The sequence below is a fragment of the Oryzias latipes genome, chromosome 4 (assembly GCF_053564925.1).
Source record: "Oryzias latipes strain Hd-rR chromosome 4, Olatipes_Hd-rR_3.1".
NCBI lineage: Eukaryota > Metazoa > Chordata > Actinopteri > Beloniformes > Adrianichthyidae > Oryzias > Oryzias latipes.
Genome location: NC_136240.1, coordinates 32,323,915 through 32,445,810, shown reverse-complemented (window position 1 = coordinate 32,445,810; position 121,896 = coordinate 32,323,915). Strand labels below are relative to the sequence as shown.

At 40.9% G+C, this 121,896-nt stretch overlaps 7 protein-coding genes and 1 long non-coding RNA gene across 14 annotated transcripts in view; 4 read left to right on the top strand and 4 right to left on the bottom strand.

Moving 5' to 3' along the window:
- Nucleotides 1–2,738: 2,738 nt before the first annotated feature.
- Nucleotides 2,739–28,827, bottom strand: reps2 (RALBP1 associated Eps domain containing 2). Of its 3 annotated transcripts, none has more exons than XR_013655803.1 (19): nucleotides 28,444–28,827; nucleotides 20,363–20,486; nucleotides 18,651–18,838; nucleotides 17,779–17,887; nucleotides 14,912–15,018; nucleotides 14,698–14,830; nucleotides 14,553–14,616; nucleotides 13,359–13,527; nucleotides 13,229–13,282; nucleotides 13,003–13,075; nucleotides 12,750–12,803; nucleotides 12,469–12,517; nucleotides 12,238–12,374; nucleotides 12,085–12,146; nucleotides 11,918–12,004; nucleotides 8,887–9,692; nucleotides 7,096–7,229; nucleotides 5,496–5,601; nucleotides 2,739–4,168 (listed from the first exon to the last, which is right to left on the bottom strand). XR_013655803.1 is itself a non-coding variant. In XM_011474460.4 (19 exons), the coding sequence occupies exons 1-19, from the start codon at nucleotides 28,633–28,635 to the stop codon at nucleotides 4,100–4,102; spliced, it is 1,998 nt and encodes a 665-aa protein (XP_011472762.2). In that variant the 5' UTR covers nucleotides 28,636–28,827; the 3' UTR covers nucleotides 2,739–4,099. The 3 variants fall into 3 exon arrangements, 2 of the variants coding, with proteins under 2 accessions (XP_011472762.2, XP_011472763.2); XM_011474460.4 differs by having other exon boundaries at nucleotides 8,887–8,973; XM_011474461.4 differs by lacking the exon at nucleotides 20,363–20,486 and having other exon boundaries at nucleotides 8,887–8,973; nucleotides 28,444–28,817.
- A 4,615-nt stretch (nucleotides 28,828–33,442) lies between these two features.
- Nucleotides 33,443–40,839, top strand: cltrn (collectrin, amino acid transport regulator). Its single transcript, XM_004068328.3, has 7 exons — nucleotides 33,443–33,777; nucleotides 33,844–33,968; nucleotides 34,232–34,290; nucleotides 38,392–38,474; nucleotides 38,590–38,706; nucleotides 39,961–40,155; nucleotides 40,223–40,839. The coding sequence occupies exons 2-7, from the start codon at nucleotides 33,902–33,904 to the stop codon at nucleotides 40,359–40,361; spliced, it is 660 nt and encodes a 219-aa protein (XP_004068376.1). The 5' UTR covers nucleotides 33,443–33,777; nucleotides 33,844–33,901; the 3' UTR covers nucleotides 40,362–40,839.
- Nucleotides 40,840–41,675: 836 nt separating this feature from the next.
- On the top strand, nucleotides 41,676–42,087 carry LOC144992053 (uncharacterized). Its single transcript, XR_013655802.1, has 2 exons — nucleotides 41,676–41,812; nucleotides 41,912–42,087. It is a non-coding gene; the product is annotated as an uncharacterized LOC144992053 (long non-coding RNA).
- Nucleotides 42,088–42,849: 762 nt separating this feature from the next.
- LOC101173380 (kynurenine--oxoglutarate transaminase 3) lies at nucleotides 42,850–54,606 on the top strand. 2 transcript variants are annotated; one of them, XM_011474458.3, is made up of 14 exons: nucleotides 42,850–42,992; nucleotides 44,480–44,567; nucleotides 44,839–44,900; nucleotides 45,323–45,467; nucleotides 47,167–47,316; nucleotides 47,389–47,475; nucleotides 48,570–48,692; nucleotides 48,764–48,884; nucleotides 48,953–49,029; nucleotides 51,554–51,643; nucleotides 51,714–51,900; nucleotides 52,626–52,699; nucleotides 52,772–52,858; nucleotides 54,206–54,606. In XM_011474458.3, exons 2-14 carry the CDS (start codon nucleotides 44,481–44,483, stop codon nucleotides 54,260–54,262), a joined length of 1,347 nt encoding a protein of 448 aa, XP_011472760.1. In that variant the 5' UTR covers nucleotides 42,850–42,992; nucleotide 44,480; the 3' UTR covers nucleotides 54,263–54,606. The 2 variants fall into 2 exon arrangements, with proteins under 2 accessions (XP_011472760.1, XP_004068375.1); XM_004068327.5 differs by having other exon boundaries at nucleotides 42,901–43,037.
- Nucleotides 54,607–58,401: 3,795 nt separating this feature from the next.
- cdh24a (cadherin 24, type 2a) lies at nucleotides 58,402–83,872 on the bottom strand. 2 transcript variants are annotated; one of them, XM_011474457.4, is made up of 14 exons: nucleotides 83,720–83,872; nucleotides 79,185–80,018; nucleotides 74,063–74,357; nucleotides 73,137–73,256; nucleotides 72,482–72,649; nucleotides 66,410–66,591; nucleotides 64,818–65,074; nucleotides 64,582–64,718; nucleotides 64,380–64,501; nucleotides 62,991–63,108; nucleotides 62,584–62,892; nucleotides 62,252–62,444; nucleotides 61,787–62,177; nucleotides 58,402–60,487 (listed from the first exon to the last, which is right to left on the bottom strand). In XM_011474457.4, exons 2-14 carry the CDS (start codon nucleotides 79,827–79,829, stop codon nucleotides 59,672–59,674), a joined length of 3,753 nt encoding a protein of 1,250 aa, XP_011472759.1. In that variant the 5' UTR covers nucleotides 79,830–80,018; nucleotides 83,720–83,872; the 3' UTR covers nucleotides 58,402–59,671. The 2 variants fall into 2 exon arrangements, with proteins under 2 accessions (XP_011472759.1, XP_020558326.1); XM_020702667.3 differs by lacking the exon at nucleotides 79,185–80,018 and having other exon boundaries at nucleotides 83,720–83,855.
- Nucleotides 83,235–104,248, top strand: LOC101170338 (protein sel-1 homolog 3). Of its 2 annotated transcripts, none has more exons than XM_078946675.1 (24): nucleotides 83,235–83,412; nucleotides 92,632–93,148; nucleotides 93,234–93,360; nucleotides 93,804–93,925; nucleotides 94,106–94,221; nucleotides 94,384–94,433; nucleotides 95,045–95,168; nucleotides 95,245–95,380; nucleotides 95,517–95,663; nucleotides 95,748–95,953; nucleotides 96,035–96,214; nucleotides 97,854–97,976; nucleotides 100,060–100,200; nucleotides 100,321–100,383; nucleotides 100,463–100,639; nucleotides 100,721–100,848; nucleotides 101,186–101,269; nucleotides 101,359–101,440; nucleotides 101,626–101,701; nucleotides 101,790–101,914; nucleotides 102,085–102,206; nucleotides 102,338–102,452; nucleotides 102,646–102,709; nucleotides 102,871–104,248. In XM_078946675.1, the coding sequence occupies exons 1-24, from the start codon at nucleotides 83,335–83,337 to the stop codon at nucleotides 103,077–103,079; spliced, it is 3,312 nt and encodes a 1,103-aa protein (XP_078802801.1). In that variant the 5' UTR covers nucleotides 83,235–83,334; the 3' UTR covers nucleotides 103,080–104,248. The 2 variants fall into 2 exon arrangements, with proteins under 2 accessions (XP_078802801.1, XP_011472757.1); XM_011474455.4 differs by lacking the exon at nucleotides 83,235–83,412 and adding an exon at nucleotides 91,943–92,175.
- psmb11b (proteasome 20S subunit beta 11b) lies at nucleotides 90,141–91,499 on the bottom strand. Its single transcript, XM_078946676.1, has one exon. The coding sequence runs from the start codon at nucleotides 91,382–91,384 to the stop codon at nucleotides 90,311–90,313; it is 1,074 nt and encodes a 357-aa protein (XP_078802802.1). The 5' UTR covers nucleotides 91,385–91,499; the 3' UTR covers nucleotides 90,141–90,310.
- A 14,837-nt stretch (nucleotides 104,249–119,085) lies between the features above and the next one.
- Nucleotides 119,086–121,896, bottom strand: part of slc34a2b (solute carrier family 34 member 2b) — a 7,187-nt gene continuing 4,376 nt past the window's right edge. For both annotated transcript variants that reach the window (XM_004068326.5, XM_078946674.1), the window contains exons 11-13: nucleotides 121,426–121,542; nucleotides 121,208–121,332; nucleotides 119,086–119,963 (exon numbers count right to left, since the gene is read on the bottom strand). In XM_004068326.5, the coding sequence (XP_004068374.1) occupies nucleotides 119,421–119,963; nucleotides 121,208–121,332; nucleotides 121,426–121,542 (785 nt within the window). In that variant the 3' untranslated portion in view covers nucleotides 119,086–119,420. The remainder of the gene's footprint in view (nucleotides 119,964–121,207; nucleotides 121,333–121,425; nucleotides 121,543–121,896) is intronic.

Here is a 121,896-nt window from a genome sequence, read left to right as displayed (position 1 = left end):
CTATGTAGCATGTTTTGGGACTGTGGGAGGAAACTGGAGTTCCTGGAGAAAATCCACACATGCACGGGGAGAAGATGCAAACTCCACACAGAAAAAACCCAGCTGAGATTTGAACCAGCGTCTTCTTGCTGTGTACCGCTGTGCAGCAGTTCATAAATATAAGCAACACCGTGTGAACTTTGCTAAGTATATTTTTGGAGATAATAAAAGTCTACAGCCAGCATTTTTTGTTTACCAGGTATTATTCTTACCTGAAGAATCCCCCTCAATTTACAGCATCAACCCACTTTCCACTCCTGAAACGATGACCACAAACACAGCAGATAAAATATTCAGCTGCTGAATCAAAATCTGAGAGCCTGACTGCCATAAATAGCATCTGAAAAAAATGCCAGTGAAAATGTTGGATGTATCAGGATAGATCGTAGTCGCTGCTGGACATGAGAAGACAAAAAATAGATGGAGCTTAATTATAGAGCAGCACCACAAATGTCCGTCTCAAATGAGAGCCAAGTGTGCCGGCGGATATTTTTGGGGGAGGGCATCAGCAGAGGTCTGGGATTTCAGCCATCAGCAGAGATCTGCTTGACCCTTGCTGTTGTGTCTGTGCTGCAGAAAGCACAGCTGCTTGGGGACGGCCAGAGGATTACGGCTGCAGCCGCTTTAATCCCTGCTTGAATATGTGAACACAACTTCATCTGCTTTTTATAAAAACTCTTTTGTTTCAGCGGGATTTAGCTTTTTCTTCGAAAAGATATGGTTTCTGCTACTTTATACTAAGCCAAATGACATTTTTTGTTTCAACTATTAAATAAACCTGCATTTTAAAAATGTTTTAAACAAATTTGTCTAAATAAAATTAATGTTTTGGAGAATTGTTTAAATGTAGATATTTTAAAGTTTTTATTTTTTATTGAATAATTTTAATTGAATGGCACCTTGTTCACATGTGTTTGTATCATTGTTCAGGATGTTCTGATAGATCTGTGAATTCAAGGTTTCATCAATTTTATAAAACCAGGCCATGCAGACCATCATACCACCACCACCATGTTTGGTTGTTACAGTGATGTTCTATGAAAACATTTTGGGATTTTGATGTTCCTAACGTGTTGCGTCTCGTCCGTTACATTTTTCTAAAAGTTTAGAGGATAATCCCTTTTGTCAAACGTGAGACGAGTCTTGTTCTTCGTGCACAACAGTAGCTGCGTTTCAATTGGCCACGAAATTGCGCAATTTGGATTTGCAATGATAAATGAGACTAACGGAAACACGACAGTTTCAAGAAAACTCACATTTATGGAAAAAAAAAGTTTTGTGCTAAGGGGGGAGGTGGTTTTTGAGGCACATCGAAATGGACATTTTTCGTAAAAACTGCAATGGAAATATTTTTTTCTAATTCAATGAGTCAGATAGTGATGATAAATAGGAACTGTCCGTCTTGGACGCTGCACAGCAGGCTCCGCATGATGTCGGACATCACAAGTTGAGTGTGTCGTGTGTAATTGTTGGATTCACATATCCTCTGTAAAACCATCAACCACCATTTCCCAGAAAGGCTTCACTCGTAGCTGCACCCACGTGTTAGGAGCTCGCCGCTCCACGGCCTAAACAAGACTCCGACATCGCTTTTGATTGATGATGAGCGGATGGCAGAAATTTGAATGTATCTGCTGGAAATCAAAGTATTGTTCACATCCGTCGCCATGTTTTTAAATGACTAATCGGGTTTATTTGCATAATTAGGATTGAATGGAAACAGTACAATTGTAAAATAGGGTTTTTCAACAATTCTAGAATTTCGATAAAGTTTTGCACATATGTGTGATGGAGAAGCAACTAGTGTCTCTCTGCTTGGATCAGTTTTTGTCCAAAAGTGTCTCTTGCTGACTGTTGAATCATGAACTCTGACCTGAACCCCATTAAGTGAGGCCTGCTCTTCTTTTTCCATTGTTCTGCTTCTTTTATGCCCTCCTGGATCTGTCCCTTTTGTGTTTTTGAAGTAATTGCGGTCAGTACTGGCTTTATGGGGGGATGTAGCCTGTCTGAGGACAAGAAAATGAGCAAATTTTAAGGTCGTTGTTGCACAGTGTACACCCCGTGGATGCAACCTTTGTCACGTGTTAAGGAGCCAATACACACACCTCAATAATGACTAAAATGTGGCGTAAGGGCACTGTACGACAACATGGTAAGTCTTAAGTCCATGCAACTTATACACACTTACCAATACACTTACCACACGCATCACAAGGGTACATTTCACTTTTATGGCATCCCTTAGGTTGGCTGTACTAGCCTTAAGGGAACTGCAAGATACACCTGCACTGCCTTTAATATACAGTGACTCCTCTCTGTGACTCTTAATAGGCCCAAACAACCCAGAAACCCGCAGCACTCGGACGGGTCAACCGCTGTACAGGTGCATGTGACTAAATATAACTCCAGAGAATGTTCTCCAGTGATCAAAGTGTTCTTTTTCTGTGGATAACAGCTGCCACAGTAGTGATGTGGGTAACATTTTCTGAGAATGGGGCAACATAGAAGCCATTTTCTAAAGATGGGCAGGAGTTCACATGTGGTCCTAAACCCCCAAACTCAGCTAAAGACATCCATTTCACAATAAAAGCTAAAAAATTAACAACTAATTTACAGATTTCTATAAAATCTGGTTACTAAAACATCCAAAACAAAAACCCAATCCCACCTTTCCGAAGAAGAAAGAATAACTCCAGAGGTAAAAATAAATCATTTTATTGATTTGCTCACATTGCAGTTCTGCGACGTGCATCATTTCAGGGTAACTCACACCCTGGTGTTCATGTCACTTAAACATCCATGCAGTATCATTCATGCTTCCATAGATTTCAACCACTTGGTTCCATCAATTGACAGTGGTCTAAAGATTATCCTCAGCGGCACAAAAGGTCAAACCTGCATGTCGGCGGACTGAAACTGTTCTGTGCTTCTCTGTTACTCGGTTGTAAAATCCTGCTGGTGCAAAGAGTTTTCACAATGAACATGAACAAAATGGAATAAAACCAGACACTTCTTTTCTTTTGTTTGAAAAAGCAAAATAATAAAATTTGGTGTAAAGTGAAAACTGATTTCAAACAGCGTTTCAAAGAGTGTTCTGTTGAGGCCACATCTGTCTGGATCTACACCTTTATCGCTGTTGAACACTCCCAATGTGCAATTTTTCTTGGTTTTAAGCACAAAGAGGAATCAGTAGCACCTTCACTCCAGGACATGTTAAAGATCCACTCTAATAAAATTGTGTTTTTGGTGTTTTCAACATGTTCTTGTGGCCTTTTTCTCATGATGGAGGACATATAGAAAGAAAATGAAGCTTAAATTACCCAGGAGGAGATGAAAAAATGCAGTTTGAAAAAGAGCTTGCCACGAGCTCCCTGCTCTGCTCCATTCTGATACATTCACTTGCAGACAAATAGATCTATGTACGTCTTTGTTTTCCTCGTCTGAGCTGGAATCTGGATCAGAACTGTACGGCTGAATAGCTGCCATATAACGCGCCATTTTTGTTGCATCGCTAATGTTAGATTGGGTTTGCGAGGAGATAGTGGGAGAGCGCGTAAACAGATGGATGACCGGAAATGAGGGCGGGCTTACTCTGTCGCAATCATGGTCCTGCCCACAACTCAGAGGTTCTGATGAACGCTGCTCTGCAGAAACTATGTCCTAGAAAACTATACAGAACTTTAGATTTTGGCTAAATCATAATTAAGAGACCACTGGGAACACTTTGGAAACATCATCAAACAACACGATCGGAGTGGGACTCCTTCACAGGCCATAAACCTTCACCAGGTTTACGGTATTCTGAGTAAAATGTGACAGTACTAGTTCAAACTTTAGATGGAAGAACTATGAAAACTTGATGATTTCAGAAAACACACAAATGAATAGCTATGTGGTTGAATCCTGGAGGGAGTTAGCACTAGCATAGAAACGTGGAGCAGAAGCTCTGCTACATCCCAGCCTGTCGGGTCATTATCAGCCCTTTAACACGCGTGAAGTACTGGCTACTCAGGGCTCGAACGTTAGTCTTTAAAACAGTCTGCTCAGACTCGGGGCGCAGTCACGTGGAGGCCAGGGGCCGCAGGAGCTCCAGCTGGGTCTCCAAGGTGACCCTCTCCTGGTGAACCACCTGCAGGAGACCAGAGGAAAGCATGATTGCTGCAGTCTGAGGCAGAGATGCCATTACGTTGTTTGTTTGCTAGAGAGACAGCGTTCAGGAACAGAGTGCTGCCAGAGGCTACAAACAACTGCAAATTCTCACTGTGTCCACTAAAACCTGTAATTTGTCCTAGAAGAGGTGGAGAGGTCACAGGGTCAGCTCCATGAGTTGAAGCTAGTCTCATCGTGATTTGGGCCCCCTGACAATCCAGCCGTCAGATTAGCTGGATTCCAGCTGAGTGGGATTGAGGATAAAACCTTCCTTCAGCACAAAAGCCTTCATTATTTTCGAGGTCCCATAAAAAAATGAACTGAAGAAAGAATTGAAGAAAGCGTTTCCTGCTTTTTCATCGGTCGGTTTGACCAGAGCTTCAGAGGAGGAGTCTGCTTCTTCAGCAGGAACTGATATTTATGTACATACAATTTCAAACAACAACTGAGATGGTCCACGAAGCAGTAATCAGATGCATTTTTACACATCCATTGAAGGATCTGCACCCTCTCAGTTGTAGCTGACGACAGCAGTTGTGAGTGGTAGTGGCTGCTTGGTATGTCAGTCTATATAAATACATGTATGCCGGTCTTTGCAGAATTCCACAGATGTTTTGAGGGGATGGAGTGAATCTAAATCATCCCAGTTGACATTTTTTCCAACAGAAGAAGAAAAAAAATATATTAAAATAATCCCCTCCAGTGAAACCAGAGTTGATCAAACTGGAGAAATGTGTTGTTTTATTTTGCGGCGCAGCCTGCGTTGCATGACAACATTAAAGGCGTTCCACGTGAGCGTGAAAGAGCACGTACAAGCAGAATGACAGGCATGCAGCATGTGTTGGTAATGTGAGTGAGTGTGCCACAGGCGGATCTGCAACGTAAACAGCCCAGTCTCTGTCATTAGTTCAGCTTTGAGTGATGGCGGGGGGGACACACACACACGCCTGAGCTCGAAGCTTTTCACTAAGTCGAGGCGGTGAAAGAAAAGGTTTTTCTGTCATTTGCAAACGAGCCGACCTCAAATTCCCCCACAAACAGGAGCACACTTTTGTTGAGCCGCAGAATACTGTAGTTTGCTGTGACAGAGGTTCAGGTCGGGGCGCCTCCCCCCTCAGCGTTGGAACCTAGATGATCTAAAGTTACATCAGGCCTTAAGGGGTCAAACGTGCAACCTCTAAGGTCTGCAGGTCTGTTATTCCCATCCTGGTTTTCCAGAGAGGGCAAAGAATGAAGAAGCAAACCCAAACAAACACAGTCTTACAGGAAAATGTTCTGTTGATCCAAAAATCAAAGAGTCCCCCTACCTTAAGTTGCTGTTGCAGCTCACTGTTCAGGCGAGTCAGGACGGCGTTAGTCTCCCTGTTCTTACGGATCGCCATCTGGATCGTCCTCTTCTGCTTGGACTGCAGCCTGACAGAGCATCAGAAGAATCAGCAGATGAAACGTGCGTGCTCCTCCAAAGGATCGGCCAACAGAGGGCCGCCTTCGCTCCGGAGCCGCCGTGGTTATTGATGGTCCCTGTTTACTGCTCCGATAGTTTCAGCGAGCCGTCCGTCTGCTCCGAGAGGAGACGGACCCACACATGCTAGAGTCATTATGGTGAATTAGTGCGTGCCTTGATGTCGGCTGAATCCCCCTTTCTGTTCAGGTTTCATGGGTTTTTCAAGCTGACTCAAAGGTTCGCTAAACAATCCCCAAGACAGCATCAGAACGCCTCATTTTCCAAACTGCATCCGAACACGCACACATCCCAAAGAATCCAAAGAGCTGAACAAATGAACAACAGTGGTTTAGCTTTATTTATTATTTTTCTTTAAGTTGGACTCAAGAAGGATCTGGTTTGCTGCTTTCTGTCCAGAACGTGCAGCAAACGCAAACTAGAACCAACAGTTTTTTAAATGAGGGAACATTCACAGACTATAAAGACTCTTTCCAAATAGAACTCTGCAGCCATGAAAGGAATTTTTAAATGCTTCCATGTATTCAACAGTCAGTTATTCCTCAACTATCAAATGACAATAATGACATGTCAAAATGTTCCTGTAAAGTTTGTGAGCAGCACAATCTAGCCTTTAGCTTTTTTTTAACCTTTTCTTTTATGATAAAGTTATGGTTGTGTTTGTTTTTCATAGACATTTTATGGATTTGTTCTTTATTGGTCAAATAAATGCATCACTTTGGTGGCTTTTGTTTATGTAAAATAGTTCATGATGAATTGATAAACATAATGAAAGAAATCTGCATTACTTTGAATATGTAAAACTCTGCTAAATAATTAATGCATGAAATTATATGTTAAGTTATACATTTATAAAGTTATCCAATTAAGCATTTAAAGCAAGTTTTTAGATAGCTGATCTAAAAGCATAATTGTTTAACTAAAAGCAGATTGAACTGCCAATATGTGGAAATATGTTTAAATTTGCTAAAGGATTTCTTTTATAAAAGAAAGTCTTTCAGTTTCAAATTAAATGCAATAGTGATTACAAGCAAACCGACTGTTCTGGTTTTTGTTTTTTTGGATCAAGTTAAGCCATGTCTCTATTAGAGCTAGTTCTGTCCCTCATTCTTTGTTGTATGGGGTGTTTATTTTTATAAGAAAATCAAAAGGAGCTGAATAAAACACATTGTGTGATGAAAGATTGATTTTTTCACAGCAGGTTTAGGTTGGTCACATTTAAGTTTTTTCACATTTAAGTTTCCACTGTTCTGTTTCGGATTCAACCAAAGTCCTGCCTTTGATGACAAAAAAGCGCCAAGCGGAGGAGGAGAACGACCTCCCGCTTTAAATGGGACTGAACCAAGTCAAAAAACACCCAGATTTCATCGGACTGACCCGCTGTTGCAGCTTCAGCTACTGAAGACAGAATCAGCAAAGATTCAGGCTACAAGTGTTGGACTCACTTCTGAACCGGCTTGTCCTGGAGGGGGAACGGCACGGCAGGTGGGGGGATGCCCTCAGAGTCTTGGCTCTCTGCATGGTATTTCCTGCGAACTGGCTTTTGTGGTGCCTGGCTGTGACACGTCCCAGAAATGTCCTGAAAAAGACATCAAGAAGAAAAGCACAAAGAGAACCGGTGTTAGGTTCATTTAATGTTTGGTTAGTTTACCTTCAAATGGAGAAGATGCTGCTGGAGCCCAGAGATGCAGAACTGCCCTCATGCCCCTTATCCTTTCAACACTACTGCACCCCTTCACGCCATTCGCCACTAATTTGTGATGTACCACAAAATGCAGGACTTTCTCAGTTTGGAAGTGAACATTTCTAGAAGTCACCAAGTTTTTATCCAATTGGTAGATATTTTTCTTTAAAAAAAACAAAACTGCTTTTTTGAGTTTAAGAATTTTTGACACATTTCTTTTTTTAGAGAGAACCACTAGTGCTGGGTTGATAGAACCGATTAATTGATCTGAATTGATCCAAGATCAATAATCGATTCATAAAATAGAGATGACTCTTTCCTTTGACCTAACGCTACTCTCACAAGATTTTGTGATATTTGGCGAGATCAAGCTTTGAAATGATCATGGTGTACAACTGTAAACTGTTAGAAATTTTCCAAAATATTGACGGCAGGTTCATGTTCACTTTACTAATAGGCTCTGATACATGTACAGTGGCTGCATGTTCTCCCTGTGCATGCGTGGGTTTTCTCCAGGGACTCCGGCTTCCTCCCACCGTCCAAAAACATGCTTCATAGGTTAATTGGTGACTCTAAATTGTGCATTGGTGTGAATGTGAGTGTGTGTGATTGTGGCCCTGCGACAGACTGACGAGCTGTCCAGGATGTCCCCTGCCTTCACCCACAAGTGGCCAGGATAGGCTCCAGCAGCCCCATGACCACAAAAGGGACAAAACGGTTAAGAAGATGAATTTGTAGATGATTTCCCATAGGACGGCTAATGCTAACGCTCGTTCGACCTAAATATACACTGCAGACTAAATGAACAGCTTTGTAGACTCACAGGCATGAACTCTTTTACGGAAGCATTTTTTACAGTAACCGCTTGTGGTTTTTTGCTCAAATCTTCTGGGGTAGAGTACAATGCTGTAGCTACAGCGCCAGCTCCACCTAGTGGTCAAACTGAAACACCCTCCAGGAGAGGCAGAACATTTATTTAGAGCCTTTACAGTGTTAATGATCTGCACGTTTTTGTTGGAGCTTCTCCTTCTGAGAAATCATGAAGGAGTGTTAACAATCTCACTGCTTTATTATTTCACTAATACATTTTACAGTATGTAAACTCTATCAGATTAATGTGAAAATCTTCAAAACAACTATAGATTATTAATGGATTTCTATACAAATATTTCTAAACGTGTAAATTCAAAAGAATCGAATTGAGGAGATGGAAAGAATCGAAAACATTTGAATAGAATCAAATTGATTATGAAATTATTGGTGATACCCAGCCCTAGGCACCATGTTTTTTCAATGGTTTTTTTTGCAGTTTAAATCGGCACACAAGCAGTTAGAACAGGTGGAGAACCATCTTCTCCAAGTTTTTAGCAGTTGTTTATGAAAAATGCTCAGCAGTCGCCAGTCCCATTTCAGGACTGGCCCCTCACAGCCAGAACCTCTCCTGAAAGGGTCCTCAAAAGTACCAGGATCTTCCCAAAAGGAGAAACTACAAGCAGGTTGAGCCATTTTGGGTAGAAACATGTAGAAATGTGTCAAAAGGTGAGGTTCTGACCTGTGTGGATGTACTTTGCAAGTCCTCTGTGCTCAGTCCAAATCTCGACTGCGGGCCCGGCTCTTCGGGTTTCAGAGCGCTCTCCTCCTGGAAAAGGAGGCGTGAGCAGAATTCAAAACCGACGGGAGACATCTTTCCGTGAGAGGCCAGTGTTGATGCGAAGACGAGGTGAAGCAACACGCGACAACGCCTCTAAGGGGAGTGGAATGAATGTTCCCCCACTGCAGGGAAATCCTCTGCAGGAACCCTGATGTAGTGCTCTTTGCTCTCAACATGATGGATCATACATCATTTCTACTCTTCTAAACATGTTTGATGTGTTGCCACCTGCTTTCCCTCTGCAGAGGAGTTAAACAATGCAAACGTGTGAGGACAGAACCGACACTTCACCAACATTGATGCTGGCGGTAGTGACTTTGAACATCAGATCTTTCCCGGTGGCTTAAACAGAGTTGTGTTGGTGACAGAATCCAGAAAACAGAATCCAGGCCTGGGAATGAAGCTGGGATGCAAACCTTCTGTGGCCATTGCTGCAGCAGAAGCAAACCCCCCAGCATGTAGGACATGCTGGTGTCACGTCAGTCCCTGAGGCAATACCCTCATAGCTTCATCTAGAGCAAAGCCTGCGTACATTTGGCCCCGTTTTAACAACAAGGTGCCGCAAAAAGAAGAAAGGCGGAGTGAGGGAAGAAGGGAGCAGCTGCTTTAGAACCAAGACCCAGAGATGAGCAACGGTTTTGTCTCTAAACTGAGTCCTGATCCACAATCTGCTGAGGCCTCTTGAAGGTTTGCCGGGTGAAAGAAATCTAGAACAAAAGGGAGATCAGCAAACACAAACCAGAGATGGAAAACACAATTAGACTTTGAAAAAGCTGCAAAGACTTGAGACAGAAAGGAAGCCAAATCAGTTTAAATCTCACATGAAAGTGAACCAAAACCAAAATGTCGACAAGCTTAGGTGAGGAAAGTGATTTAGAAATATAGAAGCTGCTTTTACTGCTTCATTGACTTCCCCGCAGAACAGTTTATGAGGAGAAAACCGATTTGAAAAACATCTCTAATTCACACAAAATGTTCCTCTGAGGGGTTTGTGCTGGTTCAGTTATACGATGTGTCTTACCAACTAAACTTCATAAACATACAGAAGGCTCTGTCAGAGCCTCTGAGGGGCACCAGGGTCATGAAAAACCCAGCTGAGCCTTTTTTCTTACAATCTAAGGAGGATTAAATAAAGAAAACATGGTGCTGCTACAGAAAGGAGGAGTTGAACTTATATGGATTCCTTCTGGTTGTGTTTACTGATGTTAGGGTTAGCGGGTTAGGGTTAGATTTTTGAGAGATACACTGTACTCAGTCCACACTTCAGTCTGTATTTTTTTTAAGAGTTGGAAACATTGTTAGGCGTTTTTCAACGAGTTATATCGCTAGAGGAGACACGCCCGCTTGAGAAGCCTGGCCACCGGTGGCGGAGCGCGACGCCATCTTGGTGAGGTCGTCAGCGCCCACATGACAATGATTTCTATAGCCTATGGTGGCATCTAAGTAGCTTTTAAATAATATACATATATTTATATATATTCATACATATATATAAATATATTATATAAATAATAATATATATAGATACATCATTTGTTGTTGTTAAATCGGAGAAACTGTCAGCCTTAAAAGCTCAAACTTTCATTAAACATGCATAGTTGCAGGACTTCTTACAAATAAAAAAACTATACAAAGAATTTTAAAAAATAATTTCTAAAGATTTAGAAGTTTTAGACCTCTTTGACATGTAGTTTTAATTATTTAGAAATTATTTAGAAAAGCCCAACAAGTCAACAATAATAATAATAATAATGTAGAATAAATCAATAGTAAGTCAATAAAAATTATAAATAATAACAATAAATAAATAATAAGTCAAAATGATAATAATAAATAAATAATAATTCAACAAAAAGAAAAACAATAAATTTACTAATTCATGTCAGTGATCAATTTGTGTAACACAGATATTATGGTGTCAGGTTTCAAGCCAACAGTCTGGCCAGTCTTATCAAAATGTGTTTCCACAAATTGTTTTGAACATAGTCAGACTGTATTGCTAGTTTGTAACCACAGTGATCCATCTGGGTTAGCTCTTTTGATAGCTAAGGCACACTTTTTCCTTAAATCTGAATATATGGAAACATGCAAGAAAAGTTCAGTCACTGAGTTAGAAATTTATAAATCTATATTACTATAATAGCCTAGTCCTAGTATGCTGTATATAGGTTTAACTAAATAAAGTTTACATTTATGTTGACAGCAAATTATATGTTCATCATGCAGCATGTTGATAATAGCCCTGCAGCATCATCATGCATGTCAACATGTTTACTATTAATGAAGTCCCTGCAGCATTAAAAGAAAAAAATGATAGTATTTACCTGTGAAATGTTATGCCTTCCTCCTCCGTGGACTCATTTCTCCGATTTTGGCAGTAAAAACCCGAACAATGAACTGGCATTTGGCAAAAAATGTGTTCACATGCATGCACTGCAGCAGTGACTTGACCTCACCAAGATGGCGGTGCTCCCCTCCCATGAGGAACCACGTGATGTCTCCTCTAGCGAAACAACTCATTGGTGTTTTTGGTCACACGCTAACGTGGCTAACATGTTGTGGTGTCGTCTGTGTTTTCTCATGTGTTACTGACAGGGTTGGGCGTTAGTGTAGCCACAATAACGTCTCCGTCTGTTTCCCTCCTGAGTTACAGGTGTAAATGTACTAACCCGGCTAACATGCAGTGTGTTACAAACAAGTTCAAGAGTTACTGTGAATGCAATTGATAAAATCTGACTGCCTGATGGACTTGTCACTGACTTTTTTGCTTTTAATGCGCCTTTAAGTTCGGAACGTCGTCTACATGTAATTAATGTGAAAATAGAGCATTCATTGACAGTGCGCCTCATATTCCAGTGTGCCATGTGTGGAAAATCCTGCAGAATACAGGTTGTGTTTGCAAGTGTCTGTCAGACTGCAGTGTGGTTCTCACCTCCTCTTTGAAGTGGCTGAAGTCTGCGAAGTTCGGCTGCGGCACTTTACTCTGCGGCTTCTCTGAAACGTTAGGAAAATGGGAAACCTGGCGGAAGGAAGATTCTTCATGAGTCACTTGGTGGAGCTCACAGCACCAACAGAGCTCGCAAGCGCGCTCGGACTGACCTGCGAGGCTGATGGTCTCGGCGGAAGTGCAGGGGGAGGCAGCAACCAACCACTTTTTACTCCTTTAAAAAAAAAATACTTGCAATAAGCCTCTATTTTCCCTTTTGGCCCTCCCTGCAGCTGTAATAAGGCGACACAGTGGCGTGGGCTTACCTGGAGCTCCCTGCTGGAGCAGCTTGTTGAGGTCCAGCGAGGACGCTCTGGAGTGGGTTTTCTGTGGTCGAGGTGGAGGGGTGGGCGGCTCCTCGGCCTTCTTCATGGCCTCTTCAATAGAAGTGCTGGAGTGAGACCTGGAGGTCACACCAGCAGCAGAAGAGAGCACACAACCCTGTTTAACGGACAGCAGGCGGCACACGGATCCAGCTTAAAGTGATCGGTTTTCACCTTGGTCTGGTTTTGGTTCTGCTGTGCAGGTCCAGGTCCTGAGGCGGCTCTGGGAGGAAGGACACAGGAGGAGCGTCAGCTTTGTCAGAAATGAGAAACGAGAACTTCCCCCTCAACAACTAGATGCTTTTCTGTTTCAGTGCAAACCAACCAATGATCATCGTTTCCACTTTCAGAAATACCCCGCTGTGCTTTTTGTGAACACTCTTTGACACGTCTGAGTCAGTTTGAACAAAACTAAGGAACCTGGCCTTTAAGATGTGACTGAAAGGAAGAGTCACCTGGTCTGTAAGAAGAAGGTTTTGTCTGTTCCTCCTGAGACAAGCTGATCCCTCCTGCATGGGTGGACAGAGACGCAGAGATGATCAAACCAAGCGTTGCTGATTCAGGTTACGACTTCCCTCTTTGGTGAAAACAACGGCATGTGATGGTTCATCTATGACTTCTCATAAACTGCCAATAATCCTGTCAATCTGAACTATCATGGCCTCCCAGCATCCATCGGAAAATGAAAAGAAAAACCTTCCTACGTACCCTGTGCACCGCAGTCTTCCTCCAAGCCTTGTTTTCTGGTGCTCTTCTGGGGACTATCTTTAACACTGAGATCCTAAACAAACATATTTAGCGGAAACTTCACACAAAAATCATAATCAAGTGAGAAGTATCTTTCAGGAAGTTCACTCTACAAGACATCCATTTTTAATCTATTAGCGCCCCCTGCTGGCATTAAGCTGGAACTTCACATTTACATATTTCTCACCATCTGACTGGGCCTCGCCTCTGCATCCTCAAAGACGATCAAAGGCTCGGCGCTCTAACAACAACAACAACAAAAAAGGAATTAAGGGTGGAACTAAAGCCAATTTTCTGTGGTGCATCTTTGTTCTTACTCCAGGAGTATCTGGGATCTCCTCCTCACACAGCAGGAACCCAGGCTGCAGGGTTGGAGGAAGGCTCTCCGGAAGCGGGTACCCATTTTTACGAGCTACAATCAAATGAAAGGCGATGCAGAACTCATGGAACGTGAGGGCTCCGTCTTTGTTCACATCGCTCAGCTCCCTGAAAAAGGAAGTGAAAAAAACCTCAACCGGTGTTGAGAAAAAAGAAGTTGAACGTCAAAACACAAAACTAGTTGCTATAGGTAACAGATATGTGGAGCCCAGGGAACTCAAAAAAATTGAAGGAGTGGAGAGTAGCTCCAGTCCTCTGGAAGTGCCACAAAAACACAATCTTCATCGGAGTGGGTCTTTAAAATAAATGTTTGAAGAGTTGCTGCTAATTTAAGACAATATCTGCCACATTGCATGGACAGTACACAGGAGACACAACGATGCACACAGGCATCAGAGAGTCAGAGAGATTTTTCTTTGGACTGAGATACTTTGTTTAGACAAAAAGTTTTGTTTTTTTCCAGCTTGCCTCCATCGCTGCAGAAGAAAAATCATCAGGAGCTTTAATTCAAATGCAGCCTTTTTACCCCTCAAAATTTGATCATTGAGCATTTTTATTACACTTGAAACATTGAAAAAATTATTAATAGTCAAAGAAATTGATTAGCCACCAGGACACATCGGTTCAAACATCACATAAGGTCATGCATGACGTTTACAACACATTTTGAGTTAACTCATGTTAACCGCTTCACGTGACATGCTGCTTATTTGCATAACATTAATTCATTTAGCATCCCTTTGAAAGGATAAAACACTGAAGAATATTTTTCTCGTATCAGAAATGAATTTAGGCCTAAAGGAGTTAAAACTGCTTCCTGATTAAGAAAATTTGATTTTACAAAAAAAAAGAAAAGGAAGGCACAGAAAAACCTTTGCAGTTGGTTGACTGGGGCAATAACCATGACCTTTTTTGTTGATCTACTGAAACATTTTCAAGTGTAAATAACTTCAGCGGGTTGAGCTTTAGTGGCGGTGACCACGGTCACGGTGAGGAAGCATTTGCACCTGCTGAATCCAAGCTGGACATCTTTTTTCCAGGAACACCAGAGAAGTTTCTGCTCTCTTTTTTTTTTTTTTTTTTCCTGAAGTTCTGCACTGAAAACCCGAAACAGAACTAGAACGCACACCTACCAAATGTGGGAGAGCTCTGGAATGGGGAGCTTGGATTTAGTGAAGAAGTTCTTTGCAACACCTCCTGAAAAGAGAACACCTCCTTCAGGTTAGAAGTGTGATCAGTAAGAAGCTGGTGTGTGTGTGGGGGGGGGGTTGTACAAACCAAGGATCAGGGCGTCCAGGTCAGGCTGCAGAGTCTTAAACTGATTAGTGTAATACTCCAGCTGTTCCTCTGTGATCCTCCAGGGGTCGTTGTCACATTCATCTGTGACTTGCTGGTCTCTTTCTGATGAGGTCTGGCAGACACAAAGACGCACAATGAGTCCACAGCTCACACACACACACATCTGGTGTAGCTGTGAAGCAGTAGGGAGGACCTGGGTCACAGCTGGAGGCTCCGCAGTGGCTTTTCCCGCATGGTGACCAGGAAAGGAATGCCGCTCCAGCTGAGCCATCCCTCGAGGAGAGGGTTGGCTTTCATAAGCTGAAGGACAGGAGAGAAAAGCACCTCTGTCACGGGAGAGAAACCTGGAAACATCTGTGCCTGGATCTGCTGCTGGTCATTTCAAAAATGTGCCAACCAAACAAATGCTACGCCAGCCCTGAAGTACAAATCAATCAACACAAAAGCACGTCCGTTCTATGGAAGCGATTATGTAGCATAAATAAAAAGCAAAGTCAAAACCAGAAATGCTTTTTCATTTTCAAAATGAAGCTGCATCAAATGACTCAAAATTAAAATGAAAAAGCAATACTTCAAAATGCTTTTTCATTTTATACCTAAAACCGCTTATTCTGTGTCATAATTAAAACGAAAATGCAAAGAGGGGATTGCATTTGCATTTTAACATCCACCCTGGCAAACTTGTAGCAATATTCATTTCTTAAAGCATTAGCAGAGGGGAGGCGGGGCGATGACGTCACTGCTTTCTCCGTGTGTCCGGCTGCTGACTGACGCACACACACGCACCAGGAGCAGACTGTGTTAGCGGCAGAGACGAGGGTTTTGTGATGGTTGTGAACTTCTGATGAGTTTCCACAGCTTCTCAGGACTAAGTAGCTGCATGTCCGCCTTCTGCGGTCCTCCTCCGGACGCACCGTCGACAAGCTTTGTTCTTCGGACCGCCAGCTACCTTCGCACAGCGGAGCGCGAAGCTCCGATGATCGCTGAAGGCGGAAATGCTGCTGCGATCTGAGAAACCATCATATGAATTTGTGTTTCCAGTGGTGTCCAGAAAAAAATAAAGACTGATGTAATTCACAGATATTTACACATTTATCTGCAGCTTCGCGGTGAATTTGCTGTTTGATGACAGCTGGAGCTCCATCAACAGACAGCAGATTTCTCCATGCTAAACGTTGCTGTTTGGACCAAAAACACTCACTCAGCGCGAAGCTGCAGGAGACTATCTTCATAATGTGCTTTTATTACAGTTATGCTAATATTTTACGGCCTGCTCTGCTCGATCATATGTTTTTAAATCCGTGCGGTCAGACGACGCTAAAGTTGGCTTACGATTCACAGCTTCTGATTCGCGAGGGAGCTAAAGGAACATTCTGCTGCATTTTTCACATTAAGATCACCTAAAACCGGGTCCTGTTCACAAACCGCTGGACCTGGCCTGCTCAAACCTGGATTCCTGGATCTTAATAAATCAAACAGCAAATTCACCGCAAAGCTGCAGATCAAGGTGTAAATATCTGTGAATTATATCAGTCTTTATTTTGTTCTGGACACCACTGGAAACACAAATTCATATGATGGTTTCTCAGATCGCAGCAGCATTTCCGCCTTCAGCGATCATCGGAGCTTCGCGCTCCGCTGTGCGAAGGCAGCTGGCGGTCGGAAGAAAAAAGCTTGTCGACGGTGCGTCCGGAGGAGGACCGCAGAAGGCGGACATGCAGCTACTTAGTCCTGAGAAGCTGTGGAAACTCATCAGAAGTTCACAACCATCACAAAACCCTCGTCTCTGCCGCTAACAGTCTGCTCCTGGTGCGTGTGTGTGCGTCAGTCAGCAGCCGGACACACGGAGAAAGCAGTGACGTCATCGCCCCGCCTCCCCTCTGCTAATGCTTTAAGAAATGAATATTGCTACAAGTTTGCCAGGGTGGATGTTAAAATGCAAATGCAATCCCCTCTTTGCATTTTCGTTTTAATTATGACACAGAATAAGCGGTTTTAGGTATAAAATGAAAAAGCATTTTGAAATATTGCTTTTTCATTTGAATTTTGAGTCATTTGATGCAGCTACATTTTGAAAATTAAAAAGCATTTCTGTTAATCCATTTTAATTGTCAAATTAGACATTTCTAAATGAATTATGCTACACATTTACCAGGAACCTTTTTGAAAATGAAATGTCAAATACCATTTTCATTTTAATTTTAATTAAGTGACAGAATAAGCTGTGTTGAGGAAGGAAATGAAAAAGCATTTTGGTGGTTTGCTTTTTCATTATATTTTTGAGTCAAAAAATGCAGCTTCATTTTGAAAATGAAAAAGCATTTCTGGTTTTGACTTTGCTTTTTATTTATGCTACATATTCGCTTCCATACCGTTCAAGATCACAACAGCAGTTAACAGAGCAAAAAACAGCATTACGTTTTAGAAATCAAAACAGAATTCCAAAATTATGAAACAAAATGAAAAGTATTGAAAAACAAAAAACAAAATCAAACTGAAATGTAAAGAAATTCAACAAAATATTATGGGACATCACTGATTGGATGATGACGTCAACTCACCTCATTTAACCAAAGTTGGTTGTCATGACGACATCTTCAGACAGACCATATTTCTTTAAGCTTCTGGCCAAAAAGGTTTAGCGATTGATCAATCAGCTCTTCACCTTAGTTTAGACCGAACATTTTTCTGCTTTTCTCTTTTTCAAAACTCATCATCCAATCAGCGATGTCTCACAATACCTTCCATTTCTGTATTTTCTTTCATTTTTTGGATTTCTGGAATTTGCGTTTGTTCTCCTTTTTTTTTTTTTAACGTCTTGATTTTTTTTTATTTCTAAAATTTAATGTTTTTTATTGCCTTGTTTTGTTTATTTAATTGTTGTCTCTCTTTATTACTTTTCTTTGCCTTGAGTGATTCTTTGGTGTGATTTGCACCTCAGGGCCACCGTAGCAAAGCAGACAGGAATGAGAGAAATGGTCTTTTCAAAACATTTTCCGATGGAGTAAACCGTCAGACAAGATGGTTTGTTAACAGTGAGAATCTTTCAAACTGTTTTACTGATTTGTGCTTCGACTCCGTTTCTCTGCTTGGCGTGCGGGTAGCTGCGGTGGGTGAGTGGGGAGCGAGGCGGGGAGCTGCACGGGGATCGAGGAGGGGACCAGGGCTCCTTCAAACAGAGAGGAACGACACTTTCTTATCATGCAGTGAAATGATACGTACGCATTCATCCAAAAAACAGTGATGTGAACTATGTTTACTAATCCTAAAGTAGTGGTACTCCATCAAATTCAGGTCTGTAATTCTTTAATCTGACTAATGCTGTGCGTCAGAACTTTAGCAGAGATTCTTGACATTAAAGTTTGTTCGTCTGAACAGATCGGCTGAAACCGATCTTGTTACAATGGAGCGATTCTTCCAGCTCAAAATACAACAGGTGAAAAAACACCAGGGCATCCTGTCTGTCATCTCGTCTTAACACGGTCAGGAAAATACTGCTACAGATGAACATCGACTTGTGACAACAACAAAAGCATGAATAAACCCCCCCAGGTCAGACATGAAAAGGGCAGAAATGCTGGTTATAGTTAGAGTGGTAAATATTGAAATTCATGAGAGAAAAAAACTAAAACAAAAAAATCCAGATGCTATAGAGTGAATCCTCCTTTTTCTAAGAAAAAACCCTGAAATGTATATCTGTGGAGGACGGAGGTGTGGAGGTAATGATTTGGTTTTTGAACACAATACAATTACCGTATTAAATTTATTACAAAAGGAGCTCACACAAAAGACTCAGCAAAGAATCTGTTTGATGTAAATCAGTTTTTTTTAAACAGATAGTATATTGTTTTAATAATTCTACTAACTAGAATGCTCCTTTGCAAATCTCTACCAAAAGTGTCAAAATTAGGCTTATTTTGTGCTTCCGTCACCTTCCTGTCCGGTTTGGCCTCCAGGTGTCTGAAGGTGCTCCTGTCTGCAGGGCTCCAGGTCCCAGCAGCAGTGGTGGACAAATACTGGAGTTCTGCAGCAGCAGCAGCAGCAGCAGCAGCAGCAGGAGGTGCTGCATAGCGCATCTCTGACTCAGTCTTCAGCCCAACAAATCTGGGCAGAGGTAGATCTGAAAAAACCAAAAACAGGATTCAGACGCTTTAAGTTCCACTCTGATCATCTTTTGATCTGTTGTAAAAGCGTTCCTATGGAAGTATTTCTGCAGCATAATTAAAAATAAAAGTCAATACCAGAAATGCTTGTTCATTTTCAAGATGAAGCTGCATTCGCTGACTCAAAATTGAAATGCAATCTGCCAAACCGCTTTTTGTCTTTTCTTCTTCAACACTGCTTATTCTTTCAAATGATAAAGAAAATGGTATTTGACATTTCATTTTCAAAAAGTTATCTAGTAAATGTGTGGCAAACTTGAAGTAGAAATATCTAATTTGCAAATAAAATAGATTAACAGAAAATCTTTTTCATTTTCCCAATGTAACTGCATCAATTGACTCAAAAATAAAATTAAAAATCAATTATCCAAAATGCTTTTTCATTTTCTACTTAATCTGTGACATAATTAAAGAAAAAATGCAAAGAGGGGATTGCATTTTTGCTTTTACATTGAACGTGCGAAAGTGTTGCATAATTAATTTCCAGTCAGCATTTCCAGGGGGGAATGATGTCAGTGTCAATGTTGGTGCTACCAGCAATTGGCAAAAGTTTAGCATGGCTAAATCTGTGCTAGAGCAAATACCATTTTCCTTATCATTTTAATGAAGTAACAGAATGAACAGTGTTGATGAAGAAGAAGAAAAAACGGTTTGACGGATTGCTTTTTTATTTTTAAGTCAACAAACACAGCTTCATTTTGAAAATGAAAAAGCATTTCTGGTACTGACTTTTATTTTTAATTATGCTACAGAATCACTTCCATACGTTCCCAGTAGTCTTATTACTGTTATCATTATGCCAGTTTTAGCCAAAAATTCCCAAACCTGTGTGGTTCTATAGGGCATAGTTCTACAGAGCGGCAGGGGTTCATTAGAAATTTGTGGGCGGGACTGTTGTGCTGTGCCCCCACTTTCCATCACCCATCTGTTTAAATCCTAGCATTTCTGGTGCAACAAAAATGTAGAGCAATATCGTGCAGTTCTAAACCAGATTCCAGCTCAAACGAGGAAAACAAAGACGTATGTGGATCTGTGTGTCAGCATTGAGAACATGCCACAAGAACATGTTAAAACACCAAAAATACTATTTTCATTGGAGTGGGTTCTTTAAAGATTCACAATTTTCCCCACAAAAAGTGAAAATGGAATTTTTTTTATTGCAAATTCTTTAAACATTCTCACCTCTGATTTAAAAAAAGGAGTGAATGAATCACAGTGAAAGCGTCGAGTACAAGCAGCAGTGAAGTAGAATCTCTGATCCAGTAATAATCCATCAAGCTATGTGCTGCTGAGGGTGGGGCCACAGATTTTGTCTTTGGTGGGGGTGCAGCTGATTGTGCACTACTCTAATGAGGGCAAACCTACTTAGCAGTTTTGACTCCCCCCTTCATCCAGATTAGACCAAATCCAGTCACGTTCCGCTAATCTCCTGATCCCCTGTTGCTCTCAGAAGACGCCTGCACTTTGAGCGGCTGACTTACTCGCCGTCACACTCTCCAGGCGGACGGGCAAGCCAGACTGGGCCGCTGCGAGCAGCTTCAGCGCCACGTAGAACTGGGCGGTACCAAAGTAACCCAGATGTTTGGCTCCGCACACCTCTGTCACCTGAAAAGACAACACCAGCTGAGGCAAAAAAAACCTTTCTGGACCAGTTTCGATGATTCTGACAGATTTCCCCACAAGGAGCAGAGGAAATTTAGACATGTAATTCCTACAGAGCCTAATTTGGATCCTGTTTTGTCCAAATTACTGGGTTCTGCTACCAAAAGAAAAGATGGGCAAACAGCACGTGAGGGATAAGCAGTGAAGGGGCTTGTGCGGATCCTGCTCTGTTCTTTAAAAATTATGGCTAATGCTTTCAAGAAGATTAGCGTTATCTGGGACACTCAAACAAAAAGGGTTTCATGAAAACAACACTCACACAGTTATTGTAATTTTATGTGATCATCTTTGGAAAATCACTCAGACTTTCTTAGTTTGTCCAAATAACAGCTTCATCAAGGGGCGGAGCTAGAACATTTTATATGGGGGACTTTATAAGGGCAAATGAGAACAGCAGAGTGGACGACCACTAGAATGAAAGGATCCAAAATACATGTTTCAAACCGTTTTATTTTTTTACGTTTTTTGCTGGGGGGGGGGGGCACTACACCCCCCTGCCCCCTATAGCTCCGCCTCTGGCTCAAAGTGAAGCGCTCTACAGCAAGTATGATGCTTTTTTATAGGAAATTATTGTTAGTGTCTCGGTGAAAGTAAACTTTCTACGCTTCATCAGAAACCAAACATGGCCACGCCCACTTTTTTCAAATCAAATTTGTACTGGGAACAGGCCCATGGCGGCTCATGTTCATCGGAATCATGTATGCGTGAGTCCCGAGGGTGTTTTTGAACGACATCCTGGTGAGGTCGCCACAAAAAAAACACGGATGAAGGCGTGTTCTCTTCCTTTTCATGATCTGAGCCTTCAAAGCAACGGAACCAAATGAAAATCCTGTTTCTGTCAGATTTTGATAAGGACAGTGAGCTTTAAAGTTTTGTACCTAACGGTTTAAAGGTCAATAAGCAGACAAGAGGATTACGGCAAACTGGTTTTCTGAGAGATTCCTGGTTTAAATTAAAACCTTCACTGCGTCTGTGGACCGATCCGAAGCCCATCGAGACGACTGTTGTTGTGAATTTGGGCAATACAAATAAAATTGAATTGAATGGGATCTAAATCATTTAACAAAGAGTCAAAACATTTCATAATAAAACATTTGTTTCCTGTTTCCTATAAATCAAGATTGTAGAAAAAGAAACAATCCTGAAAACAACGAACGATTGAAAGATAAGACATTCACTTCTTTTTTCTTGTGTGTTTCTAAAAGCTTATGAATGCAGTTAATTACTTAGATTTTTCTTGTTTGTTTATTTGTTTGTTTGTTTGGTCCACATCTTTGTTTTCCTCCTTTTTCTCATGGTAATTCACTTCTGCTAATGATGCAGGTCTCACTACATAGTGTTCCAAATTATTATGCAAATTGCATTTAAGGCTCAAACAGATCAAATTTGTTCTTTTTCAATTCAACTCATGGATGATATTGTGTCTCAGGGCTCTTTGGATCACTGACATCAATCACCAGACATCCTGCAAAGAAATTTCAGCAGAAACTCTCCAAAAACTCACAAGTTCAATGGATGCAAGAATTGTGAAGCTGCTACAAAATAAGGCCCCCTATTTTAAAATAGAACCTGACCAATTAAGATGTTTTGGATTTCAGTAAATATTAGTGCAGCAAATTCAACAAATTATTATTTTCAGTTCTTTAGAATCTATCAAATGTTGTGGAACTCTGTTGTGCGTAATATAATAGAACAGTCCATTTGAAGGTCTTTATTATTATTTTTTAAATACTGTTATCTTTTGGAGGTTTGTTCAATAACATTTAATATAAACTCTAATGGTTAGGGATTAAAAATTACACTGACTGTCATTTGAATTGGGTATTTAGAAAAATATGATTTGCATGTTCATTTGGAACGCACTGTACAGACAACCTTTGCAGGGAAGAGATCTACTTCCAAAACACGGAAAAGTAAAATCTGAGTGTTTTATAGAGATTTCCTTTATAAAGTCTCACTCCCATCGCCATTTAATCTATTTTCAAAAAGTTCCCATTGGTCTTTTAATGATGGCTATTCCATTTTTAACCAATATCAATAAACATGTTGTTTTCTAGGACACAGTTTCTGCAGAGCAGCAGGAGTTCATTAGAATGGTAAATTGTAAATGGCGTATACTTATAAAGCGCTTTCTACCTTCTTACGAAGGCCCAAAGCGCTTTACAGTCACAGTCCCATTCACCCATGCACACACACACATTGGCGGCGGCTCCGCTGCCAAACACTGGCGCTAACAGTGTCTTACACAAGGACACTTCGACACATGGGCGTGCAAGGCGGGAATCAAACCTGCAATCTTACGATCATGGGTCGACTGCCCTACCGCTGCACCACGGCCGAACCCAGAAATTCACCTGGGTTCAAAACAGTCTCAATACTATAAGAAGACATTAGGTTTGCATGTAAATAGACTCTTATTTTGATAGATGATCCCAACTTACAACTGTTCAGAACAATTCCCTCCACCAAAAGGCCATGAATGCATGACTTGAGCATGAATTTCTGAAACATGTATGTTCTGTCTGTGCTGTCTGAGGACTGACCGACACTGCTCGACACCCCCACCCCCCGCTTTTAGGAGGACCACATGATCAGTCTGTGAAGGCCAGCCTTTAATGAAGTCGGTGAAGAAAGACGGAGGATGAGATCATTCAGGAACAACGAAGCAGAGCTTCAGCAACTGGTCTGACAGGTCCGACCTCAGTCAAAGCTATTCAGGGAGGAGTAAACAAAGTCAGGAGCATTTAGCATGACGGCTCTGTAGCATAACTACACTTTTTTCATTGTTTACGTAGGTAGTTTAATTTCACGGCAGGACTTCGGATGTTACAAAGTGAAGTGACTCTGAGACTCCATGGAGGTTACAGAGCAGTGAAAAAATGTTGACCCCTTAAATGACAACCCGAGGAAACACTAATATGGTTTTCATGTTCAAAAAGTAAAAAAAAATAAAAAAGCCTAATAACTGTGTATGAATGTCTTTGATTTATAACGAATCCTTTTCTGGAGGTTCAAGGTCACAACACCAATCAGATATAGTTTGGTTTCATAACAGCACAATCCCAAGGACTCAGTTTGAATGGCCTGATAACTGTAATAAATCTCCCACTTTTATCTGGTTAGGATTGCTTTCACACACAGTACCTCCAGAAAGGAACCAAAAACTGAACTGGAACTCGTGCATTTTCCAACTCTACTCACTAGAAGGACGTACTGTTTGACCGTGTTCAGGGGAAAAAGCACAAAGAAGGAAACTGGCTAGTCGTACTTATCCTTTACTCCATCCACCCATTTTCTAAACCTACTTAATCCCTGTTGCAGTCCTAACGCTGCTGGAGCCTATCCTTATTCTTTGTTTATCCACCTGCACCTCCTTACTACACTGTGTTTACTCTGTAGACATTATCCAACTTTATCCTGTTTTCACTTTTCAGTTTCATGCTGTGGGATGTTTTTGCTCCAGATACTACAGATACAAGTGTTTGGATGATTGTACTACATTTCCCATCAATCACAGCAATGTCCAGCTCCTAAACCTACAAAGCAGTCCTACACCATTACACTTCCACCACCGTGTTCAGCTATTGCTATTTTACTGAAGTGCTGTGAGTTTTAGGATGGATGTAAAGTCTTCCAGAATATTCTTCTTCTGACTCAGGCCAGAGAACAAATGTCCAAATGTTTTGGGTATAATCCAGATGTTTTTTTGAAATGTGGGATAAGTCCTTGTGTTCTCTTTGCTCAGCAGTGTCTCTCTCTTTGAACCCTCCGATATATCTATTTTTGACCAGGTTCCTTTGAATTGTGAACTCTAAGTACATTTGAGTTGAAAAGGACTCACTGTTAGTGTCCTTCTGCTTCTTTTATGACCTCCTAGATTTGTTCTGTCCTTGGGCTCTTTTTGTTTGTTTACTTCTACAAAGAATCTCCACTGATTCAGAGTCTGTCCATTCGACCCTGCCTGTTATGGTTCCAAAGCTGAACTATGAACTTGTGAGTTAGGCTTTGAAGTCCAACTCCGATCATCTTTTGATCTAATTTAAAAGCCTTCCCAGTGGTTTTTTAATTACGATGATGCCGTTTTCACCCAAAATCAAAAAAACTGTGTCGATTTCTAGGACATAGTTTCTGCAGACCGTCAGTAGTTTATAAGAAATTCCCCTCTGAGTTGTGGGCGGGAATGTTGGTGTAGAGTAGGCCCACCCCCACTTCCCGTCATCCATCTGCTTACACTTTCTCCCGCTAGCTTACAGCCTCTCACACCACCAACCTAACATTAGAGGTGCAACAAAAATGGCGAGCAATATTAGAGCTATGCAGCCGAACAGTCTAGATCCAGATTCCAGCTCAGACGAGGAAAACAAAAACGTTCATGGATCTATTTGTCTGACAGTGGATGCATCAGCATGGAGCGGAGCAGGGAGCTTGTGGGCTGCTGATTGTAGCTTCTACATCACAGCTACAAGCTTTTTTAAATTGCATTTTTTTCATCTGCTACTGATTCAAAACAATTTGACTAAAGGAATACTCAAAAATGCAATTTTAAGCTTAATCGTCTTTATATTTGTCTTCCATCTTGAGAAAAATGATACAAGAACATGTTAAAAATACAATTTTCATCAGAATGGGTCTTTAACTACGTGTGTTCATTAATGTATTTATAATGAAATTAGTTAAAATGAATATCATAAAATTACTGCTAAAGTTAGACTTGTGTCGCTGCAGTTGGAGCTTAGATTTAAAGTGCAAATATGCATGGCCAACAAAAGGAAGTTGTCATGGTTTATTAATTATACTACAGCTAATAAACAACTGACGTTTGGAATATTTTACTCTTTTTGATATTTTATTTTCGTTTTTAAATAGACAAAATGACAGACAAGCAAAAACAAACAGTTGAGGTGCTCTTTTGACCATTACAAAACAGAATGAAAAAAGAAAAGTTGATAAATAATTGCCAGTTACATTCTATTTAATATGTATTTATAGGCCATCCAAATAGGGAATAAAGAAAAAGCATAAAGTTTCCTGTCGGACACATTGAACAGAAGACAAACACTTCATTTCTCCATCTTTCTTCAAAAATGCAGTCTCAATACAGAGCTATATCGTTTTAACTTTCTAACAGTGATTTAGAAATAGTGTCCAGAGTTTATTGTGAGCCACGCTGTAAAATAGGGAGAAGCTGTAGATTTCCATTCTCGCAAATAGTGTCTTTTTGCAGCCATCAACCCAAGTTCTAGTGGCTGCTGCATTACGGTCGGGATAGTTCTGGAATAAAGCAACCATAGGCTTTGGAATACCAGTCAAATATTCTATCCCAAAAGCCAGTCAATGAGGGACAACACCAAAAAGCATGAGCCAATGTGACATCACATGTTTTATATTTGTCACAAATGGGAGTAATTGTAGGATATATTTTGTGCAATCGTACTTTGGAGTAATGGAGCCGATGGAGGATTTTAAATTGTATCAGTGTATGTCTGCTGTTAAAAGAAGACTTTTTGGAATTTTAACTTCAGTTCCAACACAGGCAGCCAAAGAGCAGAGTTTACTCTTTTATGGATCAAATTGTCAAAATCTGGAGCAAACTGATCAATACTTGCGTTGCAGAAAGACGGAGGACAGGAGGGTGCACGGTCTTATTTCTGTTGTGTAATGTTTGTTGTTCTTTTTGTCAAAGAGAAAGAGCAAAGCTGTCCCAAAAACCACATGACCCATAAACTTCAAACCAACAGAAGCAGATTTCTCTCTGCATCAAGAGTCTGAGTGAAGCTGCTCACAGTTGTGTCCATGTGACACCTTTTTACCGGAAACTTGGAACTGCCAACGTGTCACTGCTACCTGAACACACCTGTGAGCTCGGCCTGCTGTGGCTGATAAATGCTGCGGGGAATGTTTGCTCAGTTGGTGTGAAAATAATCTGAGTCAACAGACAAGAAGTCTGCATGTGACTGATTACACTGCAGCAGCAGGAAGTGCTTTTGTGCTCATCGGCCGTAAACAGCTTAGAAAAGAGAAATATCTCCTCAGTAATTCTAGTTATACATCATTCAGGTGTGAGGCAGTTAATGTTCTCCATTAGGAAAAACGCTCAGACAGTATTTACGGTAAAACATCAGTGTTTAGTGGCAACACCAGAGGAAACAAACATGTGAGACACGTTGACCCAGGAGAACACGGGGAGTGCAGGAGTGATCCTGCAGGCATCCTGCAGCAGAGCTGAGCTCAGCTTAGAGGGCCGTGTGTCAGTCAGGGCACAGATCCAGGCCAGACAGGAAGGAAACTTCCTGACACCCACACAGACACACAATAGCTGCCGCTGCCGGGTGGCAGTCCCCCGGGGACGGGGAGAGGCGTGAAACCAGCCGAAAAACACGTTTTTCTGTTCCTGGGATGGGACAGCACAATGTAGGACTCTATTATCAAGCATGGCTGAGATTAAAACAGGCTTTTAAAGTCCAACTCCGATCATCTTTTGATCAATTTCCAAAGCAATCTAAGTGCCTTTAATGATTATGCCTTTCTTTGCCCAAATAAAAACCTGTTGTTTTCTAGGACATAGAAACATCTGTAGCCACGAGGAATATAGCGAGGGGGCCCAAACCATTGTGGGTGGGTGGATGGATGGATGGATGGATGGATGGATGGATGGATGGATGGATGGATGGATGGATGGATGGATGAGTCCCACCAACATTAAGGCGTAGGATCCTCCAGAGGCTTGCAGTTTTATGTAAACCTATTCAGCTCCCCCTATAAAACACTCACAAGCAGAAATGACTGCAGTGGGCCCAGACATACATGAAGAGTCCTTTAGGGTCCCTAAAGGTGTGAAAATAACCTCTGAAAAGTAGGTGGAGTTTCTGACTGACCACTTTCATCCATGGTACAAAAAGAAGAGCTGTGCTTTCTGTAACAAAATTATCTTCGTTCATGACAATGCACCAACTCAAAGAATAACTCTGCATACTTGGCTGCTAGGGATAAAAGGAGAAAAACTGATGGTGTGGCCCCCATCCTCCCCTGACCTCAACCCTATTGAGAAACTTTGGAGCATCCTCAAGCAAAATGTCTATGAGGGTGGGAGGCAGTTCCCATCCAAACAGCAGCTCTGGGAGGCTATTCTGACATCCTGCAAAGAAATTTCAGCAGAAACTCTCCAAAAACTCACAAGTTCAATGGATGCAAGAATTGTGAAGCTGCTACAAAATAAGGGGTCCTATGGTAAAGTGGAACATGACCAATAACGATGTTTTAGATTGGAAAAGCTTTTGATTTCAGTGAATATGACCTCCTGATGCAGCAAATTCAACCGTTCTTTGTGCTGAAGTCTCACTCTGATCATCTTTTGATCTGTTGTAAAAGCGGTGTTTTAATTATGATGATGCTATTTAAATTCAAAATCAAAAAAGCTGTGTTGTTTTCTAGGACATAATTTCTGCAAAGCAGCAGTTAATTAAAAAGTCATCTTCTGAGTTGTGGGTGGGACTGTTGGTGCGAAGTAAGCCTGCAACCACTTTTTATCATCCTTTTGTTTAGACTCTACCTTCCTGCAGGCCCTCACAACCCCAGCCTAATATTACCAGTGCAACAAAAAAAATGGAACCGGATACCAGCTCGGATGAGAGAGAAAAACAAGGAATACAGCAATGATAGCGGTTGAAAGGCTTCAGTTATTAGAATAATAAGCCTTTTGTGGGTAAAGAGGCAGTCTGCAGTCCTAGATTAGACTTTTCATAGTCTGACTTCAACCAAGTAAGGTGATTTGCCTTCTGAGGAGCAGCTGACTGTCATAACCAGTGTGTTCTGCACACGCAGCAATCACAATGGAAGCTGAAACCTAACGGGTGTGTGAGGGCGCAGCAGCCTCACACCTGATGACCCACACAGCACTCACTTTATGCAGGGATTCAGCGGGCAGCTGAGACGCCTTCAGCAGCTCCGCCACTTTACTAGACGACAGCTTTCCAGAGGCGTCAGCTTGGCACAGACCGTGTAAACCTGAGAAATACATCTGCTCGTGCTCGCTCAGGGAGATGAAACTGGCCCCGGACGCCGCCGCCGCCGCCGCACTGGATTCCTGATCCATCCCTGAACTGGCGCATGGAGGATCCGAGCCTCGGGAGACGCGCTGCTGCCAGACGGATCAATACATCCCGCTGCTCCTCCTGTTTCAGCTGCTAAAGGACGCTGGAAGCGGGTTTGGCAGCCGACGAGCCTCCTCCTCCTTCAGGAGCAGTCACTACTGCGTCCACTCCTACCGCTTATTGTGATTGATTGTAGCACTACCGCTACGCGCCTGCAGAGGGCGACAGAGCGCAGCGAGATCAATATTAATCTGCTCAGTTTGCCATTTTCAAAGGAATATTAATTAGATAAAAGTAAAAAATATTTTCAAGTAAAATGAAATACAGTTATGAAAACTCAGAGTGACTAAAAGCATTTTATTTATAGTCTGACACTCATGGAATCAGGAAAAAATGTAAAATTCTTGTCTATTTTAAAAATATTGAACACATGCTTACTAATAACAACAACCAATCAAATCATAGCTTTCATTCTAAAGATAAAACATAAGGTTGCTGTAATTTTAAAATGACAATGAATTTTTAAAAATGAGCATAATACTATTTTTCTGCTACACGACACTGATACATATTTTCTGAGATTTCAAATTAATTTTGCAGGAATACTGATTCACTCATTGTGTTTGTTTAGTCACAGCTGAACTACATAGGTTTTACAGACAGCAGACCTAGGGGAATCTGGACCAGTGGCAAACGGCACTTGGGCTAGGTAGAGTTTGCTGTCTCACCAGAAATGTAAACACTTTAAAACTTTAAGTTTGTGTTGTTCAGGCCGTTGCTCGTTTAATCAGAACTGAGCATAACCAGAGCTTGCACCTTGATCATCAACAGTAAATAAGAACTGGACTGAGCAACCCCTCCCCCCCTTGCATTTCAAACAGGAAGTAGCCAATGGTCCCAAACTTCTATTGAGAAATAAACAGCTATTACGCAGACATTAGGTTAGTCAGAATAACCATTCTTTGTGTCTTTCTGTCTTTTATTACCATGTTCTTGTTAATACTATTTTTTCATGATATTTTTGCTGTAGCACAAGTTATTCAAGTTATAAACTGACCAATCAGATGCCTCAATAAAAGCAGGTGGCCTCATGTTGAACGTTTTAAGAGTTTGATTGACAGATACTCCCTAGTCCATTTTCAGTGTAAGGGGTGTGGCCTTCTAAACGTGCTCATTGGAAAGAGTGGTTGCCATAGAAATCTAGATTGACCAATCACGGCTTACTGAGGACATCTGGCTCCAATACGGCGACGCACATATCGCAGAAAAATGGCAACTGAATTTACTTCAAGTGGTTGGAACCATAACCAAGGCATTTTCTTTGTGTCAGGACAGAACTCAGGGCTGGACTCAGATGCAGAGTTTAGAGCTTTTGATCTCAGATAAAGGCTTTTGCTGTGGCACGAGATAAGACCAAACACACTAGCACAGGACAAATGGAGACTCAGGCTATTTTGGACATGAGGGAGGGAATCACAGGTGGAAACAATCGGGATTAGATAGTCACACCTGTAGGAAACATACCAGGGCAGTACATACCAGGGAGTAACAAGGCCTGAAACAAGAGGAGAGTTAGTGTTTCAAAATAAAACAGGAAGTGCAACACGAGACAACATAGGTGATTGGCATTGACCAGAAGTGCACAACTCAGGACATAACATAAGACTGACGAGACATGACACTATGGGTGACCTCACACGTGATTCGTCCAGTTACATATTTACACATTTAGTGAGATGGATCCTCTCTGTCAGACCTACAATGTGCAAGAGCGCCCTATAATGACATGGAGTTATAAAAAATGTGAAAATAAACAATTTCACAAAACAACAATTTCACAGGGAAGGTTGTTTAGACAATTTAATGCAGACATTTCTTTTTTTCCACTGACTCTACCCCATTTTACAAGATGTCTTCGGGAGTCTTCGGGAATCTGGAACTAAACTACTAAAATGCACAAGTCGAGTTCATTCAGTTACTGTCTTGTTCATTACAACAATACTATCTTTGTACTTGGAACAACATTGTGCATGGAATAACAATAATCTTGTGTAGCTGGATATGGTGGTAGGAGGTAAAGCAGACATGCAAACGTCAGATTTGCACCAGGTTGCCAGGGGTGATAGGAGGGCTGTCCCATGAGGTCATATGTGAAGACGTCTCAAGATTTTACAGCTCTTGTCGATTGCCTTACTGTGTTAGGATCCTGGTCTCCTCCCACACCTACCTAGAGACGATCTTCGCACCTGCTATCCATCAACTTATCACCCTGCAGCCTTTATCTGGATCCCTCACCATTCAGCCGACGTCAGTCCGTCAATTTCCTGCGGTAGAGGAACTGACTTATGCTAGGTGCTCAAGCCAGGCTAAGCCAAGCCAGGCCAAGCCAAGCCTTATCCCAAGCCTTATCCCAAGCTTTATGCCAAGTGCCACTCTTTCACCTGCACACTAACCCACTCTGTGTTTTGCTCTCTCCACCACTGTTGACCACTTGTCATCCAACGGGACACTAATCAAGGCTCCACTCTACAGTCTTCACAGCTTCCACCAGACCAGCAGCTCATGTGTCTCATCATCCATCCAAGCCACATGTCTTTCAAGCCAAAACCCTCCACCACTACTGGGATTCAATAAAGACTATTATTTCATCCACCTTCACTTTCTGTCCTGCTTCTGGGTCCAGCTCCCATACGGGTGTTTTACAGCTCTTGTCAATCGCCTTACTGGTGGGACTTCTTCATCTAGAGTTTGTGCAACAGTTTCAGCACTGCCCCCTTTCTCCCCAAATCCTCAGTCCTCGTCATTTACCATGTGTGGGTCTACATTGGATTCCTCAGTGGGTGAAGTTATTGGAGTTTGCCTTGATACAATTGGCTGTTGTAGATGTTGCTGTTGCATTTTGATAACCTGTAATACTTGCTGTGTGGGTTGAAACTCAGAAGCTACAGCCCTAAGGTTACTGAGAACTGTGGGTCCTCATGGTCCTCTTTTCACAGACAGGTATGCTTGTGAGAGCATGTCTCCTCACCCTCATCAGAGTTGTCAGTTCATGTGTCTGACTATCACGGTCCTCCTTGCATAGCTGTAGTATTGATCTGTGTAGGGAAATTTAGTTTATTTTGTTCCGAGGGCAAATCATTAACACGTAGCAAAAGATATCGATGCTGAACATGAATGGTTTTGCCGCCTGTTTCTGGTTGCGGGCGGTATACTGGACCATCACCAATCCCCTTCCTGATTGGTCAAAGTTTGACCTGCTTGAGCTTCCAATGGCCATGTGAGTTTTAAAACGGTCGTAAAAACGTGCATAGTTATAGGCGAAAGCCAGAGTTTTGAACGTGGAAGCTCGAAACCAGCGTTTTTTTTGTTTACATAGACGTTATTGTAGGTGGCTGCTCGAATGCACATTGCTATGAGTTTTTAACATTGCTAAAATGCTAGATTTTAGGTTTTATCACCGTAAAGCCACAATCATCAAGACAATGAGAAATAAAAGCTTGAAATGTTTCAAACTATGTCCAATGGTTCTACATCATTTTATAAATGAGTTTACACTTTTTAAAAAATCAATTAAAAATAAAGTTCACTGTTTAAATTGATTCACAGAAAAATACTGACCTTTTTAAAGCTATTCTAATTATTTCAGATGTACCTGTGTCCGGTTATGTTTGTGCAACACGAAATGTTTTTTAAGAATTTTAAGTAACTACTAGGAAGAATGGCAAGAAGTACTGGAGGTTAGACTTTAATTTTTTAGATTAAAAAACATTTCAAGCTTCTTTTTCACACCTCATCAGATTTATTTAATTTTTTTGATCTGTTTTTAGTTTTAGAGCTGCAGAAGTTATTATTATTTTTTTAAGAAGCTAGAACAAAAAAATGACAAAAAGACAAAAATGTACAAATGTTTAAAACGTACTCTGTAAATACATGATTGCAGCAGTGGTTTGGTGCACAAACAGTGTGTGTTTGTGTGAGTGGGAGAAGAAGCCTCTGCTGTACAAATGCCTCCATGTACGGAAGAACACAGACGGATTATATCGTAAAGTGGTCACAAGGCAAGAAACCTTAAAGTCACAGGCCTCGGTTTGTGACTCAAAGCTGAACAATCTTTGAAAACAACATCAGACATTATAAAAAAAAATATGTTTTGAGCCTGAACTTTACTGCCGTTGTGTAAAATCTTAATTTGGTGGAAGGAGCAAAGAGCGGTTTTGTGCTGCACATGGGTAATTTATTCATGTGTGTAAACCTAAGCTAAGTCTGGGTGTTGTCCATCTATGGAAAAACACTTATTACGTGTTGTTGGACTCAATTTGTTGACTGTTTTGCAGCGTTTAGCTGTGGTTTGTGATCCCATCATGGAAATGAGACTGAAAGTAAAGACTGCTGTCTTGACCAGCTCACACTGAAAACATTGTTCAAACACGAGGAAAAACATATTCTGGCTTTATTGAGATGATCTGGGGACTTTAAACCTCCGGTTTCCATGTACAATAATAAAAAAGTATGTTTCCCTGTAGATTTTAAAGCTTATACAAGCTCACCTGAACGGGTTAAAAAGCCTCTTAAGCACCACTCACTGTATGGCTGTTGAACAATTAACCAAACAGCTGTCATGTTAAAATGGATGATTAACCCTGAACATACAAAATGCCTTATTTGAGGCACTTAAATGATTCATGGAGCTTTTTCTGCTTTCTGTGCACGTTTTTGTCTGGGTGAACCTGCTGACTTCACCAGAATCTAATCTGCATGGGGTTTTTTCGCGACTGTGTGCAATAAATGAAAGAAAAGAAAGAAAAAAAAGAACAGAACAGCTTGTGAATAGAAGAGATGCTTAGTCTGACATGAAGTGGTGGTCGGTCGCTGAACTGCGCTCTCACCGCCTGAGGAATGCAGCCGCCCGTGGCTCTTATCTGAACCCCCCTAAGCTGATTTGGTCTGTTTTCCAGTTACCTGCTCTGCAGAAAGAACAAGAAAAGAGGAAAAAAGGGCTGAGAACCATTAATTGTCGGGGAGTCACTGAGCGAAGAGCAGACGGAGCTCTGTGTTTTTGCCTCTTTGGAGCAAACAAGCATCTTTGGGGCACTTGAGGGTTTCCGTGCAATACCTGGCAGCCACTGCCGTTTCCTTAAGTTCAGGTGTGCTCTGGATTAACCATTAAACTTGCTCCTTATCCATTGATGTTCTTCTGCTGACCTCTTCAGATCACGGAATACCTGGAGTTTCATCTGAGCTATCACAGCTTTCCTGCTCTGGAGAGAAATGCTGGAACGGGTCATCCTCCTGCTCTGTGTTCTGCCAGTTCTGGCAGCACAGAACTGCAAACCTAGTAAGTCATCTCTTTTAGTGGGACAGTTGTTGGGATTGTATTTCTAAAATAACTCAAGAAAGCAGCAATATCATCTATAAAAATCAGATATCTTTGCCTGGAAAGAGCAATTTTCTTGAGGCTAAACAAATCTAGCCACAATCATCCAAAATCAAAAGGTTCGGATGGACCTTTAAATGGTCTAAACTTGGTCCCGTGTGGTGTCTTTTGAGGACACAAAAGCTCGTAATATTGAAACATGTATTCATGTGTTTTTTACTTAGATGCTCCAGAAGGCCACAAAGTCCGGCTCAGCATCAAAACTGCTTTGGGAGATGAAGCCGTATGTACGCAGTCCTACAGCCTGACAGCTGTGTCTGTTTTCCTACCACCACGCAAAAGGAAGAATGAGAATGAGAATTTTTGTCCTTTTCTGTGTTCTCACCAAACCGTGAAGCTCTTTACCAACAGCCATAAGTTTTATCATGTTTTACTGTCTTTGTTTTTCTTTCAGTAATGAAACTCTGTTTCGGTTCAAAGACGTTTAAACTCAACATCTATATGGAAACAGTTTTTTTTTAGGAATTTTTTACAATCTCAGAGACTGTTTTGTTGGCCCTACTTCCTTCTGGGTTTTTGTTTTAACATTTGAGTTTAGGGGAAAAGTTTTAGCCACACTTCTGTGAGATGATTGTAGTATGTGGTGGGAACGACTCCTCTTTTCAGGATCAATGACATTTAGACAGACTGCAAGATTTCTATCTTTAACTCTGTTAAAGGTCACTTTTTCATTTGCACTAAAGTCCAGATTTTGAGAGGGCTACTGTAAAATCTTAGCTTTTCCTGCTCCAAATCCAAAAAGCTTATGTGGACAATCCTTTTTCCTTTTGGATCTTATAACAGAACTCTCATTTTATTGTTTGAAAACAAAAGTCCAAGTCCTCAAGCATTATAAGCATCTCTCACCATCATACTACCGCTGCCGTGTTTAAATGTGGCTAAAGTGATCTTTTGCAAAATGCTGAGTAAGTTTGTAATGAGACAAACATCTTCCAGAAAGTCCCCCTTTTGCCTCAACACTCAGAGTTTTGCATGGTCCAGATATTTTTGTCTAATATAAAAAGCTGCATTGACACGACCCTCGGCAACGCACGTTCAAGCGGCAACTCTCACTGAAAATTCTACGAATCGGTAAATGTGCGTTTGGGGATTCAGAGTCCAAACTCTTGCATTCATGCTTAGCTACGCTCATTTTTAAGACAGTTTTCAGGCTTTATGTGTCAAATGTGAATGCAATTTTGAATTTACACCATGGTCCGGGTGAATACTCGATTCTGATTGGCTCCTGGGTGTGGATTAAAAAGTGATCATAATGCACACCTAAAAAAGAAGTTCCGGTCACATGTCTTAAATCTTCTGTATCACTGCGCTGGCTTCTTTAAACCAAACTTTATCTTCATCATGTGGAAAAAAACGAACTGTTAGAGGTGATCTTTCTCTCTGAACTGATACTTTATTCAACCCATTATGACCGTCAGCTTTCCTTTGCCGCTGCAGTCGAGGTCGGTGCCGGCTCAGCGCAATGTCATGTTACCGTGACAACGCACTGCACTATGTAAAAAATTGTCCGCTTTTTATGAAAAAGCAATCTAAACAGAAAAAATAACAAGAATGAAGAACTAAAAACTAATTGAATATTTATTTCTTTTGTAAGTGACCCTAGTATATAATGGCCTTTGAAGTGTGCATCTCCTGAAATTAACGCACTTCGCGGAAGCAACCGTCCTCCCCACACTTTGTCGGCCATTATCCCTTACTCAAACCAGGTCAACTTTAACCAATCAGGGACTCGGATTTAGTAATAACCTATGGATGGCGTCCCTTTTAAAACACAGAATTAATAATTTATAATCGCGATTTGTGCCCGGACAAAATTCCATGACACCACGTCTTTCGTATATCAGAAAAAAAAAAAGGCTGGAGCAAGATTCATGGGATTTGCACTGCGTCGACATTTTGTACCGGGCCTCTTCCAACTGTAGGTGGCAGACATGCGCTAGTAAACACTAGAAATAGAAGAAGTCCCTCCTTGCCTGTTCAGTGTGAACACGATGGCCTAATTGTGTTTTCAGGAGCCCACGTTGAGCGCAATCTTGAACACACGTCACATAGCTTGACACGAGTCTTTGAGTTGTTTTTGCTCAGAGTTGTCTTTCTGCTGTAACTCACTTTTGTGCGGTGTCTTTCGCTGTTTCCTGGAGTCCTTTGTGACTCTTTCAGACTGCTGCATGCCTGTGACGTGGCAGCGTGATGTGTTTGTTTTGGTTGGGTTGCGTGTTCTTTTTTTCTTTGTCAAACAGCATCTGTCAGAGACAGACAGGGGTCTGGCCTTGGCGTGTGCAGCTCACATGTTCTTCAGAACACGTTTGCAAACTATTAGGACACAGAATGAACACAAACCCTAAAGGTGCAGCACTTTTGCACATTCTCATGAAGTCAGGGTGAACACACATTTTCAGCCAAATGTGAGCATTCAGCACTATTTCTTTACTGAATTATAATTATTAACAGTTTATAACTCTGTTCGTTCAGCTTTTTTTTTTACGTTGGTTTTCTCTGACATTTCACTCTTCTCAGTTACAAAGAATCACCCCTGAAAGGTGAAAAGGAGAAAAATTGTGAATGCACGTGTTCCAAAGTCAGTCTTGAAATGTTAAAAACCTAAATTCATTTTGAAAAAAAAAATTAACCTTTTTCTCCGACAGCAACGGAGTTGCTAGCGTTCAGCTAACAAGAAATATGATCCAACTGAACTAAATTACTGAAAGTCAGTTGCTCAAAAGAAACGTGAATGTTGTGTGAAAAAACAGTTGCTGAACTGATGAGCTAAAGTTTTCATGTATCAGCTTTTAATCCTCACTTCATGCATGCAGACACTGCTTCACCCAAATACGCAAACATGGTCAGTAATGGTTCAAGTTAAAACTAGACGATTCAACATGAATGTCATTCAAGTGTAAAAATGAGGATAGCAGATTTGTTCACTTGTTGTTTTTTTCTGAATCGTCTGAATTTTTCCACATAAAATGTGTCTGCTGGAATACATTCCACCATGCTAAAGGTTTAAATGAATGTTCCTCCTGTTCTGAACACTGAACCCAGCAGTTTCTGTGTGGAACAGTGATGCTGTTCACGTCAATGTAAACAGCGGGGTGGATGTCTGGTTCAGAGGAGGATCTGTGCAGTTAGAATTTTAACTTGTGAAGCTAGGGACACACTGGGCTGGTGATGCACGCTAAAACGCGACTCTTGAACGCGTATTTAGCCCATGGTGTTCACTCACAACAAGCAGGGAGAGCAGTGAGTCTTCTTCTCTTTCTGTTTCTAGTGCATGTCCACCACCTACAGTTGGGAGACGCTTGGTGTGAAATATCAAAGCGGCACAAATCTTGCTTCAGACTTTTTCTTTCACGGCTCTATTCCGTTATTTGAAAGACTTGGTGTCACAGAATACCATTTATGCACAAACCTCAATTATTAAATATATCCTTCATTGTCAATTTTCAAACAGTTGGCAGTTCTGTGAATTAAAAGGGACTCCATCCATGTGTCTCACCCCAAATCCAAGTCCCTGATTGGTCAAAGTTGATCTGTTTTAATTTTTAACTTGCCTTTGATGGCTATGCATTTTCTACGCAGAGGCCAAAAATGGTTGCAAAACCTTGTGTGGCGTCACGAAGCCTGAACACCGGAGTTTTGAATGCGGAAGCTCAAAATGCACTCATATGTGTTCAGACAGATATTAAATCGGAAGTGGTTCTTTGAATGCACATTGCTGAGGGCGGTGAACGTAGCTTGATACGTGACTTCCTGTCAGAAAAAAAAAGATGAGCCAAAGGGTTATTGCAACTTTTAGTCTGGACTTTCTTCCACCTGTACATCTAAAGCGAGTTATCTGTAGGGTTAACTCTGAAGAGATTCTGTTTTGTAATAGCAGAATGAATGTCCTCCTTGATTCCCTGCAGATACGTGTCATCACATCGTTTATGATGCAGGTCCGTCCAGTAACTCATAAGCTTGAAAGATTTTTAAGATAAGATAAGACTTTATTTATCCCACGGTGGGGAAATTCTTTGTCTGCAGCAGCAAAAAAGACATCTAGATAGCAGAAGTGACATTTGAAACAGCAAAAGTGACCTTCAGGTCTAACAGTGCAACATTATAAGAGAACAGAGAAACATCTGCAGCCTGCACGACAAAGTAAATAAATTAAACCAAATAAGTACATAAATAAAAATACACACCAAACAGCTGTTATAAGAACAAAAACTACTGAAACAATAAATGACAAAAACACGGTGCATCACTGCAGCACACTATGAAAGATATCATCTGCTTGAAGATGCTAAACGTCATTGAAACCTTCTTGTTGTCAAACTTGCAGTATGACTGGAATGAAAACGAGCTGTTCCTTTTCCAATCAACCATGGCTTATGCGATGAGGCGCTTGAAGGGACAGCAGTTTATGTAAGAAAACCTTTCTACCCGTCTACTGCTTCTGTTTCATTCACTAAAAGCAGACGGAGCAGCGAGTCTTAATCGTCACGTGTTTCTGTTTCATGTTTCTCTGGGACTCATCCAGAGTTTCCAACATCGTGGTGTGTAATGAGACTCCAAGGGTGTCCTTCTGGTTTGTGGTAACATCTCCCCAGGACCCTTCACAGCTTGTTCCCAAAGGCGAGGTGGAGGAGGCTGTGAGGTAATCGGGGGATGAAGAACAAGTGTGATGTTTATCTGAAGACTGGGATCTCAGTCAGTTCTGATTCAAGCTAAATGAACCTGCTTCTTAAGTCCCACTCCAATCATCTTTTAATCTACTGTCAGAGCGATCCCAGTGGTCTCTTTATTATGTTTTATACTAAATCAATAAACCTTCTTCAGCTTCTGCAGAGCGGCAGGAGTTCATCTGTGATTTGCCTCTGAGTTGTGGGTGGGACTGTTGGTGCTGAGGCTGCCTTCATTTTCCATCATGTCTTTATTTACACACTGTCCCGCCAGCTAAAAGCTCCTGACAGCCCCAACTTAACATTACAAGTGCAATACAAATGGCGAGGAATATTGCAGCTACCCAGCCGTACAGTTTAGAGATGGCAGCTCAGACGAGGGAAACAAAGACGCACATGAATCTTTTTGCAAGTGGATGCATCAGAATAGAATTGCGGCCCAGCCCGAGTATTTTCTACGATCTTTTTCAAATGGCATTTTTTCGTCTATTCCTGATTCAGAATGATTTTAAAAAAGAAATACTCACAAATGCAATTTCAAGCTTAAATTTCTTTCTAAATGTCCTGAGAAAAATGAGAAAAATGCCACAAGAAGATGCGAAAAATACCTGTTTCGTTGAACTGGGTCTTTAAGAAAAATGATTAGTTTATCGCCTTAAAGTGTCTCTGTAAAATGTCTATGCCCTCAGTTTGAATACGTCTGATGAAACACAAGACTTCAAAAATAAAGACAACACAGTAAATGTGAGATTAAAAGCGTGTGCCGGCTAATACATTTATCTTTGTTGGTGTTAGAAAAAGGGCACAAATGTTGTTTTGGACCACAGGCTGCAGGTTTTGTTAGCTTGTGGAGCAAAAAAGAAATACAGACACAAGTTTAACCTTTCAGAAACACCCTTAATGCTGAGTTTTGTCTAAGGGATTCCGCAAAAGCTAAATCTCAGACACTATGACTAAGTTGTTTTATGGTTGAAGACATTACCAAAGCCATGTGATACTAACTTAGTCAAAGGTTTTGGGACACAATATTAGGTAATTGTGTCATAACACTGAGTGCAGTAGATTAATCTGACTAGAAATCTGAGTTATGAGCAGCATCAAAATGTTTCTTGTCAGAGGGACTGTTAGGAAGACTTTCAGGTTGTGCCTTTTTGAAGAAGACCTAAAGAGGATCTGACACCGTCTGTCTGCAGAGAAGCTGATCCAGACTTTCTTTTTTTTTCCATTAGAAAGTCCAGGAATCGCATCAACCAAGCCTTCATGCTGTCAGACTCCACTCTGGAGTTCATTGGCATCCTGCCCACGCTGGCAGCGCCAGTTGAACCCCCCACACCCACATGGCTCATCGTGTTTGGGGTGGTGATGGGTCTGGTTGTTGCGGGCATCTTCATTCTGCTCGTGCTTTCCAGCGTCCAGAAGAAACGGTGAGACACTGGCTTTGTTTGTTCACGAGGAGAAAACTGAACTTCACTCGACTGTCTTTTATTTCAGAAAGAAGAACAAAATAGCAGACGAGGAGGAGGAGGATGAGGATGAAGGGACACGAGTGCAAACACCTGAAAACGGCTCCACAAGAGTGGATTATTACAACAATTCCTTTGCGGATGATGAGCGATTCACTCACATGTAGATTTCCCACATAAATGCCAACAATTGAAGCAATAAGATGGGATAATAAACCTTTGGATCTATGTGGAGTTTTGCTGCAAAATAATAGCTTAAGGTTTTTACAAAACCCCATTTGCAGCTACTGTCATTAGTTCAGATTTTTCATTCCCTTGGATATTTGATTTGCTCTTCGATTTCTTAAATAATTGTCTTCCTGTTTCGTATTATAAGAAATGTAGACAGCCTTATGACAGAATGTGTACAAATGTATTAATCACAAAAAGACGCCTTATTTAAAGAGATGGGCAACTACTAACCATAAACAAACTGAGAAGAAACCCTGATGTGTAAATTTGTGTTTGAATGTTTTTGCTAAGAGGATCTGCTGCCCTCTGCTGGTCATATAGGGGAAGAGCAACATGGTTTTTATTTCAGCAGACTGTCAGAAAACAAGGATTTCTGCTTGCAGATGCTAAAATAAAAAATCTGTTTCTATAAAATTGTCTTTGGTCAATTAAAGTGTTTAGTATCAAGCAAAGATTGATAATATTGTATTTTATAAGATTCCATTTGGTGGAGGGAAAAAAAAGATTCTATTTGGTGCACATGTCCCCCAAATTATAGACAAATATTAACTAATATTTTATTTTTTAATTGAAAATTTTTTTTTCATCAAGAACGATGTAATAAAGGTTCAAAAGGTTCATGAAAAAGTTGGCAAAGCGTAAAAATTTTATTAAAATGCTGTATTTTTTTTAAATAAAAAATAAAACAAGGACTCAAAAAAGACAAAACTATATTAAAACCAACAACACAAAAGGAAAGGACACGGGCAAAACAACTAATGGCAAAAAAACAAAGAAAACCCATATGGGTAAAAATAAAAACGTCTCTATGTTCATACACTAATTAATGAATTGCACTAAGTCATTGTGCCATCAAAACTGGCAGTTATATTTCATTAAAAAAAACCTAATGCCGTATTATTTATTAATTAAAAAACTACGTACTTCTTTTTTTCCAAATCAGTTTTCAACATTGGATTGTAATACTTTTTTCACTTTCGTTTTATTTTATTCAGTGTTTTGCGTGTTTATTCCGGTATTGACGTCATTTCCGTGGCACCTTTTTCCGTTGGAAGCCACTTTCTCCATGACACCGGTGTTCGGTCGGGTACGACGGAGTTTTAGGGCCACGGTAAGGAAAAAAAATTCTGGCCAACGTGGCGAGATTAAAGTCGTCATGTCGACTTTAATCTCGTCATGACGAGAAAAAACTCGACACAAAGTTTCGAGAAAAAACTCGTCTTGTCGAGATTAAAGTCGAAATAAAGTTTCGAGATTAAAGTCGCAATGTTGCGCGCGAGCAAAAAAACTCATAAATTTACGAGATTATTGTGGAAGTGAGCAGCACGCAGAGCAGCAGGTGAACGCCGCGCAGCAGCAGAGCAGACCGACTAAACTTTGTTAACAGGTGAGCTGAATGTTAATTGATAACGTCCCAGATGTCTGGAAGCTCATTTGTTTGATTTACAAGTTATTAAAGTTGTATTTATTGATGGTTGGTTTGCAGGATCTCTGCAGCCTGATGAAGCCGTCATCGGGTGTCCCTGCAGCTGTTTGCTTGAATCCTTTCTTCCTCCACCAAAGACAAGATCTCTACGTTTGTGTGATGCTTCCATCTGAGGAGGAGAAGCACTTTTTGCCTTTTTCAACGTTGTAATGCTAATATAACAGACTATTTTCATTCATCTTTGTTTTTTAATGATCAAACGGGTCGCTTCATCTGCAGGAGGGGGCGTATGTAACACTGTTTACTTCCGCATTGGTGATCGGATGACAGGTTCATGACGTAAGGTGACAGATGAACTTCAGGTTATGTGAATGAAAGGGAGAATAAAGGCTGCAGCGATCCTCTACACCCAAACGTGTCTCTGAGCTCCTTATTTTACATATGAAACTCCGCTTTACCGACACCGAACCCCGGAAAGACTACTACACGGAAAATAATCTGATTTTGAGTCGCCAAAAGACTCAGAATCTCTGTTTTAAACCTATAATCCGGAAATAAAGCTTCACAAAAGGCTCCACATAGTTCATCTTCAAGCGATGCTCCGATAAACAGACAACTTCGGGGTTTTCTCCTTGTTAATCTATGACTTTTTTTTCCCGTAAATTTACGAGTTTTTATCTCCTAATAAAATTTCTTTTTTTTGGTGGCCATAAAACTCTGTCGTAAACTCTTAAATACGAAGCCACTAGCTCTCTAACATTAGCCATAACACTGAATATTCCTGAAAGACTCAGCTTCACTGCTCGCGCGCAACATTGCGACTTTAATCTCGAAACTTTATATCGACTTTTATCTCGACAGGACGAGTTTTTTCTCGAAACTTGTGTCGAGTTTTTTCTCGTCATGACGAGATTAAAGTCGACATGACGACTTTAATCTCGTCATGTTGGCCAGAATTTTTTTTCCTCCCCGTGGCCCTAAAACTCCGTCGTAGTCGGGTCTTTTGTCTGCAAAGCACAGAAATGAATGGCCTTGTGTGCGCGCGTGCACGTGAACTTTAGCATCCAACAGCGCCTCCTGCTGTGTGTGCAAAAAACTATGGTCACCAATTTCAGAGCAACACCCGGAGCCCAAACATTACGTAAGTTGAGGCTGCTGACGCGGGCTTTCCCTCTAAAGGCGCATGGTATGTCTGTTTCCGTCAACAGCTCATAAACAGAAGTGTTGTTTTTTTTTAATTATAATTAAATAATACATTATAAGACAGACTTGGCGGGACCTTTTGACCGTCATTTAGCCTCATCATGTTAGCTTCAGCTAGCTTGTAGTTTAGACCGGCACGAGGCTAACAGAGAGTCACGGTCAGGTTTATTGGCGCATGAATGGACGTAGTTAGATGATTGTAGGCCCAGTGTTACTCATGGCGTTACACCGGTTTAGTTTGGCCCGGGTGATAACCCTTTGCTCGAACTGACATGGTTAGTCAGACCAGCACGATAAACGTCACGCTGGACACGTGGTGCAGCTGGCCCCGCCTCCTGGTGCGGGTTCTCGCCTCAAGGAAATAAAAATGCACAAATGAGCAGTTAGATTTTATACATAGTTGAACTTCTTTTTTTATTTTTAGTATCATTCATATATATATATATATATATATATATATATATATATATATATATATATATATATATATATATATATATAATGAACAATTAAAGGGGCTTTGAAGGAAGAAGAAAACCACAATTCCTCCTATTTGACTATCAAAACAAAGATGACAACAAAGATACTAAACACAAAAAGAGCAGATTAAAAAGGGGAAAATTAATGTTTAAAAATATGTCTGCAATAAAACAACCAAAACAATGATTAAAAGAAGGAAAAGTAACAGCAGAACATATACTAATACAACTAATAAACAGATAAAATAAAGGATCTTAGATCCTGAGGAACAATAACAAACAGGTTTAGTTCATTTGAGTAATCATTCTTTAAAAAAAAACAGCCCCTGTTTAATAATTGAAGCATTTTTGGCATTTCAAGTTAAAAAATGAGAGTTTCCTTGTGTCTGTCAGTAACGGCCTGGATTACTCATCTGACCTCCTTAGGAAAATATGCAGTTTTATATAACAGCAGGAAAACTGGACTTAGGATAAAGTAGAAATTTGACCACAAAAAAAAATGTGATCACAGTTTTTATGTTTTTTTTTTCTTGAAATTTTACTGCAGTGATGTGACAGCTTAACAGTTTTTAGTCTTCAGGAAAAACTTTCTGCTTTTGCTAGAAACAATAAAAATGCATCACACAAATACTTTTGTTTTTAATCCACACTTACTTATGTAACGTTATCCAATGAAAACCGGTTAGGTTTTAACACAATAAATGACTTAAAATGGAAACAACTTGTTGTCTTAAACATTTTTCTTAAACTTTTTCACTGCTTACAAATGGAACATGTAAATATGTAGAGGTGAAAACATGAAAAAACACATTTATTTTACATAAGTTGAGCTCATTAGGTGAATGAATGTGGTAAAATGAAAATGTGCTGTAAGGAAACGGAGAATCAAACGAGGTCAAGGCCTTTTCCTCCAGTAACCGTTAACCCTCTGCGTGTTTTTGTTCAGCATGAACTTTGCTTGGCATCTCCTGAACGGCTCCAAACTGTCACGCCGCTCAGCTTCATCAGCCTGCAGAAGAAGCTTTACCTCACAGGTAAGTATCAGCTTCTTTTCTAACCGTGTATTGGGAGTAAAAGAAGCAAACGGTAGGGTGTCACGCCGTATTGTACCGTCATTTGTGTCGTCATGTCATGGTGCAGTGGTGAGTTCTGTGTCCTATTTCTCCGTTAAAAGCATAAATGAGTGTTTTTGTAGAGTCCGTCCCAAACCTGTCCTTTAGATATTCCCTCCTGACACGACAGAGTAGACGTGCACAGTTGCAGGACTTTAGGGCACAGACTCAGCTTTGTGTTGTCGTGTTGCAGCGTGTCATGATGTCCCGGCACATTAACGCCAAAAGAATCGCAGGCCTGGACAAGAACGTCTGGTTAGTGGACTGTCATTTGTTTTCAGTAGTTTCAAAAAGTTCTGAAATGAGGGCTTTTATTTTGTTTTGTTTTTATCGTTTGACCTGTGGTGATGGACACTCATTGTTCATCATGTCCATATTGTTGATTTATTTCCTTTCCTATCAGTTTTCATCAGTTTTTTATAAAATGATTTGAAAGCTCCATATTCAGTTCATAATTACTTTAGTCAGAAAGTAATTGTAAATAGTAAACCAAAAGCAATTGAAGTAATTGAAAGTTATCAGTGACTATTGTGTATTTTTTTAAAAATCATTTTGTATTTATGTTGCATTTACCGTAAGTGATGTTGTGTTGACATTTGACAGTATGAAGTGTGTAGGTGCTGGTTTAAGATGGTTCCATCACTGCTCATCAGAGACGCTGTCACGTTTCACCACAGGGTGGCGTTCACCTCAGTGGCGGCGGACCCATCCATCGTTAACCTTGGCCAAGGCTACCCAGACATCCCCCCACCCTCATATGTTAAGGAGGCTCTGGCGAAGGCGGCGTCGGTGGACCGCATGAATCAGTATACCAGAGGCTTTGTGAGTTCACGCTCTTTGAAGCAGGGAATAATGGGTAAAATGTACAAAACTGAAAGAAAAAATGTCTTTGCTTTAATCTCCTTTGACATTAAATTGATGGAATTAAAAGGTCAAAGGTCATGATGTCATGGGATTTTTAGTTAGGTGTCATGACTGTAGGGACAGAGGTTGGTTAAAGGGCCTGACTCATGCTGTTCTTAAGCCTTTCAGAGTAAACTATATCCATGAGTATGATAATATATTCATTACCTTTAAACGCTAAAGAAACGCCGTTTTTTCAAATATGACTTATTTTTGCAGCTCAGTAAGACGCCTGGATCTCTGGGGCCGCCTGTCAATCCTTGCGGGTGCCGCCCATTTCGGCCTCAGCAGCGCGTCTGCGTTTTACCTGCGAAAACAAAAAACATCCAAACTTTTGCAAATACGGATGTGCAGATTGTGCAAAGAAAAGGAAGCTGTTTTTGAAGATCACCGCTAGCTCCGCAGAGAAAGCGGGTGTTAGCCTGGGGGCGGGGCTGACAGCACAGACTCTTCCTGGAAGGGGCGGTTCCTCACTTTGTGACGTCACAATGTGAGAACCCGATCGTTTTCGTGGGTTGGGTGGGACTGAATGAATGGATTAAAACCCTGCTTTGGGATTGTGTTTTTGCCTGCAACTCAGAGGCATTTTTCTAATGAACTCTGCAGAAACTAGAAAACGACTCAGGTATTTTAATTTTGTCTGAAACCTTATAATCATAACTAAAAGACTACTCGGAACACTTAAAGGCCCACTCTGATCTTATGACTGTCTTCTTTAGCCAGAATCACAAAACCTGTCCTTTTTTAGGACATAGTTTCTGCAGAGCAGCTGTAGTTCCATTGGCACAGAGTAAGCCTGACACTATTTCCCATCATCCCTATGTTTACACTTTCTTCTGATAGCTTAAAACCTCTCACACCCCCAGCGTAACATTACCGGTGCAACAAAAATGGTGATCAATATCAGATCTATCCAGCCGTACAGTTTAGATCCAGATTCCAGCTCAGAGCAGGAAAACAAAGACGTTCATGGATCTTTTTGTCTGACAGTGGAGGATCAGAATGGAGCAGAGCAGGGAGCTGTTGAGGGATTTTCTACATCACACCTACAAGCTTTTTCCAACATTTATTCATCTGCTCCTGATTGACTAAAGAATTACTCATAAATTTTAAGCTTAATCCTTCTTAGATATGTCCTCCATTATCAGAAAAATGCCACAAGAACCTGTTTAAAACACCAAAAACACAACTTTCATTGGAGTGGATGTTTAAAGGCTCATAGGATAATTGAAGGGTAACTAAGGATGTCAGTGCAGCGCCAGACACCAAACTCCCTCTACCTGACTTAAGTGGAAAAATCAAAAAATATGAATAACATCGACCTGCTTTAGCGAACAAATCAAACTAACTTGGTAAAAACAACGCTCAGTACAACAGAAAAAATCTGCTCCAAATCCATACAGAGCAGACTCCTCCTCCATGTGTTGGTTCATTTATTCGGCTAGTTCTCAGGAAATGTCAGGTTAAACTCACCTTGCAGTTTTACCCTCATTTCCCTTTCTGTGGAAACGCGCTCCACCAACACATCACGGTGAAACGTCACAGAGGATCCTCTGAGGCTACCGTCCCCGTCACGTCTGCCAGCTGGGCCTTCACAAACGCTTTGTCCTGTTCCCAGGGTCACCCATCTCTGGTGAAAGCCCTTTCCCAGGTGTATGGAAAGGTGTGCGGGCGTCAGATCGACCCCTTCAAGGACATCCTGGTGACGGTCGGGGGTTACGGTTCCCTGTTTAGCACCATGCAGGCCCTGGTGGAGGAAGGAGACGAGGTGAGGACTTGAGCGTTTCTGCGGTTTCTTGAGTTTTTGCCTGTTAAACGGATTGCTTTTGTTTTTTTCTAGGTCATCATAATTGAGCCTTTCTTTGACTGCTATGTACCCATGGTGAGAATGGCAGGAGGCCAGCCGGTGCTGATACCTTTACGGCCTGTAAGCCTGACTCCACTTATAATTTCATTGTTATAAAAGTAGAAAAGTACATAAAATACATGTAAAAGGGGGAGAACAAACACAAAAATGAATGAAAGTGTAAACCAAAAAAAGCCTCAGACTGAGTTGGGATTATAAAAACAATTCATTTTCAGTTGAGTTCATTATTGCAGCGACAGGCTGTCTCAGCTGGAAACTATTAGAATTAAAAATGCTTAAATATTTACTGGCAATAATAAGACACTTTATTTATATGACACCTTTCTGGACACCCGAAAACAAGCAGATAAACAAGGGAAGCCTTTCTAAAAAAATAACCCGTCAAATCCATGAAGTAGGAGTCTAGATGTTTTAAGGTTGTAAAAGTTTGTATTCACTTTTGTCAGCCAGACGTGAACATTTTCACGCTTTTCGGTCTTGTTCAACACCGTCATAGAAAAAGAAATCCAGGATTACAGAATGAAAACAAAGATCTGATGTAAATGTGGCAAACTGAACGCAGGAGACATGGCACAGATATTAACGAGGTCAACAGCCAATCAGGACACAGAACACTGCGCTGCATAAATAAATGAACAAATAAGTCATGCCCAAGTACCCGCTGGTTCCAAGACGCCAAAAGACTTCTATAGAGAAAAAAAAACAGCAGTTACTCAGTCATTATTTTAGTCATAATAGCAATTCTTGCTCTGATACCTTTTTAACATGCTGCTGATAGTTCAATTTTTGTTTTATAATTTTTATTGCAAGTTATTTAGGTTATAAACGGACCAATCAGATGCCGTGGTCTCACATCAAACGCTTGAGAGATTTCGTGTAGCCCGTCTTCACATGGAAAGGGTGTGGACTTCATAAATGCTCAATTCCGATTGGAGCGGGTGGTTACCATAGAAACGCTGACTCAGACCAGCTTGAATCAATCACTGCCAAGTGACGGTGTCTGGCTCCCGAGTTGACTTAATTTGGTTGGAACCGGACGTAAACCATTTTCCCTGACGGCCACTGATTCTATTCAAGTGGATTTATCTTAAACTCATGTTCAAGAGATAATAGATACACAAAACATCATCATTTTTATTTTTGTCAAATCCTAGAAGCCTGGAAAGATTCCAACCTCAAGCACCGACTGGTATCTGGATCCAGACGAGCTCTCCAGAAAGTTTAACTCGCGGACAAAGGCGATCATCATCAATACTCCCAACAATCCCATTGGGAAGGTGAGCACACAGCTGCGCCTTCATCAGCTCCGCCTCTCCCCCGTGTCACATTCCTTTTTCTCTTTCATTAGGTTTTTACCAAAGACGAGCTGCAGGTGATCGCAGACCTCTGCATCAAACACGACACTCTGTGCTTCAGTGACGAGGTGTACGAGTGGCTGGTCTACAAAGGACACCAACACGTCAAAATTGGTATGTTTTCCCCGTGAGGCTTCTGCTGGTGGAGTATCTGCGTTGCACTGAGCCTGTTTCTTCTGCAGCCACTCTGCCTGGGATGTGGGACAGAACCATAACTATTGGCAGTGCAGGAAAAACCTTCAGTGTCACTGGATGGAAGGTTAGGACATCTAGATTAACTGTCGTCCACTAAATCAGAAATATGTAAAAATATGAAGGTTTGGACCATTATTGTCACGACTTTTGCTGAACTGGTATGATATCTAACCTATCTGTGGTTTGTTACAGGAGCTCATGGTGTGAAATTAAGTGCTTTTAACTTCCAGGTTGACGCTCATGAGGTTTTAAATTTCCCCTTCTGTGAATTGACGTCATAGGAGTGATAGCTGCTCTGGGGTCATTTCTATCAAGCTGAATATTTTTGTTGTGTTTTTGACACTTAAGTGGTGCAAAATTAGATATGTGGGGGATCTGCAGGCTATCATCAAATCCTAGCTCAGGGCTCCAGAATGCAACCGAATTTTTCCAATGGTGCTCCTAAAAATCATCTATGGTCGTACGGTGCGCCCTGCCCTCCTGAGAAAAACAAACAAGAGATGCATCATTTCAGCGACTCTGAAAGTTTGTGTGAGCAGGCGCAACACAAGAATTATGTTTTTGTTTATGAGAATGGACATCTAAGGCGTTCCGTTTGGGTGCGTATTATTTAGGTGTCACTGCAGCATTACCGGTGTTAAAGGGGTTAACTACGGTGGCCCTGGAGTTCAAAAAACATCATAAAGATTAAAACAACATTTAAAAAAAATAGCATAAAATGTTAGAAATCAAAACAAAATTCCCAAAATAAATGAATAAATAAAAATGAATCGTATCAGAAGACAAAAGTAATTTCCAGACATTTAAACGAAATGTTAAGAAATGGAGCAAAGAAGAAACTGGAAAAGGTAGGTATTACTGCTGATTGGATGATGACCTCACTTCAGAAGAAGGTTATTTGACATGAAGCGCCTTAAACTACAAATCTGAACGCAACTTTAATGAAATCTTTATTTACATTCTCTCCCGCTAGCTTACAGCCTCACACCCCATACCTAACATTAACGGTTAAATAGAGATCAACATCGTAGATATCCAGCCGTACAGTTTAGATCCAGATTCCAGCTCAGAGGAGGAAAACAGAGACGTTCATGGATCCATTGATGCATCTGAATGGAGCAGAGCAGGGAGACTGTGGCGCGTTATTTGCTCCATTTTGAACAAAGACACACTCGGAAACACATTTTTAGTCTTAAATTATTTTATATATATTTCCTCCAATATGAGAAAAATGCTACGAAAATGTATTAAAAACACCAAAAGCACAAATTTTCATCGGAGCGTGACTATAAACACCAACTTTTTAAATATAATTTATCATTATTGTAGTGATGTGTTTAAGAAGGCGGGTGTGCCAAACTTTTGTGGTGGTGGACCTAAGACAAAAGGTTAGGCGCACCTGTGCAACCAGTGCAGTTAGTCTAGAGCGCTGTAGCTTTCACCACGTGTTCCAACAGCTGTCCAGCTTGTTTGTCCGGCCTATTTTTGTGAAAAGTGGGTTTGCAAACATCGTGGCCGAACAACAATCATGGAGCTGAGCAGCTGGTTTTTATTGGTGCAGTAAAAAACAACGGTTTAAGTTTTAGTCACTGAGAAAATGCAGCCAAGACAGCTTCTCAAGTCTTAAGTTTGTCTGAACTAGGCCTGCACAATATACCGCAAATTTATCGTTATCGCAATATCAAGCAGTGCAATATCCATATCGCAAAAGTCAGCAAAAATCGCAATAAATGGTTACCTTAGATGTGCTAAAACAATCCTATGGCAGCTTGAAGCATTTAACGAATCAAATAAATCCATTTATGCATTTGACCAATCAGATGAGCCCTTTCATGTTAGATGTTTTCCTCCTATGTCAACGAGGGTCATTTGGAGTATAATTTTTAACCTGTTGCAATGAAATGGTAATGATGTTTTTGGTTGTTTTGCTATTTGTTTATATACCGCAAATTATATTGTTATTGCAATATTGATCACTAACATCGCATATCGCAAGTTTTTCTCATATCGTGCAGCCCTAGTCTGAACTGAAAATGTTTCACACAAACAGGAATCAGAATAACTTAAGCTTTGTCAAAAAATAATAGCAACAAATAAAAAGTTGCAGAAATTTGCAACACTGCCGTTATGTGACTGAAACACGGAGAGGTCTGAGGTTAACGTCGGCCGCCACGTTTGCAGGAAAAACAACCAGCGTCTGGATTCATGCAGAACCTGAACCGCTCCGTTTACATGGAGGAGCTGATGTTGATCTGCATGGCGACGAACACGTTAAAAGTCTGATGCGCATGCGTGCACGGTAGCACACAAAACCCCAGACTGAACAAAGGCAGCAAGTAGTGATTCCCTGAATGTGTGCATGTGGTGATGCATTCAGGTGTTACTGACATGATTATAGGATTATCACTATTACAGAAGACTTAGATAAACCTTATAGTTTAAATGAATCCTTTCTCATTTGCATACTTTTTCTGAAAAGAAAAAAAAACGAGTTTTTCTGTTTTGTTTTCATTCAAGAGCAACTTCCTGTTTCATTTGATTGACAATTTGAGTTTCCAACACTTCCAAGCTTCTTGTGTGTCTTCCAGCTCGGTTGGTCTATTGGACCAGAGCATTTGATAAAACATCTCCAGACCGTCATGCAGAACTCCTTGTACACGTGTCCAACCCCTCTGCAGGTGAGTTTGTAGCAAAGCAATCAGAGGAGGCGCTCAGAGAGGGTTGACCCTCCCACGCCGTTGTCTGCAGGAGGCCGTGGCTCAAGGTTTTCTCTTGAACTATGAGATGATGGGTCGGCCCGAGTGTTACTTCTCTGCTCTTGCTGAAGAGCTTGAGGGAAAGAGGGACCGGCTGGCCGCCATCCTGCTGGAGGCCGGGATGACTCCGGTTGTCCCAGAGGGGGGGTACTTCATGCTGGTGGACGTCACGCCTCTGGGTGAGCTGTTACGGGGTCTCCAGCACGCCTTATTATTTGACCACTATTTTGGTTGGTTTAATAGCAAATGAGGTGGGTCCAAATGACCCGTCAGTCGTGGTAGATGATCTTTTATTTTGAGTTACGAGTGTTTGAAAACCGAGAGGCTCGTGTGTCACAAGCGATGAGCATCCAAACCTTTTCTGATATTTTCAGACTGTTTCACCATTTCTTCTGAATTTTGACACAAATACAACATGAACATTAAAATGAAACAGTCAATTAAAATCTGTATTGAATTGGAAATTGCAAAATGTCTTTTCATTTCAGTTTTGATACCAAAAACCATGAAAATTTTTGGATTCTTCATACTGAAATCTAAATGGTCAAATGCATTTTCAAATTACAAATTGAATTGAGAATGAAATATTATTTTGAATGAAGGATTAATTTAAAGTATAGTTCTGTCTTCTTTAAACTGCTTGTTTTCCTAATTATTGATTCACTATCATTAAAATAGTTTAAACATAAAAAAATGCTCACATATGAATATTAACACTAGGTTTTTTTCTACATAAACTGTGACGGTTTTGTCTTTTTCATTTGCTAATAATAGTCATCAAAACTCCAGAGTTCCTGTTTCATTCATTGATAGTAGACGATAAAAGTCTCAGAAGGCGATGGTTTCATGGTTTAGAAAGAGTCTGGGTGCCAAACTGTCACATATATTTGGGTTTTTATTCCAGGTCAGGACTTGTCACTGATGGCTGAAGATGAAGCTTATGACTACAAGTTTGTGAAGTGGATGATTAAGGAGAAGGTGAGTTTCTTTGGCGTTTTGCCGCCGTTTTCTTTCCCTGTCCTTTTAACCATGATAACTGTCTCTCTGCAGAAACTGGCAGCCATTCCAGTCACTGCTTTTGTAGGAGAAGACTCCACGAAGCACTTTGAGAAATACATTCGCCTTTGTTTTATTAAGGTAAGATGACAAGTCTGAGGAGCTGTGTAGTAGTTTGCTCTTTTGTGGTATTTAGTTATTTTATTAGAATATTAGCCCTCAGTTATTTTCCTATTATTAAATTGTCCTACACTTATTTTTATTCTGTTTTAGTGTTTAGAAAATTTCACACTGTGGATTTGTTTAGGATTGTTTTTAAGTAAACTATGTATTTAGCATAAAAGAACTGCAGTTGTACGTGCTCTATCATTTCTAAACTCTCCATTTGCTAAAATACCATTAAAGGGCAGAAAACATTCAATTACATTTGCTGAAGAAATCCTAAAGAAAAGGATTTAAACAATCTTCAGGCTTTTTTATGTGAAAGCCATTTTCCACTACCTTATTCTCCCTAATATAATAAATTAATCATCTGGATGCAGCAAAACAAAACAATGTGAAAAGTGCTGAGTGAAGTACAGAGCCCTGTGGTGCTCCCTCAGTCTTTGTTTTCTAAATGCATTATTATAAGACATTATTGGCACAATGTGTCATTTTTAAATAGATAGATCTTTATTTTTCATTGTCACAAGTACAATGAAATTAAAGGTGCATTCTAATTACCGGTATCGTCCTGACTAACAGGCCTGACTAAATAGTCCAGTTAAACCGTATTTAAATCCACCAAAAACTACAATTCCCAGAGTTCCACCGTTTCACATTTGGTAGCATTAGAAAAAGCCGAATGTCCTCTGTAGATCCCAAAGGGAGTTAATTCAGTAATATCCAGTGGTTGGGAGACACTTCCAAAATTTCCATTACTGGTAGTCAGGATGCATATTCATTATGGGGCAGTGCTGCAGTACCACCTAAAACCGCTAGTGGCCACTCTTCTGATAAGTCACACTCTCTGACTTTAAACTCAGGTATTTTAGGAGAAATCCAACAGGATTGAATCACAGAATATCATGGAGAAAACCTCCATAGTTTCTGCATAAAATATGGGGTGTGTGTTGGCAACAGTCTGGGGATACGATGCGTATCCTAAACCGGAACACATTTTCTTTTTTTTTCTTTTTTATATGACTGAAAAAAAAACTCTACCTGAATATCAATACGTCAGTCATTTTAATAAAATTGTAAAATGCAGTTTACTTAATGATCACAATGTTAAACATATATATAAGTTGCTTTTACCCAAGCCAATTCATTGTGCTTTTATTTTGGTAACTTAAAATAAATAAAGGGAACTGTCAAAAAGTATTTCGACGACAAAATGTATTTCAGTATAAGAAAAAAAACCGAATGACTACCTTATCGCTGAATGAGTATTTTTTTAACACCCCTAATAAAAACACTGATAGAGATGTATATTCTGATCTCCTGCAGCAAGACAGCACTCTGGAAGCAGCTGGAAACATCCTGAGAAACTGGAGGAGAGTCTGAGGAGAAATGTTGAGCTGAAGGAGTCCAGCTTTACTGCTGAGTATCTGCAAATCTGTTTTATAATCAAAAAATTCAAAATGACTTTTTAAAGCATTTGACTTCAAAGGGAGGTGAACAGTGGGCTTGATTTGAAATGAGACTTTAATCCAAAGTTGTTGGTCTTTTGAAATCAAATGCTGGTTTGATCCCGAAAAGATGATCTGATGGACAGAGTTGCTGTGTTCCAGCTGATTGTCTCTGCTGGCATTTATTTAGAAATGTTACAGATGTTACTCATCGTGGTTTTTCCATGTTTGCTTCCTTTCCAGCACTTTTCAATAAAACGAAAATCATTAAAAACTAAACATCATTTTAGAATTCTTCGTTGTCCTTTTGCTGTGCCCCACAGAGAATCTGCTAGTCCTCACTCTCACCAACCGCCCTCCTTCACTACATCCATGAACCTCCTCTTTGGGTTTCCTCCTCCCTGCTTTCTCCAACCTCGTCATCCTTTTACCAACATCACCACTGTTCCTCCTCTCAACGTGTCCAAACTATCTTAGTCTGCTTCCATGCATTGATCTCCAGAACATCTACCATGATCTGGTCCTCTGATGGATTCATTCCTGATCCATCCTCATCACTCCCAAAGAGAACCTCATCTTCATCTCTGCTACCTCCAGCTCTGCATCAGAATCTAAACCAGTGATGTCCGACTCCAGGCCTTGAGGACTGGCATTCTGCTGGTTTTCAGAAATGCTGTCTAATCTGCTGCTGATTCTTATCTAGATCAGATGTCATTTGCCAATCAGACGATGCGTTGGAAAACATGTAGGACGCTTGGCCCTCAATGCCTTTTGGTGCTTTAAACCAACATGCCAGCTCTCTCCACAGACTTCTACGCCTTTCCTTTCATTCTTGTTGACACTCTTTTAGTCACACATCCCACCTGAAACCTGTTCCACCTTATTTGCAGGTGCCTCTTCCCCTTTTGTTGACCCTCAGTTCTTAAAAGTCTTCCACCTTCTCCTCCTCTGCTCCCTATAGCCTCACCACTCATCTTCACTTGGTCCCATGTATACCCAGATTTTGTGTCTTCTTGCAGCTTCCTTCCTCTCCTTTGCAGAGCAAACCTCCACCCCTCTAGATGTTCCTCCACCTGTTCTCTGCTCTCACTTCAAATCACAGTGTCATCTGCAAACATCAGGGCCCACAGAGACTCCTGTCTAACTTCATTTCATCAAAGTGACTTTGAAAGAAAAATTTAGTTTGAATTAAAAACATTTTTTACACCCCGACACTTGTTGAACTACCATCCTGTAGTCTGTAGTTTGGATGTGGGGTCTTTTGTCTGTTTGGTTGTGTATCACCTTCTCAGAGTGACCAAACTGGAAGGCTTAATTCACACAACAGGTGGAAAAATGATTTCCCTTTTACTGAAAAACAGAACCCTGGCTGTAAAGGACCAAATGCTTTCTTCAATTAAATCATTTAATTAATTTATAAATTACAAAACATTAGCGTTTATTCCATGCAACTTGAGAGGATGATTTTTTTTAACAACAAATTTCAAACAATCATATTTGCTCTTAATTTTTGCTCTTTTTTTTTACTGTGTTGTGCTTCTAGTGTGTTAAGATGAAACAGAATAATAAAGCTATAGTCTGTTATTGTGCTTGATATGATTGAAATATTCAGTTGATGGTAAAGTTTCCTGACAGGCCCTCTGAGATTCAGTCAAAGTGATAAAAACTGAATAAAATCTGATCAATTATTCAATTTTTTTTTATGAAGTAGCTTTTAGTGCTATAATCATGTACAGACTTAGACATGATCCAGATCAGAGAACAAAGGTTAGCTCTGTCAGTCCCTGCCTTTTTAAGATGGCTGTTATTCTGGATTATTTATGTGCTGCTCCATTTTAATTTGATGTTGGTTAACTTACACTAGAGGGAACGGTGGCAACTCTTAAAATGATGCAGGTTTGGATGAATCATTGAAGGCCTTTTTTGAGCCGCTGCTTCTCACCGTTTGACGTCCTCCCCTTTGTTTTCACACATTGGGTTTGCGTGGAGGGGCGTCACTGCTGCTGTTTTCTGCTCTGCAAACAAAACAAGTTCAAGTTTCATATTTAATTAGGTTTTATCTCCACAAACGTGTCATCAGAAAATAACAGGGCTGTGTTGCTGTAAAACAATAATTGAGGTGTAATTTCCTCCAGCCTCTGCAGTAACATTAGAATTCATTTGAAATTATTTTTTACAAGAAATCAGATAAATTAAACCCACAGCCGACATTTTTTCATTAAATAAAAAAAGCCGAACATCAGGATTTCTGACTAGATTTGGATTTTTGAACTGCTCCGTTTTGGCAAAACGTTAGCCTCAAATAAATTGAAGAATCACCTCATATTATGGTTTCCTTCAAGTCCTTCAGATGGCTTTAGGTGGATCCACATCCTGAAGAGTCTTCCTCTGGTCAGAATGGATCCTTAGATGAAGCAATGGTTCATTATCAACCATTATTCCTCATCTTACTTCATTCAGGCTGAAACAGCCTTACATCCTTTGCACAATGATGTCTCTGCTTCTTTGATTTTGCAGAATTACTGAAATGAAAAACGGCTCCTTTTCCAGCCAAGCATGACTTATGGAACAACCTGAAGGGACGGTTTTCTGCTTAAAAAAAAGGGAAATTATCCCAGCATGTTTGTTTTTCTCTGCATCTACAGTCTAATATTTTTAGTGCTGATGCTTTTCTGTAATCAAGTCTTTTATTTTCAGTTTTTTAGCTGGAAGGAAACGGACTTGAATTAATCTTGGATGCTGGTGAAAAAATCTCTGGTGAAATGAAGCGCTTTTCCGCTTCAGAATGCAGTCTGACCAAGGATTCTTTTTTCTGGAATTTTTGCCCTTTTTAGGTGGTGGTGGTGGGGTCATTTAGAAAATAAAAATTCCCCATTCGTGCAACTGCTGTTGTTATTGCGGCAGCTCAAACACTTTGTGATGGACTGCAGGATAAAAACGAGCCCCTGAATCCAAATCTCACCAGCAGGATTGAGCGTTTTATCATCTGAAGGTGTTTTCTGAGATGATCTGTCCTGAAACATTCCTCATGGCCAAACACACAAGGACAAAAGCATCCATAAAGTCCAGCTACGCTTTCAAAACCTATGTTGACTTATGATGAACAGCTGCTCACTGCATGAAACCATCAGCAGGATCCTCACAGAATCATAGACGGTGGTTGCAGTCGCTGCGGTGCTCTGAGGCTGTTTGGGGTCTTTAAAGTCCCACCCGAACATCTTTGATTAGTTTTTTTGATATTTACAAAAATACTTGTTAATCGTTTGAATAATAATTTTCCTTTTTACACACTCAATATGGTCATTTTTGAATCTTTTCAAGGTTGTGTGTCCATATTCTTGTAGCAGAGACAGAGAGAGAGAGAGAGAAGCTCTGCATGGAGAGGAGCCAGTCGAGGTGGCTCAGGCATCTGGTTCAGATCCCTCCCTGTGGAGGTGTTTCCTGCATGTCCCACTAGGCAGATTCCCTGGGGAACACCCAGGACACGCTGCAGAGACTATGTCTCCTGGCTGGGAACATCTTGGGGTCCCCCCCAAAGGAGCTTGAGGAGAGAGGGGGGAAGTCTGGGCATCTTTGCTTAGACTGGTCCCCTCGTGACCCGGTCGTGGATAAGCAGATCGACGGATGGAAATCAGCTCACTAAAGGCCGTGTGGATTTAGATCAGTGCTTTTTCTTTAAAGTTTATTTTCTATGACCAGGAGTCCTGGAAGATTAAAGCAAAGTGTTGGATAAAACCAGAAGAACTCTCCAACATTCGACTGCCTTTCTTCATAAAGCCACTCCGTCAGATGAAACCTCTCAACAGTGATGTCATACTCACAGCCCATCTGAATCTGAGCAGCATGTGGGAAGCTGGTGCTTCTCCTGAGTCCCAAGAATTCTCAGCATCTGTCAAAAACTCCCGATTTCTGCTGGACAAAAAAAAAAAAAATCAGCTGAGGATTACAGATGGTCAGGATTTTGGATATGAAGAGAGATTTAAAGTAGGACTGGGCAATAGGGCCAAAAAAGATAAATCATCATTCTTTTCTTCCTCCCTTTACTTGCTTTAACAAAAATGACAAATAACAAAATATATTTCACTTTTATTTGAACATCACCTTTGGAAGATGGCCTGAATACAAAGTGCACCTAAATACAAGCTGTAAAAATGTTTGTGAACTATTGCACGTGTGTTTGGTGAGCTGCAGCTGGCTTGAGCGTTTCGCACAGAGAAACACGTCGACGGAGCCTCTGCTTCAGGTGTTGAAATTCGCCGTCCTCCCGCTTTTCATAGCAGCAGCCTTCAAACAGATATTCCAGCGTGCGGTTTGCCATAGAGAATAGCGTGAAACAAAGGCCCAAGAAACCAGAGAGCTGGAAAAAATAAAATACAGATTTTCCCCAAAAACAAATCTTCTTAAACAACAAATTTAAATTAATCGATCAAATCGATGTATCTAATTTAGAGTTAAAAATGGCATTGTGCACCACTAGGGCGTTGTTTGGACTGGCGTCTCCACTGTCAAGTCATTACAAAAACCTTGAGGGTACTTTTGTCTGAAAATATCAAACTGACTGTTTCACTTTTTCTAGATTTGAAGGGAAAAGGCAGTTCATATTTCTGCCTGTAGGGGGTGCCTTTGGGCTTTATTGCTGGCTGAACAGAGGACATGAACATGCAGCTGGATGGCTCAGTTGGCTGGGTGAAGGGCTTCAGAGAGCTAAAATATCCAGTGTGGGTCCTAAGGCAAGACCCTTGGTGCTGCTGCCTGAGTCTCCCACAGGAAGGGCATCTCTCGGCCAAACCACCTTAAGTCAGTGAAAGCTGATTCACCGAGGTGACCCTGTCAGGGCTGAACATCACAACATTTTGAACGGGAATTTGCGTAAAAACAGAACTTCCTGTGTGCACACTAAGACAAACATACAAAGTAAGAACCAACAGTTGATGTTTATCTACACGTGGATGTTATTGGCACTTCTTTACAGTGTTTTAGGAGGATATGAACGGCTGTGTGGACATTATCTGTGTGACTTCTCCAGTTTCTTAAGGTTGTGCTAATCATCATTTATCAATGGAACATATGACAGTTCATTTTTGATGCAGCTCACATTTTCACAGAGCAGCTCTTGGGATCAAATAAAAACAAACAAACATTGATTTTATGTCTTCAGCTCAGAGAGCCCGAGTGCCTTATTAGCATCGGCTCCAGTGAGGAAAGCGGCAGCTTCCATAAGCGTTTCCCAGACACGCTGCTCTGCAGATGTTCAGCATCCTGGCGGCTGCCGGCAAACTTCCTGGCAGGGGCAGAAGAATTCTGCTGTCAGAGGCTCCGTCTTTTTCTTTCACTGTCAAACTTACTAGAAGTCCCATCTCTGCTGTCCTTTTCCTTGTTCCTCAGTCTGTTCAAGTGTCGCCCCGTGTTCTCCTCCCTCGCTTGCTTGAGTGTCTCTCTCCTTCTTCCTGTCTCTGATGATCTCCAGCAGCCTCTGAAACTTCTGGTTCAGCTCCTCCATCCCTCCTGCTGCCTTGCCGTTGTCCTTCTCGCCGTCGCTCTCCAGCGAGCTCAGAGATTCCGCCCTTGAGTCGCGGCCCTCAAACTCATAGGTCTGCAGCGAGTCATAGGGAGGCTGCGACATGTCAAAGGTGACTCGATCCAGACGGATGTTGAGGAGCTCCTCCATCCCGAGAGGCTGTGGGACAGCGGTCTCTGCCGTCCCAGGTTGTGCCTCCGCTGGTAAGCCGTTGTTCTCAGTAGACGTGCCGGCGGGAGGCGACGGCGAGCTCCTGTCTCTGCTCTGGAGTCTACCGAGGCTGAGGAGCTGCACCCCTGCAGAGTACAGGGCGCTGCCGTTCATGCAGGTCTCCATGCTGCTGGGGTTCAGAGAGCCCACGATGCTGTACGAGTCTCCTTTCAGGTAGCAGGGGGCGTTGGCAGAGCTGATCTGACTGCTGTTTGAGAAACTCTGCTCTGAGATGGAGGGAATGGAGCAATCGGTATCAACGTCGTCCGCTGTGCAGCTGGTGGCTCCAGTGCTGATCTGAGCGGGGGGCGAACCGGGCTGGGCCTCCTGTGGGCTTGATGAGAAGCTGGTGTGACTCTGGCAGGAGGACTCGTGGGTCAGATCGGCCGAGGCGCCGGCTGCTGTCGCTTCTGCTCCTGCTGCTGCTTTCATCTGTGCAGAGGAGGAGGAAGAGAACACGGCGTGGAGTTAAACTGCTGAGCAGAAACACAGTCAGACAGACAGAAGATACTCAGCAGAAATGAGCTCATTGGGTTCTGATAATTATTCCTTCACTTCACAGTAATTAAGGGAAAGAAATCATAATCCAGTCATTGTCTTCATTTAAATGTTGCTCTAAAAGCCTCCATCCGTTCTCCACGGCCGTGAACTTGACATTTGTAGCCTTCAGCAGCCGTCCTCGTTTAGTTTCCACCGTTTTTATCTTTTTTGCTTCTTTTATTTGTTCTTTAAGAGCACTTCAGTTTTGCTTCATAACGTCTGGAAATATTACCATAACATGAGGAGGATCTACATCCATCCAGACTGAATCACTAAAGATCAAAATCGTGTTTTTAACGTGTTCTTGTTTCCTTAGTCCTGCCGCTCTGCAGTAGCTATGTCCTAAAAAATAATACATGATTTTTAGACTTTGGCTTAAAACGGCATAATCGTATTTTAAAGACCAGTGGGAACGCTTTGACAACAGATTAAACGATAATCGGAGAGAAACTTTGACACATCTGTGCAGTTTGAGAACGTTTGAGTTCATGCAGGTTTAGGATTATCTGAGGTGAGACGTTCACTGGTATAACAGGTTAAAGTACATTTAGTAAACATACTAATGTTGATGGAGAGGTGCACTCAGCTAGATATAATAACTGTCCGTCATCATCAGCAGGAGAGGTTTTATTATCAGGTCTCCATGGAGATTTAAAAACCTTTATGTGACTGATGGTGAAGATGTTCTAAAAAGATTATTTATTTTTTGATGAATATAAAAATGAAGAATACTCATCCTAGAAACAAAATTACCTGCTACTAAATTATGTTAAGAAAATAAGTCTTGATAAATAAGGTTAATATTTTAAAAAATATATATATTTTGCAAGAAAAAAAGCAAATTTTTCTTTGAAAATATTTTTAAAACTGATCAAGTTTTGATTAATAAATTAGGGATTCTTCTATAAAAAACGATTTTTACTTTGAAAATATTGTACTTTTTAAAGGAAAATAGATTAACGGATCAGATGAATCCATACTGCGGTTCCTGAGTGAAGATGGATTTGAATAAATCCATTTTTGATAAACTCATCCCTGCAGGTTGCAGATATTTGATATTGACTGAGCTCCTGACAGACGTGGGACTGCGGGGCTGATGGAGAACGTCTGCTGCAGCCGTCATGGCCAAACCAGACACATAGATAAAACACTAATCTCTTTTTACAGGTTTCATCAACAGGAGCTTCTGACCTTGGCTTGGTTTCCGTTTGGGCCAGCTGTGTTAGCTCCACTGCTTTCATTACTGCCTGCGACTCTGCTCTTTGCCAAATGTTCTGCCTGAACGCCACGCAGGCCCGCCTCGGCAGGGCGGTGCAGAGGCTCAGAGGTGCTCTGGTTGGGGGTGAAAAGGGAATTGCCTAAATGGCCGCCTGCAACCCCTTGAGTCAGTCGGTTCAACTGGAAGCCCGCCTCCAGCGGCCCAGCTGGATAATCTCGGAGAACAGGCAGCGCGTGCATGCCGTAGCAGAGGCGTCCGTACAGGGGAGCGGAGCCGGGCCGCTGCTGAGGGCCCAGGCCGGAGCGGGGGTGAAGGCTCCAGCTGAACCTCCTGGCTCTGGGCGCATTTTGTTGAGTATACCATCTGTGACAAAGAGATAAACGTCAGCGAAACACGCACACGGCCACAACCACTTTGCCATCTTTGGGACAGCTCACATGTTGCTGCTGTTGTGCGTGTGCTGCATCCGGTGCATGCTTTGCAGGGCTGTAATGTCAAAGGCTGCGGTGTCGGCCTCCCCTCCCCCTTCATCATCGTAAGATATGATGTTTTCCCTGACATCATCCTCCTCAAAGGGTGAGTGGGAGTCTCGTTTCTGATGGCGCAATGACAGCGAGAGTGCACACACCACTGGGGGGCAGAACACAGGCACAAGAACACATGTTCTTCAGATGTTGCTGAAACAACTGACACAACTGCTCAGCGTCGTTCAGAAGACAAAACCTTATTTTTAGCATGTCAGAGACTTCGGAGAAACGACCAAACCTACCCAGCAGGGTGGTGACGCAGGCCATCATGGCCAGCAATGTGACCAAACTAAATATGAGAGACGGGGAGGCAGACGGCACAGGCAGACAGACCATGTGTCTCTCCCATCTCCTGTCCCTCTGTCTGCCCCGATCCTCAGTCTGCATGCCCCCTTGCAGACATGGACAAATGGTCACAGTGACAGTGCCAGTGTTGGTCAGACCCGAGGCCCCGTCACGCAGAACCACAGGCACGTAAAGGGTGAGCAAAGAAGAGGAGAATCCAGGGAGGGGCTCCAAGGCCGACTGGAGCACCAGGCTGGCTGTCACACCTGATAAAGTGACACAAAGGCACACAAATCAAGCAGGCTGCACAAGCTTGGAGCAGTTTCAGTGTTGGAATTTCTGCACAAAAGGAAAAAACAAATACCTCCAGTTTCCCTGACGGTGAGGTTTAGAGCAGAACTGGACACAGGAGGAATGCTGAAGTGGATGGGGGCGTCCTGCCCTCCCTGGTCCCGGTCAACGGCCCGCAGAACCTGAACTACCTGTTCAAGCAAATCAATTTGCTCTAAATCATTGAAAACTATGGAGGTGAGGGTAAAGATATGTGACATTCCCTTCTTATATCAAACTAATAACAATAAAATAAAAACAATAAATAAAGAAATCTTTATATCTTTATATTTTAACTCCATTTTCTAAAATGATTTAACATAAATGTCTTTGCATTGTTAAGAAAGCTTGTTGACAATATTAGCGTGTTAAAATAAACATACATTAAACCAATCATGGTTTTATTTTTATAAACATGGATAGCAAAGCAGTTTTATGAACCAATGCCAAAATACCTGCATATTTCAGTATATGCAGGTATACCTGCATATTGCGGTATATATATATTTAAACCCGAATCTGCTTAACAGTATAGAACAAAATATAGCTTTTAGTAAAAACACAAAATATTCCTACTAGAAAATAATTTGCTAAAGTAATTGGGTGCAAGGAGTTCACACAGAAGAAGTTAACACCAGAGCTTTAGCTCCAGTGTTGACATTCTGTCGACTTCAACAACTCTTCAACCGTTTATGCAACTGATATAACTCTGCGTTGATATGCAACACTTTACATTAGTGATGGCTGATGCGATCAGTCAATCTCAAATCCGGTTTTCTCAGCATCAGAACCCACTGATTCATGTTGATGGCACAGACAGTTGAAGGGTCACGGTAGGTCAAAGTGCGTGTCTTATTTAGGTGTCGTCTGCAACATCTCTGGTTGTAAAGGGTTAAACTAACCTACATCACGCTAATCTAAATTGCAGTTACCATCATTTGATCTTAACATCGTCCTAAAGAGCAATCTTTGAAAGTTTTAGACTAACTTCTACTTTTGTCTTAAAAAAAGCAGAAAAACATTTGGTTCGGAATCGTGAGATTGTGCAGCAGTGGTTTTGTTTCAGGAAGTTTATAAAAGTTTCAGAGTCATCTTAAGCAGAGCTACATAAAATGTTTAAGAGCAGACATTTTTCTTCTCTCTTCCCTACTTATTTGGGGTTTTCTAAAAAGAGAGTGTGAACTTTTGCTTCATAGTAACACGCATGCGGTTGTGATAAAGCAAACAGTGCTTCATGAATGAGGCGTCAAACAAAATAATCTTCAGATTCACAAAGTGGACAAACTGAGTTTCTATTTGCTTTTTTTAAAGACAGAGTACACCTCAATGAAGATCAAAATCTGAATATTTTTGAACAGGGCCATTTTTCGAGCACAGGCCTAAACTACCAGTGAATCCAACTAAAAAAAGAAGCACCACAGACCTGACCAGGGGAACTGGAGTCACATACAGATGTTGTGTATTGTCTGTCCAACTCTGGCGCATTGTCGTTCTGGTCTAGTGTCTCTATGGCAACCACAACCCTTGATACAAGGTTTGGATTGTCTGAAAGCAGCACAAAATTTAAAGTCATCATGAAAGATCTCTTCACTTTGACTCCACTTTGGACAGAAGGGCTGCCATACCCCCCTGTGTGGCAACCACTGTGATGTTATGCCACTGCTCCTGCTCCCTATCCAGCTCCATCACTGTGCTGATGAGACCGGTGTCAGAGGCAATGCGGAACAGGGCCTCAGGGTCTGACCCAGGATCAATGGAGTATCTAAAACACAGAAATAGGCACAAAGTAGCAGAAAGTAAAGGACTGAGGTAGCAAGCTGGTACTAAAAAAAAAAGAAAGAGTTGATGGCATAACTGTCACCTGACGTTTGTGCTTTGTCCTGTGTCTGGGTCAATGGCATACACCCGACCAACAGAGCAGACAGGGGGGCAATTCTCAGACACATCGAGATGGTAATACGCCTGCGAGAATTTAGGTGGCTCGTCAGCATTCAACACCATCACCCGCACTGTTGCCTGGTCCTTAAAGGGTCCTTTCCTTATGAAGCGAGCATCCACCACAGGGTTCGTAACTTCCACTGAGAAAGTGTACGAGCTGCGGGTTTCATAATCTAGAAGCTGTTGGATAAAGAATGAGGCAGTCATCAATTCAGTTCATTTCCAGCAGCTGGAAAACAATCAAGAGGCTGAGTACCTACAAAGACGAGAAAGGTTAAAAGGCCTATATAAAGCAAAATATGTTTTTTTTTTTAAATCACCCAAAAACTGCTCTGTTCACGCATTTCTGAGAATTCTTCTAAAACCCTGCCCTCTAAACACCAGCCCCTCCCAATCCACAAAAGCGAATGGGTCCTCACATTGTGAGAAAGATTCTGCGGTCTCAGCACCGCCCCCAGGCTAACACGCACACCTACTTTCTCCATGTAGCTAGCTGATTTCTTAACCTTAACTAGTAGCTTTCTTAACCATGCTTCTTTTTTTCTAAAAGCTAGTCTTTACTTTTAGACTTTCCCAAGCTACCAATAGGATAGCTGATGATGACAAAAGGTTTAGCATTTAACGAACAAAACTGAAAAGCTTGTGTTCTGCAGCTCATCAAGTGCTCAGATTTTAAAGAACCCTGCACTATAGCAATATTACTATGCTACACCTGTCATACTGTGTTTTCATTGACTTTATTTGTAGATGCAACATCAACACTGAGAAGCAATTTGTCTTCATGAAAGCCTGCCATAAAACCCTTAAAGCTGCTGTCTTTCAGATGTACTTGCACAACTGATGCCTCCCTTTCAAATCCAAGTGATTCAGAGGGCGGTGTTAAGTGGGTTAATGAATACAGAAGCATTTTCTTCTAAAAGGGTCAGTCAAAAAGGCGACATTGAAAAACGAGTGAACAATTTGACAATGTTGGAAAAAAAGACCCTGAAAAAGATTTCTTTAAAAAAAAAGTTAAAAAAGTGTAAAATCCTTCAGATAACCTGCAGAACTGTTGCTCACCACAGCTTTCAAAGACTTTAAGAAAGCTTGGCTGCTTGGAAGCCAAAGTAAACCAGGAATGGCTTATGAGTGTTCCAGAGTACTGTACATGCTGATTTTTGAGCATGCAGTGTAATTCATAATTAACTCAAGCTTCTATTCTCACTTGCATTTCCTCTTAAATTAACTTGGATTATTCCTTTGGGATTTCTTTTTATCCTGGCTTTGGTACAGTTTTTGGGGAGCTGAGAAACCAAAGAAGTTCTTTGTTCAGTCCTAATGAAATATTTCAGAGTACAATCATTATGTTTTAATGTCAAACATTGTCAGAAGCCTTTATAGCAAAGAGAAAGGTTTTCTCTGGTTTCTTTAATCCTGACCAACCCAGTTCAGTAGATTATATTGATGCATTAGCATTCATTCATTTTCTACCGCTCATCAACTTCCCCCTGTGTCTGTACCTCCAGCTGATCTCACCTTGTTCAGCACAATGACGGCCTCTTTGTCTCTTCCGGTTACGTTGAACGTCTCTGCTTCCTCTGCGTCCAGGATTGCGAACTCCAGCTGTGCGTTTTCTCCCAGGTCAGGATCGGTGGCAGTGAGACGGCCCACTTCCACACCTGGTGCCGCCAGCTCCGACACAGAGAACGTCCACGCACCTACCAGCAGGAGCACAATGAACGGCAGCGCTGAAAGGATGCTGTTCGGCTTCGTTCTGGATCGAAACAAAGCTGCTGTTATCATAATGCATGCAGCTGCTTTCCCTCAGAAATGTAATGATCGACTTTAGAGCATTGTTCAGACGGTTTTTATATCTAAAGTACAAAAAGGGAAAAATGAGACTACTAGATTTGTGACCTGTATCAACAATCAAAGATGTATATTTTTAAGCACTTTTAAAGTAAAAAAGAGTCTGAAATCTAATATAAAGTGCATAAAATGTAATGTTTATGATAATATTTCTTTCAGTGTCCATATGTGGCTGTGATTAACCAAAATGGTTTGTCTTTATTCCATTTGGTTTGCTGTGTTTTCCAGAACTGAAAAACTGCAGTAGACCAAAACCAAACTGAACGTGATCCTGACTTGTGCAGAGCAGATCCCAACACTTGCAGTAGCGACATGAAAAGGGGGTTATTATTTCAACATAATCAATCACATCACGAACATACACTAAAAAGAAAAAATGTTGGGTATTACAGACCTGTTAGTTTGGTTTTAAACTTTGGTCTTCAAAACAGTAATAATGTAAACCCTAACAAACTACAGTACAGACCAAATGTTTGGACACACTTTCTCATTCAAATGAATGGGAAGGTGTGTCCAAACTTTTGGTCAGTACTGTAAATTATATCACTTATAGAAAAAAATCCACCAAACTGGGATGACATTATAGTAAATTATAGTAAACATTATTGTTCTTTGGACTCCTTTGCTCATTTCTGAGCTGATGTGGTCTGATGTCTCTGACATGAACAAAAAAAATTGTTTTCAGTGTTTAAGCGTAAAATTGTTGGTTTTGCACGTATTTTAGAGTTTCAATTGTATTTAATAAATCATTTTTTGAACACACAAAATTTTTACAGTTTGACGCTCAAAACAGTGAGTGTTGCAGTTGGGATAATGGCACAAAAATCCCTCCTTAGTACGACGCAGCTGGTACTTCTGCATTTTAAGTGTTAAGTAGATCCTGCTGTTAAAACATAGCTGGAGAAAACTGCTGGAACAAGATGGGCAGCCCTTTTTCATCACGTTGTCATCACATCACACAGTTGCCGCGCATCCAAAATGCATTTTAAGACTGCGCTACCCACACCATTCATGGTAATTCCAGTATACCAAGCTTTTCCATGTTAGAAAAGTTCTTTGTTGCAAAGTTAGAAGGATAAATGCGCCGTGACAGACAGTTGTTTCTGTTCCATGGCACTGCAGCTGCTCTGTGTGACGATTGTTGCTCCTACACTGGGAGTGATTTAGATTAAACTGCGTCTGATACTTCATTTAAGCAAATATTAATATAAACAATTATTGAACAACTGTTGCAGCTGTAGTTGTGTCATCGCTTTAGGCAGAAAAAAAAACTATGAATGCAGAAAATGAGGCAGTTCTAGCTGAGGTCTGCATCTAGAAATGGTTTTCTGCACACCTTGATTATTAAAAGGAGTTATTTACCGCTTCCTTTTTAACCTCAATAAACAGCTTGGCCTTTTCTTCATTCTATAATCAGTTTGAGCACACAGTTGCAGCTTACTGGATGTTTTCTAGTATGGCTGGGTGTTTGTTACCAATCATTTCCAGAATCGATTCCATTAGATTCAGCAGAGCCTGGATTTTTCTATACTTTCTATTTGATTTAACTCAATTTTGAATTGACACAGTTTACACATTTAGACATATTTTTATTGAAATACATTAATAATCTATATGTGTTTTGAAAAAAATCATATTAACCTGATAGAGTTCACATACTGTAAAATGTATTGGTGAAATAATAAGCCAATAAGAATAACACCATACAGTTGCATGGTTTCTCAAAAGGAAAAGCTCCAACAAAAAAGTGCAGATCTTTAACATTGTAAAGGCTCTAAATCAGGGATGCTCATGACGTCGATCGCAATCGACCAGTCGATCTTCAAAGACATGAGGGTAGATCGCAGGCCAGCAAAAATAAAAAACCCAAAAAATAAAAGAGTATTTCTAAAAAATCCGTCAGCGAATCAAAATTCTCACAGAGAAATATAAGATTGATTGACATGCAGAACGGCCAATCGGACATCCTCTGATACATACGTCACTGTTTAAATACACTGAGTGTATTCTGTCATCAGAAAGTCGCTACTGGCCCGCGGCACGTCAAGTCCCCAGCAGAAGACTACTCCGGACGACTGGAGGGTTTCGCCCTGTGAGTCTCCTCCTGCTCCATAGTCCCCCCCCCTTTCCATTGCACGCGCTCCTCACGGAGCCAGCAGGCTTAAAAGCCGTGCTCCCCCCATTGCACGGTTTACAGGAGAGCATGACATACGATAGTCGCTGCTTTCTGTTTTTGTAATAAAACGCCTCATCTGTTAATACAAAAGTTTCATTGTGTAATCTTACTGTGTAGCTTTTTAATTATCAGTACATAAACAATGTAATGTATTAATTGTTCATAATACTATGTTTATTAAACAGTATTTTTGTCTCAAAATACCATACATATATACACACACAGACATATATTTATGTGTGTCTATATATATGCATGCACGCACGCATGCAGAAAATTAAGCTTAAAACTATATTTCTGTTTTTTTGATTCATTGTGAATCAGGAGCACATGAAAACATGCTGCTGTAAAAAACTTGTAGCAGTGACATAAAAAATATGCTCCCTGCTCTGCTCCATTCTGATGCATCGTAGAGGGGAGATGGTAAACAGACGGAGGATGGAAAATGGGGAATGGGCTTACTTACGCCAACAGAACCCCCCAACAACTCATATGGAACTACTGCTGCTCTGCAGAAACTATCCTAGAAAACGACACATGTTAATTGATTTCTGGTAAAAAAAACGCATAATTATAAATAAAAGACCAGTGGAAATGTTTTGAAAATAGATCAAAAGATGATTGCAGCGGAACATCGACAAAATCATCTTAATCTTGTCTAAATGCCTAAGTGTACTTAATAAGAGTCATACGGTGGCTGATAAACTATTTGTATTAAAAGCATTCGGACAAATGAACCTGGTCAAGTGTCCTAAAATTGTTTTATAATTACTGTGTTTCTGTGGCGATAACATGGCTCTCAGGAATGAACAATACATACAAAGATGCATCGTCTGAACCATAAATATTTTCATCGTTTCTCCCAGTGAAAATGTCTAAAGAAAACTGTGGGATGAGTGAATGTGTACTGCTCGTATTGTTTTCGCTTGGATTACAGACAGTCCAGTGTTTGGACATGAAAGAGCACCCAGTGAAGTGTGGCAGGTCATGCCATAGACATCCCAGGAGGAGTTAGGCGGGATACGACCCTGCACAGCAAAATCCAGAGAAACTAGGATGGATTCAAGCTCCTTCCTGAACAAGAGTCAGGTTTAGGGTGTAATCAGACTGGGAAAACCGTTGCTGTTCCTGACCCAGTCTGCTTAATTTGGTTCGAATTGAGCTCTGAACTTTGCGTTTGGTCTGTATTCGGACTGCCGTCAATCAGCCTTTCCTGATTCGAACCAAAGGTACTAAACAAAACCATGTGACTAAAGATCTCTTCACTCATTGGTCAGGAATTACGATGGCGGAGCAAAGCAACTAGTGACAGAAATTATGGAAGTCCTGTGCTTTGCAGTCCTTCTCGGGGTAGTTCATATTTTGCTGATGATTTTAAACGCCTCTATCAACACTTTTTACTGCTGCTTTGGTCTGGCAGAGTCATGCTGGGCGGTTACTGGCAAGTAGACGTCTAAGAAGGTATACTGATACGTGTTTATGACATATAGACTGTCAGGAAAACGGTGAGAAGCAATGTGTGTCACGTTAAAAGTTGTTTAACCTTTTTTTGTCTTTGATTATGTCACAATCGTTGCTTTACATTTGTCTGCGGTTCATCTGTTGCTCATGTGACCACCGGCTATGGTGGCTGTTTTGGTCCAGTTGTTCCGCTCCGAGGACGGATTGTGAGGAATCTCAGAGCGAACTGAAGCTCAGTCCGATTGGAAACGTACCGAGACCACCTCCAAAGTAGGGCTGGGCGAAAATCTCCGATTTTCTTTTTTTAATTCGATTTCCGACCCCCCCCCCCCTCTTAACATATCCTAGTTGTGCTATCTTAGATGACCCCACCCTTACACTGACGTGTTCTCCCTACCATGACAAAGGTGGATAAAGGTGGAAAGATTTCATGTAATCCATGGACACCAGTGAAGTTCACAAATCATTGAAGAAAAAAGGTTCAGCGCACTGTCTAGTGGGTTCTAGATGACCCAACTCCCAATGTTAAACTTCCTAGGATAGTACAAGGGTTACGGAAAGCAATAAGTACAAACTGCAGACAACTTAAAACAATTTTTGCTCTTATTTAATCAAACGCAAGACAAATGTAACCCCATTTCTCGGCTGAATAATAAATAAATGAACACACTCTTGGATTCAAAGTCCCAGCTGTGTAGCCTAGACTAAAAGGAGACAAACATTCACCTTGAGAGTAGCACCATTTTCTAAAGGATTAACAATACAGCTCATATCTGGGGTCTAAGGTTTAAATGAAATTAATAAACCCCGTCTTCTCCACGGTACATAAGGACACCATGTCTTTGACTAAATGCAAAGCGACCGCTTCGGTGATTGTTCTCCACCGTGCCCCTTTCCTAGGGATTGGTACCAAGCGGTTAACCGCACCCCCTGCTGGTTCATCACCGCGGTGATCAAAAATCCCACACCGTCAGAGCTCTATAATTCGCCCGTAACAAAAAATTCAAATTAATTCATTCAATCGATTTTTCGCCCAGGCCTACTCCAAAGATGGATCTGAGAGCAATTCCTGGTCCCGGACCAGGGTCCGCTTGGGTGTATTCAGACAAAGAAATGTGTTCCGAATTATCGAGGGAAATGAACTCTGGTTCACTTTAGCTGAACCAAATATCGTATGGAACAATATGGAACAATATCGTATGTCAGTGTAAAAGCTGTGCGTATGACAATAAAAGGATTCTGATTCTGATTCTGAAATATGTACAGTCTGAATAAACCCTTAAAAACACAGGCCTTGTTCTCAAAGAGCATACTAAATAAACCCTTTGCAAAAACTGTGGCTATCTTGTCAAACTGAAAATAAAGAGCAGCACTGAAGGACCCAGACAGGAAGATAAAGTCAGAATGTAGTAGATAACCACAATGCTCCTTTGAAATATTCAAAATTGCTTTTATAAACACTGCATTACACAATATATCAACATATGGAGAGGGGGCTGAAAAAATATGGATGAATGGAAGGAAGCAGACTGTCGAGAAGAAAAAGTAGGAAAGCCAAGGGAAAGAGGACAGAGTAGAGGTTGTATAAAAAGAAATGCTGGGTATGTCTGAAAGACACATTCTGCAGTGATTTTACTGTCTATTGAAGCAGAAAGCAGTGAACTATAATATGAAATATTAATAGTATGAAACAGGAAAAAGCCTGGATAAGAAAAAGAGGACATGATCTTTCACTCTTCTACATCAAGATGCAGTCCATTTGAAGTGTAGAGACCACCAGGGAATGCATATATGAATGTCAACGCTGTTGCTTTTTGCAAAAAGGTAGTGTTGTTTAAATTGATGTTAGGAACAAAGATTAGAGCTTCTGTTCAAAAAAAGAGGAAAGACGGACTGACAGCATGTATATCTACTTAAAAGCGTATGTCTTGAGTTTAACTTGTCAAGCCAGGAGAGTCCAATGGAGACAAAAAATGTCCGACTGTTGTCACAAAAGCCCTTACAAGACATTTCATCATTTTCATCTTCAGTCGCTCTTACACACATCCTGCAGCAACACAAATCAAAATCAAGGCAACAGAGGTCTTTAAAGTGGAGCTTACTCCTTCGGAAGTGAGGGGGGTTGTCGTTGACGTCACTCAGCTTCACGGTGACTGTGGTGGTTCCAGACAAGCCTCCCACATGTCCTCCCATGTCTTTGGCCTGAAGGACCACTAGATATTCTTCCTGGGTCTCTCTGTCCATATCAGGTACGGCGGTGCGCAGGATGCCTGGTGGAGAGGATGGCAGAAGACAGTGATGCAGTGTCTCCCATCATTTTAAGTCAAAGAAATACAACGTTTTTTTAAGCTAGGATACTTGAAAACATGTGACCCCAGGCTGCAACTGTTCTCAACTGATTACATTTAAATGTCCAAGCTTCTCCCAGTGTTGCATCCAGGAAGAGCAAATGGCAGAAGAGGGAAAAAAAGTTGACAATGCAGGGCTGCAGCCGTTAGCACAGCCTAGACTGAAACCCAGATGGCACTTTTCTGTGTGGAGTTTGCATGTTCTCCATGTGCATGTGTGGGTTTTTATCCAGCTTGGCTCTAAATTGCTTCTTGGGTGTGAATGGTAAACTTTCCAGCAACCCTGTGACCCCCAAATGGAACAAAGCGAGTTTAGAGAAAAGATGGACCGGGTTGACAAAGGTAAAAAATGTCTTCTTCTAGAGAGACATTCTATGAAATAACTGTAAATGTTTTAAGAGACTCAGACCTGTCTGAGGGTCCACAGAGAAGTATTCCTGACCCTGCGTGATCCCATACACCAGCCGAGCTGAGTTTCCATATGTTGGATCATCTGCGTCTAAGGCTGTGACCTGGATAATGGACGTTCCTGTAAAACATAACAGAGCCTAGATTGCTTTTACTAAAATACCTCATATATCTAATAAAGTTTACATTTGAAATGTATTTGCGCAGCAAAAGTGAATGTTGGTTATTTTAGTAAAGCTCTGAAAGCAAATCAAATACTTCTTCATCTTTTGGGCCGAAGGCTAACTAATGAACATGTCCACCACATGAATTCTAAGCAAATGTTTTATCATATCCGACATCTGCACAATAAGACATATTTTAATGCAAAGCGTATCCTCAGTGACTGCAGCAATACAGCCATTTACCTTGCATACTAATAGAATAAAAGCATTGTGCTCGTTTTTCTAAATAAATGGAGACATCTGTTCTGCTCTTTTTATTTATTTTTGTAGAATCCGATTGTTTTTCTTTGCGTTTCCTTTCTAATTATGAATGAAGTAAACTAAACTATTAGCATAAATGAACATATTCAATCTCATACACAGCTCAGTCTAAATGCAATCTCTATTTTGGATATTTAGGTTTTGATTTAATAGCTAACATTCCCTGGATTATCTCCTTTGGGTGACAGAACCAGAGCACCCAGCTGTCAAATAAAGTAACTAGATGTAATAAAGTAAACAGATGTAGATCAGTGGATGGAGCAGCACTCTGCTGGTCAGTTTGTTGACGGATTAACAGTCAACAAATGTGAATTTTTCTTCACAGGAATCTTGTTCATGTGACAAACACTGCGATTGAGCTCTTCATCATGGACAGCAGCACTGTCAGTTTACAGACTTCAACTGATCCAAGTATCCCTTTTATGCCGTCTGAGCACTCTACCTATGTTGGCCATCTCTGGAACCACGGCAACGTAAGGTTCATGGGGGAAGACAGGTGGGTTGTCATTGATGTCCTGGACTCGAATGATGAACTCCGAGGAGGGCTCCAGGGCTCGGCCGCTCTTGCGGTCGGTAGCTGTTGCAATGAGACGATACTGGTCCTTCTCCTCTCTGTCCAGAGACTTGGTGACGTGGATGTTTCCCGTGTTGCTGTCAATAACAAACACAGATCCCACACCTTCTCCTTCCAGCGTGTACTTTGTGTTTCCATCTCCTCTGTCCATATCTGTGTGCAGCTGGAAAATCACACGCAGAGAGAGTGAACGGCTGAAACACCTTCAGGCAACACAACTGTGAGCCGTGGGATGCAGATGCAGGTATCACTCATTAGCACTCTTTTATTTGTCTGGCAAGTGCTGCCAACCTGGCTGTGTGAAATGGATAAATTTAGTGAAGTTGGGATGCGCTTAGTGAGTCTGAGAGGAAAGGCACCAGGTGTGGAGGATACATATGGGACCAGGAAGGGTACTGATGCATGCAGCTAATTAACTCACTGGACCAAAAATGCCATTTGGGGTTTGTTGAGGGCAAATCCACATCAGTGTGGACAGCAGCACTGCAAATGTCACGTATGTATATTCACAGATGCATTCTGTTAATGCTGGCAGTACCCATCTGTAAATCTTTTAGTCTCTTCATCCATCTGCCCCTTCCATGCCCTTCTTGTGTTTTTGTCTGCCTGCCTCTGCCTTTTAACTACCTCTTTTCCCTCGTCTTGTCCCCTCTTCTTTTGATCAAGTAACCTCAGCCACACAGACTGCCCATCTGCTCGCATCTATTTACATTTTCCCCAAACTCTTGGCTTTCTCTGGTTTCGTCTTTCAGGGTAGAGAAAATCAGTGTAAGCTAACGAGGTAAAAGGCCAAATGCACAGAAATAGAAAGTGAAAGTGATTACTCAGCCTTTATCACACCGACCCCTCTGACTGGGAATCCTCACATCTCTGTCCTTTAGGCACATCTGCACATGTCCAGAACCCACAAAGCTTACTCACGAATGCTGCTGTGGACCTCAGATACTCATAAGAACTAAAGCTTTGACTTAAAATGCAGCTGCAGCATTTTCTGTTATTAGACATGACAGGCTTTTTCAAATGATCTTTGAAAAACATGAAAGCCGTAAATAAGGCGTGCACTGACTGGGGTGCAGTCCAATCCTCACAGGCACTTTTTACATGTTCATGTGCATGAATGCATCGCAAAAAAACAGATTTTTACTCCTGTTAGTCTGCACAGCATGCATGCACAACAGAAAATAGGGTCCATTGTGTGCATGCTGTGTATACATCAGATTTATGAGTCATTGAATCTCAGAACTGCAAATCACACAAACGACAAGAAAGATGATTTATTTGTTCACCCCTACACCCACACCCCCCCCCCCCCCCCCCCCCATTGCTCAAACTACCTTTGATTTTGATCCTACTCTTCTTCTTGAGAGACAGATTTGCTGGAGTCAATGCATTTCTCCCTCCTCTTCTCCTCACCCTCCTCCCTCGGCTCCCACTTTCTTCCCAGACCACCCCTCCTCACTGTCTAATTGCTGGCTGAGTCCTGCTGTGCTCCAGTCAGCATGGGAAAACAGTCTCCCTGTGGGGGAGAAATTTATCCATCCTACCCAAACAAAGTGAGAAAAGAAGTAAACTGTCTGTGTGGACCTTTTTGTGAGGTTTATTTCCTTCTCTGTAATCTCAATTTCCCCCTCTTCTCACTGGTGCAGTACATCCACCCCCGGGTTCAGACCACTGCTGCTAAAATTCCTGCCTCTTTCGCACAGACCGAGGCGACTGATTTCAACTGTTGATAGCGCAGCTCAGATGTTCAGGTTTGACTTGATCTTCTATTTATTTTTGGTTAACAAAGTGAGCTGCCTTTGAAGAGAAAAGCCTGTATTCTGAAGCCTCTTCATAGTATTTTTTTTTTTTACTGCATGAATTTCAAAACCAAGACTGCATCTGAAAAAAGAGTGGGACTACTGATCGCTTTCACACCCCTTCCCGACTCCATCAATAACATCCAAAGAGGAACATTAAACATTTATGATGTGTGTACTGCACTGCTAAGACTCCAATCTACACTGTCACTATAAAGTACAGTGTTTGCTACACAGTATCTGGCAGCTTTCTCTGTCTGCGGGCGCTGTAACCAGCAGCAGCTGCATTAGTGACTGAAATGCTACAAGAAAAGCTCCTGGGAGTGAATGGTTCAGGTGTGCTGTGGGCTGAATCATCTCAGACACTTCTAATGATGCAACCTGACGGCAGACGAAGACTGCTGGTGTGCTGGCTTTACAAAGCTCAAGAGTGTGTCACAACAAGTGAGTGCTGCTGCACGAATGCTAAAATGACACTGGTGCCACATAAGCTCTGAAAATTTAGATCCAGTTTGAGCAGAGTTCAAAATGTAGTGGGCTGTTTGCCCATTTTCCACTTTAATCTGAACAGTTAATTTGAAAAAAGACCAGTTTGAATAAAATGTTCAAGAATGGATTGCTACAACCAAAATATTTAGTTAATTTGATTAACTGACACATGACGCTTATATATAATAATACGGTCTTTTTATTTTAAAGAATTGAGAAATCTTAAATGTTGTGTTTAAGAGCAAAGGGAAGACCTGGACAGGAATACTTATCTATCTAGAACGTGTAATGTCAATTTAATCATAGAATAACTTCAAAAAAGGCCATCTCCACACTGATCAGGGGTAATGAAGCTTGCAAATGACATTAGAATGACTCACACGGGGAAAAAATGATTGACATACTGCAGGAGAGAAGCCAATGAATTCAGCATGGAAACATGCAGGAACCATTGATTTTTTGAGCAAGTACCCAAAGGCCACCTGTGATATTTTAAATTGAGTATGTGGGCTTCACCTCCAACACGGTATTCATGCTTTGTAAACAGTCTAAACATAGAGTAAATGATCACTTAGTCAATCAACTGCCTCAATTACCACCAAAGTCTAAGTGACTGACATCAGATAATACCTGACCCCAAGAAGCTAATAAACACTGAGGTGCTGTTGCTGTGGAAACATCGGTAGGGAATGTGAGAGCACCTTCTGTTGATGAAGCTACCACATCAAAGACCTTAGATGCTGAAAGACACAAGCTAAACTTGGGGGACATTTTTATTTTTGATAACACTGAAGTAAAAGCAGAAATTGATCAGCCTATAATGCACTGCATCACCTGATTTTTTAAACCAATGATGGCCTCAAAAAAACCTCGTGAACTGAAAAGTCTTAAAAAGTCAGACACTAAAAGAAATGCCCAAATTGCACATTATAACAGAAAGATGCTAACGTCCTCTAGAACAGCTGCATTGTCACTTCCTGACGTTCCAGAATAGAATGTAAAATCTTTCAAGACCCACTCCATTCCAAAGATAAATTGTGCTTTTGGTATTTTTAACATGTTTTGTGGCATTTATTTATGTTGGAGGACATGTATAAAATACTCAGAAATTGCATTTCTGAGTTATTTGTAAATCAGCAGCATGAAAAAATGCTGTTTATAAAAAGGGCTTAATGGTGACGTAGGACATACTTTGGGCGGACCACAAGCTCTTCGCTGCCGCTCTGCAGAAACTGCATCCTAGAAAATGACATGTTTCTTCTACATTTTGGCTAAAAACTGCATAATCACAATAAAAAGACCACTGGGAACACTTTGACAATAGATCAAAAGATGATCGGAGTGGGACTTCAAATAAATGAGCATAAGAATTTCCACATAGTAATGCTGTTATGTATTTATTTTCCACAAGTTTTTAATTTTAACTCTTTAAAAGAGTTCCAAAGTTAAAGTTATGCCACTATTGTTGCTTTCATTGACAAACATCGATATCCTTTGAGATGAATGTGATGGTAGCAAAACAAAAGAAAAAGGTGAGAATTTGTTTTAAATGAGTAACGCCATTAGAGAGGATTTTTAAAAGATCATGACAGACAATTAAAGGTGAAAAAACAGAAATGTGCTTCAAAAGGGCAGTCCAGGCCTCCATCTTTATACATCGCAACAATGCCGACATCTCAGGTGACAGCCCTTAACACCAAGTCCCCTAACACCATGTCAGCTGTACTAAGCTAAAACACTGAAGACATTACCACTGCACGTCTGACATGCACATGCATGAAGCCCCTCCCCTTGTGATTGAACAGAAAAAGCAGCAAACTACAAGTTTCAGGATCATTAATCATCTTTATATCACGCTGTTAATTAAACAGCTTGTTGTCTTTGTTGCATCATATTTTCGCTTGATTAAAGTACTAATGTTTCTAGCTTGATCAAATAACTTCTGAGAAGAATTTATGCTAAATGATTTAATTTAATTTGATGTTGTCTTCAAACTGTACTTTGATGCATTCATGTCTCTACGAATTCATCTAGTCTGAATTACTGCAGCTGCTTAAAAACCTTTTTCTCTGCTGCTAAAAGATGCCCGCAAGACACTTTAATGCCTGTCATCATAATGTCCTGCCTTTGCAGATTTCTAACAACGCTGTACTTCAGACTGAGTAAATCTAGACAGCATCTGTCATAACTTGATGGCTGTAGCGTGTCCTTCGGAGTCTTCAACGCACCTGAAGAAGATGTTTTCCACAAAACATAATTTCTGGGTCCAAGTTATTTGAGAGTGTTTTTAAATTAAACGTGCCCCTGTTAAAGAGTGATGGAACTGAAACAGGACATTTAGATTTGCTCCCAGTCTCATCAGCAGAAATGACAGCATTGCTGATGCACCAATGTTTCCATCCTGGCCAAGCATAGCTAAAAACTTCACAAGGTAATGTCTCTTTTATGCTTAGATTGAATTGAACTTTTTTTTTCTAGTTTTGTACGAGACAAAACATCTGTTTGAAAAAACAACAATTCAATTTTCTGACTCCCACACAGGGGAACAGTGTGTTAGCTTTAATTAGATTACTATTTGCATGGTTATATTTCCTCTGCAAAAATATGCCAGTAAAATGTTTTCTGCCTTCAGGATATAATTTCATAACATTAAATGCAAGTGTTTCACAAGTGAATACTGATTGGCTGAAACAACAGCTTACCCGTCCAATGAGCACAGGTTCAGGCCCTCTGTATTCCTCGATTACAAAGAACTGGTTCCACAGCCAGCTCCTGCGGCGGCGGCGGCGAGGCTCCTCCTTTAACATGTGAGGCTCTGGTTGTCTATGTTCGGACTCCCTGACCCATTTAGTAGCCCCATGGTTGCTTCCAGGCTGCCTGTCGCCAACACTGTAGTCCATATTTTCCACAGGCTGGACAGTGCTTGCCTTTTCTGACCTTGACGCTAAAATATGATTATTGATAACAGTTTTAGCCACTGTGTTAGCAAAACTGCTCCTTTTCTTCCTGTTAAAAGTGGGTTCAGGACTTCTGAATATTTTGGATGACACTTCAGGATGTCCAAATTTGTATGTTTCCTTTATTGTTTTGTTTTTGGTGTAATTCCGTTCATAATCCACATCTGACAGCGCTTCTCTACCGCTTTCTGGATCCTCAAAATGACTGCCCAGTTTATCGCTTTTCTCAAGCAGGATGTTTATGGACTCTAGATGAGGCAGGCCTTGTTGCTTTTTGCTTGATATTACTTGCAAGTCCTCATCTTCTTCTGAAAGGCCAGCGGCGTCGGAAATGCCACTTCTTTCCCCTTGACAGAATAAAAGAAAGAGAAGCACAACATGTGCTGCCATTGCGAATGTTCACCAAGCAGGGACGTCTCAGGGAATGGCTGTGGAATTGCTGATAAGATGCAGGCTTTTATGAGGGTTCACTTCTGCAGCTCCTCCTTTAGTTTTTCCATTCCTCTCTTTAAAGCATGTCTTCATTTCCCACACAGTTTTCACATATTACCATGCAGTGCACATGATGCACTGGATCACCTAAGAGAAGACATAATTAGTGTGATCTTGGCTGCATTCATTAAAAAGGGTAACAAGTGCTTCAAGACGCTGAAGTGAGAAAACGCAAAAGGAGTTGGCATGTTACTCATTATCTAACAAACACGAGGATATTTCAAGATACATTTCTACATGAATGTTTCTCTGCTGTTTGCTGAACAGCTTTGTTTGCTCATCTGAGCTCTCTGCCAGCTGCTGTAAAAATAGCTGCGAGTTGTACCCAGAACCTCTGAACATAACGCTGCAATAACAAGGCACCTGAAAAAAAGTTACACAGCACAAAGCCGCTTGCTCCTCGTGGTCTTGCTCACACTTTCAGAGGTGTGCGGTCTTTAAAAAAATTCAATTATCTTAAAGCCCGAAGGCCTGCCCATGAGGCGCAGCTCAGGTGCTTTAATGCTCATCGTCACACGCATCACCCGGACAGCAGGTGATTGATGTCGTCCGGGAAGATGGTCCCCATGTACTTAAAAGCCCAGTGGATAAAGAGGTTCCCTTTAAGAGATTAATTAGGCTCATAAATAATATAATCAATGACGTGTCCTCATTTCCCAAAAGTTTAATGATCTGTGTTCATCAGTATTTGAGCCAGATCTCATGCCATTGATCTGTTGAGCTTAATGCAGGAAGAAGCGTCAACAGCTGAACGCGACCGAAACTGTGATTGCAGTTTTTCCCCCCGTCTGTGTCCCCCCCCACACCCCCACGCATCCATCACTCTGTGCCGCTATTTGCTGCAATGAATGGACTGCTTTTGACATCTGTTTTCACCTTTACGCACACATGGAGACATGCATTATCATCTCCAAGGAGCAACAGTGCATGACTCACACACACATAAACACATACACACACACATATACACGTATACATAGATATATATATATATATATATATATACATACACACATTTACACTCACATACACACACAGCGAGGAATGATGAGGTTTTTCAAGCACATTTATTAAAGTTTTCATGAAAGCATTTCTTTTCTGGACACTGGACTGTTCAAATCTGTGCATTATTCTCTTTTTATGCACATTTTTAGTGATATGACCATAAAACAAATGATTGAGAGCAATGCACAACAAAAAAAACTAAAGTCTTCTGGTCTGCGTTTATAAATGTCTAGATAAGTCCTGTATTTTCAGACTATAAGTCGCAGCAGCCAAGAAACCCATAATAAAGAAGAATAAAATATATCTAGGTCACACTAGAGTAGAATTTGCATTTTTGGAAGAAAAGTGCAACGCTTCTGAACAACTCTGCCATGGCCAGCGTAATGCTACGTTCACACCAAACGCGATTCGCACGTCAAATTCGCATCTGCTGCCTTTTTTTCGATGCATGTTTTATTCACTGCTTGATGCAGAACCTACTGTTAAAAATGTTTACCCTAGTGTCAACTTGCATGTATTGACTGTATGTCTCATTTCCAAGGCACAGAAGACACGGATGATGTTGAGAGACCAGATTCTGCCATTACTCCTTATGCTTATGGACTTCATTTTGAAGAGCTTTATAGATTCATAGGATCATTCAGAGACTTTTTAATTGAGGTTTGTCTTTTACTGCAGGCTCTGTGTCTAAATGACGGCACTTTCATCTCTCTGTGACTCAGTCCGACAACTTCCTGTTCCGCAATAGTCCGACGAGGGAAAAAATAAAAACAAGGAAAATAATGTCTCGATGTAAAAAAGAAAAATATAATAAAGTTCAAGAGGAGAACGGTCAAAGTCCTACATGTTGTTCCTGATCAGATTGAGCGGCGTTTCTTCTTCTGCGTTGCTGATACACACGCCTACAGTGCCATCTAGCGGTTGGTGGTGGGAGACAACCGCCAAAGAGCGGTTTTTGATCACAAATAAATAACAAATATTTAAGCCTATATTCATCACACCTGAGTTGCTCCTCAGTAAAAGTGGTACGGTGGCCAAACTAGGCAAAATAAATGCGACTTATATTCCGAAAAATATGGTATGCGCTTCATTTAGAGGCACAGATTTGGCGAAAAGAAATGCAGCAACCTTAAATGAGCCTTACATTTTTACTGTACTTTTAGGCTGATATTCTCATTAAGTGAGAAAAGCAAATGTGGTAATAAGGCAGTGGATTTTCTCTCCAGACACTGACCCAACGTAACACAAACTAAATCAGAGCGCTTCATCACAAGGAAGATGAACTAATTATCACATTTTTGCATTTCTGGTTTTTTTCCTAAAGGCCTCCCGTTTTGAGTTCTTTTTGTTTTATTATGTACACCAATTACACAAGTCATCCATATGTAACGCCTCATGATCTGCATCTGTTCGCTGGCATCACAAAAATATGAAAACATAAGAATGGGCTGCTCCAAAATAATTCATCTTCCCTAGTCCTTGTGCGTTATCATAGACAGGGCTCACAGCTTAAATTTCCTCCTGCCAGCTTTGCTCCAAAGCCTACGTTGTGAGCAGTACATGTCATTCACTGTTGTTTGAAGTCTTTACAGAGTGAGCGTGCATCAGTTTTGTGTGTGCGTCTGTGTGTGGCTAATGTAAGGCAGGGATGGAGGATGAAAGCGTTAGGGCGATTTGCTGTTGCTGGCTCAGAATAGGATGACGAGTGGTGACATAGCTCCAAATTGCAAATCGCTGTTTCAGTCTCACTTCACTCTGCCGTGAGTCGCCTCACTGCAACCGGGCTATTTCGTTTCTATTAAAAATAGCCTGTGCATGTCAGGCTTTTTACATAGGGAAAAATGGGAAGAAGGGTAGATGGAAGCGTAGATGGAGCAAATGGGGGTAAGGTGGCCAGCTTTGACTCTTTTAACTGGCTGGGACGTGGAGAGGTTCTGCTCCATTTGCACTTGTTTTTTTTCCGCCTCTGCCATTTCTCCTAATGCTTACAGACCTTTCATGCCCCCCTACTCCCCCCTGCTCCAAGCTCACAGGGACGTCTCTCAAGTCAGGAGACTTGGTGAGGAGAGCCCTACTGTACTCAGCACATCAGTCACCTCATTACTGTTAGGGTCTGACACTGAGACAGCTCAAGTGAGCCACTGTAAACGCACAGTGGTGAGCAAGTGTTCCCATAAAATAGATAAATAAAAAACCCTCGTGATGGGTAGTGGGTGTGTAAACACAGACGGACCCCTCGGATCTGTCTGCGGACTCCCCCATGTCTCGCTGGACCCCTTATTTAGCACCGAGGCACTCTGCGAACAGCCGACCTCGTCTCGTTAGAGCAAAAACACGAAACAGCAGACCTACTTGATGCATGTTAATGTGATTAAACACACTTGGGCTAACTATTATAATGAAGAACAGAATACCGCGGGGAGCCACAAACGGTCTGTCATCAAGAAGGAGGGATTATGAACCCGGCACGCGGCAGGTGAGCCTAACGGTCGAGCGCGTGCCCACACACTGACATACAGATTCGTTTTTTTTTTAAATAATTAATTAGGGTTTTTTTTCTTTTCTTTTAAGAACCGAATATCAAAAATACTTATCTAAAAAATACACACTTTGCTTTAGCCTCATCATTAAAAAAATGTCGCGAGTAATAATGCAGTTATGCTAATTAGCAAACAAATTTAAACTGTCCGAAATATAAAAAATGTTTTAAAAAATGACCACGACGGCAGGGAACTTATCCGCAGGAGGAAGTTAACGGCGCGGCGTTCCGGAGCAGAGCTTACCGTGTTGACCGGCGAAAGTGAGCCTCCGTGGTTTAACGGAGCCGTGATGCGACCAGCGTGGGAAGGGACTGCCGGGGTTCGCGCGAGCGGAGCCCGGTCTCCCCCTTCTCAGCCCTCCCCTCCCTGCCTGCCTGCCCGCGTGCGTCCACCTCCTCCTTCTCCCTCTCCATTAGTTTGTGAAAGACTTTCCCCTAAAAGCCTCTTCTTCTGAGAGGACAAATGATGCGGTGAAGCCGTGCTTTCCGAACACCACAGTGCGTGTCTCCATTCCGAACATCTCCAAACAACATTTCAGTTTAAAATATATATTTAAAATATTAATACACGTCTTATCCTACACGTATTTTATTTTCACAAAAATACATTATTAAAGTGTTGTCTTCAGTGGTCTGCCATGAAAGCTCCAACAAAGGAGGAATCAATGACTGATTTGCAAATGTTCCCAATAGACAGAGGTCTATATTAAAGTCAATACTTTGACTTGAATACTCACTTTTTTTCAATTTTCAAATAGTTTCTCAAACCCCCTGTGAAATTGTAGAAGTTTAAAAAAAACACATTGTTATTTTCTCCCAACCCCAAATTCCTTTCACTTGTGTTTTTTTCCTTTATTTTATTAATGGTTTAACTTTTTCAAAGCTTTTTTTCTCCTTGACCCACTTAACATTTACTTAAAAATATGTGGGGCAAGCAAAATGAATAAATAAACCAAAGAAACAACAAAAACACTACTGAGGCCTACAACTGTAAAGAAAATGTCTGAATTTCATTTTTAGTTAGTTTTGTTGCCACTAAAAAAAATAGGACTGAGCGAGACCAATCGGTAACTAGAAGGGACTGGGAGAAGCCAATCAGGAAGCACCAAAACGTTGCAGTACCTCAACTGACCAGAGGGGCTGGTACCTCGCGTGAGCAACCTCTCCCCGATTCCCATGAAAAAAAAAGGTATTTTCACCCGTCAAATAAACCCCTTTAATGCCTGGTTCTAAAACTTTTTATTCCATCGGTGGTTGCATATTTGATTCATGGCAACTCTGGGGGGAGTGCATGTTTTTCTTTGCAGTTTTTTTTTTTTCAACAGTGTTTAATTTCGGGGGCGTGACTTTATGATTGACAGCTGATGATTGCGGAGGAGATTCTAGGAAAGAACTCCGGTGTTTAGCTCGTTTAATTCGTTTTAGCTTTAGCATCAGTAGCTGCCGTTACATGGACAAAAGTAATCGGAATTAAACACCTGTGTGAGCTGGCGGAGGCAACTATTGTACGAGGAAATGTTGCGCAGTCCTTAGAAACCGTGTATACAATCATGTCAATTTGTGTTTCCAGTTGTGTTCATCCACAGCTAAATGTTGTTGGCACGTATATCAGCCTAAAGGCCCGTACACACCGGGACGAATTTCGCCGGCGATTTTCGCCGACGTTTAACGCCTCGTGACTAAACAAAGGGCACCAATGAGAGTGTGCACACCGACGCGAAAAAACGCCACGCGTCAAAGCGTTAAAAAAAAAACGCCTCGGGTTCGTTTTTTTTTTCGACGCCTTGCGTCGAAATCTATTCGACCAATGAGAATGGCGCTTTTGCACACGTGTCTGGAGCTTCTGAAGTTACAGTAAAACACAACTTGGGGGCGCTCAAACACAAAACTGCCTTGCTGAGCACACATACCAGCGAAGAAGATAGACGCCAAGTAGCGTCTACACTGCCGCGAAGAAATAATGACGGACATTCTAAAATATCCCCGAACCAAGCACCAGTTGGAGCTACTGGTGCTTGAAATATTCATGTTTTCTTTGTATTATTCTGACAAGCGCGTAAATACTTGCTCTCTTCTTCTGAGTGAAAAGCAACTTTAAGAAGCAGAAAGTTGCGCAGCGCCACCTTGTGTACAGGAGTATTTCTGTTTACATTAAGCGCCATCTTATGTCAGGGAATGAAATTGCATGTTCGCTCGGCTCATCGTCAGCGAAAATCGCCTGGGTGTGAACACAAAAAACGTGAGGAAAAACGCTGGCGAATAACGCCTGGCGAATATTCGTCCCGGTGTGTACGGGCCTTAATCCTAACCCTTCTTCCGGCTCCGTGCAGCCAAGAATAAAGCACCAGCCGCTCGGATCCAAAAAAATTATAACCGAAAAAGCACTTCATAATAAGCATACCAAATATTCTTGTTTGGCTGCTGTGACAACTGCAATAATTAATATGTTAATAATAAGAAGAAGATCGTTAAGAAGATCGTCTCGCTCTGTGCTGCAGCTTTGTTTGTTTACAATGGAACTCGCTATTTCTTCTTCTACGGCCGTTGCCGGTATTTTAGAGAGTTCTGCGCATGTCAAAATGCTTCATTTGGATTATGTGGAGTATGTAAACGTTTGTTATAATCGGATGAAGTTTTTCTGGGATCCTGTGCACAGTTCAATTCTAATCTGATTAATCTGATTTTTGCACATGAAAGCGCAGCCAGTGCTATATGTTGGCTTGTGTTCTGCTGTTGGGCTTTAAACTGTTCTAACTCTTATCCATTCTCCGTTCAGTACTAAATAATGACTTTATATTTAACAAAAATAAACCATAAATATAAACCAACAACCATAAATATATTGTGATCATTTCAGTTTGTCACCGGCGGCTGGCCTTTGAGCAGTGGGAGTGTAGGAAGTTCTCAGAGGTCAGGTTAAATTAGTAAAGATATTTATTTGTCCAACACATTCACAAACGCAAGAGGCCTCGCCACTAAAATTACAGGTGGTTTAAATACCAATTAAGCATACCATCTCCTCCTTTCTGGAGGGAGGTTTACCTTTACTGAAATCTACAATTCATATAAAAAGGATGAATTCTTTTTTCTAAATTCCTTAAACAAATTCTAAAATCAAATTAATTTCTATTACTCTAATTTAAAACATCAAGTAGAAACATTAAAACAACAAATATCTCCCAAATACAATGACTTCCCCCCTCAGGCCTCTGAATAGATTCTCCCGGAACCTTAAATATAGCTCTGTTCCTAGGGGAAGGGTTTTGCTGGAGCACACTGGAAAAGACAAACACAGGTGAGTACATCTTGCAGTCACATCTTAACCTAATAATGAAACTAACAATCCTTTCTTCCAGGTAGCTGCCAATTCATCTACACACCACACAGGAAAAATAAAATCATGCAAACCCCAATAAACCCTTATTCAAACCTATAAAATGTGACATTTATTACTGTTTTAAATGTTACTTTTTAAAATGTTGTGTGCCCATGTACCATACCTATAACTTTAATAAAGTAACGAAGGAGATCTTTGTTACACAGTTGTTTCCAGTAATTCGATCTAATTGTTTTCCAAATGTATCCTCATTAATTTATTTATCATTTTTAATGTTGAAAACATTGACACTTTCTCAGTATTTTTTAGTCATGTTATTTTCTTTTAATAAGGTCATAATCAATAAGGACAGGATTCAGATATGTAACAGTAACAGCAGAATCTCTTCATGTAAAGTGACTGACGTCAAGTAAAACCATGAAGACCCAAAGAAAACTGTCAGTATGCTCCAACTGGAACATTTAATGTAATTTAAGCAGGTCTGCGTCTTGGTGTGGTGAGTGGACTCATAAACCAAGACAATCCATCATTATCATTTTAAGGCAGAAAAATGTTTAATTTTAGATTTTGTAAATGACTTCGGCTGAATTTTGCGATTCAAAGAAGAAAGCTTAAAATTTGAGTGACCAATCTCGTTGACGTTTTATATTGCAAGTAAATTGAAAGGAAATATGGGTCAAAGTCACATCTGTACAATGTGTTTTTATTTTTCAAACAGATTCATGTTTAAAACATCACAAGCATTAACCACAATTCAGTACATTTTATCCTTCATTTAAAGAACGTGGGGACCTTCTTCAGCTGTCACCTGACATAATGGCTGTCAGCATGTGCTCACTTTAGGTGTAAAGTTTGACGTTTTGGGATTAAATGGGATTTGCTGTTTTTGGAAACCAACCTGGGCCGCACAATGGTGTAGTGGTTTGCACTCTTGCATCACAGCTAGATGGCTCTTGTTTAAATCCCAGCTGGGTGCTTCGTGTGGAGTTTGCATGCTTTCTTAGTGCATGCATGGATTTTCTCTGCAGCACTCCAACTTTCTCCCAAAGTCCAAAAACATGCTTCAATGGTTGATAGATTACTATTAAATTGTCTCTAGATGGGAATATGAGTGGGATTTTACGACCCGGTCACAGACTAGCAACCTTGGTACTAGGGTGTACCAAGCCTTCACCTAACTAAACCTAACACCTAACCGGTTGGCTGCAGTGACCCCATGACCGCAGAAGGCATTTGGGGGAAACAAACCTTCAGTAACTTTCCGTGTTTTTTTTCAAATTCAGGAATACAATTGGGGTGGGGGGGCTTGGTTACTTTGCCTCTTTCTCCTGAAATATTGTCAAGTTGGGTGACGTTAGATCCAGTCAAGTGTTAAAAATCCTATGAGTTACATTAGAAATGATCAGTCCACTGTGGATATGTCCAGGATTTGAACTCAACATGGCATCTCCCATACATCTGTGTTTTTTTTTCTATCCAAATATATAATAGAAAATCAATACATATAAAAAGGTGATCTGGGTTGTACACAGAAAAGTCTTTTACTCCTGTTCACTATTGCTTTTGTACTAATTGAACTAAAAAATGAATACATGTGACTATTTGTGTCATGGTGGATTTTAGATAGGCTCAGGAACAGAGGGGGAGATTGTGACCTTAGCTTAGAATTGGACAATGTTGCCATGAACCCGTTAAAAAGGGTATTTTATGCTGCAATTATGAGTGAAGATAGACGTGATTAAAAACGTGTTCGACCACATGCTGGATCTTTTTTCAGCTGAAATGATTTTCCTTCCAAAGCAGACACAGCCTTTTCTGTTGAGATCATGTAAGTGATTTTGATGCGTTAAATTCTGGGTTATTTCATGCTAGATATTTTTCATGTAGTCCTTTGATTAAAAGCAGAATCATCAAACCACGCTTTCTGAGCTCCTGGCACAGTAAAAAGTGACTACACAGCACAGCCTTGACTTGTGTGTGATGACTAACAAAAAGCAGAGCCTTTAAGGAAGTTGGAATGATAGTGGGATGACCCTAAGGTCACTTGTCAGTTCCCTGGTATAAAGCAGCCTGTGGGAGCTTTATTAATGCCAGATACTGAGCAAGCACATAACGTCAAGCAGCAGAAAGCCTGCTAGGGAAGATGTACTAGGGTATTTTTTATTAAAACTGCAGAGCACGTTCTGAGCTTAAAATTCTGCCTTTTCAAGTTTTCAAAGTTCGTTTAGATGAATGGAAACAGAATAATGTTTGCCGATGCAATGTCGATGATTGGGTCCACGCCGGTAGACACATTTTGGTCAGAGCAAGGGCCGTTTGTTCTGCTTTTAGATGGAGTTTGTGTGCGAGGAGCGAAGACGGGTAGAGCAGAACAAAACACTTTGAAGAGGCAGAGCAAAGGCAGAACTGCTGTCTGTTTAAATTTGGACTCACAGCTCTTTCTTTTATGGCGTCAAACTTTGATTCACAAGTGTGTCCTCAAAAAAATAAAAATACAAAGTCCCTTGCAGGATTTGAAATCAGTAATTGGATTTTACTTGTTATGGCTTTTTGTTCGCTACCATTAATGATCTTCCAAAGAGAGGAATTATAGATGAGGTTGGGGAGTTGGGCGAGGCTTTTCCTTCTTCACACACTAGACATAGTACACATCTCCTCTTATGCTGCAGTTATGCATCCGTGCATGTCGTTTATTTTATGCTGGTAATAACACATGGCCACGCTGGCTGCACATGTATGGACATGTTGGCCATTAAGAGCTCTTGCCACACAAAATGTTGCAGCACTTCTGACTTGCTCATCAAATCTCCATGCAGAAGCACAACGTCATGCGACACTTTGACACATGCTATGAAACTTCTGCCACATGGTAAATTGTATTGTTTGGAAACAATTTTATTTATTTACTTTGTCATCTTTTCAAAAGCGGAAGATGAATCTCTATTAGCCTGTTGCTGCGTCTTGACCAATAAGGAATGATCTACAACCTAAGCTACTCCTACGCAAATGGGCAGACAAGTTTGAGCAAAATATAGTTAATTTTATAATTTATGGAAACCATAAAAGACACTTCTAAAGCATTCTGACAGCAGACATTAATCCGTCTTTGGCTCCTGACTATATTTCTTCCAACAAAAAAAAGGGGGAGAATTTCAACATTCGGCCTCCAGCTGTTTGAATTTTTAGACTGCTCATTGTCTGCCTCTCTCTGCTTTGGCCATTAAACCAAATGTGGGAGTAGGTTGTAATTATGTCAAATTTGAAATGATAAAATTATTCATAATGTCTATTGCAAAATGCCAGCCAGAAGTGTGGTTAGATTGCATTTTATCAGGAGTGCAAACAAAACATCAGCTGCTGATTAAATGGAACAATTTGTTTTGCCCAAAATAAAAAACAAAATAGCCTGGAGGATGAAACTGCCTGGCTTTTTAAAAAAAAAGTTTGTATTAATTTCAAAGAATCTATCTGTAATACTTGACGTTTACTTCTCATGTTTCACAACATTTTTTTTTCTGCTTCGTGAGTTTGCCTCCGACTTTCCTTTTCTCTGTAATACTCCTCTTTCAAGTCCTCCCTGGTCCTGCGAGTCCATCCCTGTGAGGTGACGTGATAGATGTCCACACAATTTCCTGAGTATGCGTCCCTGTATGTGGCCCTGTACACAGCCTCCCTAGCAATCGATGTGGCCTCGGCCACAGTCAGCCCCCATTGAACCCCTTGGTCCAAAATTGAGTATGCATATGGGGATCCTGATCCCACAGAGAAGAGCGTTCCCTGCAGCCGAGAGCCATCGCTGCATACATAAAACAGGCTTGGTCCAGAGAGACTTGCCTCCTTCCTGGCGCAGGGCTGCTGCGTAAGAAAGGAGCTCTTTGACAGAGAGACCTTGTCACTGGACACGGCTTCCAGATCAGTCTTTTGCCCCTGAGCTGCTCTTCTGCTGCCACTGTGGTCATCCCACCCACACAGCGTGGCCGCCACACACAGCTCAGTTCCCTTGAAAGGGTGAAGCATGTGTGAAAGCAACTTGGCCGCTCCACTTGTGCTCAAACGGCGGCCATTGCGGAGCTGGTAGAGCCTGAGCTCCCGAGACAGAATTCGTTTCCAAAGCGCACAGTCGGCTGAAGTCCCAGAGGTGGTGCCCACCAAGTGGCTGTGAATGGGCAGGATCTTCTGGGAGGCAGGGCACGCCACGAGGCCGGAGCAGCTGGAGCGAGTGTCTGCAGCAGCCAGGACGCCGCCCTGAAACACGAACGCCAAGGTGGTGGTGCCGTGAGCCATGGGGAACGGGAGAGGTACAGGCTGAGAGGAAACAAAGGGAAGGCTGGGGAGCGGAGAACTCTCAGAAGAGATGCTGCAGGAGCTCTGATCCGGACGGATTTGCCCAAACTCGATTGGACTCTCATCCAGACACTCAGCCACTGGTATATAAAAATCCAAGAGACTGGAGCTGTGAAGACCACTTTCATAGCTGGAAGCAGCCTTTTCCCCAAACCTACCAGGTGATTGTTCTGCTGCTTCACTCTCCAGGAGAATGTGCTGCAAATTGCACAGATCCTGCAGAGCCATGTGACCTGCTGCCCAACAGTTTTTGAATATCACAAACAAAACAACATTCAAATGTTCTATCCCGGTTGAATTAAACAGATGTTTTCTGCAGAAGACAAGTCCTCATTGAATCTCGTTCGGCATCAAACCCCGAAGTTGAGCAGAAATCATTGTTTATATAGACCAATGCCTTGTCTCATATTTCCGCATGGTCACCTAAAACGATCCATTCTATCATTTTCATTTTCTTTAAAAACAGAGGATGCAGCTGCTGATGCTTCATTAATGTTGGCTGCTACATTAGATATATTCAAAGTGTCGCGTGGGCAAACACCAAAGTAACCGTGAGGTGACGGTGAAGCCTTTGACCAGACTAGAACGAATTAGGTCAAAGTCTCCGCTGTCCTTCGATGCAGCACTTCCATAAGAACACAGAGGCAGATCTAGTGTTTTGTTTCACAGTACAGTAAAAATAGCTCAGACACAAAAGCTCTTGTGCTTTAAATGTAAGTCAGTCTAGTTGCTGAACGCGCTGCACCAGACTATCAGGAAATGCTGCATTCCACAGGGTGTGTGCTCACACATTGGCCACCTGTTTGGTAATAAACTGCCAGGTGTCAAACTGCAAGTCGAGTTGATTTCAGCGCAAACGAACTTTCTGGATTACAAAAGAAATTTTAAAATAAAATCATGAATCCAAGGATTAACTGTTTGTTTTTATGAAGTATTTAATTCGTACCTAAAGCAGAGTCGACATGAAGGGAATCCAGTCTGTCATTGTTGGATACGTACTGACTTCCTCTGTTCTACTGGTAAGGAGCGTTTTTCCTCTTTACTGCTGCGATCCCACTTAAAGTCACCTCAGGTTCGTATCAGAATCTGTACTGAAATGTTTCTTTACTCTGAAACAATCACCTTCACATTAACATTTAGCCTCAAGAGAAATGTGAATTCTTCTACGGCTATTATTTAGTCCAAAACACTTATTGAATATTCTAATTTAATTACCAATCTAAATAATTAAGTTGATTGCTGGAGTCCACAGTTCTGCTCAGCTGTGTAAGGCTTTATTATAACAAGTTCCAGCTCATTGTTAATCTCTCTGGAGCTTCCCTGTCACCCTTTTCAGTTGCTGTGAACAGCTGTTGGGGGGGGGGGCTGCACACTCCCTGAAAGACTGTTTAATTTGTTTGAAAGAGCACGAACAGAACTATTGTTTTTCTTTACCTTCCCTTCATTCCATTTCATTTTTTCTCCGCTTCCCTCAGGGACTCTGTGTGTTCCAGTCCATTTCAGCCCAGAGTGGTGAAACCTTGCCTGACAATTTCATAGGGTTTGACTCAGTCCCTGACGAAGTGGCAGATGGCTCAGTGGTCTGTGTGCGGTTTCAGTGCTCCGGGCCCTGTCAGCTCACAGTGGAGGTGGTGTCAACATTAAGGAAGACAGATTTGGTGGTTTTCAGGAGAAAATGGATCAGCAGTGCACCTCAAGTCCACAGGATTCAGCCGGTGCGGCTCAGATTGCCTCCATCCATTTCAGATCATCATGACTTCCTCAACGGGAACATATTGGACAACCAGAATGTGACAGTCTGTGCCTGGTTGGACTACTTAAGCAGTGAAATCGCCACACAGCACAGCTCTGTCTTGAAGGTTTATAAAGTGCTGCAGGTGATGCCGCTGTTTGAGTGGCCAAGTAAACCCCTCGCTGGGTGCCCTTCGTTGTCTGCTCAGCTGGCGTGGCTGATGACCAGCAACAGAATCCCTCAGTGCCCTCACGAGTCAGGTCAGAGCTTTTTGCTAAAATAACATCCTCATCTCAGTGGCAAAACATAACTTCTTTTATTGAAAGCATGCTTCTTATACCACAGATGTGACTGATGTGCTGAGCTTTCCTTTGGCGAGTACTGGTGAGCGCTTTGGGTTGGTGCGGAGGTTTCGGCCTTTCGTCAACATGGACCTGGAGAGAGCCCGTCTTCACGCTGTGACCCAGCCGAGGTCTGACTCTCACAGACTCATCAATTACCTGCAGCCTTTTCTGTACGAAGAACTGATTTCCTGTGATGTCTGTTTATATTGCATCAAGTGCTTAAAAAGCAGGCTTTTTAGATGTTAACTTTTATAAAGGTGGACAGAAGCACATATTGGCCCAGACTTTAAAGTACAGCTTGCCAGAACTTTGTTGCGCTCAGCAAGTCAGAAGGTCACAGGTCAGTGATTGTTTCTTGCTCAGCGCAAACATCCATTAGAGTGTGTTTCACTATTATTTTTGCTTCTCTGCACTGTTACACAACTTAACGAGCTTCATCACGCCTTTCGCCTGGAGCTTCTTCCTTAGCGTCCGATATAACCCCAGACAGAGCAGCAATTTTATTCCAACCACACGCTTCAGTGGATAAAGCAACAGTTGGTCAAATCAAGTTTTACTGCTTGGCTTTCAGCATCACCTTGTCTGTGTGGATCTACCTGGTGGAACAGTGTCACCAGAACCTCTGTGGGATCATCCATCACATCGACAGGAGCAATTCGTACGACTCTGTCCTCATACAGCTCACAGAAACAGGTGGGCCACGGCAGCTTGTGTAGACACAAGCCGTCATTGAGGATTTGACTGAGGTGTCCTGAGATGGTTGTGAGGGATGATGAGTGTTTTGTGTGACAGTGGAACAGACTGCGTCATATATAAATAAAGAGGTTTGAATTTCCTTTGGTGAAAAATGTGACTGTCAGATCTCCTGCTTAGGAGACATCATAATTCAGACGCGCCTGACAACAGGAAAGGATGAAGCATTTCGGGCCAACATTGTGCTGCCCCTGTGGAAATGGATCAGATTGGACTGTTACATGCTGGACTCAAAGGTATACCACCCCAGCGTGAGATACTGAGTGGAGGGGGTTGTTTAGTGGCAATAAAAGACTGCTGTTAATCTCTAAGCCTTGTTTTTCTGGCTTTTATGAAACAGCTGTGAAACTCTAAAAGATTCTTTATTTGCTTGTGCTTCTGTTGGGTGGGAATTTCAGATTAGGATGGAAGCTACCTGGGAAAATGAAACCCGCAGATTTAACTATCAGTAAGAGCTTACTTTTCTTTCTTTTTTTTAAAAAAAGTCCCTCTCCAATTATCTTTTTATCTATTGTAAAGCATTCCCAGTGCTCTTTTAATTCTGATTATGCTGGTTTTATCCAAAATCTAAAAACTTTTGTCGTTTTCTAGGACATAATTTCTGCATCCATGTGCAGACAAATTCATCCATGTGTGTCTTTGTTCTCCTCATCTGAGCTGGAATCTGTTTCAAAACGGATCGACTGGACCATTTTTGTTGTAGCGGGAATGTGAAGTTTGGGGGGTGTGATGGGCTGTAATCTAGTGGGGGAGAGTGTGAACAGATGGGAGAGCGGTTGTTTCATGCCAACACCCTCCACCTCCAACTCAGAAGGTGAATTTCTGATCAACTACTGCCGCTCTGCAGAAACTATGTCCCAGAAAACGGCACAGTTTAAAAAAACAAATGAGCTAAAAACAGCATAATCGTGATATAAGAGCACTGGGAACGCTTTACAATAGAGCAAAAAGATGACTGGAGTGGGACTTTAATCTTTATTCTGATTTATTAGTCAAAAGAGCGCTTTAAGCACACGGAGTAACTATGACCTTTGGTCTGACTCTCATTAACCATCACAGATTTCGTGGCAGCCTCCACTATGACGACACTGACGGATATTTTGTGATCGGAGGAGGAAAATATCTACCAGGCATCCGTGGATATTTCGGGCCTATTAAATACTACCGCCTTGGAACAAAGGAGGTGACGTCTTCATCACACAATCATAATCATTACTATTTTAGTAAGTACCCTTTAAAATGAGCTTTTCATTAAACAGGTAAAAAATCCACTGCCCCCCAAGTCAGCCTTACAGGGGCTGGACAGGGTTCATGGAGAATGTCGGGAGGCGAAAGGATTCACAGAAGCCTTCCTGAAGCAAGTGTCTGAGGTTCACCCCCGGTCAGCCAACAAAGGTAAAAATTGCTTGCATGTGTTGGTAATACGTGGCGTCATAGCAAATGTACACAAAGGACCCTTGTCCACATCCAACACAACTGTGAAGAGTGAGAACAGTGCTGCTGACAGATTGTTCTTATGGTGTGATTTCAGCTGTATGTACTCCTCACTTCCTACTCCAGTGGAGTCAGATGAACAAAGCAGAGAAAACATGCAGACAAGCATGGACCTGGGAAACACAACTCAAGCACGCTGCGCTCTTTCATTTCCTGCAGCGAAACGAGGAAGAAATCAGAGCAGGTTTAACAACCACAACCGAACATGAGAAGAAGAAGAAGAAGTTTGAAGCAGTTTGAACTCACAGCGTTTTTTAATCTTCTGCAGGGTCTCTGGGTTTGAAGCAACTTGGCAGCGTTTTGTTTGACCTGGCAGTTCAAAGCATGCTTCCTGTGGATGAGGCACAAACAAATATCTCGTCCAGCTCATTGGCGTTTTTACAAATTTCCTCCTGCTTTGGAAACCACAGAGCATCTCTCTTGCTGGCTGCCGCGCACATGTCCGGTCTGGGACTCCCAGTCAGTCAAGATCAGGTAGACTCTCATCCATCCTAATGAGTCCTGTGGTCCATGTGTGACGATTTTTCATCACACTGCCTTGTCTGCGGCTTTCAGGGTCATGTCTATAGTTTGATTGGCGCCCTGGGAGATGATCGGTTTGCCCTGATGCATGCTGGGTACAAACACACACTTGGAGCTGATGGGTTTCCTAAAGACCTGGACCTCGCTTACGCATATTATTCCAATGTTGGAGCTCAGAGCAGCATCGACCATTCCCAAGCACATGAAATGGAGGTATCAGTAAACATACTTTTATCTTTATTAGTCCTCCTATTGTGAACACCATTTATGGAAATCTGTCACACAGCTATAGAAGCTCATGTTTACTCTTCGGGGAGAAAACCACTTGTTTACATACCTGCTGAGAATACCATCATTAAATCGATATCACGCTCACGTCGATGAGCTCCACATGCAAACACATCCAGAAGAGCCTCACAAACACATCCGCTCTGTCCCTTTCAGAGAGCTGCTTTTACATATTGCTTTTGTGAGGATTTAACAGATTGAATGCAGCTTTAAAAGGGATTTTCAAGGCAGACAGACAGATTTTGTCGTCCTCACATTTACCTGCTCCGGCAAATTCAACTCCTGCCACCTTGAGCAGACTATTTTGAATCTTTACAGAAAGGTTGTGTCTGAAGCCCTCAATCACAACACACTATGACTGATAGCATGTTTGCTGTCCGGGCTTCAGTGGAGGGAGAGTGGACAAGCCTTGCGTCTTCGTTTAAAAATAGAGCCGTCTGGATAAATGAGGAAAGCACCTCGCAGATAAGAAGGCTGTTATGAGAAAAAAAGGCTGCTTCCAACTAATTTCCTGTTTAGCCCCAGACTATTAAGCTGCATCTAATGAATTGAGGTGATGAACAGTAGAGTTGATTATTTCTCCCCCAGTTTGAATTTTCAACTACGAAACATTATTTTATGAAAAATAAAACATACAAACTGGTGACTATATACTTGGTGAGATTGTTTTCTGTTTGCAGTTTGTAATAATAGAACAATTCTGTTTTTCATTGTGTTGCTTTGGCTGTATAGAATTGACTCAGCTGATAAGGAGCTAGTTAAACAATTAAATTACTAAAAAGAGAAGCACCATTTAATTCACAGTTGTTTGCTCCTGTTGCCAGATCTGTCGTTCAGTCTGTCAGCGCAAGTCCAGTCAGTCTCAATTAATCAGATTTTATATTTGGAATTAAAGTATTTCTTATTTTTTTAATCTGGTTTTTAACTTTTTACATGCTAAATCATGAAAGTGAGCTGAAAACAGATTTTCGACCCAGTTTAGCCGAGCCCTGTATGCACTTTTTAAACAAAGTTATTCGACAAACATTTTTTGCTTTAGGATGAAATTTGTGAATATTTCAGTCAGACAACTCATAGAGTAAAGAAGATTTATTTCCATATTTCTTTTAGTTTGGCATAAGGCTCCGTTCAGATACATAAAACAAAGATCTCCATAGAAAACTTTGGGTATTAAACTGCTAACGGAGCTCACAGGTGGAAGCTGGGGGGGAGGGTGGGGTGACGAATGCAGAGCTCGCGGAAACAGAAGAAGAGGGATTGGACCGCACACCTGGAACTTAAGTAGGACGGTAAACAGGTGAGTTGATTAGACTTAAGCACCAGCGGGGAGGAGTAACCCGGTAAACACACTGCTTGAGTTGCCTGCCTGAAATACTCCCATGGTCGTTCATTTAACGACAAAGTCTTTTTTTCAGCTACTGGAAGGAAAAAAGAGAAAAAAAACAAGTCAAGTCTACTGTTTTGTCTTGCTGCTGCACTGTAGTCTTTAAATTGTTAAAACACCAAATACAGTTTGTCAAAAAGAAAGTGGCTTTAAAATCCATTCTCTGTATTTTGTGTTTAGCAATACATCCCTGAACCCATCTACTTAAGCAATGAGGAGGATTTGAAGAGCCTGACAGACGAGTCGAGTGACGTCTTCCAGTATTTGGAATTCCAAGCTGAGAGAGGAGATGTGGAGGCACAGGTACGTTTCAAACCGCTTCAGTTTTTGCTCAAAGACCCACTCTGATCCTCTTTTGTTCTGTTGTCAAAGCGTGGTATTTTAATTGAGATTATGCCGTTAGTCAAACGCCCAAAAAACTACGCCTTTTTTCTAGGACATAGTTTCTGCAGAGCGGCAGGAGTTCATTTGAAATTTACCTCTGAGTTGTGAGTGGGACTGTTGGCGTGGAGCAACCCGCATACCCTTCCCCTCTCTGTTGTTGAGAGCTCTCTGTTTACATGCTTTCCTGTTAGCTTACAGCCCCTCTTAGTTTTGTACTTGTAAGTTATGTTTAGTAACTTGCACACATTTTAAAAATGAAAGTTTCATGTTCCAAGTTCCAGGCTGCAGGTACAAAACAAAACCTTCAAAACATTTTTTTTTATTTGGTATGCCTGGAAGAACCATTGAGCTGCGAATTTTGACCAATCATGTTTCTAAAATCTCCATCCAATCATTGCGAGAGGAGGGTAGGGCTCTGCACTGCTCTCGACCAAACATGATTACATTCACACAGATCATGTGTGGGTTCATGACACCAGTCAGAGACTCTCCCAGTGTGGAGAAGCTGTCTGGAACCAGCGTGAACACAGTAGACACAGTGAAAGAGTGTAAAGAAGTCAATTCTGACATCCGCTGCTTCTCTTACTTTTTTTTTAAAGTATATTACTTTTTCTAAATGCAATGTGTCATAATGGGCATCCTGAGTTTTTTTTTAGTAGGAATATCTTGTGTTCCTAAAGATGTCATTCATGTTTTGTTTTTATAAATAGGCCTCCATCAGCAAATCTTTTGATGTGATATGTATTTGTGTGCGTGTTTATGTTTTGAAGCTTTTCAAAAAATAATTATAGGCTTTTATCTTTTTATCTGATTATTGAGCAATATTCGATATAAGAATTTTCATGCCCGAAACCAAATATACAAGTACAAACTAAAGTCCTGACTCTAGCTCCATAACCTGGCAACAAAAATGCTGAGCAATATTGAAAATATCCAGCCGTACACTTTAGATCCAGATCATACGAGGAAAACAAAGACGTACATGGATCTATTTGTCTGACAGTGGATGCATCAGAATGGAGCAGAGCAGGGAGCTCGCAGCTTTTCTATGTAACAAGAACATTTACATAGAACAGTTACAGAAATAACCTACGACAGGTGAAATCAGCAAAATTGGATAAAAGATTATTTTAGGGGTTTAAATTCCCCCACTACCAACTTTTATACACTGGTCTTAGACTTACATGAACATTTTCACACTTTTCTCTCTTGTTCAAACTCTCAAAGTTGAAACCTTTGCAGAAAATAAGTCTGGTTTCATGGTATGGTGAGTGGTTTATACTTCTATAATACTTTACTACCTTCCTCGAAGGCCCAAAGTGTTTGACAGTCACAGTCCCATTCCCACACTGATGGCGGCTCCGCTGACTAAAACTGGCGACAACCTATAACCACCACGAGCGACGTGGGGTTGATTGTCTTGCCCAAGGACACGTTGACACATGGGTGGGTAAGGCGGGAAAGGAACCTGCAATCTTCCAATCAGAGTTCAACCGCTCTACCTCTGCACCGTGGCTACCCCAGAATGAAAACAGAGATCTGCTTGTGATCGAGAATTTGTGCCAATGTGCCAACCTGAGAGCATTCTGCACAGGAGACACGGCACACAGGGGATTGATTGACAAGGCCAACAGCCAATCAGTGTGCTGAAAAGTAAGCATGCAGAGTGACGCTGAAAAAAACCAGGAAACAGGGAGATCAGCGTTATAGCGATGGTTACACTGTACAATCTTTTCCTAACAGAATTGTTGGAATTGATGCATTTCAACTCACTTATCTAACTACTAAGCTTAATTTTCTTCATATATGTCACTGATCGTCAAAAAAAAATTCAGCAAGAACATGTTAAAAACAGCAAAAACACAATTTACATCAGAGTGGGTCTTTAAGGCCACTGCAGGTCAGCCTCTGGAGTGCACAGAAGGCAAGTACAATGGGAACTCAGGCCTTCACCTTGTCCTTTGAGGGCATCGCAGCCTAACAACAACTCCCTCACCTTTAGAGACGACTGGGAATGATGCTTTACTGGGGACACAACCGAGTGTCCAAAGACATAGCGAGTGCGGTGAAGTGGTTTGAGAGGAGTGCCATACAAAAGAAGGACCCCTCTGCCATGTACGACTACTCCATCCTGCTAATGAAGGTGTGTGAAATCATAAAGACCCACATTATGTGATTGAATCGAAGGCTGGACCTTTAGTTTGTGTGTGCGGAGTCTTTGTTTTGACACTTATCGATTCTCTGATTGATGTGACTCCTTCAGGGCCAGGGAGTGAAAAGAAACTACACTCGAGGTTTTCGGCTGCTGAAAGAAGCTGCTGCGCTGGTGAGTGAGCGGCAATCGATATATGTGTTTACAGCTTATGGCTTCACTATGAATGCCAGTGTCTGTTTCCTCGCTTTAGGGCTCAATTAATGCCTTGAACGGCTTGGGCTGGTACCATGGGAAAATCCTGAAGGACTACAAAAACGCGGTGAAATATTTCGAACAAGCTGCCTTAAAAGGGAGCGACGATGGGATGTTTAACCTGGGAGTTTATCACCTCAGTGGGCAAATCCCCGACAGACCCTGGAAGAACGAGGTTCGATCTTTCTTTTGTTTTTTTCCTCAGCTTGTTTGAGTGTTATCGTGAAGCTGAGGTGCTGCTGATGTGATCCCACAGAGTGCTGCGTTCCAGCAGTTCCTGAACGCATCGCGGTTCGGCCACGTCGCTGCATCGGTGGAAGCAGCGTGGTACCTTTCGACAGGAAACCTGGAAGGGGTGTCTCAGGATGCGGAGAGGGCTGTGATGTAAGAGGCATTCATTAGCTGGGTGAAGAAAGCTTTGTTATTGGCTCTGTACCCTGCAGCTCATCGGAATTTCATTTCAATGACAGTGGCTAATTCAAGGTCGGAAGCCAGGATTTGCATATCTAAAAATAAGAGCCTCTGTCTCTGCACTGTTGTCTGGATTACAGAGATTTTACTTTCCAAAGTTTCTGACTTTAAACATGTCCTTCTGCTGCTGCTTTCTTCAGAATGACCTCCACTTATCTGGAGCTAATTTAAGATCATCCTAGCATGCTTTCTGTTTATTTTAATTAAATCAGGGTCCAAAATTCACATCCATGCATCCACCTCATTCTAGACTGCTCAGGAAGGTCTGCGAACAGAACGGACACCTTGGGTTTATGGTCAGGGAGGCCCTTCAAGCCTACCTCCAGGGCTCTCGGTAAGAACTGAATTCACATTGGGATTTTCTTTGCGGCGTGAGCTTTTTGTCTTTATTGCTTCTTATCTGTCCTTTTGTGTGCCCGACAGGGAGGAGGCTCTTTTGAAATACATCTTGGCAGCAGAGACGGGTCTCACTTTAGCCCAGACAAACGCTGCTCACCTGTGTGAGGTTTGTGTAAAACAACTCCCGCCTGATCTTTTGACCTGCTCGCGTGCAGAGTTCTGTGATAGATGAAGGACGGACTGCACGCGATTCCAGTAACGCAGGGAGAACTACACCACAGGGAAATTATCAGCAGTTCATGGAATAAGCTTCATTATTATTACTCTGCTCCTTTTTCCCCGTGTTCCCAGGAGCTGAGTCACGGCTGCGATTGTCAGTGGAGATATTACAACTACTCGATATTAAACTCTCAACCTCATCCATCAGGTGAGTCCGTCCTATTTCATTTAGCTTTGACCTTTCTCTTCCCGTGCCAGTCCGATCACCAAACGGCAAATATTTGTCCTCCTGATAGCTCTGCTGAAAATGGGAGACTACTACTGCAGCCGCAGCTCCTCGGGCGCAGGAGAGGACTCATTATCCTTGGCCGAGCTGGCCGTATCAATGTACAGCAGAGCAGCTCACGCGGGCAGCCCTCAGGTGACAGATATACTCTGGCTGTAATCACATCACCCTATGATAAACTTAATTAAACTTCCACTGACTGAGGCCCACTGCAACAAAACGCAAACTGCATCCCACTGGATTATTATTCTGAGACTTTTCCGAGAGAGCAACCCATCAGTCTGCTGTGGTAATTCTGTTTTTAGGGAATGTACAGCTTGGCTGCTTTGGCACAACAGGGCCACGTTCTTCCAGCCGGCATCCTGCGCTCTTTCAACGCGTCTCTTCAGGATGAGCCGGACTCTGTGATGGAGAAGATCTTGAAAAGGTGGTGCAGCACAGAGCAGCCATGTCCAAAAGCTGCAGTCAGCCTGTTGCAGGGCTTGTTTTGAAGCTCGAGCAGGAAGGCTCATGATCCGGCTCTAATCATCCTAACACAGTTTGGTTGTGTCTCTCAAGATGTGTGGAGATGGAGGATGAGGAGGCAATTACTCCCTGTTCTTTAGCGGTGCTCGGACTCCAGATGGAGAAAGCCTTGAGGAAGATGACTCAGAACGGCGTGCAGCTCCTGTTGGTAGGCATCACATAATTAGCTCACGCTGAACGTAGTGAGAGCAGTTTCAATGCACCATCATCATTATCTACCTTTCAATTATTCAAAGATTCGAAAACCCAAATTAAGCTCATGAATAAGACATTCAATCCATTATAAGCTGATGTTTTAAATGGCAATCATTTATTAAAATGTTTTTGTCTTTTCTCTATAGGCATATGCATCGCTTCTCTCCGCCTTTGTTCTTGCTGTCATCATGCCACTACAGAGCTGCCTCGGTATGAAACACACCAACATGCATCGGCCACAAGATGGCGCAGTTTCTGCACATATTGGTCAACATCATCTCTGAATTGTTCATGATGTGTAAATCTGTGTTTGTCAGAGTAGCATCTGCAGCTTCTGAGTCTGCCATTTGTTTTTGTTGTTTTCAACACAGGGGGCGGCGCTTTCCCAGTGAGGAGGAGGACGTCTTCAGTCAGACGCCATGAAAGCGGAGCGGAAGGTGGGGTTGCTGGGGCAGAGGGCGGCCGGTGGCTGACGGACAACGGCGAGCTGTGGCTCCGACAGGCCGGGGATGTGGTGGTGACCCTGACTGGCGTGTGTGTGTGTGTTTTCTGGATCACGTTTGTCTGTCATCTCATCTGACATGAAACACAACTCCAGACCCTGAGAGGGAAACAGGGAATCGGCTCTCCTGCTCCTTTTGGACATTTGCCCACATAGAAGTGATCAGCCCGTAATTCTTTTTGGAATTTTATTTCAACATACAGGGTCAGAATTTTAGAAATAGCTGTTTTGAAAAGATTAACTAGAATTTTACTGAGTGCAGTACCTAAAGGGTACATTTACTTTGTTCAGCCGATGTGATAACTCACCTGAACTCTGGTGGGAACCAAACAGGTGAACCATAGGTCTCACTTTTGAAAGAGGGCCTCACCTTGTTTACAAATGAACTCAGGTTTGATTTCTTTGTGTGAGTTGAACGCGTTCGTTAATCTGTCAAAGTCATAGGATAAGCGGGAACAGCTGGTCTCTTCACGTTTTTTTCCCATCCTGCTCAGTGCACAGCTCTCAGACGAGCAGCTGTAGGAACTGTGTGATATATTTGAGATGTTTTAGTCTGTGGTTCTTTCTTGAAAGTGCAAAGAAAGCAAATGAAACCGTGTGAGGTTTATCAGTATTGCTGAATCCTGTCCTGGGGGAAAACTGTTGAAGAAATCACAGAATCTTACTTGTAGTTGGACAGAATGTTTTCTCTTCATTCTTTTTTGTAGATCTTCTGCAAGACATTCTGGTTTTATGTTTGGAAGCTTGACCTTTCAGCTCCATCCACAGATTTCTGTGCACTTAAGATTTAGAATCCGGTTCAGTAGCTTCTTCTTCATTTTCTTTGCCACATATTCAGTCTGTTACTAAGAGAGAGTTATTTGGTGTTCTTTCCACTCTCCAGCAGCTGATTTCATCTCACCACCAGGCTTCCTAGTCCTGTAGCCCATTCCAGCCCAGTCTCTGACATCCTCAGTTTTGGTGGAGAGTATGGAATCAGTTTGACTTTTGTGGACAGATTGAAGTGTTCTGATGAACTGAGCACTTTGTTAATTAGGAGACCTCGGGTGAAAAAGGCACTACAGTTATAAAACATTTGTACAAAATAAGTTTTCCTCAGTCAAGCGGATCCCTAACATCTGCGCTTCTGAAGCATGAAACTGTCTGAAGTCAAGACGGGATAAAGATGTTTTCTTCGAGTGGTTGTTGTACTCCCACAGTGACCATTTTTTGTGACTTGTTTGAAAAGAATAAAAGACTTGATTTGATCAACGGTTTTCCTGACATCAGAAAACTAAACTCAGGAAGTGAATTTCCAACCTTTTTACCTGCAAAACCAGCTAAAGTCATTAACCCTTCTCCCTTTTTGTACAGTTACTGCGGACGCTGTGTTAAACGCTTTTTCCCCCCAGAATAATACGACTTTGACCAAACATCTGCACTCTTTTTCTCCCCTTTTTGTCTTTATTCACTCATCCTCTAAAGTTGGAGACCCTGTTAAATTTTGCTTGGGTTTATTCCACTCCTTCACACAGAAAAACAAACACAATCTGTTTTAGACCAGCGACCTGACAAAAGCAACGCCTACAGAGGAGTTAATCCCAAGCAAGCTGCCATCCCACCAGCAGAGCCCCACTGGAGGGAAAAACTCCATGTTTCAGGGGAAAGCAGGCATTTATTTGATCATTTTTGTGTGTATTTTTTATGTTTATCTCTAAGGAGCAGCTGACTCCTATGGAATGTTGCGCTCTGTGATAGGTTTGATAAGTTCCTGCGCTTTTTTAAAAACTCTTCACAGTTTCAAAAGGAGCAGAATAAGAACAAAGCGGTGGATGTGCAGAGAAGGTGTGTTCCTGCTCCTTAATAAGTTAGCCGTTCTAGATTCCTGAAGCTATCAGTCACATACTGATGATAAAGCTGTGCAAGAACCAGCTTTTTCAACAACAGTGCGTGTGGTTAGACCTGATGTCTATTCTGAGGAAGCAGTGAAGGAATTTCAAATATTATTGATTTTACTCTAGGTGTGCAGGTGACCTTGGTCAACATTAGATAAGGTGGTTTTCCCTTTATGACAAAAAAAAGATTTGTGACGCTTCAGAGACACCTGAGCTTTCTTTTTCTTATTTTCTTTTAAATATCAAACAGTGATAAAAATAAAACAGCAATTCATTTCCTGGGGAATTGAGCTGCTGCACATCCAAAGACGGTTAATGCTGCTTTGTTCTAACAGTTATTTACAACTTTGACCGGCTCGCAGGGTATCATTTTAGCGCCATGGCTGCTATTTTTAAAGCTATCATTATTTAAATGAAACTTTTACAAAGTAAACCACTCTGTGTGGAGCTGCTTCATGTCCACATGACTGTGTGTAATTTTAGGCTTGAGTAATTCCCTCCTTCTTCCTTCTTGTCACTCAGACGTCATCTGCCTCTGTCCTGGGAAGCCTTTTTACATGGGATATGTTTTTATGAGACATTTTTCTGTGATCATATTTAATCAGTTAAGTAAAAAAACTACCAAGTGACAAATGTCACTTGTAAAAGGTAGAAATGATGGGATTTAATGTTTATAAAAAACAAACAGATTTTGAGCCAGACCTGCTGTACCTAAAAACATTTTTGAATCGATCCTTCTGATCTTTGAACTTTAAATATGATAAATCAAACATTTAAACATTGAGACGTTAGTGCATAAAAATATTTTTTTCTAAATCCCGATTTCAAGACTTTACGTCTAAATTTCAACAGTTCTGTAGAGAAAAGGAGCACACATTTTTTTCTGCAGAAAAATGAGAGAATAATTTATGAAAATGAAAATAGCTGCATAGAAGCAATTTATTTGAAAAGATTGTTAAAATGGTGGAAATCAACAGCACACCCACATCATTCAATATGAATAATATGGTTTGAGCTACAGGTAATCCCCAAATTCCTTTGTTTGCAGACGATGTAATAATTTTATACATCGCCACTTTCAACTTTCGAAATGTCCGTTTCACTTACTTTAGACCGCGCTGACGTAACACGTCTCTATAGACTGACACCATGTATCCATGCTGAAATCTGATTGGTTCCTGGAGCAATCATTTCAATCTGTTCTAACTGGTTAACTGAACCTCTGTCAGTTCCATCGATAAAACATGATTTAGTTTATGCTTATTTGCAAAACCATATTAAAATAATCTGCCTGTTGAAAATACTTAATACCAGTAGCAGGACTCACACTTTCTAGTTTTCAATGATCTGCTCATCTCTAAAGTCTGCACAATCTCTAAACAAACACCCTTCCAGTTTTCTGCTGCAACAAGTGAGGCAACTCTTAGACAAAAGTCCCTCAATTTAAGGCAAATTTACACAAAGAAGGCTCTAAATTCCTCTGTCTCTGATTATTGCCCCCTGTTTTCAAACATCTGTAGTTATCAACATTTTATTGAGCTTATTAAATAGTTTAATGTCAACGTCTCTTTGTTTTTGGGATGACTTTGGCCCAGGTAATCATTGAAAATGGAAACGGGTTCTCAATCAACTTTCATTGTCAAAAAAGGTTTAAAAAAATAGGGGAAATTTAGAAATGATTGGGCTATAAAAGTGTTTCCTCAACAACAACTGTGTGTTTTTTGTGAGACATGAAGGAGAGTTTCTGAATGGTATTGTTATAAAAGGGTAAGAATGTCGTTTATTGGCCACCTTGTATATTTATGTTATGTTTTTTTTAAATTCTTGAATGATCATCAGACTAGCAATGAATGCTAAAGTGTTATATGCTTGTGTGCGTAGAAATGTTTTCAACATTAAACCAAAACAGATTTTTTTTCTACTCAAACCAGTGTCTTTGCTGTTCAGTAAAAGCATTTCTGCCAGAAGTGGATTATATGAATGGATTTATAACAAATTTTCCCTCATAAACAAAAATTCTATTTGTTTTTTAATTTAAAACTACAACATTGACATTTTACAATGTAAACTGACTTTTCAAGATAGCACTGTGTAGTTATCTAAATAAAAACTTATAAAATAAAGTACATCTCTAAATCTTACAGTTCATTTTCTGCCAATATGTGGGGTTGAAAAAAAGCCTGAACAATAACTTTTATTTAACCTAACAGTTAACTACAAAAGCAATGCACTTTTATTGCTCTTTAAAAGAAAGCTGAAAAGCTGTATTTCATTTTTTAAACTCATAATGTTAATCCTATTCATATTTTATTTGTTTACATTTAAGCTACATTTTTGTTTTTCTATTATTGTTTTTCTATTATTGATTTTCTATTATTCTATTTTCTCTTATATTTACTTGCCATGGTAACGCACACATTTCCCACCTGTGGGATCAATAAAGTACTTCTGATTCTGATTCTATTCCATTCTAACTTGGCAAATTCTAATCTCACTGTTCATACTTTAAAAGATAATCTTGCCATTTGTTTTGCAAAGCATTGCTGCAAAACAACCACCAGGTGAAGCACCACCCATCAAACCTTTAAAGCAAAGAACAAACAGTTCAAATGTTATAATTCAGTTTAGCCTGTCTGACTCCAGTGGGGCCACAGTTTCATATTTTCAATCCAAACATGAAGGATTTTCGTGTAATGTTGTTTCTTGATTGCACATGTTAGTCTCTATCAGGAGGAATGTTGCAGCACTGGATGTGCAGCTGCAGGAACCATATCTTGTCTTTGCTTTGGAGGACTTTCTATTCACTTTCTAGAAAGTTGTTTTAGTTCCTTGAAGTTCGTAAGCATTCCCTTTATAATTCCCCCCTCAGTGGCTTTGCAGTCTGATCACGTCACGTCTTTTTATTTGCGGCTGTTACCTTTTGCTGCTGTATGACCCACTTTGAGCTGAGCTTTGGCCTTCAGAAGCACTGCTCTGCCTCACAAAAGCACACAAGTTGGATACAAGTGTTTTTGCAGCATCTTTGAGAATGTTAGTCACTGAGACTCTTGGGATGATCGGCAGCTGGCTTTTGTCAAAATCATCTGACTGCAGCCCAAAAGGCTTTAAGTGGTTAGAAAATTGTTTTTTAATGTTTCCCAGTCGAAATGCTTTTCTGTGGTTTTTCCCCAATGGAGTTGTTTTGACATTGAAACTGAGCTGTAGTCATTATCTGCACTGCAGTCTTGCAGCACCTGCAGCTACACGGGATGCAGACTCATCCCCGGGTTTGAGATTACTGCCTCTCTGTGTGTCTAAAGAGAGCAGCCACTCACTCAGATGGATCTGGTGAGACGTTTATCATATATCAGAACAGATCAGGCAGATTTTTGGAATTACTGTGATATCGCACTTTCCCGTAATTATTCCACGGCAGGCCTCACTTGATGCTTAAGTTTTCCAAAGAGTACTAGCTTTGGTGAGGTGAAAATGTGTGAGGTTTAACCAATCGGCCTGCATTCTTTGAACAAGTATAATAACATTAAATGCATTGGAATTATTTGAATTCCTGCTCCGATCATCTTTTGATCCATTGTAAAAATATTCCCATTGATCTTTTAATGACAATTATGCTAAATTTCAGCCAAAATCAAAAATTACATATTTTAGAACACCGTTTCTGCAGAGTGGCAGTGGTTCATCAGAAAGCCCCCTTCAACCCCGCCCTTTTCCCCTCCCCCTTTGCTGAGAGCTCCCTGTTTACAAGCTCTCCTGCTAGCTTACAGCGCCCCACACCACCAACCTAACAATACCAGCGAAACAGAAATGGCAAGAAAAATTGGAGCTTTTCAGGTCAGACGGGTTCATGGATCTATTTGTCTGCAAGCAGATGCGTCAGAACGGAGCGGAGAAGGGGGCCTGTGGCCTGGCGTTGTACGTTTTACATCCCCACTACAAACTTTTACAAGCTTTTCTACAGGCATTTTTTTCGTCTGCCCTGATTTATAAAGATTCAAATAAAGAAATGCTCAGACATGTGAACAGAAAGATGGTCATCTTAGTCAGAAGTACAAACCACAGTGGTTTTAATCAGAGAAATGAATAAGCCTGGTCCTCCCGTTTGGTCTTCGATCACGTTCATGTCATTGTCTACTCCTCTTAAGTAGGAGTTAAAGGGTGTATCCAGACCGGAAAAGTTTGTCGGTTGTTCCGCTCCGAGGATGGACTGTATTAAACTGAGGAACCTCAGAGCGAACCGAACTGAAGATTTGTTCCAAGTTGCAGAGGAAAACAAACTCTGGTTCACTTTAAGTGATCCAAATGTGTCTGAAGAGTTAAATCAAGGTACGATCCACAAAAGATCATTGATCCCGTGAAACAATGTCCTATTTTAGGTTAAAGGAAATTTTGCTATTTTCCACCTGTAGTCCAAAGTAAGAACAAGTAAGAGCAGAACAAATAAAATTGTTGAACTTCTACAGTGGGATGATGTGATGAACACTGTTTAAAAATAACACAGAGAGGAGAGCACCAGATCAAGAAAATATTGTGCACAACGGCATGATTTCTCTCATTTTCATCCAGCTCTCCATCACAGCCATTCAAACATAGAAACAGCGCCACCACACTTGTCACTAACCACGTACATACAGACAGTCTCTGAATTTAGTAATGTGTGCCAGCCTGATCACATTTTGACAAGCATGAGAATGCGTGGGAGTTTGCACACAAGATCACGCCCTTTCCACAGAACTGATCTTGTGTACAAATTCTCATACATTCTCATGCTTATCAAAGCGTGATGCATGGGAATTTGTACACAAGATCAGCTCATTGGGAAGGGCATTCACTGACTCATGGCCACACATGCGAAGAAAGAACTACTAAACAGAGTTTTATGTCTCACCTCTGGTGACACATTGGGTTATAGTGGTACAGTCTAACATGGGGGAGCAGAAGCACTATAAATAATTTTGTGAAGTAAACACACATTTCATCAAGTTTTACGGCTACTTTTTAAAAAAATGATTCCAATGGTTTTGTAACTGCTTAAGACCAGGATGTGATACGGATTAAAAAATGGGGAATGATGAATAAATTAGTAACAAAGCGGTTAGAGTCTGAGCTATTGTCACAAGCTAATAAGAAAAAAAAAACATATTTTGCCCCTCCGTCTCTCAATTATAAATGAAATATCCCCAGTTCTCCAGACCACAGTGATCCAAGCGACAGGTCTCTATGTCAACTTTCCCGTTTTATTCTATTATTACATTTTTGAAATGGGCTGGAAAGGGTCACAGAATTTTGCTGCGTTTACAATTAATTACACTTATGATTAATTAATGTAGCCAATCACAATCAAAAAATTGTACACACAGTTTTTAGAAAGTGACTGCATTTTATTAATTTTATGACAGGAGCCTGCGGACCGGTGGAAATTTGAATGAGGGCCGTATTTGGCCCACAGACCACACTTTGGTCATGCCTGCTTTACATCAAACTAATTTACTTTCTGACTCACAGTGGGGTTGATGTAGGAGCCCTACTGAGTAATGTGTCCTGTGGGTGTTGCCGTTGTCATTTTTTGCTGTCTATTATATATTGAGATTGATAAGCTGACCTCAGACAGGTGTGCGTCAGCCAGAAGGAGAAAACGTTTTTGACCGCTGGTGCGAGGAATGAAGCATGTAGAAGTCAAATCCGCTTTCAATACAGTAAATAATAAAGGAACAAATTAATTGCAAAGTTGATCATCTCAGTAGCTCAAAGTGCTAGAATTTGCCAGCAAATTTTTAGCTCCTACAGTTGATTTTATTGATTTTTTCAAGATTGGTAAACATTAACTTGTTCATTTGTTCACATTTTGGCTTATCCTGCCAGGAATAATCAGCTTTCACTGATTCACATAGGTGGCTTTGGCGGAGAGTTTTTATGCCAGACGCCGGACACGATCATGTATTTTCAAGGCACGGGGAGACCCAGACGAGCAGAAGCGTGAGTGGGCTGGATTTATTAGCTCACTGCAAGCTCCAGGATTTGATTTTCTGGTGAAGTTCATTTCAAAACATACCTCGCTTTGACCCTCTTACCACTGCAGGAGGCGCAGGAGTTCAGGTGAATCTGAATGCTGGGACTCCTGGATGGAAAAGTGAAACAGAGCAGGAACGTTTTCACAATTTCTGCTGCCCAGTAAAGCATGACATTCTTTTCTGGCACAGAATCTGCAGCTGAAGGTGATGCAACTCCAACCTCCTCTCTGAAAATAAGGCCAGAGCAGCACCAAAACGGTGAACTGGATGTTTGGTACTGATGTTCTGGGAGCGCTGAAACTGTTCAGCAGATTAACATTTAAGGGCTTTCAGAGCTCATTAGCTCATAAATCAGTACTAATGTCTCAATGCAAGTGGATGATTTATTCAATCATGTGGAGAAAAAAGTACCTTAGAGGTTTGAAGTGTGCAGCGCGTGATGATTCTCACACAACTGCAGTGAAAAAGCTTCATCCATGAAGGTTGAAAAGTATGAATAAAGCTACAAAAATATTTCCATTCAAACTATTTTTGGTGTATTCTGAGTACGATAGCAAGAACTAAAACCCATTTACGTTATGGGGGAATTTAGAGAGAAGTTCATGGAATTTACATGTGAAGATGGTGGAGAAAATATCATCTTCTGTCTGATCAAAAAGGGTAAAAAGATCCGAAAAAACAGGGAATTTTTGGGAACGGCTTGTTTTTTTTAAGGTGAAGAACTTGGATGCTCTGTAAAAAAATTGTTTTGCAGAATATAAACTTTTTTTTCTAAGAGTTTAGTTTATTTTTCTGCATGAAAATGTATTTTTTGGGTGTGTTTTTTCCACAGGTGTCAGACAGAGCTGTCAGGACAGGAAAATATTGAAAACCCTTTCAGTTCTTACAGAAATCTTTTGCAGAATGCATGCTGATGCTTCAGCGGACAGCAGTGGCCCATCACACAATTCTTTTGAACATTTCCCACCTGAAAGCTGCAGCCTCATGTGGATGACGACGTGTCTTCTAGTTTGTTCAAAGACGTCACAATCAGGCAGAAAATCTTTGACTGGTTGCCTGTTTTCCAGGTTGCTGTGGACCTTCACCTGTCAGCTGCAGCTAATTTCTCCCCAGCCTGCCTACTATAGTAAAACCACAGAAACTGCCGCCAATAACCAGCCTTCAGTCAAGCTGGAAGTTATCTGACTGTGGGTGGAGGCGTACAAATAATATTCTAACATCTTGGGGTACATTTTCTGTGTTGAAGGGGATGACACCCAAAGATTTTACCGGATCTCGGTTTATGAAAAGCAATTTGAAACTAGAAGGAGCTGCATTAAAAGAATAAAAGAAATGATCAAAGTTGACCATAGCTTAAGTGAAAATAAACCACAAAAAAAGATTTGTTTATGAAAAATGCACGCACCACATTTCAAACCAGCAATGATGTGCAGCACAGCTCACATAAAGTACCATTACGCCAAAAACCAGGTACAGTGTACTCGGCATATAATCGCTACAATCCTGTAATGTCTTGAAAAGTTCAAGGATTTGAAGGGCCAAAAGTCACAGCTGGAAAAAGCTGAAAGAGCTGAACATTTGAATAGTTGAATGATTAAAGAAGATGAAAAATTGTAGGAGTTGAGCAGCAAAAAATGGCAGAAGATGCTATAATAAAGAAATAAAGAGAAACAGGAAACCAATGGGTTGAAAGCTTTATAGCATTCAACCAAATAATCATCTAGTAACAGCGACACAAGCAGAACAGGAGCAGAGACTTTCTAAAGAACATTGAGAAGACTTTACCACAGGTCTTTCAGCTCCTTTAAAGCTGATTAAGTTTAACCATTTCTTTTAGTTTGTTGAAACTGGGTAAATTCCATGTGTTTTTTCCAATGCCCTTCATGCAGTTGTTAGTTTGAGGTCACATTTGGTTTATTATGCATATGAATTCTGGGTAACGGTAAATAATTAGCAGAGTTCATCTCCAGCGTAGAACCGAATAGCAGTTAGATGATCGAGACACAAAAACAGAACTGAAATCTATCCAAAATGTAAAAAATAATAAATATATGTTAGTTTTATTTCAAGATATAAAGCTAAATGATTAATGTTTGTTTATTCCCATGCATTATGTAGAGTCAACAAAAAATAATACAATTTAAATCTGTCTTTCTTTTAATTAAGTGCTACCCATATTGGCTTTAAAACAAACTTTACAGTCAGATCAAATCTTTTATCGCTTCATAAATCTTTAACGTCTCTTTTATTGTTTATTGATGCCTTCAGGAGCTGATCCTCCCTCTACATCTAATGTTTTATCCCTGTTTTTCTGCTGCACAGAAAAAAACAATCCATATTTGTGAAACTTTAAAGTAGAATTTGACTGTTTTTTTAAACATTGTTCTTTTGCATTAAATGTTGCAATTATTTTCTTTTAAACATACTTTAGTTTTATACGTCTTTCAACCTGAAAATTGATTAACCGTTTTTATTTTAGTTCTGTTCTTCTTGGTAGGATATGAAGTTGTTTTTTCATTCGGTCATTTAGTTAGTTGTACGAATTTGTCTTTATTGATTAATTCCATTTATTTTTGAATGCATTTATTTAAGATAAGAAGTTAAGATAAAAAAAAAAAAAAACAGTTTTTAAATCAAATGCTTTTTGGTGGTTGTTGGTAAAAAAAAGTGATTTAAAGTAATAAAAAAACGGTTCTATTATTTTAACCTGCATGGATACTTATTGCTTAAAATTCATTTAGAAAATTAAAAACACAGATATTAGTGTAGCAAACAAGTTGTATTTGATGTTTCAAAATAGTTATTTTAATTCAAACAGAAGCTGGACATAAATGATGGTTTTAAAACAGGACAGGTTTTAACTTCAAGCACCAAAGAAAAAAGCTGGTTGCCGGTTTAAGGTTTGATGATTATAGATACTATAAAATAAATTTGACCTGAAATAGTTCCAATGATAAAAAAGGTTTTATTGACTAGAGTTGATATTCAGTGATCTAAATGAGCTGATAGCACAGAAGTTGACCTTCAGTGAAGGCAATTTCGATTATCATACGGCGGCTCCATGCCAAGAAACGAGTCTTACATTGGTGTTTTTATGGATGGACATCTAATTTAATATTTCAGACCCTGAAGCTTTTGTAACATCAAAATTTTAAATATCATTTAATTGGATGATTCAGATAAAAAATACTTGTAATGGTTTTCTGTTTTTTTGTTGTTCTTTGAGCTATGATAGGTACTCAATCAATCTGAAATGTGAAACCCCAGCGTGTCCCTTCCAGTGAAGTCAGCACTAAAGGTCACTAAATATTGTAAATGTGCTAAACAGGACGAATGCTTTTGAAACCTGATAATAAATAACTGAAATACGACTCTCCCCTAAATTATCAGCTGTGGCCTCAAGGTGCTATCTGCAACCAAAACCTCATTTAATATTTGCACCTTCTGCTGTATGCTGAGGTGAATTTTATCCGCTTTTGAAATGTTGTTTTTGTCATTGTGGAACTTCCTTGTTCGTGTTCTGTGGTCGAGCGAGAAATGCTGTTAAAATTTCGCAGAAAGCGAGTTATAAATGCGTGACACTCTCCCTGAACTCAGAAGTTTACCGCTGATAACAGGCAGGACCAGAGGAGAGCCTCCACTTGAAGGCTTCATCTGTCTGTTCTCAACTGCACACAACGTGGAAAAACAATGACTGTTAGCAGGCAGCGGGAAGAATTTGGCTGTGACAAGTTCAAAAATTCACAATAACGAGATATTTCAGTTAGGAGGTGGTTGAGGATCATCTACCTTGTAGAAAACCTTGAAAAAGAAATCTCAAAGTTGGCTAATATCGTCAGACAAAATCTGTGCCACTATTTTCCACTACATCAGTAATAGGTAATTATTGTTATGAGTAATTGTTATAGGTGATAAACACAAACATAAAAGCTCAGTTCTCGTGTGTTTCTGTGCTCTGAAGCCAACTCTGCTCCTTGACCCCATAAGACAGCTCTTGGAGGTGTGGCAGCTGAGTAAAGACGAAAGACTTTGCCTCCAGCAGAAACTCCCCCAAAATCTCACAAGTTCAATGGATGCAAGAATTGTGAAGCTGCTACGAAATAAGGGGTCCTGTGTTCAAATGGAAGTTGACCTATAAAGACATTTTTGACTGGAATAGCTTTTGATTTCAGTAAATATGACCTCCTAATTCAGCAAATTGAACAAATGACCATTTCAGTTCTTTAGAATCTATCAAATGTTGTGGAACTCTGTTGTGTGTAATAATGTGGAACAGTGACTTTGAAGGATTTTTTTTTATGAAAAAAATACTGTTATGTTTTGGAGGTTTGTTCAATGTTCATTGAATATACCTGTTCTTTTTTCTGATTGGCTGTGGACCTTGTCAATGAATCTCCTCCGTGCCGCGTCTCCTGTTCAGATGCATGCAGATCTCATCGCCATCAGACCTTTGTTTTCATGCTAAGATCCTGGACCATTTCTTTCTATGAAGGTTTGAACTTTTAAACAAGAGAGAAAAATGCTTAAACGTTCATGTCTGTCTGAGAGGAAAGTGTGTAGTGAGGAGTTATTTTTAGAACGTCACTGCCGCGATAAACGAGGGAACTCTGTATTGGTGGAGAGGTAAAGGAGATTTATGTCCAGCCCTAGCAGAAGACACAGAAATTTGACTTTTCATCATCACTGACTTTGAAACACTCGAGCAGGACACAACACAGCTGATCGGATTAATTTGTGGAGTTTAGCACAAACTGTGAGATGTGTGTGGTGCAGAGGAATTGGTTATGCTTTTCAAATATATTAGTGCTCATTTTTCCTCACTTTTTTCTTTAAGAGATTTTTTGTAATTTCATAAATAGTGTTGTTTATTTTAATAAAAGGACAATGAATGAATGAATGAATGAATGAATAAATGGAATTTTATTGGTATTGTCATGGTGCCTCTGTCAGCTCTCCTTCCCCTACCCTCTATGCTTGGTTCCTGATTCGACTCAGCTGTGACCATTCACCTCATCACCTGCCAGCCTTCAAAAGGAGATCCAGTTCCAGTATTCACCGGCATTTCGTTGCCCCTGATGGTGCATGGTTGCTAAGTTTACTTAGTTCACGTATCCTTTCTCTTGTCCTTATCTCGTTCTATGCCTCGTTCTCAGGACATCATTACCACGAGTGGTCACCTGAGCCTTCAGCCCTCCTGAATTCAAGCCTCTGCTGAACCTCCAGTCACGCCACGAGCCACGGTTGAACCTCCAGTCACGCCACGAGCCACGGTTGAACCTCCAGTCACGCCACGAGCCACGGTTGAACCTCCAGTCACGCCACGAGCCACGGTTGAACCTCCAGTCACGCCACGAGCCATTATCCAGCCTCCCGCTTCGCCACGACTCCATGCCATGCCGGATCAAAATAAACTTTATTACTCACCTCATAACTTACCTGTGTTTTCCTTCCGGGTCCCAGCGTCTGGGTCTGCCTCGCTAAGTTTGCCATGACACATGTAGCACTTCACAACTCAGAAAAGAAAAAAAGTTTTATGGCCCACACAGGAAAAATGTTAGGGGACCCCTGTTCTAGAGCAGGAGTGGGACAACTACGCCATATGCTGACCTACTTCTATGTTAAACTACTTAATCTGGCCTAAACTGAAAAAGATTATACTGATAATCCTTATTAATGTTTTATTTTCCCTGTAATTCTGGAGTCTCCCCATAGATGGTGCACTACAAATAAATTGACTTTTGTCTAAATGCAGAAAGTTACTGAGCCTCCACGTGGTGTTGGATTGTGAAGTAAAATTTGTTGTTTTTCATTTTTCCAATGGTTCAAACACCGCATTTCTCTAGGTTTGCGTTTCACATGAGGTACATCAAATGGTGCAAAAGGCTCTAAAATGAGAGCGCAAGCCACAATTTTTGACATAAAAACTCAAAAATGTTCTGTTTTTTAATATATGTTTTAATTTTCAATCAAAACTAAAGCTTGTTTTCATCCAGATTCCATGTTATTTCTCTTCTCTTATGAGGTGAATTACCAAAACCCTCCACACATCTGCTCCTGGTCCAGCCCTTCTATGGAAGTTTAAGAACACTTTGTGCCCCACGAGGCGAAACGTTCCCCCGCCAAAAGCTAACAGAGGTTAGCACTCTCATCTCACAGGAAGACGGTCCAGATTCAGTCCTGCCTTTCTGTGTGGAGTTTTTCGGCTGAGTCCGAATTCTTCCCCTACCCCTGTGGCTTCTCTCTACCCCTTCAATTGTAGGGGCATTTGGAGGAGTAGGGTTGTCAGAAACAGTTGTATTAAGGGCTGACCCTCGTGGCGGAGGGATGCCGGGCCCTCACACCCCTCTGCCGCGGGCGTGATCCGTGTGCCGTTTAGAAGTGCATTTCTTCATGTGGGTGTGCTCTGAAGCACAAAGATTTACATTTAAATGTCAGTAATGACTTTTTCTTTTAGCACAAATTTTTTTAAACTTATACAGTTATAAATGTAATAAACGTTATATTTAGTTAAATAGCTAAATATTTCATTTAGACTTCCATATTTATTCAACAAATAAATATTTACCTACAAAGCTTAAATGTTTAGTTTGAAAAACAAATATTTAGATCAAATTTGCTAATTAAATGTTTATTTTTATAAATGTAAATATTTCATTTAAAAACTAAACAGTTTATTTTCCAACAAAATATATAATTATAAAAATATTTAGCTTTAAATTAAATATCTAGCTTGCTAACCAAATATTTAGTTGGTAAATGTGATATTTATAAATACATGAATAAAAATATACATTTTTAAAATGAAACCAGTTTTTTTTCCCTCTAAATAACCACAAATATTGCTGTAAATATTTGAATATGCAGCCAAACAAATGGCACCCCATACTTGGCAGTAAAAACAGCTTCACTGCAGTCCAATGATAAAGCTGAACGCTGTTTAGCAGATTTAATTATTGGATGGCATCATTTTACATTCCTTGCATGCACACACACATCTATATCCAAACTCTTTACATGATCGCACCAGATTAAATACTCTAAAATAAGGGATTAAATGTATGCATTAAAGTTTATATTTCATATAAGCTTAACACGAACTTTAACATTAAATCTAAACCATTCCTCTAACACTTACTTTTAGACTAAACACGCTGGTATGTTTCCAAGCGTCTTACCTGAGTCAAAGAGAAAAAAGAACTAAACTGTCTCTCACAGTTTTCTATACAGACTAAAGTCAATTCTACGTTTATTTTTGAAAACAAGGTCCCAGAGTCGGAAGGAAGAGAGTCTAGTGAGAAGTTTCCACAGTCACTGATGACTTGATGTCATCTGCTGCCGCTGTGTTGTTGTGATGTTTTCTGAAGTTCAGTCAATGCAGCTTCGTACCAGGAGGTTCTACAGCTCTTCATTCAGCCTCTGCAAACAAGCTAAATGGAGATTTCAAGCGCGATTTGGCCGCCGCCCACTCTGACAAAAGTACCAAAAGCTGCTTCCATGGCTCTCATGTTATGTTCTTGACTGATAGAACCTACCTAAACCTGATAGAAAATGTGTGGACTTTTGTCAAGAAGAAGATAGAAGACACCAGACGTGACCCTTGTGCTATCCTAGGCACTTTAATTGGGAGTTGGGTCATCTAGACCCACTAGACAGAGCTCTGAACCTTTTTTCTTCAATGATTTGTGATCTTCACTGGTGTCCATGGATTACATGAAATCTTTCCACCTTTATCCACCTTTGTCATGGTAGGAAATAACATGTAAATGTAAGGGTGGGGTCATCTAAGATAGCACAAGGGATAACCAGATGTCAGTGGACTTCCATCACACCTAAGCAGAGCCTCATACAATAGAGAGTATTGATGCAATCTAAAAACATAATTTTTTAATTTTTCTAGTGAGATATTAAAGTGTTTTGAAACACTAAAGTATAGGCTTTTATTATCTATAGCCTGTAATCATTAAAAGGACAAGTGATAAAGCCTTGAAATATCTGAATTTATCAGAATAAGAAATCTTCATTTTCCCCCCCATTTTTAAGATTTTATCTTAAAATTCTGAGTGTACTTCAGTTTCTCTGGATCAGCGTGTGTGTGTGTTTTTTAGCTCCCTGTGTCCTTCAGCAGATTTATTAAAAAGCCAGAACAAGCACCAAAGTCTCAACCCAGAAGTTTTTTCAGCTACCACCAAGAGAAACCAGAGATTTAAAAATAGCAAATTAAAAAATTTATTTACAAACATTAAATGAACTTAAATACAGAGTAATACCATATGTAAATAACTTTAAATTGTACATGCTACATCAGTGGAAATGTTTAGAATTGGAAATAAAACCAAAAGTGCCTTCCACACATGATTTCCTATATAAAAATGCACGTTAGCAATCCCCAAAATGTGCAGCAGCAGACAGAATGTGCACCTCGTGTTCACACCTTCCAGCTGAGAACGTCAGCGTGGAATCAACCACAAAACCCATAATTACAGTTATGTTACAGATCGCTCTACTTTGCGTCGGCACACCAAGTTAACTCAGAGACGTTAGAAATCCGTGCGCTCTTCTTTTTTGTCTTCATCGGTGGACAGAGCGGGATTATCGTGGCCCTCCAGACTCTTGCTGCTCCTCCCGGAGACTTCCCCCTCCTCCTCGTCCTTCCTGCAGCAGCTGCTGCACTTGCAGCAGCCGCAGCAGTATCTTCCACAGAACAGAGTGGATTTAGCCACAGCAGCATCCCAAGGTTTCATGGAGTGGAGAGGCTGAGGCAAAAAGTCCCAGTTGCGGAGGAACCTGGGCAGGAAGTGCGGCCGTCGGGACTGTGCCACGTTGATGACGACAACAACGACGATGAGCGCAACGATTGGCACGCCCACCCCGACCAGCACCTTCCAGCCAGCCACAGACAAGCCGAAAACAGTCAGGGGGACGACCAGGAAGCACAGAATGAGGTAGAGGACAGCAAACCAGCGATACTTGGCTGTCCGGTTCCCCAGTCCTCTGGCCAGCCGGATGGGTAGTCGCATGAAGGGGAGTGGATACCAGATTATGATGCCAAAGATGTTAAAGAAGAAGTGGCAGAGCGCAATCTGCACAAAACAATACAAACAAATCCCTTATGACTGTGAAACAGAACTTTCAGACTCACAAAACATGAATACCTAAAAAGACTGTTTACAGCACAAAATAATCTCATTAAAATGTGTTATTTAAAAAAAAGAAAAGCTATTTTTTTTAATTAAAAATCTGTCAAAGGGATATGAAAATGTTACCAATCTTAAATTCGTCAATTACTTTAGATTACAGTTTTACGGTCACTGCCAAACCTATTTTGAATGTGAACAGATTTTATATTTAATTTTCATTTTAGTTTGATAGGCGCTTTAATGCTTAAAATAACGAAAGGTGGCTTCCACTTCGGTGGTTCACATGCTGTAACCTTGATCTTGTTACGAGTTAAGTCTTCTTTATTGAGAAAAAATATCTAGTAGTATATGTCTTCCAAAACTAAGATTTCTTCATAATTTTTTAAATACTTTATTAATTCAGATTGACAGGAAAATAAAAACAACTGTCTAAATACCAGGATAGAGTGAAGACAGTCTAAGCAATGAAATAAAATGCAATTTAAAATTGAATAAATATTATGTGTCAATGATGCATTAACCATTGAAGTTTGAAGTTTATTAATGATATACTTCATATATAAATGGGTGTGAAAAAGGCAAATTTTACAAAAGAATTTTAAAGTAAAAGTCATTAGACATTCCAGCTTTTTTGAATCTGTGAATGGATGTGATCTTGATCCATATCTTTTCTATCGTACTCATGATTTTCTAATGAAAAAACAAATCTGCACATATTTTAGATAATTGATCTGCATGTGCTATGTTGATTTTTAAAATAGAGTTATGTCTATTTTACATAGATAATAAGTCATTGTTGTCATGTAATTTATTGATACTTAAGTATTCTTAATGACCTCTAACCGTAAGGCATTGATATCTGATAAAAAGTTATGATCCGGATAATGACAAATCAAGTAACGAAAATGGTTACGGTAGAAGAAGGGCGGGATTATCTAAATCCGCTTCCTTCCACTCCCTTTAAGCAATCTTTGATTTAATGTCTAATTATTCTAAGTTGGATTCTTCTTGTATGAATGTATAACTGCTGATTGTATTGTTTTGTGCATTATTCTTGCTTTGATTGCTTGAAATAAACCATTTCAAATCAAATCAAATCAAAACATCCAATAATGCGTTATTGTCATAGTATAGAAAAGCATGACTTTCAGAGAAATGTCAGAGTAAAAATTGACATCTTATCTCACCTGCAGAGAGTTAGATAATGTTTCTCCAGGACTAGCCATTGCAGCGAGAATGGATGTGGTCGTTGTGCCAATGTTGGAGCCCAGCGTCAGAGGATAAGCTCTTTCTAGGCTGATCACACCAATACCTGGTTGACGATGACAAAAAGGAACAAAGACCTTGGAGTTAAAAATAGGCTTCCGTTTGCACAGAAACAATGTGACGGCTGCCGATGGCTTACCAACAAGAGGTGTGATGGCTGAAGTGAAGACGGAGCTGCTCTGAACAATAAAAGTCATCCCCGCTCCAACAAGAATCGCAATGTACCCGGTGACCCAACCGAAGGGGAAAGGGAAATCTACAGATAAAGGTTATTTATTTAGTTGACTTGAGTATCAGTAAGCATCCTATAGACCACTAGACTTGTAGTGTAGGAAATATACTCCCTGAATTCTTCTTCAGACTAAATTGGAACACTTTAGGTTTACAATGCATCCAGTAGATAGTATAAAAAAGTAAACTTCAAGTATGCTGCCTCCCTTTCAGTATAGTCTACTTGTTAGATAGACATTTAATTAGACTAGTTTTTGCTGAGGGCACCCAGCAGAGAAAGAACAGTCTGAACTCAAACTGGAGCAGAAAGGACAGAAAAAAATGATCTTATGATCTAAATGGTTTTTGTGCCTGAGCGTTCTGCCTTCCACTCCAGGAC

Coding starts and splice junctions, on each gene's coding strand:
- cltrn (XM_004068328.3), top strand. CDS start 33,902: ATGCTGGAACGGGTCATCCTCCTGCTCTGTGTTCTGCCAGTTCTGGCA. Junction 34,291..38,391: donor CTGCTTTGGGAGATGAAGCC/GTATGTACGCAG, acceptor TCAAACTTGCAG/TATGACTGGAATGAAAACGA. Junction 40,156..40,222: donor TCCAGCGTCCAGAAGAAACG/GTGAGACACTGG, acceptor CTTTTATTTCAG/AAAGAAGAACAAAATAGCAG.
- cdh24a (XM_011474457.4), bottom strand. CDS start 79,829: ATGGCAGCACATGTTGTGCTTCTCTTTCTTTTATTCTGTCAAGGGGAA. Junction 63,109..64,379: donor ACTCCAGTTCCCCTGGTCAG/GTCTGTGGTGCT, acceptor TTGCTTGAACAG/GTAGTTCAGGTTCTGCGGGC. Junction 62,893..62,990: donor CACCGTCAGGGAAACTGGAG/GTATTTGTTTTT, acceptor TCACTTTATCAG/GTGTGACAGCCAGCCTGGTG.
- LOC101173380 (XM_011474458.3), top strand. CDS start 44,481: ATGAACTTTGCTTGGCATCTCCTGAACGGCTCCAAACTGTCACGCCGC. Junction 51,644..51,713: donor CGTGTCCAACCCCTCTGCAG/GTGAGTTTGTAG, acceptor CGTTGTCTGCAG/GAGGCCGTGGCTCAAGGTTT. Junction 52,859..54,205: donor TTCGCCTTTGTTTTATTAAG/GTAAGATGACAA, acceptor GATCTCCTGCAG/CAAGACAGCACTCTGGAAGC.
- psmb11b (XM_078946676.1), bottom strand. CDS start 91,384: ATGGCTCTGCAGGATCTGTGCAATTTGCAGCACATTCTCCTGGAGAGT.
- reps2 (XM_011474460.4), bottom strand. CDS start 28,635: ATGGATCAGGAATCCAGTGCGGCGGCGGCGGCGGCGTCCGGGGCCAGT. Junction 12,518..12,749: donor ACCTTCTTCTTACAGACCAG/GTGACTCTTCCT, acceptor CCTTCCTCCCAG/AGCCGCCTCAGGACCTGGAC. Junction 7,230..8,886: donor TGCAAAGTACATCCACACAG/GTCAGAACCTCA, acceptor TGTCTTTTTCAG/GACATTTCTGGGACGTGTCA.
- LOC101170338 (XM_078946675.1), top strand. CDS start 83,335: ATGAAGAACAGAATACCGCGGGGAGCCACAAACGGTCTGTCATCAAGA. Junction 100,384..100,462: donor TGAAAGAAGCTGCTGCGCTG/GTGAGTGAGCGG, acceptor TCCTCGCTTTAG/GGCTCAATTAATGCCTTGAA. Junction 101,270..101,358: donor GCCTACCTCCAGGGCTCTCG/GTAAGAACTGAA, acceptor TGTGCCCGACAG/GGAGGAGGCTCTTTTGAAAT.